Raw genomic sequence first — 144,179 nt, forward strand, 5'->3', positions numbered from 1 at the left:
GGGGAAGTGAGGGTGTGTGGGGAGCTACTGCTGACCGCCTTGGAAGGCGAGGGAGACCAGAGTACCAGTCCCCAGGTTAGTAAATCCTGGGCCCCATCCACTCCAGCTGCAAGCCCTCTAGAACGACGTTCCGGGCCAAAGACGGGGGTACTTATAGGTCCAATACTATAGTATCCTACTACCCAGTGTCTGTGTACTACTACTCCCACAAGCAGGGATAATCCACCCTTCTACAATAGTATTCACAAACTGGCAAAACATACTGCTACTACTGCAGATCAAAGCAAATATCTCTTTGTGCAAAGCTGTGTGGGACTAGCATGTGTGGGACTAGCATGTGTGGCTGTATGGGGCTAGCATGTGTGGCTGTACGGTGTCCCCTCCGGTACACGAGGAGGCAGCTGTAGTATCTTTTCACCTGAACAGCGCGATTTCTCAGTGGCGAGGAGTAACGCGTGGGAGGCTCACGCTGCCCCCGTTACTTCCTGATTCTGCTGTACAGGCGCACCAACCGATCTGTAGGAGTCGCTGTCCACAACGTCCAATCCCCACCCGCCAGCTTTCCCACCCCTAACACTGCTAATTGTGTTAGTATGAACGACCAGCCAAGCTGGTAGCAACGCAGAGAGCTGGGCTCGAACCCAGCGACTCCTGTGTTAGTGGCGAGCACCTTGCCCACTGTGCCACTTAGCCGCCTCATTAGAGCCTTTTTAAAATATTATTGGCCTAAAAAATCTCACATTTACCGACCTGAAGGGGAATGTCCTTATAATAATAATAATAACTTTATTTGTATAGCACTTTTCATACAGAGGTTGCAGTTCAAAGTGCTTCACAACAGTAAAAATACAGGCACAGTGTTTCACATTAGGATCTAGCATCCTAATAGGCTCTCTATTCAGTAATACAAATAATAAAGTAGTTTAAAATGATCAAGTTTAAAAATAGTCTAAAAATTATAAAATAGAACGGACATACAACAACAGTAAAAAATGTAAATAGCAAGGTTACAGTAAAAAGTGTGAAAAATAGTTTAAAATTATTCAGTTTAAAAATAGTCATCAGTAAGAAGTAAAAAGTGTGATAACTGACACATGAATTTGTTAGGCAGTGTAAAATATGATAAAATTAGCATAGAAAAGTAGGCAGGGAAAGAATAGTGCAGGTAAGTCATTGAAATGCCTGAGCAAAGAGATAGGTTTTAAGCTGTCTTTTGAAGATGTCTAGCGAGTTGGCTTCCCTGATGTTTTGGGGTAGTTTGTTCCACAGTTTTGGGGCATAGTTGATAAAGGCTGCATTACCGATCCTCTTTTGACTGTTTCTGGGAGCCTCTAGTAGTCCAGCAGCTGATGATCGCAGTGTTCTTGCTGGTGTGTAATTTATTAGAGTGTTGGTGATGTAGCTAGGTCCCTGTCCATTTAGAGCTTTGTATGTAAGGAGAAGGACCTTAAAGTCAATTCTAAATGTTACAGGAAGCCAGTGTAAAGCAGCTAAGACTGGACTAATGTGTTCTCTCCTTTTGGTTCTAGTTAGCAGTCGGGCTGCAGAGTTTTGGATTAGCTGAAGCCTCTCTGTGGTTTTCTTAGGGAGACTGTGAAAAGTGCATTACAGTAGTCTAACCGGCTAGATATGAATGCATGAATTAGCTTCTCAGCATCGTTCTGATTAATAAATGGTCGTACTTTTGCTATATTTCTGAGATGGAAGAACGATGTTTTCGTTACTTTGCTAATATGAGAATTGAAGTTCAGTTCTGAATCTATGATAACCCCGAGACTAGTGACCTCAGATTTGATCCAAGGGGTTAGTCCTCCTAGGTTCTTTATTAACGTTTCTTTTTTAGTTTTGGGGCCGATAATTAGAATTTCAGTTTTGTTCTCATTTAGTTTCAGGAAGTTCTTACTCATCCATTTATTTATTGCCAGTAAGCAGTCTGTAATGGAGCTAATCGCTGTATCATTTGGTTCAGCAGATATGTACAGTTGTGTATCATCCCGCAAGATCAAAATCAGTTTTCCCACATTAACCATAACATACTTAATACATTGATAAATATATGTGTGTGTTTGTGGAATTATTGACATGTATTTTACCCCTGTATAGGTGAAACGAGATTGGAGCTCAGAAGTGAGAATCCAGTCAATGATTTCATTTGTTATGATTCAGTGCCGTCTCTTGTGACATAATCTTTGGAATGAAGACACAAATCAGACAACCAGCCATGCTTGGTGAAAAAAAAAAAATCACAAGTTCCTTTTATTCCTCATAGTTGATTTTATTAGCAGAAAATGTTTTGGTACAAATTATGGAAAGATATGTTCATACCAGCAAACATAATTGTTGTAAGATAGGGAAGAGAACACAGTTTACTAGGTACTGTTACATTTTAATATTTTTTTAATTATCTTTTCCGCCCTTCTTTTTCCGTTTTTCTCCCATCCCAATGTTAGTCGTTATGCCAATTCCCAATCCACTTCCTGGTCGTTGCGCACTCTACCCCCTACCGTCGGTCCGGGAGGGCGGAGACTATCACATGCTTCCTCCGACAGACCGACACATGTGTACCCAGCCCACCGCTTCTTTTTCACCTGGCAGCGCGGACTCTCACTGGGAGAGTGTAACGTGTGGAAGGTCACACTACCTCAGATCCTTCCCTTGCTGTGCAGGCGCCCCGACCGAACTGTAGGAGTCGCTGTTTACAGCGACCAGGACCCACCCTCGCCGGGTTTCCCACCCGCTAACACTGCCAATTGTGTTAGTATGGACGGTCTGCCAACCCGGAAGCACCCCAGCTGGATTCGATCCCACTGTCTCTGTGGTGGTAGACAGACGCTTAGTCCGCTGCGCTACCCGGCCGCCCGGTACTGTTACATTTAAGTAAAAATACTCCTTTTTTCTTAATTTCAAACTATGCCGACATGAATGAGAGTTGACATTGAAGAACGGTTTGTCCTTTCAAAGTGACTTTGTACCATGAACCACTAGAAGTGTACCATGAACCACTAGACACACCATGTGTACCATGAACCACTAGACACACTATTTGGATGGAAACTATTCTTTATTCAGAGCTGGAAAGCAAAAATTATTGGACATTTTCTTTACATATTTTATATGTGCAATAATCACATGCTTGCAGTTCACGTGAAAAAACAACAGCATGAAAAAAAAGAATTTCCACAAAACCAACACATGTTCTAAGGGTAATTAAAAATATACTAAGGCAAAATGTAATTGGCTACTTTGTCATTTGTCACATTTTCTTGATAGTAATAGAAACCCAGTGTTATACAGACGGTCCTCATTCTCGAACGGACATATGTAAAATGTACTAAGGAATTCCTTCGTAACTCGATTTATGTACTTAATCGGCATTCTCGAACAGCTTCGTATTGTAAATTGGTTTACAATAGATTTAGTAGGATTTACAAACTCGAAAAGGCAGTCGTAAATCAGACAGACCGGTCTGCGCCCTGTTTTCAACAGCTTTCTCTGGGACAAGTCATTGGGGATTGCCGATACTACAGACATCCGTGGAATTAAATAATTATAATGATAATAAATATGACAATATTTGTATCATTAACAATTACGTTTTGCACAAATAGTCCTGACTCAATGAGGCATTGTGAGCATTACACACACACACACACAAATAAGAATTAAACCAATCGCCGGGAATATATCTAGTCTACTGTATAGTGGAATATACTGTATTAATATGCCATATACTGTGTTCTTCTCTATATTATTTATTGTTGGTTTATAGTCCTATTGCTAGAACTAAATAAATGCGTGGAGAAACGGCTTGAGACAGCCTCAGCGCACATACACACATACTGTATATGTGCGAAATGAATCGCTCCAGCAAAGTAGGCTTCTATTATTCGAATGACTTGTTTTATTAGGTATTATAGTAGTAAGTCCTACTGTAGAACATGACATATTAGCATGACATCTCATTTAGTAATGTCAATACTGAACGACTCTTGACAAGCCAATTTACTTGACAGTAAAGCCGTTTCTCCACGCATTTATTTATTTATGGACCATTTATTTATCCACTCTGGTTGGATGGTGTATTGTACTTGTGCTGTATAATAACAATACATTTGAATCTAATAAATTTGTTTTATCAATCGCAAATCGCTTCCGCGCTACCTGTTGAATGGATCAACATGGTGCAGATGCAAGTCAAGTCAAGAGTCACTTTATTGTCCCATCAGCTGGGAAATTTGTCTTGGGCTTACACCCACTACAGCCACAGACACATACATACAGACATGACACACCACAACTGACTCCAAACAATACACAATATAAAAGATACAGTAAAGTACCTGCACAGCAGGATGTCTGGCAACACAAAATTAGAATAGTATACACAAATAATATAATATTATAATATTATAGTATACACGATAATATAGCAACCAAATATCCGTTCGATAGTTGCCCTTTATCTGGCACTATTTAAAAGTTTAACTGCCGAACCTCTGCTGTTTTGCATACGGCCCTCGTCGTTTTGCACACGCCTCATTCGCCTTATATGGAGCTGGCAGGGTGTGTCTGTATGCAAATGTGTCTAGCAGATCGACATCAAATAATTGGAATTTTTTTTCACCACACGCATCGGCCACAGGTAAAAGGAATCTAACGTTATTTCCAGCTCGATTGTCCATTTATTTCATTGCAATCTATCCGATCGATGTACGGTGTCGTACTAAAGAAAGCCGTTAGTGACAATCAAGGAATCATAAACGACCCCCCCCCTTTCCTTCACGCATGATTGAGCATAATGTATAGCGATCATATGCATTTGAATTTTTTAATATAGCGTGTATAGGAACGAAACGCCAATCGATTGTGTAATACACGTCGGGGCCTATAACGCGCGTTCTAGGAATTACTGCTATACAGTCTAGAAACATACTTATATTCTCGACGGTACTAACACGACAATGCCCTTGGGGGGAAGGACGACAGGATGGGTTAATCGCAGAGACGAATCGCATGCATGCATCGCATGCGTGCCGATTGATGACCTCTGAGCAGGTCCTAAATTATTATTATGTATGAATGGAAAAATATAACGTTCCCACATCCGGAACGATAGATACCCGATGTTGAATGGGCAGTGGCGAATTCTCCTGGAAGCCAAGGGAAGCCTGGCTTCCCTAGAATTAAAAAGAAAAAAGAAAAAAGAAAAATTATAAAAAATTAAAATTTTTTTTTAATAGTTTACAATAATAAAAAATCATTATTTTTCATCTCTGTGTTATAATAATTTTCTCCCTCCTGGAGAAATTAACCGAACGAGTGAAACTGCGCCCACTCTCTCTAACACTTTGTCACTGACTGAGGCAGCCAGCCTGGAGGCTCACGAGATAAAGCTGTGAACGAGGTTAGGAGTAGGATGCCAGGCGGTTATTTTTTTGGTTTATTCATCCTATTACCTCATTATTAGCCAATACGATTCGAGCTGGGTTGGGCTTAGCTCCTTAACACGCCCCCAGCTTGGTTCTCTGCGTAGGGGAAAAATATCCTAATTTCGCGTCTGGCCATAGTGGCCAATCAAATCACATTAAAAGCAAACGTGACCAAACATCTTGGCCTGGCGAGATGAAGCACCACTTTGGCATAATTATGCAATGAAGCATATAGCACTTTATTAGCACTTATTTTTCGACCTTTACTGAGGACCAGCAGCCAGCACAGCACACCACTGTGGATATTATGATTTAACAAATCTATCTGTCCAAGAGGAGGACCACATTATTGACAGGGTAAGCACTGAGCAGCCTGTCTAACTAACTTTCTAACTAATGTTGGTTATCAGGCAAGCTTGTAGACCCTTTCATGACTGCAATGCAAGCCAGGGGCTGGAATACGCAGTCACTTATTCCTCCGTAGTAGCCAGGTTAATGTGCACCATCAAGCACTGCTTAAAAGCTAGTGGTGGGTCCAAAATATATCAGATATAAATGTCAAAGGTACCCAGCATTCCATTAGGGTTTCACACACACATGCGGTGGGGTTTGAAAGCTCGGCGTTGCTAATAAACATTTTAAATCATTTTTATAAACGAGTAAAACTGAGGCTGAGCTAGCCTTCGCTAAAATGGCTGCTTCCGCATTTTACAGTAGGAGCGCTCTGATGGCTGGGCGCGCCGCGCACCAGACACGTGAATGAATGAATGAATGAAAACTTTATTTAACAGATTGCAGAATGGGTACAATACAGTACGGCTCAATACACACAATTGTTAAGGGGATGCAGACCAGAGAAAGACGTTTGTCTCGTCTTGTTTGTCTAGACGTTTGTCTAATAGACAGTCTCCTCCCCACCGCATGTATATATTCTCTCCCGGCCGTATGTATATTTCTCTCCCACCCACCCACCCCCTCCTAATGTACAGTCCCCTCCCCATCATATGTAGGGATGTCCCGATCCGATCACATGATCGGGATCGGGGCCGATCACGTGATTTTCTGAAGATCGGGATGGGAAAAAAACAAACATGACCATGTTCACGTCTTAAACTCATACTGAGGCCTTAGTTTTGGTTTTAAATTGCATATCATCATTCATTTATTTATTGTCACACAAAGCAGAAGAATTTTGCCAAAACAAACCAATAGTATCCAGCTGCAGAACGGCAGACCAGCCACCCTCTCAGACCCAATTTATTTTATTTATTTATTTTTTATCCCAATTTCTCACATTACATTCACCCTGAATGTTGACGTTATCCAGGTGAAAAGTTAACTTCATTCAAGCGAGGCATTGCAATCCTTGACATAAATCATTTGATGTATAATTAAATCAAAGGAAATGCGTTTGGGTCTGAGTGTGTGGCTGGTCTGCCGTTCTGCAGCTGGATACTATTGGTTTGTTTTGGCAAAATTCTTCTGCTCTGTGTGACAATAAATAAATGATGATATGCAATTTAAAACCAAAACTAAGGCCTCAGTATGAGTTTAAGACGTGAACATGGTCATGTTTGTTGAATAAAAAAAAAAGGATCGGGAGAAAAAAAACGTGATCGGGACATCCCTAATCATATGTATATACTCTGTCAGGATCTATGGGTAACAGTACTGTATATTTGAATATCGTATATGTCACAAATGTAACAGTACTAAATACCTGTATGTCATGTATGTCCCTATGCCATACATGTCATGTATGTTGTGTATGTCCCTATGCCATAAATGTCATGATGTCTTGTATGTCATAAATGTCACTATGAATTGAAAATGGGGGACCCTGATGTAAGCAAGACAAACGTCTTTCTCTGGTCTGCATCCCCTTATAAAATTGTGTGTATTGAGCCGTACTGTATTGTACCCATTTTGCAATCTGTTAAATAAATAAAAATAAAGTTTGACTGGCCGCCGAGCCATACTGTACATGGTGACTGCTTGACTTAAATATAAAAAATATATATATAATAAAAAAAATATTAATAAAAATATTAAAAAAAAAATTGAATTTTTTTGTGTGGCATCCCCTGTTATTTTACCCACTCGACGCCACTGATGGGCCATAGTAATGTCGAATATTTAAAAAGTTATAGCCCTGCAAAGAAGGTGAGCCACTCCATAGGGTTACAGCACTGGCAGAGAGTGGTATAAGATGGGCATACTGCATGGCGCAGAATGTGTTAAGAATGAGTGACATATTTCATTCATGGCAACCCAGCTGCGAAGATCTTGGCCACTTACAGAGACCATTTCACGCGCTCAGGTATCCGGAGGAGGATTTTCGTAAATGTGTTGGTATGTAATTTTTACCAAGATATTTATAAAGGTACTTACGAACACGTTCGAGAATGAGGACCAATGTGGATACAGTATATGCCAGGAGAGATGATATTAACACTTGACTTGACGGCTGACAAATGGAAAGTAGTATGTCTTTCACGTGATTCAAAATGGGTACAAAATGTGTATGAGGACAGAAAAAGTCATTTTAAACTTATCGTGTTGTATTTATGATTCGTGGGATATCTTTTTCATCCCCTGTAAAGGAAGTCTGTCCTGCTATATGGCTCTGAGTGCTGGAGAGTAACAAAACAGGATATGAGAAAGGTTGACGTCTTCCACAATAGCTGCTTACGTAGGATCTGCAACATCTTTTGGCCAAATAGAATCTCGAATGAGGAACTTTATAAGAAGACAGGCAGCTTGCATATGTCCCTTGAGATAAGGAGACGGAGGTTAACATGGCTCGGCCATGTATTGAGGATGCCCAATGAAAGGTTACCCAAAGTTGCCTTGAGATGGACCCCAGTTGGGAAGAGAAAGAGGGGTAGACCAAAGAACACCTGGCGAAGAACAGTGATGATGGAGCTGAAGGAGATGCTGGGTCTTTCCTGGGACGAAGCTCTCGGCGTTGCTACCGGCTTGGCCGGCCGTCATACTAACACAATTGGCAGTGTTAGAGGGTGGTTAAGCCGGTGGGTGGGGATTGGACGTTGTGGACAGCGACTCCTACAGGTCGGTTGGGTGACGCCGGTGCGGCGGAAACAGGAAGTATCGGGGGCAGCGTGAGCCTCCCACACGTTACTCCTCGCCACTGAGAGTTTGAGCTGTTGCGGTGAAAAGATGCGACAGGCTGCCTCCTCGTGTACCGGAGGGGACACGTGATGCAAGGCTTCTATCCTCACTACAGCCGACCAGTGGGAGGCATAGTCTAGCAACGTTCAAGACAGGGGAGGGGAGAATTGGAAACATGAAAAAAAAAGTGAGGTATTGTGTGTTTTGGCTTTGAGGTCTTTGTATCCTTTACTGTTTAATCTGTAGCATCTGTTGGCCTGTTTGTTTTGTACACAATAAAAGAAACAAACCCAAGAACCTCGTACTGTGTAGTATGAGTGTGTAGTATTATATAAATATAATTCTGAATATGAGAGATAATTTCTAAGCAACAGAGTAAAACAGTGTCATGCAGTCAAGTCATTGATGTTCAATGTTCTCTTGAAACCATTCACGAGGTTCCACTCGCATGTTCCGATTCCGCATGGAGAAATCTTCTACTTTCTGAAGACCAGCTGTCGTGGATTCGGCCTTACGAGACGAGAACTACGGTATAAAGGGAAACAAGATGGCTGACACCTGCCTTCCTCATGGAGTTGGTATAAGACAGGCTAGAGACACTTTGCGTGCCATAGGTTTTAAGTGGGAGTGAGGATGTTGGGACTGTGACCTGAAGACCAACAAACCTCTCTACGGAACCGTTGAGCTACTGCCCGTTTCCATTGAGCAAATCAAAAGCAGCTTCTCTGAGTCTCGATCACATAGGCAAGAGCAGGAACGCACAGCCAGTTTCGCTCCGAGTCTAGCTTCAGACATTACATTTACATTTACATTTAGTCATTTAGCTGACGCTTTTATCCAAAGCGACTTACAAGTTCTGTACGACAAGTCATCAGGAAGGGCACAACTCTATCAGCTGAGTAACAATGTTCAGCAAAGTGTTGAGTGCTACAGTGTAGGCTAGTTTATTAGGACAAGTGCATGACAGTAAGGTTAGTTAGGGTTAGATTTTATTTTATTTTAATAAAAAAAAAATTATTTCAGATAATGGTTGAAGAAGTGGGTCTTTAGTCAACTATTGGTCGACTAAAAAAATTAAAATTAAAATAGTATAATATTTTTAAAGGTGACATGCATTATAAATGTCATTTTTCAGTCTCTAGCATTGTATTATAGTAATAGGAGTTAGTATCAATGTGTTTCTGTGTCTAAATACCATATTGGCGGATTGCTCTCATTCAGCTCAGACCATTTCCTGCTAGATTTAATTAGGTCATCCTGATTTGAGGAATATCGTGACGTCACCGGGGCCTGGGTAACCGGACAGTGATGCGATTGGCTCTGTGGTTGGAGCTAATGCCCGCCCACAATCTACCTAGACTACACCGCGAGTGGAAACCACTTCCTCATACTGTGAGGCAGAGTGAAACCTGACACCTCTGCATGCACTCTGCGAGGGAGAGAGAGAGTGGGAGAGAGAGAGGGAGAGACAGAGAGAGAGAGGGAGAGAGAGACCACTGTGCAAACACTCTGCTCGCAGGTCCCCCCCCCCCCCCACCCGCACAGAAACACCACCCCGCGGAGAGCAGAATGATACAGAGGGAGAGAGTGAAAGAAAGAAAAAAAGAAGAAAGGAAGAGAGAGGGAGGGAGGGAGGGAGAGAGGGTAGGGGGGGGGGCCTTATCAATAACGGCCTGTCTTTTTCCCCTGGTCTGCTGGACGCACACAAGGAAGTGAATCTCCTCTCTCTCTCTCTCTCTCTCTCTCTCTCTCTCTCTCTCTCTCTCTCTCTCTCTCTCTCTCTCTCTCTCTCTCTCTCTCTCATATATAATATTTTTATTTATTTTAATAAAAAGAAAAAAGAAATATCATTCCATTTGGGCTGTGGGGGTGCTTAATGTCTGAAAGGAGTCGACGGAAGGCTTCTTGTCCTCTGCAAAAGCATGCAATTGGTCCACTGATCGATACATCTTGATATTTGTCTAGTCTAGTGTGTTCATTAGATGGGTGAAATCCTCTTTCAGTGCCTCTGTGCCTGTTTTCATAGGCAGTTAGCCTCTGGTATGCGTGCCATTAGCGTTAGCCACGCTTCTAGGCCTCTTTTCTTTTGGAAAGAATGATAAAAAAATAAAAATAAATAAATAAAAATTATAAATATTTTTTATTATAATTTTTTATTATATTCGACTAAGAGGTTGGCCAGTCGACTACGGCTCCTTTCGACCGATTAGTCGACTAATCGACTAATAGGGGTCAGCCCTACTGGGGTGGGTAGTTCATTCCACCATTGTGGGGCAAGGACTGAGAAAAGGCAGAAAACCCCCACATTAGATCTGGAAGCTGCCTTCTCTTTGCACAAAGTGCATGGGGCAGCATGTCAAAGGCCACTCTCCCACTTTGAGGCCCGGTTCTGAAGGGACTTCCTCCTCCACTGGACCACATGGACCCAGAGAGGTCCCTCAACACTGATTACTGAACCCGCCGTTGGCCTCTCTCATCTTCTCCTTGTTTCGGGCCTGCACCAGACCGAACACCAGGGTGGCGAGCGTGGTGCGGCCCCCCGACCGCGCCCCCGAGCGGCCCGCCATGCTGTCCTTGGCTCTCTTACTCCGCTTGGTGCAGATGAAGTAGGTGCGGATCTTCCCTTGGCGTTCACTTACCTGTAGGATGAGAGGAGGAGGACATTGATTACCATCATTTACAAGTAGGGATGTTCGATGTTGGCTTTTTTACCGATATCCGATATTGTCCAACTCTTAATTTCCTATACCAATATCAACCGATACCGATATATGCTGGGTTTCCCCCCCCCCAAAAAATATCTCTTGTCGTGGAATTAACACAACATTATGCATACTTTTAAAAAAAATATTAAGATTTATTTTTAGCATTTTTACAGCTTTTCTGGCCATACAAGACCGACAGAGGAGAAGGAGAACGGGAGAAGATGTGGGGAGGACATGCGTCAAATGATCCCCCGGGAGCGGGAAGCGAACCCGGGACGGCCGCGTAGGTGTGCGAGGCACTATGCGGTGTGCCACGAGGGCATACGTTACATGAATAACTTTAAGAGTCCCTATTATCTGCTTGTGACCCAAACACCCGCAGCCCTCACAGAACGCTCCAGGACAACTCACCCCCTTGACGAAGACTTCAGGACAACTCACCCCCTTGATGAAGACTTCAAGACAACTCACCCCCTTGACGAAGACTTCAGGACAACTCACCCCCTTGACGAAGACTTCAGGACAACTCACCCCTTTGATGAAGACTTCAAGGACAACTCACCCCTTTGATGAAGACTTCAGGACAACTCACCCCCTTGATGAAGACTTCAGGACAACTCACCCCCTTGATGAAGACTTCAGGACAACTCACCCCCTTGATGAAAAGACTTCAGGACAACTCACCCCCTTGACAAAGACTTCAGGACAACTCAACCCCTTGATGAAGACTTCAAGGACAACTCACCCCCTTGACGAAGACTTCAGGACAACTCACCCCCTTGATGAAGACTTCAGGACAACTCACCCCCTTGACGAAGACTTCAGGACAACTCACCCGCTTGATGAAGACTTCAGGACAACTCACCCCCTCGACGAAGACTTCAAGGACAACTCACCCCCTTGATGAAGACTTCAAGGACAACTCACCCCCTTGATGAAGACTTCAGGACAACTCACCCCCTCGACGAAGACTTCAAGGACAACTCACCCCCTTGACGAAGACTTCAAGGACAACTCACCCCCTTGACGAAGACTTCAGGACAACTCACCCCCTTGACGAAGATGTCCCCCCGCAGCTCGAGGACGAAGCCCCACTCGGCCAGGATCCTGCGCGTGGGCTCCGGCACTTGGATGCGGCCGCTCACCCCGGTGCTGTCCATGCGGCTGGCCAGGTTTACGGTGGTGCCCCAGATGTCATACTGGGGCTTGGTGGCACCGATCACCCCGGCGACCACCGGTCCGTGAGCTATGCCTGTCCAGGGAGACATGTCACGGGAGGGTTTTTCCAATGGATTGTTTACATTTCCCTTTGATTACAAGGAACTATAGGCCTGTCCCCGACTAAGGATTTGTATAGTCGACTTTGATTGGCCAAAATTTGCCAGTAGTCGACTTTTTTGTATTTTATTTTTTTATTCTTTTTTAAACAAACATATAAACAAACATGACAACACACGATAAGATATACAAGCATTAATTGTCAGGGCACATCCAATGGGATCACCTTTTGGTTAGTTGTTTTATATAAGATATACCCAGTAGTCGACTTTTGAAAAGAAAATTATAAATATATATTTTCTTTTTTGTATCATTCCATTTGGGCTGTGGGGGGTGCTTAATGTCTGAAGGAGTCGACTGAAGGCTCCTTGTCCTCTGCGAAAGCATGCAATTGGTCCATTGATGTATACGTCTTGATATTTGTCTAGTCTAGTGTGTTCATTAGACGGGTGAAATCCTCTTTCAGTGCCTCTGTGCCCGTTTTCTTAGGCAGTTAGCCTCTCTGGTATAGGCGCCTTTAGCGTTAGCCACACTTCTAGGCCTCTTTGCTTTTGGAAAGAATGATACAATAAAAAAAAATAATAATAAAAAGAAATTATATATATATATATTTTTTTGCATTCGACTAAGAGGTTGGCAGTCGACTACGGCTCCTTTCGATCGAATACTTGACCATTTATTTTCTTGAACAGTGCTTTAAATTTTAGACTAGGATACAACAGTGGTTCTCAGACTGTGGCTGTGGGTTCATTATGGAACTGCAGGGGGAGACACTGAGACGAGGAGAGAGACACTGAGATGAGGAGAGAGACACTGAGATGAGGAGAGAGACACTGAGACGAGGAGAGAGACACTGAGACGAGGAGAGAGACACTGAGACGAGGAGAGAGACACTGAGATGAGGAGAGAGACACTGAGATGAGGAGAGAGACACTGAGACGAGGAGAGAGACACTGAGATGAGGAGAGAGACACTGAGATGAGGAGAGAGACACTGAGATGAGGAGAGAGACACTGAGACGAGGAGAGAGACACTGAGATGAGGAGAGAGACACTGAGATGAGGAGAGAGACACTGAGATGAGGAGAGAGACACTGAGATGAGGAGAGAGACACTGAGACGAGGAGAGAGACACTGAGATGAGGAGAGAGACACTGAGACGAGGAGAGAGACACTGATATGAGGAGAGAGACACTGAGCTGAGGAGAGAGACACTGAGACGAGGAGAGAGACACTGAGATGAGGAGAGAGACACTGAGATGAGGAGAGAGACACTGAGACGAGGAGAGAGACACTGAGACGAGGAGAGAGACACTGAGACGAGGAGAGAGACACTGAGCTGAGGAGAGAGACACTGAGATGAGGAGAGAGACACTGAGATGAGGAGAGAGACACTGAGACGAGGAGAGAGACACTGAGATGAGGAGAGAGACACTGAGACGAGGAGAGAGACACTGATATGAGGAGAGAGACACTGAGATGAGGAGAGAGAGACACTGAGACGAGGAGAGAGACACTGAGATGAGGAGAGAGACACTGAGATGAGGAGAGAGACACTGAGACGAGGAGAGAGACACTGAGATGAGGAGAGACACACTGAGATGAGGAGAGAGACACTGAGATGAGGAGAGAGACACTGAGCTGAGGAGAGAGACACTGAGATGAGGAGAGAGACACTGAGATGAGGAGAGAGACACTGAGACGAGGAGAGAGACACTGAGATGAGGAGAGAGACACTGAGACGAGGAGAGAGACACTGAGATGAGGAGAGAGACACTGAGACGAGGAGAGAGACACTGAGATGAGGAGAGAGACACTGAGATGAGGAGAGAGACACTGAGATGAGGAGAGAGACACTGAGATGAGGAGAGAGACACTGAGACGAGGAGAGAGACACTGAGATGAGGAGAGAGACACTGAGATGAGGAGAGAGACACTGAGACGAGGAGAGAGACACTGAGATGAGGAGAGAGACACTGAGATGAGGAGAGAGACACTGAGACGAGGAGAGAGACACTGAGATGAGGAGAGAGACACTGAGATGAGGAGAGAGACACTGAGACGAGGAGAGAGAGACACTGAGACGAGGAGAGAGACAGAAAGAGAGAGAGAGAGCTTCTCCAGCCACTACTGACCCTGTCACACTACGTCTCATGTCATAATGGTAATAAAGCTATACAGTCGCCTGCTGTATTCCACATGAAACTGGTTTCTAGGATTCAAAGGTGACACAGCATACAACCTCAAACAGACTATGCAGCTAAATTAAATATCAAGTCTGCACCACACAGTGAGTGAGTGAGTGAGTGAGTGAGTGAGTGAGTGAGTGAGTGAGTGAGTGAGTGAGTGAGTGTGAGTGAGTGAGAGAGTGAGTGACTGCGTGACTGAGTGACTGTGTGACTGAGTGACTGCGTGAGTGAGTGAGTGAGTGAGTGAGTGAGTGAGTGACGTGAGTGAGTGAGTGAGTGAGTGAGTGAGTGAGTGAGTGAGTGAGTGAGTGAGTGAGTGAGTGAGTGAGTGAGTGAGTGAGTGAGTGAGTGAGTGAGTGTAGCGATGGCCACTCACCCACACGTAGCTGAAAGTTCTTGGATAAGCTTCTGTTGATCTCCTTCAAGGTCTCCTGCATGGCCAGAGCTAATAGAACCAGCTCACTAAGGTGGTTCCACTCATCCATACGCCCCTGAGAGAGAGAGAGACAGAGACAGAGAGAGAGAGAGAGAGAGAGACACAGAGAGAGATACAGAGAGAGACAGGGAGAGAGAGACAGAGAGAGACACAGAGAGAGACAGGGAGAGAGAGACAGAGAGAGAGAAACACACACAGAGAGAGACAGAGACAGAGAGAGAGAGAGAGAGAGAGAGAGAGAGAGAGAGGAGAGAGAGAGAGGAGAGAGAGAGAGAGAGAGAGGAGAGAGAGAGAGAGAGAGAGAGAGAGAGAGAAACAGAAAATGAGAGAGAATAAGAGAGGGAGGGAATGAATGACGGAGACAGACAGCGAGTGAGTTAGTGGGTGGGTGAGAATGAGTGTGTGTTTGTGTGAGTAAAATGAGTGAGTTACTGATTAAGCGTGTGTGTGTGTGTGTGCATAATGTGTATGTATATGTGTGTAGCCTAGTTATGTTATTGTAAATGAAAAGTGAGTAAGTAAACCAGGGTTCTATTCTATTGTTAATAATAATAATGGCTTGGATTTATATAGCGCCTTTCACATACCCAAGACACTTACAAAAAAGGGGGAGGGGGGAGAGGGATAACGGTGGCCTAAACTGAGAAACAAATTACAAAAACAAAACAGAACAAGCAGAACAGAACAACAACAGAACAAAACAAAATAGAACAAACAGAATGAGATAGGATGCTCAGGAGCATCAGAGACCAGAGGCCTGAGTGAAGAGGTGGGTTTTCAGCAGGTTTTTAAAGTGGGCGAGAAAGTTCGCATTTCGGATGTCGACGGGGAGGGAGTTCCAATGGGGGGGGGGGGGGGGGGGGGGATAGCAGCGACACTAAAAGCCCTGTCCCTGATGGGGGCGGTGGTGTGTAGGGATTTATATGTGAGCAGGAGGATCTTGAAGGTGACACGAGATTTTACGGGAAGCCAGTGGAGGTGTATGAGGGGGGGGGGGGGGGGGGGGGGGGTGATGTGCTGGTTGTGACTCACCTGTCTGTCTGAGCCAAGCCAGAGGCTGCCATGTAACAACTGCCAATGGTCTTGATCTTCTCCACAAAGTGAAAGTAGGATTCCTCCAGCAACTAGAGAGAGAGAGAGAGAGAGAGAGAGAGAGAGAGAGAGAGAGAGAGAGGAGAGAGAGAGAGAGAGAGAGAGAGAGAGAGAGAGAGAGAGGGAGAGGAGAGAGAGAGAGAGAGAGAGAGAGAGAGCGAGAGGGAGACATATTTACAATAATGGATCTTCTCGGCTTACATTTAGTTCATACTGCTTCAAAAAGATGTAGTTCAAATACATTTTGACATACGCAAAGATTAAATCATCCTAAGAAATTTAAAGTTTAAACTTGTGATCCGGGGTTCGAACCCAGGACCTTCGTGCTGTGAGGCTGTGAGACAGCGGTGCAGCTTGCGGCGTTGAGACCTGCTCTTCTGATCGACTTCACACTTGACACTGCACTCCCTCGGGTCCTCAGCAATACATGGATGAGGTGGCTCGGATGAACACTAGACACACACACACACTATAGCGCCACCATCTGGCCAAATGGCACCAGATTGGACACCTCAGCGATAACACCCACAAAACGTGAAGCCGGTTTTCGAGACAAGCGAAGGACAGACACACACACGCAGACAGAGATTCCTTCCTTCCATTATATAAAGATATTTCTCACCTCATCGAAGCCAGCGATGATCTCGTTCAGCAGTCGCAGGCAGTCCACGCCTTCGTGTCTGATCTCCTTCTGCTCGTAGTAGTCGTCGAACCCCGCGATGGAGGCGAACATGACTCCCACCTCGTCATAGGACTGAGAGTAGAGGTCCTAAAACAGGGAGTCAAATGTCAATATCCAGGTCAATGATTATATTATATTAGGTTTAATAAGGGAGACACACATATCTGTTTCGTTACGAACTGGGAGTTTCAGTCCATCCAAAAAGCACTTGCACCACTATGTTTGCACCACTATATTGTTTTTTGAGATATTGGGAGCATAAATTGTTAGCATTTGTTAGCATGAAGTTTTTTATTTATTTTTTATTTAATTTTTTTTTTATAGCATTTTCAGCTTTTTCTGGCCACGCAGGACCTTTTGGGCACGCAGGACCGACAGAGGAGAGAGGGTGAAACGGGAGGAGAAGAGGGGAAGACATGCGGCTTATGGCCACCGGGTCTGGGAAACGAACCCGGGGCGACCGCTTCGCGACTGTGGTGTGCTACTGGAGCGCCCCTGTTAGCATGAAGTTTAAGAGTCACTAGGGGGGGACCCTGATGTAAACAAGACAAACGTCTTTCTCAGGTCTGCATCCCCTTAACAATTGTGTGTATTGAGCCGTACTGTATTGTACCCATTCTGCAATGTGTTAAATAAAGTTTTCATTCATTCATAGGATATGTAAAAAAATATATATATATATAATTTATCTTTTTTTTTAATTATTATTCATTAACCATTTGGTTGCCGAAAACGTAGAACTACATTTCTGTCGCCCAATCGTTGAATGCCGGAAATGTAGATCTACGTTTTTCTCACGGTATTTCTTTTATTCGCTATTGTTCTGAGTGTGTCTGAGCTGGCAGACGGTCTTATACCGCCCTCTAACGCCTTCGGCCATTATTGCACCCCGTTAGAAACGGGTTAGTTTCTTTTCTCTACCGAGCTGCGGCGTGGGGGCGGGTCCTAAACACTCCGGCAAAACACACGCTTGTAGGGATGGTTTGGACTACTGACCCCGCCCGCCCGTTGAAGTGCAATGCCCAACGATGTCGGAGACAGGATTGCTGTGGATAACTGGAATGGCGATCAGATAATTGGATTCTTTTTTTTGCATTACATCAGATACCAGGTAAGGACACTATATATGAAAGCTTGCGTTGATCTGATATTTATTTCTACCGCGATTGAAGCTATCTGTGTTTTATGTGTGTGGCTGTCTGCTGTTGGGTTGCAGGGAGGGGGGGCGCCGGTTTAAACCACATTGCATGCTTGCACGAGGAAGGATAATAATGATGATCTAGCGTTGATTTCAGGAAGATCCGATAATCAGGCGAAAAATTACAACGTGTTTATTGAATTACACAAAAACGCTGTTTTCGTGTATTTTCCCTGGAATTATTCAGAAGCAACCAAACTATATTCATATTCAAAACGGTATAAAACGGAAATGTACGGATGAAAAAAGAAAAAGAAAAATTGCACGTTGACCAGAAGCAACTCACTGAGACTCGACGGCGTTATTAGACCCATAGCTATACTATAAAATATAGGTTTAGCTCTACAAACTACAACTACGTTTACATGGGCTTAATGGATGGCAAGGCCAGGTCACTTCCCGGAAGGGGCGTGGCACTCAATGTGTTAATAATCATTCATAATGCATAAATCATAAATCACATGTAGCACCTTCCAAACACCATCCTAAATGTTTCACAACATAATTACTCAGTTCAATTATTCAGTAGGTGGTGCTGGTCATAACAGAGAATTAAACCTTCTCCTCAGGCTTCACATCCATAGGAAAGGAACACACAGTCCTTGATAATTTTTTCACGATGGACTGACTTATAATTAACTACTGTATATATTAGACCACTATATATTTTGGTAATTTTTTTTGTAAGAATTAGGAGAACATTTTCATTAGGCAAACGATTCACACTAAGCCACCATGACATGTACCTCATCGTTCCTCTACAGGAAGTGTCTCTGTACCTCATGCTTCCTCTACAGGAAGTGACCTCATCGTTCCTGTTCCAGGAAGTGTCTCTGTACCTCATCGTTCCTCTACAGGAAGTGACCTCATCGTTCCTCTACAGGAAGTGTCTCTGTACCTCATCTTTCCTCTACAGGAAGTGACCTCATCGCTCCTCTACAGGAAGTGACCTCATCGTTCCTCTACAGGAAGTGTCTCTGTACCTCATCGTTCCTCTACAGGAAGTGACCTCATTGCTCCTCTACAGGAAGTTACCTCATCGTTCCTCTCTACAGGGAGTGTCTCTGTACCTCATCACTCCTCTACAGGAAGTGACCTCATCGTTCCTCTACAGGAAGTGACCTCATCGTTCCTCTCTACAGGAAGTGTCTCTGTACCTCATCGTACCTCTACAGGAAGTGACCTCATCGTTCCTCTACAGGAAGTGACCTCATCGTTCCTCTAACAGGAAGTGACCTCATCATTCCGCTAACAGGAAGTGATCTCATCGGTCCTCTACACTACAGGAAGTGTCTCTGTACCTCATCGTTCCTCTACAGGAAGTGACCTCATCGTTCCTCTACACTACAGGAAGTGTCTCTGTACCCCATCGTACCTCTACAGGAAGTGACCTCATCGTACCTCTACAGGAAGTGACCTCATCGTGCCTCTACAGGAAGTGTCTCTGTACCCCATCGTTCCTCTACAGGAAGTGACCCCATCGTACCTCTACAGGAAGTGACCTCATCGTGCCTCTACAGGAAGTGTCTCTGTACCCCATCGTTCCTCTACAGGAAGTGACCTCATCGTTCCTCTACAGGAAGTGTCTCTGTACCTCATCATTCCTCTACAGGAAGTGACCTCATCATTCCTCTACAGGAAGTTACCTCATCGTTCCTCTACAGGAAGTGTCTCTGTACCTCATCGTTCCTCTACAGGAAGTGACCTCATCGTGCCTCTACAGGAAGTGACCTCATCGTTCCTCTAACAGGAAGTGTCTCTGTACCTCATCGTTCCTCTCCAGGAAGTGACCTCATCGTTCCTCTACAGGAAGTGTCTCTGTACCTCATCGTTCCGCTCCAGGAAGTGACCTCATCGTTTCTCTACAGGAAGTGACCTCATCGTTCCTCTAACAGGATGTTACCTCATCGCTCCTCTACAGGAAGTGACCTCATCGTTCCTCTACAGGAAGTGACCTCATTGTTCCTCTACAGGAAGTGACCTCATGGTTCCTCTACAGGAAGTGTCTCTGTACCTCATCGTTCCTCTACAGGACGTGACCTCATCGTTCCTCTACAGGAAGTGACCTCATGGTTCCTCTACAGGAAGTGTCTCTGTACCTCATCGTTCCTCTACAGGAAGTGACCTCATCGTTCCTCTACAGGAAGTGACCTCATCTTTCCTCTACAGGAAGTGACCTCATGGTTCCTCTACAGGAAGTGTCTCTGTACCTCATTGTTCCTCTACAGGAAGTGACCTCATCGTTCCTCTACAGGAAGTGACCTCATCGTTCCTGTTCCAGGAAGTGTCTCTGTACCTCATCATTCCTGTTCCTCTCCAGGAAGTGTCGCGCCACGTGCGCCGGCAGGATGTTGTGCAGGAGACACTCGTTGTGTTCCCTCAGCTCCCTCATGTCCTCCACTTCCTGTTGGGCCTGCAGACGCCACAGGAAGTCCAGCCTGGCCGTGGCCTCCCACTGGAGAACAAGCAGCAGCCAATCAGCAAGCACCACAGTCTTGTGCAGAATTGCCTGAAATAAATACCTGGCTAAGGTATGCTGTGGCGTGAAAACTACAAACAGCACTGATGTCCACACTAAAGGTGCCTCATACAAAATACAAAAAATGTGGCCCTCTGGCGTATCGTTTTGGTTAAATAACGTGTGACGTGTCTTTTTATGGCATGTAGATGCCAGCAATGTCACGTTCAAAAATGTATTTGGATCTTGAAGGTTGCATGCTCAGCCTAACAGTAGCCTAACATTCATATCCAAGTGAAGGACAGTTTTTAATTATTACACAATGCCTACAACGGTGTAGTTGCTCTTGAGCTAAAATGAACCCCAGACATTATGGACACATGGGTTCTTGGTGGGTTCCCAGCTAAATAACATCTCTCTGTTTGCTCACTAAAGATTTAGGCAGACAACATGATGAACAGTACCTGTCGTCCATTGTAAAATACAGCCACCAGAAACATGGCCATGAGGAGGATGGAGATTCCTTTTCTCCTGAGATAATGAGATCTGTGTGGAGGGTAAGGAAATAGAAATATGAACAACAATGTTGATATGAGTGTGTGTGTGTGTGTGTATGTATGTATGTATATATGTGTGTGGTGTGGTATGTGTGTGTGGTGTGGTGTGGTATGTGTGTGTGTGTATGTATATATGTGTATGGTGTGGTATGTGTGTGTGTGTGTGTGTGTGTATGTGTATATGTGTGTGGTGTGGTATGTGTGTATGTATATATGTGTATGGTGTGGTATGTGTGTGTGTGTATATAATAATAATAATACATCAATTTTGTATAGTGCTTTTCCGAATGCTCAAAGACTTACAGAGCAAAATAAACAATACAGTTAAAAGAAATTATATAAAAGGTGAGAGAGGAAGGAGTTCAAGGCTTGAATGCAAGGGTAAAAAGGTGGGTTTTGAGGGCTTTTTTAAATGATGAGAAGGTGTCTGCATGACGGATGTGGTTGGGTTCCAGAGGGTGGGGGCAGCTGCAGTGAAGGCCCTGTCGCCCCCCAGGTCCGGAGCTTAGTCCTGATGGGTTGGAGGAGGTTAGCATCTGCGGACCTGAGGCAGCGGGTTGGCGTGTGGTGGAGAAGGAGGTCAGAGAGGTAGGAGGGGGCCAGGTTGTTGAGGGCTTTGTAGGTGATGAGTAGAATTGTGAACTGAATCCTGTATATGATGGGGAGCCAGTGGAGATCATGGAGGATGGGGGTGATGTGGTCGGAGCGGCGGGTGGAGGTGAGCATGCGAGCAGCAGAGTTTTGGACGTATTGTAATTTGTTGAGGATTTTGGTGGATGTGCCATACAGAATGCTGTTGCAATAGTCCAGTCGGGAAGTGATGAGTGCATGGGTCAGTGTTTCAGCAGCAGAGAAGGATAGTGAGGGCCGTAGGCGTCGGGGGCAATGTTCCTGAGGTGGAAGAAGGCGTTTTTTGTGATCTGGTTTACATGCAGGAGGAAGGAGAGGGTGGGGTCGAGAATGATACCCAGGTTGCGGACGTGGGTGGAGGGGGTGACAATGGAGCCGTCGATGTTGACTGAAAAATCCCGGGTGGGGCGGGTCAGGGAGTTTGGGCCAATGATGAGTAGTTCAGATTTGTCACAGTTGAGTTTAAGAACGTTTTTTTGCATCCAGATTTCTATGTCAGAAAGGCAGGTGATGAGGGTGGAGTGGGTGGGGGCAGTGATGGTCTTGGTGGAAAGGCAGAGCTGTGTGTCATCACATGTGTGTGGTGTGGTATGTGTGTATATGTGTGTGGTGTGTGTGTGTGTGTGTGTGTGTGTGTGTGTGTGCGTGCGTGCGGCACCACACACTGACCTTCATCCAGAACGCAGCGGCCCGCCTGATCTCAAACCTACCGAAGTCGGCCCATGTCACCCCACTTCTTAGGGACCTGCACTGGCTCCCCATTGCTGCACGAATCCGCTTCAAGGCCCTCGACCTGGCATACCGTGCGGCAAAGGGAACCGCTCCCGCCTACCTCCGGTCAATGGTTTCTATCTACACACCCTCAAGACCCCTACACTCTGCATCTTCTGGCCGCCTCAGACCTACTCCTATCCAAGCTCCGGGAGGGTCATCAAAGAGAAGTCGCCTATTCTCAGTCCTTGCCCCACAATGGTGGAATGAACCACCCACCCCAGTTAGGACAGCCGAAACCCGTCCAATCTTTCGCCGTCGACTAAAGACGCACTTCTTCAACCATTATCTGAATTAAAAAGAAAAAAGAAAAAAATATCTAACCCTAACTAACCTTACTGTCATGCACTTGTCCTAATAAACTAACCTACACTGTAGCACTCAACACTTTGATGAACATTGTTACTCAGCTGATAAGAGTTGTACCCTTCCTGATGTTTTGTCGTACATAACTTGTAAGTCGCTTTGGATAAAAGCGTCAGCTAAATGACTAAATGTAAATGTAATGTAAATGTGTCGTGGCTGGAGGACAGGTGGAAGGACAGGTGGATGAGGTCACTGACCTGTGTGTGGTGTCGTGGCCGGAGGACAGGTGGAAGGACAGGTGGATGAGGTCACTGACCTGTGTGTGGTGTCGTGGCCGGAGGACAGGTGGAAGGACAGGTGGATGAGGTAAGAGTAGACCGTCATCACCAGCAGCAGCACGGCCAGCTTCAGCAGGGAGCTCAGACGCAGGAAGACCGCGCAGGTCACCATGGCGATCACCCCGCACAACACAAAGAACTACACACCAGGCCCAACCGAGGAGCGAGAAGGGAGAGGGGAGAGAGAGAACATAGAAGAGATGAAAAGTGTTAAGAGCGATGCACTGCTCTGTTGTTCTATTAAGTGTTATGAGCGATGCTCTGTTATTGTATATTTTCATTGAACTATTTGATCACACTCTTTACTCTGTCTATTCTATTTTATTATTTTTTAGTATTGCCTGTTTTTAAACTGAATGAAACCGTAAACAGAGAGGCCTATTGGGATGCTACAGTAGATCCTAATGTGAAACACTGTGATTTACCTTACCTTGCTACCTCTCTATCTTTTTTATGCTTGCTTATGTCTGTAATGTTTACTGCTGTGAAGCACTTTGCACAGCAATTTCTGTATGAAAAGAGCTATACAAATAAAGTTATTATTATTATTAAAAGAAGGAAGGGAGAAAAGGGAGGAGATACAACAGTGAGGACATACGACAGTGACAGCAGTCAGGTGAGCAGTGTGGTTGAGCACACATTTGCACAAATCCACTCTACATTCACGAGACAAGCCACTGTATTGGCCTGTCTCAATTGACCTGTATTGCCTGCAAGCTTAGGGTTAGTGATTAGTTAGTGGATTTATTTCTTATTGAACGGCTGGGAGGCACAAAAGAGAAGGTTCTGGTGCAACTTGAACCCAGCGTGGACACTCTTGCTTTGCATGCATGTAAATGACATATCACCATATAGTCAAACAATGGGAGAATGGACATTTGGAAGGTCGAGTGCCTCTCATATATGTGATATATCACATTCACACCCCCAAGTGGTTTGGATTGACGTTACATGAGTTAAGTGGTTCTTCAGTGCACACGTTACACATTGTTCTCACCTCAGGGTAAGTGCAGACAGTGGGCCACTGGGTTGGCGTGGCTGTAGCGGCCCTGTCCGTCACCTCAGGCACCACCGTGGCCCTGTCTCTCACAAGGCACCACATCTGGAGTCAAGGAGCACAGAGCAGCGGAATATATGAGACAGATTGTTGTGTAAAAACAGTAGGAAGAGGTACTCTTGCAATGAAACAGAGACATGTGGCGTGGCGTGTCTGACCACTAAGGCCATGTCCACACTAAAACGATTTTGGTCGTTTCAGGCAGAGTATTTGATCGTTTGCATCGTTCTGCCACACGGAACTGCGTTCTGGCAGCCTGAAGACGGTGCTTTTTGATACCAGGTCCCAGAGTGCGCAATTCTGAAGACGCCCTCTCTCTCCCTCTCTCTCTCTCTCTCAATTCAATTCAAATAGGCTTTATTGGCATGAAATATCAACATACTTATTGCCAAAGCAAGTCCAACATACAAACAATAACATATATATTATTAAGCAATAAAACATACCATAATATTAGCAATAAGTAAAACAATCAACAGAAACATATTAAATTACAAAATAATCATTCAATCGGGTAGTCATTTTACAGATGTAGCCACCCAGATACATGTATTTACAGGGCTTGTTCTCTTATTGTATGACAACCATCTACATATTTTGCAGCTAATACTGTACACTGACTTTTCTCCCCACATATATATAACAGCTTTTGATTATCAGGGAGATGGATAAACTGTGGATCAATTTTATTTATTTTATAAAAGAAAACTTCTCTTAGATCCTTGTATTTCTCACAGTATAGTAGGAAGTGAGGTTCTGTCTCAACATCCCCCTGATGACAAAGTGAACTCTCTCTCTCTCTCTCTCTCTCTCTCTCTCTCTCTCTCTCTCTCTCTCTCTCTCTCTCTCTCTCTCTCTCTCTCTCTCTCTCTCTCTCTCTCTCTCTCTCTCTCTCTCTCTCTCTCTCTCTCTCTCTCTCTCTCTCTCTCTCTCTCTCTCTCTCTCTCTCTACTCCCGAAGTACGTTGCGCCGTGTGTCTCTGGAAAAGTAGGTCAGCACAAAACCGGACGGCACAACAACACTAGTGTTGTCCTTCTCTTCTTCTGTTTTTATTGGCGGTAGATAGGCGCAGGTAGGTGCAAACTGCGCATGCTCCATTCTTCTTCTCTGCTTTTGGTGTTTTTTTTTTCGGCAGCGTTTCAGCGGTTCAGTGTTCTCATTAGGACGCACTTGTTTTTTTAAAAACTATTTCGTGTTTACGGAAAACTTTTTAAAAATGAAAACGAAACAGACCAAAATCGTTTTAGTGTGGACATGGCCTAAGTGTGTCTGACTCTTAAACCACCAAAACCTGCACCGGACTACAGCGTATTAAAATTAAGATGAAAGATTAAACTGGACTTTGAAGAAGTCTTTATTCATCGCACACATTGACAATGTAGTAATGCAGCGACACACACATGCGATGGGCGACACACACACAGGAACACACACAATTTTGGGTTGCCAATTAAATTTACTCTCTACGCTTGACCCATCCCGTCGTCCTTTCCACCAAGGGCAGCCAGGGGCAGGGGTGGGGGGCAGGCAGGAGGAGGGGTGGGGGGCAGCCAGGAGCAGGGGTGGGGGCGCACCCGGGGACCAAGGGAAAGGCCCGGCAACCTGGTCCCCAAGCGGGAATCGAACCCAGGACCTTCTTGCTGTGAGGTGACAGGGTTAATACCTACACCACCACCACTACTACCACTACACCACGTTCACCATGACATACATCATACCAGTTAGGGTACCTTGTGTATATTGCACCTTGTGTATACTGCACCTTGTGTATACTGTTTACTTGTACTCTTTTACTTGTACTCTTACTCATAGCTCACATTTCAATCCGGATTCCGCACCAAACATAGCACCGAAACTGCTCTTCTAAAGGTCACCAACGACATACTCCTCTCTGCCGACTCTGGTTCCCTCTCCATCCTCATTCTCCTAGACCTCAGCGCTGCTTTTGACACCATCAGTCACCCCATCCTCATCACTCGTCTCCAGTCCTCCGTTGGCATCTCCGGAATCCCCCTCACCTTGCTCCAATCATACCTCTCACACAGGCACCAATTCATCTCTATCAACAACTGCAAATCCCCCACTGCCCCCATCACTCATGGTGTCCCCCAAGGCTCAGTACTTGGTCCCCTGCTCTTCATCCTCTACATCCTTCCACTTGGTCTGATTCTCCGCCAACATGGCCTGCGTTTTCACTGTTATGCAGACGACACTCAGCTCTACCTCTCCACCAAGACTATCACTCCAGCCACTCTCTCCACCCTCAGCACCTGCCTCACAGACATCAAAACATGGATGCAAAATAACTTTCTCAAATTAAACTGCAATAAATCAGAAATCATCATTATCGGTCCAAAATCCCTCACCAGCCACACCCAGGATTTCACCCTAAATATTGATGGTACCATTGTCACCCCCTCCACTCACGTCCGTAACCTTGGCATCATCCTGGACTCCACCCTTTCTTTCCTCCCCCATGTGAACCACATAACCAAATCTGCCTTCTATCACCTCCGGAACATTGCTCGTCTTCGCCCCTCCCTATCACTCTCCGCTGCTGAAACACTGGTTCATGCATTCATATCATCAAGACTAGATTACTGCAACAGCATCCTCTACGGCTCACCAAACACTATTCTCAATAAACTCCAATATGTCCAAAACTCTGCTGCCCGCATGCTCACCTCCACCCGTCGCTCTGATCACATCACCCCTGTCCTCCACGACCTCCACTGGCTTCCAATCAAATACAGGATACATTTTAAAATACTACTCATCACATTTAAAGCCCTCAACAACCTTGCCCCTCCCTACCTGTCCGACCTCCTCCACCGTCACACGCCCACCCGTCGCCTTAGGTCTGCAGATGCCAACCTCCTAACACCTCCCACGACCAAGCTCCGGACCTGGGGCGACAGGGCCTTTGCTGCTGCTGCCCCCTCCCTCTGGAATGCCCTCCCCAGCCATATCCGTGATGCAAACACCCTGACATCTTTTAAATCAGCCCTCAAAACCCACCTTTTCAATCTTGCTTTTGACCTCTAATTCTGTCGGTTTTATTTTATTTTGTCATGTATTATTTTTGTTCTGTTTTGTTCTGTTTTTTTGTTTTGCCATAGTTTGTCTCTCCTGCCCATGTGAAGCGTCTTTGAGCACCTGGAAAAGCGCTATATAAAATAGATGTATTATTATATTATTATTATTATTATTATTATTATTATTATTATTATTATTATTATTATTATTATTATAGCATACATTCAGATTCAAATTCTTTATTGCCTATATTTATGGTAACATATAATATAACTGATAGGGCATACAGACCCCAGAGTTTATTTTTATGCCTATATTTGTGTCTTTCTACTATTACCCTGCCCATACTTGTACCTCCCCTCCCCCCTCCCCATGCTGCTATGACACCTGCATTTTCCCACGGGGATCAACAAAGGAATATCTTATCTTGTCTTGTCTTGTCCTATCCACTTCCAGCCTTCATCTGACTTTACACTGGACGTTTAACCCAAATTAAGCTGTTTACTAACAACAGACAATTAGGATGATCTAGTCTTACTCCTTCAGTCCTACGGTCAATCAATCAATCAATCAAATCCTTAATCCAGATAAGCATCATTGAGATTAAAATCTCTTTTTCAAGAGCGATCTGGCCAAGCAAGGCAGCAGAAAGTTTCAACATAAAAAAGAACACCACAATAAAATACAGATAAAACATTCACAGCAAGATCCAATTTCAGGCAAGTTATCAAACAGGCAAGTTATCAAACACAGTTGCACTGTCCGAGGGAACTGAATTCGTAGGTTTTTAAGATAGATTTAAATGATCCGAGGGTGATCAGCCCTGGCAATTTTAGGTCCTCCTGTAGCTTGTTCCAGGATGAAGGAGCAGCATATTTACTGTAGGTCTGAGTCTTATGGACAGACTATAAACTAGCTTTTCACCAGGCCACTTCAAGATACACTCAAAGTAAGACACTAGAGCACTCATACCGCCTACATGTTTACTGTCTGTTGACTATGAGGAAGATGCTTGTTGAAATGTCAGTCACCACCCTGCAATCAATGTGTAGACAGTATGAGTAGCAGGGGTGTAAAGTACTTGAGTAATTGTACTTCGTTACAATACTAGTTTTTGGGGATTTGTACTTTACTCAAGTATTATTAGGTTTGTATACTTGTACTTTTACTCAATTACATTTCAGAGATTTTTTTTTTAAAACCTTTTACTCCTTACATTTAAAATGCAGACCTACAAAGTACAAAGTACAAATCTCGCAAGTCCAACTACCGTATTTTAATTAGTGTATTTGTTTCTCTGGCCGAACTAACGTTAACGTTATTAATCCTGCGGCCGCACTTTATTTAAAAACAGCCAATCAAATCCCCATCAATGGAAAATGAACCCGCCCATACCCATGCTGATTGGTCCTTGTGCAAGACTAGAAAGTGGGGATCTTTGATTAAACACCTGCTATCAGAAGAATAAACAGTCATTTTACTCAAGTGTGTTTTTAGCCAGATACTCTGACTTTTACTTGAGGGCGATTTTGAGACGGTACCCATACTTTCACTTAAGTATAATTTCTGGGTACTTTTTACACCCCTGGTGTCTCACCATGTCGACGGAGGCCAAGCCGAAGTTGATGGCGATGGCGGTGAGGGTGAGCAGGTTGCGGGCGCCGTTGTTCTCGTGGATCCAACAGCACAACTGCTGCAGCGCCGCGGGAGCCTGCTTGAACTCCTCCGCCAGGGCCAGCATCAACAGCAGCGAGTAGGCGATCAGGAAGACGGAGAACTGGAGCACTGCTGGGTACTGCCTGCAGAGGACAGACAGGTGGGGGCAGAAGAGGAAGACATGGAACCTCGCCATTTACACCACCTCTGAAAATATTTGTTTCTAATGTTTGTTTGTGACGTTTGTGAACATTGGAGTGAAATAGACTTGTGTTTTTTGAGTTATGATAATGTGAGGTCTAGAGAGCTTATCTTCCATCTACGAGGACATAACATACAATAATAATAATAATAATAATAATAATAATAATAATAATAATAATAATAATAATAATAATAATAATAATAATAATAATAATAATAATAATAATAATAAATAATAATAATAATAATAATAATAATAATAATAATAATAATAATAATAATAATAATAATAATAATAATAATAATAATAATAATAATAATAATAAATCAAATTTCTATAGCGCCTTTCAGGAAACCCAAGGTCGCTTCACAATCAAGAGGGGTAAGGAAAGGGGGCAATAGGGGCAAAAAGGGGGGGGTGAGGGCAGGTAAGGGATAATGAACCTAATCTAATCTAAACTAACTAATGGGGAAAAGCCTTGGTGAAAAGGTGTGTTTTGAGAGCAGTTTTAAAGGTGGTGCCTGTGTCTACCTGGGGGCGGGGGTGAGGGCCTGTGCAGCCATCAGGAAGAGGAGCATGATGAAGGAGCACACCAGGTTGGAGTTGAACATCTCATCTCTCATCTGGGAAAACTGAGATGATGACAAGAGCAATCAGACATGATGTAGCACAACCCAAAACCAGTCACAGTCCACTCCGCTGTTACGCAACTCTGCTACCCTTTCAGCTACACATGCAGCTGGTGAACTGACTTGACCCACTTGACCTGGGCGAAGACCTCAAGCCATTCTACCCTCCTCCCTAGAGGTGTAACAATGCATCGAACCTAAGGTCGAATCGCATCGAATCGAGTCGTGGTCAAGATATTTCATGATGCATTGAATCGTTGCCTGAAGAATCGTAATCGAATTGAATCGTTGTGGGGTCAAATATTTACACCCCTATTATTGACCTATAGTCCATTCATGCTGAGTGAATCAGTTCCCCGAGCCACATTTGTGTATAATTCTTTTTGGGGAATTAACTGATCGAAAATTCATCAAATCGCATCGAATCGAATCGTGGTCAAATGAAGAGATTTCATGATGCATTGAAACGTTGCCTGAAGAATCGTAATCGAATCGAATCGTTGTGGAGCAAATATTTACACCCCTACTCCTCCCCTTTCTTCTCTCACCTTACGGTATCTAGACCCCGTCACTGTTGGTAAAATGATGCCCTTTATAGCTAAACCTCTGAATGAAACCACAACGTCACTTTTCATTAAGAATGTCCCAGGAGTCCCGAACATCTCTAGCGTCTCTCCTCAAAAGTTGCACGGTTTAGTTTCGTGTCTTGTGTTTCCATATGTCATTTGTGGCAAGCGCTCTGCTAATCCAGGTGTACATCTATTACAGTGTGGGGTTTACACTAGAGATGGGGTTCTCAAACTTTTTCATACCGCGACCCCATTTTATTTAGGATTTCTTTTGGGGACCCCACACTTAATGTGTCACGTAATTTCAAACGTAAAATTAAGGAATATCAAAATAAAAGCACACGTTGTTGAACTTGATCATGCATATTTATTAGAACATTTTATTACAGCACTATGTTATCAATACACATTTATAAAACGAGGCATATTTAGCCAGAACATAATAATAATTTTTTTTACTTGCCAATGTGCAATGCACTGTCACCTACCCGCGACCCCAATTTGGGTGGCGACCCGTAGCTTGAGAACCACTGCACTAGAGTATTAAACTGCATGAAAAGGAAATGCAGACTTTTCCGGTATTGAGATGTGTGGGTAGTTGACTAGTGACAGAGCTCCCGGTCAAAAAACATAGAAAAAAGGAAGTAAAACTAACCAAAACAAAAGAAAAAGTGACAATTCAAGGATATAAGAGAACGGGAAGGATGAACACGAGAAAGGGCGAGAAAAAAAGGACCCCAGAAGTACAAACGCCGGAGGAAAGATCTCGGCCCGAGGAAATGGCGGAAGAGGTGGATCAGGCGAGCATGGCTCAAGAAGACAGAGAAATGGAGCCTGCGGAACCCGCCTGGATGGCGAAGATGCAAGCGAACATACAAGCGAGCATACAAGAGCTACGAGATGACATGCAGGCTGGCGCGGTGAGTAACCAAAAGGCTATCCAAGAGCTACACGCTAGCATGCAAGCTAACGCAAAAGACATCCAAGCTATACAAACTAGCATACAAACTAGCGTACAAGCTAACACGCAAGACATGCAAGATAGCGCGTTGACTAGCCAACAGGCTAACGCAGCAGCTAACGAAGAGCTACAAACTAGCATACAAGCTATCCAGGCGAACATTGAAGGACTCAGGGAAGAGTTAAAGAAAGGCCAGGACGAGCTCAGAGAGGAGATGGATAAGGGACTCGAGGTAATGGATGGAAAACTACAGGAACAAGAGAAAGGCATAAAGATGTTGGAAGGAAGGACGGCTGAAACCGAGGAATGGACTACAGATATACAAGATATTCTAAAGGAGACCCTCGAACAACAGAACATATTGAGAGAAAAGTTAATGGACTTTCGAGGGGAGGTCGAGGAGAAACAACATACGAATATGGGGACTGAAAGAAGGGATGGAAGGAGAATCTATGATCAAATATGTAGACAGCCTAATTCGAAGAGAATTGAAGATGACAGAACTCGACAAGACGGGGATTCAAAGAGCACACAGGACGCTGGCACCGAAGCCGCGGTTGGACAAACCACAGAGAGCAGTTATAGTTAATTTCTTGGAATTCGAAGTCAAAGAAAGCATCCTCAGAGCAGCCTGGCAGACGAAGATGGAGGTGGAGGGACAGAAAGTAACTTTTGACAATGACTATGCGACAGAGGTGGCGGTAAAGCGTCGGAGCTACGTTCAGATAAAAAGGACTCTGAAGGAAAAAGGAATCAAATTTCAGTCACCAATGACCACGCTGAAGGTCCATTGGAATGAAGGCGCAAAGGTGTACGGCGGCGTGAGGGAAGCGACGAGGGACATGAAGCGAAGAGGATGGAAGGTACCGGGAGGAGAAGAGGAGAGGCCGACGCTGTTGCAGAGGTTGGAGAGAACGAGGAGATGGACCAGAGTTGAGGGACGAGGAGGAGGCGAGGAGAACGGGAAGGTGAATGGGATCTGAATCGATTCAAAGCAGATCAACTGAGAAGGAAGACGCAAAGAAACGGAGAAGGGGGGCAGAGAGGAGACGAGAGGGGACACGGTGATCCAAGGGAGGATAAATACAATACACACACAATACAGGTTAATGTATACATGAGAAGGACTGATGCAATGAGTGGTAAAGTACATACGAGATAATTATACCAAAAGTTATATAAAAAAAAAAGGACATGGGGATTCAAGACACATTAGACTGATATACATATGACACACACAATACAAGAAGATGAAAGCATGAAAAGGACTTATGCAAGGAGAAGATGGTAAAGTACATACGAGATAATTATACCGAAAGTTATTAAAAAATAAAATAAAAAAAGGGGACATGGGGATTCGGGAGATGTATTGAGACGGACATGAAAGAACCACAGGATTACACGTGACACATAATACAATCAGACGGGAACATGAAAGTGACTAATGCAGAGCTTATGACCGGGAGCTCGGAGCAGGTTGTACACAGAACGAGTTGGACATATATAGTGCACACTTTTTAGCCACTAGGGGGAGCCCTCTCACTAGGAGAGCCACTACTCCCCACCCACCAGCGGGGGAAAGAGGGGTACAAGTGAGACCCTCAACTGCCATGGAAGTTCAAAGTGTTAATGTTGATATTAATGTTTATTATGGTTATATGTATGTAAATCAGACGGAGATAGCAGAGGCTACAACCACAAATATTATTTTATGTGACATGGGTAGAACGGGAAAACAATTGGAAAAGAAATATGACACAAGTTAAGGGTATAAAAATGATGTCGTTAAATGTGAATGGTATGAATAATCTGATCAAGAGGAGTAAGGTGATGACGAAACTTAAGAAAGAGGAGGCGCAGGTCATCTTCTTACAAGAAACACATCTAATATCACAAGAACATGAAAAGCTGAAGAGATTCGGGTATGGAAATCTGTTCTATAGTTCTTTTAAACAGAACCTTAGAAGAGGAGTAGCTATACTAATTAAGAACACAGTGAAGTTTGAAATGATCAGGGAAATAAGGGATAAAGAGGGGAGGTATGTAATGGTCAAGGGGGAAATGGAAGGTCAAATGGTAACACTAGTGAATGTGTATGCTCCACCAGACAGTGAGAAATATCTATTTGAAACGATCTTTGATATCATAGCGTTGGAAGGGGAAGGGGTCCTGATCTGTACAGGTGATTTCAATGTAGTACTGAACTATGACATAGACACGACAAGCACAAAGAAATGGAGGACAAACATTAGCAAATATATGAATATACAAATGGCAGAATTAGGAATCATGGACATATGGAGAGCAATGCACACACTAGATAGAGAATACACACATTATTCACATCCACACACAACATATTCAAGGATAGACTATTTTCTCATGACAACAGGGGACAGATACAGGGTAGAAGAATGCAGGATAGGGGTAACGGACATATCAGATCATAGGGCAATATATCTGACAGTGAATCTTAAAAGTAGACGGAGAAATACAGTTTGGAGACTGAATGTAGGACTATTAAATAACAAAGGTTTGGTTAATGAAGTAAAGGAAGACATAATTAAATACAGAGAAGAAAATGATAACGGAGAGGTAGACCCAAACATTTTATGGGATGCACTAAAGGTAGTAATATGGGGAAAATTGATAGCAAAGACGGCATTACTCAAGAGGGCTAGAATAGAGACATACCAGAACTTGATAAAGAAACTGAAAGAATTAGAGAAAGAACACCAAAGCTCAAAGAACCAAAATACACTTAGGGAGGTAAAGGAAGTTAGAGGAAAGATAAACAAAGAGCTGCTGACAGAAATAGAGAAGAAAGCTAGATACATGAAGCAGACATACTATGAAGGGGGACCGAGAGCGACCAGACTTTTAGCTAGACGAATCAGGACACAACAAAAACTGAACACAATACACACAATAAGGGACACGAACACAAACAAAATACTGAGAGAACCAGCTGAAATAGAGAAGACATTTGAAGAATATTATAAGAAACTATACACACAACCGATAGCGGCAGGAGAAGAGGAGATCGAGAAATTTTTAGAAAGATTAGATCTACCATTGATAGGGAAGGAACGAAATATTAAATGCAGAGATCACAGAACAGGAAGTATGGAATGCGATCAGTAAAGCAAAGAGTAGTAAGTCACCGGGTAGTGACGGGTTCCCCTCGGAATTCTACAAAACATTTAGACAGGAACTGAGCCCCATATTAGAAGCAGCATTCAGACACACAATGGAAAAAGGCACAATGCCACCTTCATGGAAAGATGCCATAATTACTACAATTCTAAAAGAAGGGAAAGATAGAGAACTGTGTAGCAGTTTCAGACTGTGTCCATACTTAATGTAGATTACAAGATGTATACATCAATAATATCCAAAAGATTTATGACAGATATTATAGACGAAGACCAGACCGGATTCATTAAAGGAAGGCAGACACAGGATAACATAAGGAAGACAGTGCAGGTGGTAGAGGAGATACAAAAGGAAGGAGGAAGTGCAGTATTAGTTAGCCTAGATGCAGAAAAAGCTTTCGACAGTGTAAGCTGGATATTTCTATATAAAGTATTGGAAAATTTTGGATTAGACAAAAACGCTATGAAAACAATTAGGGCATTATATCAAGAACCGACGGCTAGGATTAAGGTAAATGGTAGTTTGATGGACCGGATTAAACTAGAGAGAGCTACCAGACAGGGCTGTTGTCTTTCGCCGACGCTCTTCGATGTATTCATCGAACCACTGGCTCAACTAATTAGATAGACCAAAGACATCAAAGGGGTGGAGATAAGGGGAACAGAAAATAAATTGGGACTGTTCGCAGACGACGTGATAGTATATATGAGACAACCAGACACAAGCTTTCCGACACTGATGGATTTACTGACATAATATGGATACTACCCAGGATATAGACTCAACGTGCCGAAGACACAGACTTTAGCACTGAACTACACGCCAACGATAGAGATCAAAGAAAAATACAAAATTAAATGGGACATGGACAGGATCAAGTACCTAGGGGTGAACATTACAAGAGGGATGGAGGGGTTATACGATGCAAACTATACACAGATCAATCAGAAAATCAAGAGAGACCTAGAAAGATGGACAGTAATGCCCCTAGATTTCAGCTCAAGGATCGAAATCATTAAGATGAACATATTACCAAGGTTACTATACCTATTTCAGTCTCTACCTATATTAATACCACAAAAACAATTCAGGGAATGGGACAGACAGATATCAAGATTAATTTGGGGGGGGGGGGGGGGGGGGCAAGGATCAGATATGTGACTCTACAACTACCAAAGGAAAAAGGAGGAATGGCAGTACCCAGTTTAGAAAGCTATTACTATGCAGCACAGCTTAGAACAGTAGCATGCTGGTGCAATGTGAATTATGAAGCCAAATGGAAAGATATAGAAACCAAAAGAGAGGGATTCAAAGTGCAGGGATTCAAAGTGCTAGACCCAATTACCAAATTCACTATAAACATATGGAACACAATAGTAAAGAAATACAAGCTAGAAAAAGAATCCAAGATACTGAGATGGATAACACACAACAACAAATTCAAACCAGGGATAGACGACCATGGGTTCAAAAGATGGGAACGGGGGGGGTATAACAGCAATATGTACAATGATAGAAGGAGGGGAGATGCAGACTCTACAAAAATGTTAAGAAAGATTCGGACTAGAGAATAGGGACCACTTTAGATATTTACAGATTAGAGACTACTATAACAAGGAAATAAAGCAAGACAGAGACAAAGAACAGAATGGGGTAATTAAGATAATGGTAAAATCATACGAAGGAAGGAAGGGAAGAGTGATAACAGAGGAGGAATGGTATAACACATGTAAGACACAACAATCAACCACAGGATCAAGGATATGGAGGGAGTAGATTCTTTATAACACCAGAAATACAGGGCAATTACACACCAGCAAAGAAACTATGTTGGAGGGAGTGTGGACAAGAAATAGCGAACCACACACACATATTCTGGAGATGTCAGAAAATAAGGCACTACTGGGAAGAGATAGGAGAGATAATAAATGGAATAATAGGATACGAAATACCCCAGGAAGGCCAAGTGTTATATCTGGGGAACCTATCACACAAGGAAGGAATTCAAGGGGAAGACAAATACTTGATTAAGATACTAATAGTGGCAGCCAAAAACACTTTAACTAAACTGTGGTACAGGGTAGAAGTGCAGACGAAGGAACAATGGATAGAGGTAGTAGAGGGGATACAGGAAATGGAGAGAATCACACATCTGCTGAGGCTGCAAGAAGAGAAGTTTGAATTGAAATGGGAAAAGTGGGAAGAATATAGGAGGGGAAGGAATGACATCACAGGGGATTGAAAAGGATACAAGGAAATGATGAAAATGTAAATAAAGGATGCAAATATAGAATGTACCGAAGGACCCATCTGTTTTTATTTATTTTTTTCTTGTTGATGAGTCTTTATAATTTTGTATGCTGAAATGTATTGTCTATGTATGTTGTTGAAATTTTTTTAAATAAAAACGTAAGTTTAAAAAAAATAAAAGGAAACGCAAATAAGAGTTATATCGCAATATCTGCTCAAATCACAACATGATTGTGTTTGTGTATAATGTTCAAATGATCCTCTAAACCTGCCCCTCCCCCACCTCACCTTGTCCTCGATGTACATGTCCTTGAACACCAGCGTCACGGTAGTGATGTGCTCCTTGCGCTTGCGTTCACTGCTGCGCACCTCGATGGCGTGCTCGATGCGCCGGTTGATCTCTTTGTAGGTGGACTGCCGTGCGTTGGTCAGCTGTGGCAGTGAACCGTTGGTGAATGAGGCCAGGATCTGGGAGGTGAGGTCAACCGGGGTCAATACAGTTAGGGTTATTATTATTATTATAATTTTTTTAAATTATCTTTCCCCCCCTCCTTTTTCCGTTTTTCTCCCATCCCAATGTTAGTCGTTATGCCAATTCCCAATCCCCTTCCTGGTCGTTGCGCACTCTACCCCCTACCGTCGGTCCGGGAGGGCGGAGACTATCACATGCTTCCTCCGACACATGTGTAGCCAGCCCACCGCTTCTTTTTCACCTGGCAGCGCGGACTCTCACTGGGGGAGTGTAACGTGTGGAAGGATCACACTACCTCTCCCAGGTCCTTCCCTTGCTGTGCAGGCGCCCCGACCGATCTGTAGGAGTCACTGTTTACAACGACCAGGACCCACCCTCGCCAGGTTTCCCACCCGCTAACACTGCCAATTGTGTCAGTATGGACGGTCGGCCAACCCGGAAGCATCCCAGCTGGATTCGATCCCACTGTCTCTGTGGTGGTAGACAGACGCTTAGTCCACTGCGCTACCCGGCCTCCAGGGTTATTATTTTAATTCCAGTTTGTGATGTGTTGTCCCTCACTAAAAAAAACATAAAGATGTCTTTTACGAAATTACACAATTACAGTCTGGATCATCCTCGACATCCACAACAAGTTCCAATGCTTGTTGAACATTATTCCTCTTTGTCTTTATGCCATTTTATTATAAAACCAGGGACAAGCACCTCTATCTATCCTCCGTTACGCACAACCAGCGCATGTCTGTCTGACGGCCAGATATGCAGAGCGCACAGGACTATCCACACTTTGGTTCTCCCAGTCCATGTGACCATTTATAGCATTTCCATTGGCTATATATGAGCTATATATGACATAATCTACATCATATTATGATAGATAGATACAGCGGATTAGATGCAGTCTGCATTCTAAGAGAAAATGACCAATTCAACTTCCTTAACTATTTATACAGTTCATGTCTGCTTCATTAACTACTTATACAGTTCATGACTGCTTCATTAACTACCTACATAGTTCATGTCTGCTTCATTAACTACTTATATAGTTCATGACTGCTTCATTAACTACTTATAGTTCATGTCTGCTTCATTAACTACTTATAGTTCATGTCTGCTTCATTAACTACTTATAGTTCATGTCTGCTTCATTAACTACTTATAGTTCATGTCTGCTTCATTAACTACTTATACAGTTCATGACTGCTTCATTAACTACTTATACACTTCATGTCTGCTTCATTAACTACTTATAGTTCATATCTGCTTCATTAACTACTTATAGTTCATGACTGCTTCATTAACTACTTATATAGTTCATGTCTGCTTCATTAACTACTTATAGTTCATATCTGCTTCATTAACTACTTATAGTTCATGACTGCTTCATTAACTACTTATATAGTTCATGTCTGCTTCTTTAACTACTTATATAGTTCATGTCTGCTTCATTAACTACTTATAGTTCATGTCTGCTTCATTAACTACTATAGTTCATGTCTGCTTCATTAACTACTTATAGTTCATGTCTGCTTCATTAACTACTTATAGTTCATTTCTGCTTCATTAACTACTTATAGTTCATGTCTGCTTCATTAACTACTTATATAGTTCATGTCTGCTTCATTAACTACTTATACAGTTCACGACTGCTTCATTAACTACTATAGTTCATGACTGCTTCATTAACTACTTATACAGTTCACGACTGCTTCATTAACTACTATAGTTCATGTCTGCTTCATTAACTACTTATACAGTTCACGACTGCTTCATTAACTACTATAGTTCATGTCTGCTTCATTAACTACTTATACAGTTCACGACTGCTTCATTAACTACTATAGTTCATGTCTGCTTCATTAACTACTATAGTTCATGTCTGCTTCATTAACTACTTATAGTTCATGTCTGCTTCATTAACTACTATAGTTCATGTCTGCTTCATTAACTACTATAGTTCATGTCTGCTTCATTAACTAATTATACAGTTCATGTCTGCTTCATTAACTACTATAGTTCATGTCTGCTTCATTAACTAATTATACAGTTCATGTCTGCTTCATTAACTACTTATACAGTTCATGTCTGCTTCATTAACTACTTATAGTTCATGTCTGCTTCATTAACTACTTATACAGTTCACGACTGCTTCATTAACTACTTATAGTTCATGTCTGCTTCATTAACTACTTATACACTTCATGTCTGCTTCATTAACTACTTATACAGTTCATGTCTGCTTCATTAACTACTTATACACTTCATGTCTGCTTCATTAACTACTTATACACTTCATGTCTGCTTCATTAACTACTTATACACGTCATGTCTGCTTCATTAACTACTTATAGTTCATGTCTGCTTCATTAACTACTTATAGTTCATGTCTGCTTCATTAACTACTTATAGTTCATGCCCGCTTCATTAACTACTTATAGTTCATGTCTGCTTCATTAACTACTATAGTTCATGTCTGCTTCATTAACTAATTATACAGTTCATGTCTGCTTCATTAACTACTTATACAGTTCATGTCTGCTTCATTAACTACTTATAGTTCATGTCTGCTTCATTAACTACTTATACAGTTCACGACTGCTTCATTAACTACTTATAGTTCATGTCTGCTTCATTAACTACTTATACACTTCATGTCTGCTTCATTAACTACTTATACAGTTCATGTCTGCTTCATTAACTACTTATACACTTCATGTCTGCTTCATTAACTACTTATAGTTCATGTCTGCTTCATTAACTACTTATATAGTTCATGTCTGCTTCTTTAACTACTTATATAGTTCATGTCTGCTTCATTAACTACTTATAGTTCATGTCTGCTTCATTAACTACTATAGTTCATGTCTGCTTCATTAACTACTTATACAGTTCACGACTGCTTCATTAACTACTATAGTTCATGTCTGCTTCATTAACTACTTATACAGTTCACGACTGCTTCATTAACTACTATAGTTCATGTCTGCTTCATTAACTACTTATACAGTTCACGACTGCTTCATTAACTACTATAGTTCATGTCTGCTTCATTAACTACTATAGTTCATGTCTGCTTCATTAACTACTTATAGTTCATGTCTGCTTCATTAACTACTATAGTTCATGTCTGCTTCATTAACTACTATAGTTCATGTCTGCTTCATTAACTAATTATACAGTTCATGTCTGCTTCATTAACTACTATAGTTCATGTCTGCTTCATTAACTAATTATACAGTTCATGTCTGCTTCATTAACTACTTATACAGTTCATGTCTGCTTCATTAACTACTTATAGTTCATGTCTGCTTCATTAACTACTTATACAGTTCACGACTGCTTCATTAACTACTTATAGTTCATGTCTGCTTCATTAACTACTTATACACTTCATGTCTGCTTCATTAACTACTTATACAGTTCATGTCTGCTTCATTAACTACTTATACACTTCATGTCTGCTTCATTAACTACTTATACACTTCATGTCTGCTTCATTAACTACTTATACACTTCATGTCTGCTTCATTAACTACTTATAGTTCATGTCTGCTTCATTAACTACTTATAGTTCATGTCTGCTTCATTAACTACTTATAGTTCATGCCCGCTTCATTAACTACTTATAGTTCATGTCTGCTTCATTAACTACTATAGTTCATGTCTGCTTCATTAACTAATTATACAGTTCATGTCTGCTTCATTAACTACTTATACAGTTCATGTCTGCTTCATTAACTACTTATAGTTCATGTCTGCTTCATTAACTACTTATACAGTTCACGACTGCTTCATTAACTACTTATAGTTCATGTCTGCTTCATTAACGTTAGGTTATGACTATAACCAAGTTCTGTTAGTTAGGGGCGATGCTTGGCATCGCCTTCTGCACTATCTCGCGTACGTGCACGCGTACTGAATAAACCACAAATGTACCTCTAATACCAGTATTAGTCTGACCACACCCCTCATCAGCTTACCTTCATAAGCAGGTGTGTGGTCACCTGCTCTCCTCCTTCCCAAGCTTTCACCACAAGGTGAGGACAAGGGCTGCAGCGGCGTCCGATGCCAAGCATCGCCCCTAACTAACAGAACTTGGTTATAGTCATAACCTAACGTTCTGTATCGTTAGTGGCTTAGCTTGGCATCGCCTTCTGCACAAGGGAGGCCAAGCGGAGCCACTTGGCTGACAAATACACCCCGCTGACAGCCCCCCAAAACCATCAGAACAGGGAGGGCCGAGCCCCCCCGACCCCCCCTAATGGAGGGTAGCCCCCCTATTAGGGACGTCACGGGAGGGCGACGGACCCGACCGTGCGAAGAGGCACTCAAGCAACTCAACGCACAGGGTGAGCAGACCGTGGCTTGACCCACGACTACACACACGCACAACCCGCATGCCACCCGGGAACGAACGGAGGAACAACCTCGTTACTGCCCCCAGAATCACGGGGTCAAGGGCAAACCCAACCCCGTGGCAAGGCCGTAGCAGCGGAGCACGAAGGAAGACCCAGACCCACCAAAAGGACTGGACTCCCTGGAATGGGGGCCCGGAGAAGTCCATGATGCCAGCATCAAGACCCCACCAGGTGGGCACGTAGTGCCCCGCCCCCCACATCGCCAGCGTATTCGGACAAAGGCCCCTCAGTTACTGCACCTGGTATTCCCAGGCGGAACCAACCAGGCCAGTAAGCCGAGCGGGCCCCGTCCCCCCAATAGTACACCGCCTGGCACACTGACCCTGCAGAATAGGCAGTCAGCATGGCCGTAAGCACACAAAAAAGGTTAACCAACGGAAGCAGGCAGCGCACCGGGGAAAAACCAGGCAACAGGCTGTTAACCCTAGCCTGGAGACTGCGGACGAGACAGGCGCCAGAGGGGACAGCTGAACACAGCCGCCCCGGCGGAAGGAGCGTAAGCTGGCGGTGTTGCATGACCAAGCCTCCATTTAACAACCCCCACCCAGAGGGGTCGAGGCAGAGAAGGCTGACACGATTGGCAGACGTCATGAACGTGCAGGGGCACCCTCAACCGGTGAACCCGGGAGTTGACACTGCTCCAACACACCAGGGAATCAACCACCTCGGTGTTACCCAATGCGGTGGTTGTTCCTATAACCCCTCAAGAAAAAACTCCAAAACACACCTGCGGGTATACACCGGCTATACCGCAGTACAAGTGTTTCAGTTTCCAAAAAGGGTTAACCCAGGCCTACGGGTCGCAAACATCACTTCGGACCGGGCCTGGCGGTACGGGAAGCACAGGGTCACCAGAGGAGGTCAAAAAACCACCCCCACAGGCCCCTCTTCGCCATGCGTGAGAGAGGAGCGAAAAACAATGGAGAACCAGCCCCTAAGCACACCGTACCTGGTATTCCCCGGCGGTCTCCCAACCAAGTACTAACCAGGACCAACCTGTGTAGCGGCCGAGATCCGACGAGATCGAGCGCGTACAGAATGGCATGGCTGTAAGCCATGACGACAGTGCTGAGTAAAAACATACCCAACCAGGGTCTCCATAGCGCTTAACCCTGTGACACCCAGACCGACCTGGCATTTTTCCCCCTGAAAAAAGCCCAAGTCCCTCAGGGTACCAGAACAGCAGATCTGCATCCCCGGCGGACAACGGGTTCAACTGATCTGGACCAGCGTGACCAGAACCAGTCCCGTGCCCTAACCACGCCGACATGCCTACTCCAGGAGAAGGGCAGATATGCGTGTTGATCTTAACATGAAAAGAAGGCGCCACCCAGACGTCGGGACGAACCGCGCCTGGTGGCCCACCCCAAGGGCGTGAGACCCCACTACATATGTTCAGATCCATCCCGTCATCATCCCCCAGACATGAACGAGGATCCGTCGACAACCCACCCAGGTCATGGGATGTGGTCGCCGGAAGAGGAAAAACCCCCATCTCAGTTGCTTTATAAAAACGCTGTTTCAACCACAAGCAACTAAGGCGTGCCAGTCAATCGCCTGTTTACAGCGAGCTAGCACTATACGTGCGTCGGGACACACCCCCATCAATGAACAGGCTATTTAGACCTGTCATTGAATCCCCAAGGCGCCCAGGGGAACGACAAGAGGGGTGTGACACTCCCTAACTCCAACACTTCTGGAATAGAAAGAAGGAAGCATCAACAGTATGTATCCCAGTCTACACAGCCGGGGTAAAAAATGTTCACATTTTTACATCCCACCACCCTCCCATAGGAAAGAGACGGGGATCCCCAGAGAGACTTCCCACGCGAGCTGTACAGATTGAAAAGAATATATTGCACCTTGAGCCATGTAAAAAACTGGTTTTAGGGCCTCCGGGGAAGAGGCACCGAACCCATACACACTCAATAAACGAATTGAATCGAATATACATACAATAGAAAAGGACCCTTCTAGAGGGTCCACTCACTTTGACAATCTGAGGAGGAAGGCTCTGTACTCTGATGGAGGCTTCCTCACATGGATCACATGGAAGAAGGAGTCCGAACTCACAGAAGGCCTGAGTAGGCGCTTGGTGAGGAGGAGCCCTGACCACCCCCCCTGAAAACAGATCCATCACATGGACCTGAACAGCACACGGAAGTCCTACCAACAGAGACGCGCACGGTGACGTACTCTATGGCGGGGGAATTCCTGCGGTGCACACGCCCAATATACCAGGCCGTGGGACCAGGAACTCCCTCCCCCCCCCCCGTAACGTGCCGAACCGCCACGTGACGGGAACCTTGAAGGACAGGGGGTGTACCCCTGACCGACAGAACAATGGGGAGAGGAAAGGTTACCAGTTCACCCCTTTACGACCCCACACCCATGATACGACGTAACGACAAAAAGAGAATATGACACAGTCATAGTCAGCTCTATGAAGCGTTCCACAGCTCCACACAGCGCACGAGCTAACCTGCTATCTGATTTTTACTAAGGAAAAACACAGAATAGAGAGGGCTCTAAGAACCCCGGTCCAACATACACATGTGCTTCTGTGGCCAGTACAACCCAGTTGTAGGTCACATGACACACACAACCCATCATCATCACAATGAGAGAATACATCATTCTTGATTAGTATCGACCACAGGCCTTGCTAAGCCCACATGACAGCAACCAAACCAATTTCCCTTTAGGAAATAAGTTTCTCCAGCAGATTTAGCACAACCTCAGCAATCAAGCTGAGAGTTACATCGTATCCCTACCACACAAAAGACACAATTAATGCACAACATGTCTGATAGGAGGTGATAAAGTCCCCAGGGAACCGGGGGGGGAAAAACACAATCCTCCTATTTTACCCTCAATACGGCCAGTTAAAACAGGAAAACCTGTTAATGTGTGAACTCACTGTCCATTGTCATTACAGTCTGAGAAAGAACATTCTTTTACTCACTCGTCACCAAGCATAGCTTCATAGGTTAGTTGCCTTAGTAGTGAGTACACGGTACACATAAACACCATGATGTTTCTCACACAACAACCAGATCAATACATCACGACCTGCACGGAGAAGCTACTGCCAGTGACAAAAACAGCTCACACACAACCCGCAACGTATCTCAAATGCATTGCAACAACACACGTTTTGGGAAAAAAACACCGTCATTCACAATACATTTAGCAAGGTAAAACCAGAAGACGTGTTATGAGGGTCTGGCCAACCCCGTACCTGCCCGGAACGCAGATCAGCGAAGTGCAGTCACAAGCCACCGTAGAACACAGCCCTCTTTGTTGACGCAATCCCCGTCTAGGCTCAGGCAGGGTTGACGAACATCCCCTGTCAAGGATGACGTCGTGGTCAAGAGTGTAAAACATGTTAAAAATCAAAGCACGTTCAACAGAATAGCATCAAGCTAACGGCTGCTCCAACCGTTCGGGTGCTATCGCTTCCGCTCGCGAGACGCCGATCTACGACGCACGCGATCAGGAGCGAGCTCCCGGCGGCGCGCGAGAAGCCAAGCTACCCCGCGCCAGGCCACCGACCGGCTAACCGTAAGCTATGAACATGTAAACAATGACATAACACTCACCCAGACAGGCCGCCGTTCTGAACCCTCCTCACTTTTTAAGAGAAAAGAGAAAACAAGACGTCAACACCGCTTCACAACGGTGACATTAACACGTCCGGCGGAATCAGTACAGTACCAACTGGCCTGTATAGCTGACTTTGAACATGAATCTGCCGCTATCGCACATTACATGCACATATCCCCTCGTGAAGGAATACTCTCATTTGGATATGAAAGATGGGGTCTTAACACGGTGACAGAGAGAATCCACTCGTCCAGAACACACAGGGATCACCAGTGTCAATGGTCGCGGCCCACTAGTTAAAACTATAATGGTCGCCAGACCAAGGCCTTCTGTCGCCTAGACGGCTAAACAAAGGACCCTAGCCTGGGGCCGGTTTCCATAAACTTTGTCTAGTAGCCCCCATAGCACTAACAGACAAGTGGAGCCCGCCAGCAAACACTACTCACCCAACCTGGAACGCACCGCTCCTCACAACAGCGGCATGTCCGACAGTTCAGCTGTGGCCTGACAGGTTTCACCCCGACAAACACAGCAAGGAACTGCAGTTGAGAAGCATGCAGCGGCGTGCTCCCAATACGAAAACCGGTGGAGGGTTTGTAGAATGATCATCATCTTCTAGACACTCCAGTACGAAGACAATATCGCCGTATTTTCTCGAAAATAGTGAGAGAGAAAATAAAGATATGATGTCAACGTATCCTTGTTTCCCAAGCTGTTCCTAATCCAATTTCTTCCATCATGGTGTCAAGTGTGGGGATCTACCGAGGCACCTCTTCCTTGTGGTGAAAGCGAGAAGGAGGAGAGCAGGTGACCACACACCTGCTTATGAAGGTAAGCTGATGAGGGGTGTGGTCAGACTAATACTGGTATTAGAGGTACATTTGTGGTTTATTCAGTACGCGTGCACGTACGCGAGATAGTGCAGAAGGCGATGCCAAGCTAAGCCACTAACGATACAGAACTACTTATACACTTCATGTCTGCTTCATTAACTACTTATACAGTTCATGTCTGCTTCATTAACTACTTATACACTTCATGTCTGCTTCATTAACTACTTATAGTTCATGTCTGCTTCATTAACTACTTATATAGTTCATGTCTGCTTCTTTAACTACTTATATAGTTCATGTCTGCTTCATTAACTACTTATAGTTCATGTCTGCTTCATTAACTACTATAGTTCATGTCTGCTTCATTAACTACTTATACAGTTCATGTCTGCTTCATTAACTACTTATACACTTCATGTCTGCTTCATTAACTACTTATACACTTCATGTCTGCTTCATTAACTACTTATACACTTCATGTCTGCTTCATTAACTACTTATAGTTCATGTCTGCTTCATTAACTACTTATAGTTCATGTCTGCTTCATTAACTACTTATAGTTCATGACTGCTTCCTCAACTACCTACATAGTTCATGTCTGCTTCATTAACTACTTATACAGCTCATGTCTGCTTCCTTAATATAACTACCTACACAGTTCATGTCGATGGTGTTCCCAAAGGGTATCTCTGGGTTCCAGGCGTGGCTGATTTTCCGGGTTTTGAGTGGTTTGAGATTGTCAACGGTGGGTCTCTCTTCCTGGGGGCAGATGAGAAAGGTGTCGATGTTGTGTTTCCGTAGAAACTCGTTCCTCTCGCGGCCATGTCCATCCTCGGTCTGGTAGATGCCCCCCAGAGAGTCCAGAGTCGTCCTGGAGATGTGGATCCGTCTGGGTGAGGGACAAGTGGAGAGAAGAAGACGGGTTTCTGTTGATTGTGAGGTCCATTGTTCTCACATGCTCTCTGTAGGCCCACTGGAAGCACAGAGAGGACATTGCTATCTTCTTGTCTGACTCAGTGAACCAAGTGAATTTCTCATAATGTTGGAGTGTTCCTTTAAAAGAGAGGGTTCATGCTTTGCTGTCTCAACATGCACTGTGATAGCAGAACAACCCTACCACCACAGCTGGACTGGTAATCTGGCATACCGGGCATTTTCCAGGTGGGCAGACTCACCTTGGGGCCGATATAATTTAATTTATAAAAAATCTTAAAAAGTTTGGTCAACGACCGGCCCATAAAGCAGGGGCAACGGCCCATTTGAAAATGTTCTATACTGACACTGGGCTGGCCCAATCACATCTCTTACTGAGCCCTACCCCTCCCTCTCTGTCCTCTCTTTCTGTTTCTGTATCAGATCAGATGCCACTCAGAGGCTCACAGGGAGGTAGTGTGTGTGACATGCCATGACGACGATGCTGATGATACATTTTTTCTGACCATAATGTTTCACTCTCTCTGTATCTCCGCCTCCTACAGTACAGAAGGTTATGGAATCCTGGACTAAATCATAGATCTAATTACAAATATCTTCTCAGATTGGGGTCCAAGGACAAAAGTATAACAAAACGAAAGCAAAAAGGAGAGTGTCTGAATGAATGAATGAATGAATGAATGAATGAATGAATGAATGAATGAATGAATGAATGAATGAATGAATGAATGAATGAATGAATGAAAACTTTATTTAACAGATTGCAGAATGGGTACAATACAGTACGGCTCAATACACACAATTGTTAAGGGGATGCAGACCAGAGAAAGACGTTTGTCTTGTTTACATCAGGGTCCCCCATTTTCAATTCATATAGACATTTATGACATACACAACATACATGACATTTATGGCATAGGGACATACAGGTATTTAGTACTGATACATTTGTGACATAAACGGTATTCAAATATACAGTACTGTTACCCATAGATCCTGACAGAGTATATACATATGATGGGGAGGGGACTGTACATTAGGAGGGGGTGGGTGGGTGGGAGAGAAATATACATACGGTGGGGAGGAGACTGTACATTAGGAGGGGGTGGGTGGGTGGGAGAGAAATATACATACGGTGGGGAGAGAATAATACATGCGGTGGGGAGGAGACTGTCTATTAGGAGGGGGTGGGGGGTTTGGACATTTACGGTGGCCAGTTTCGAATTGCAGCCTCCCGTAGGTGCTCTTTAAGAGCGGTTTTGAATGTGGGTAGGGATTCACATTCTTTTACAGCTTTGGGTAGGGCGTTCCACATTGATGTGGCATAATTGCGAAACGTGTTTAGTCCCTTGTTTGAGCCGAATCTGGGTTTAACATGATTTGTTGAGCTTCCTCTGGTGTTGTGGTCGTGGTATTCACTGACCTTTGGGAAGTATTTTGACATGTACATGGGTACCTTAGTCGTATAGTGCATCTTGTAGACCAGGCTCTGTACTAATTTGTGCTACACGCCACGCAGGGCTACTCTCTGCTACCGGTAGCTTCTGGAACAGAAACAGACCACTCACCCTGGTATGCCCCCTGCCTCCAACATGTTGGCAATGGCCACATCCAAGGACCAGACGTCGAACTGCCACTTCTGTAGCCCTAGCACGCCGCACAGGACAGAGCCGGAGTGGATTCCGATCCGCATGTCCATGTCGAAGGTCAGCTGCTTCCTCACGTACCTGGCAGTAGGGGGGAGGAGGAGGAGGGTCAGATCAGCAGCACAACTTGATGCCTGTTTTTGGGCTTCGAACTTCTTCAGGGTTTTTCGAACGGACGTTCAAACCTTCGTTTTTAATTAATTTTTTTTTTATATATTCCAAAAAAAATCTATTCAAATTCTTTTATATTTTTTTATATACATATCCTCAGACTAAACCCTCAATTTGAATAAAGTGATTAATCTGATTAAATTAGTATTTTTTCTTTATTAAATCAACTTTCTTTAATGAATATAACTCATCGGTTGTTAATACTATCAACTTCAACTTCAAACTTCATGACGTTTGGCCCTCCCCCATTACCTGGGCTGACGTTTGGCCCTCCCCCATTACCTGGGCTGACGTTTGGCCCTCCCCCATTACCTACTAGCTGAAGTTTGGCCCTCCCCCATTTCCAACTGGCTGACGTTTGTCCCTCCCCCATTTCCAACTGGCTGACGTTTGGCCCTCCCCCATTTCCAACTGGTTGACATTTGGCCCTCCCCCATTACCTACTGGCTGAAGTTTGGCCCTCTCCCATTACCTACTGGCTGAAGTTTGGCCCTCGCCATTACCTACTGGCTGAAGTTTGGCCCTCCCCCATTTCCTACTGGCTGAAGTTTGGCCCTCCCCCATTTCCTACAGGCTGAAGTTTGGCCCTCCCCCATTACCTGGGCTGAAGTTTGGCCCTCCCCCATTTCCTACAGGCTGAAGTTTGGCCCTCCCCCATTACCTGGGCTGAAGTTTGGCCCTCCCCATTTCCTACTGGCTGAAGTTTGGCCCTCCCCCATTACCTGGGCTGAAGTTCGGCCCTCCCCCATTTCCTACTGGCTGAAGTTCGGCCCTCCCCCATTTCCTACTGGCTGAAGTTTGGCCCTCCCCCATTTCCTACTGGCTGAAGTTTGACCCTCCCCCATTACCTGGGCTGAAGTTTGGCCCTCCCCCATTTCCTACTGGCTGAAGTTTGGCCCTCCCCCATTACCTGGGCTGAAGTTTGGCCCTCCCCCATTTCCTACTGGCTGATGTTTGGCCCTCCCACATTTCCTACTGGCTGATGTTTGTCCCTCCCACATTTCCTACTGGCTGATGTATGGCCCTCCCACATTTCCTACTGGCTGATGTTTGGCCCTCCCACATTTCCTACTGGCTGATGTTTGGCCCTCCCACATTTCCTACTGGCTGACGTTTGGCCCTCCCACATTTCCTACTGGCTGACGTTTGGCCCTCCCACATTGCCTACTGGCTGCTGCCCCCATGTCATCAGGCTGCACTACCTTCAGGCCACGAGCAGCCAGTAAAACTAGGAGATTTCCTCGTATTCAATTGAAATACAATTTCCAAATAAAGATTTTCATCTGTTGTCTCGCTAGAAAGTAGTCTAGGTTGATTTCCTCTACCTGTGACACTAGTCTTACCTTAAGATACTATACGTTGTTCATATGTATGTGAAGAATGACTTGCAGTACTCTGGCTATTTGGTTATATTGATTCAACTGCCTAACCATTCTCCCCATTCATATCTGAATGATATGGAATAATAAAATAGACAATGCTTATGGCTTTACCAGAGGAGATTCAAATGATCCATTTATATTCTATTCTATTATCCAAAAGAGACCAGGGCAGACTTTTCATGCTATATAGGAATCAGTAAACCTTTGTTATAATATTCGTAATATTGAAAGTTACTGAAGCTCAGGTAATCACTGTGGATTTAAATTGATGGGATGGCCTTTTTGGTTAATCACAATAGTTGGAGTTAACCCTTTCACTTCCACACTACCAAAGGTTAACCCTTTCACTACCACACTAAAGACAGTTAACCTTTCACTTCCACACCACCAAAGGGTTAACCCTTTCACTGCGACAATACAGAAGGTTAACAGAATGTCCAGTGAGGATCCGGTAGACTGACCGTATGGTGTTGATCATAGCCAGACCCATCTCCACACAGACTGACTGTATGGTGTTGATCATAGCCAGACTGACCGTATGGTGTTGATCATAGCCAGACTGACCGTATGGTGGTGATCATAGCCAGACAGACTGACCGTATGGTGTTGATCATGGCCAGACTGACCGTATGGTGTTGATCATAGCCAGACTGACTGTATGGTGTTGATCATAGCCAGACTGACCGTATGGTGTTGATCATGGCCAGACCCATCTCCACACAGTAGCGGGCGTGTGCAGGCTGAGGCTCAGGAACGCCGGACACACAGTAGTAACAGTCTCCCAGGATCTTGATCCTCATACAGTGGTGTTCCTGTTACATGGAGAAGAGATAATAATAATAATAATAATAATAATAATAATAATAATAATAATAATAATAATAATAATAATAATAATAATAATAATAATAATAATAATAATAATAATAATAATAATAATTAATAATAATAATAATAATAATTATAATAATTATTATAATAATAATTATAATAATAATAATAACTTTATTTGTAGAACACTTTTCATACAGAAATTGCAGTTCAAAGTGCTTCACAGCAGTAAAAAGATAGAGAGGTAGCAAGGTAAGGTAAATCACAGTTTTTCCACATTAGGATCTAACATCCCAATAGGCCTCTCTGTTTTACGGTTTCATTCAGTAATACAAATTATAAAATAGAATAGATAGATAATAGAGTAGAATAGAGTAAAAAAAAAGTGCGGTTTGATTCAGTAAAAAAATAGGCTAAAAATAATCAAATAGAACGGACAGTAAAAAGTGTGATAAAATAGTTCAATAAAAATATAACAGAGCAGTGCATCGTCTTTACAAAGTTCTAACATACAACAGAGCAGTGCATCTGCACTGTGCAGAGAGTGAGGTGTGAGAGGTGAAGTAGAAGAGAGAGTGGAAATAACTGTCTATAATAACTATAACTATATATATGTATACTGAACATTTTTGTCTACGTACTTGACTTCTATTTTATACTTTTATACTGCTATACTTATTTTATTATCTATTTTTGCCTAGCACAGTCTCTGGAGCGAAACAGAAAGAAGCATTTTGTATAAAAGTATTCTGTACTTATATATGACAACTAATAAAGAAACTTGAACTTGAACTTGAACTTAACTGACTTTTAAACAAAATATGTTGTGACTTTTTCCTCGTACATACATACATTGTTATACTTGCCTAAGTCATGCGATCGCCATCTGTGTATGTAATGTTAAAATGCACAAGTCACACGAGTGAGTTAGGCAGATGGGGATTTTTTAACATAACAAGCGTTCTGATTGGCTGAGGACATAGGGCACTAAGCCAGGGCGATGCAGCAGTGTGAGGAGATTACAGTTATAGGCAGAAATCTCAATTTGGCCAAAAGATTACTTAGGCAATTATCGTATGAGGCTAACGATGAGAAACTGCGCTGGAATACTATCTTATTGAATGGTTTCATACCCTGTTGACTTGCACTAGCTTGTTAACTTGCATTAGCCTGTTGACTTGCACTAGCCTGTTGACTTGCACAAGCATTGCTGACAAATGCGCACAGGAGACTGATGGCAATGACAGAAATTGTGTGAAATGTATAGGAGAGGAGGCTGAACCTGACCTCTGCTAGAGGGTCAAAGGGTAGTATAGGATACAGTAGAGGAGGCTGAACCTGACCTCTGCTAGAGGGTCAAAGGGCAGTATAGGATACAGTAGAGGAGGCTGAACCTGACCTCTGCTAGAGGGTCAAAGGGCAGTATAGGATACAGTAGAGGAGGCTGAACCTGACCTCTGCTAGAGGGTCAAAGGGCAGTATAGGATACAGTAGGAGAGGTTGAACCTGACCTCTGCTAGAGGGTCAAAGGGCAGTATAGGATACAATAGGAGAGGCTGAACCTGACCTCTGCTAGAGGGTCAAAGGGCAGTATAGGATACAGTAGGAGAGGTTGAACCTGACCTCTGCTAGAGGGTCAAAGGGCAGTATAGGATACAGTAGAGGAGGCTGAACCTGACCTCTGCTAGAGGGTCAAAGGGCAGTATAGGATACAGTAGGAGAGGTTGAACCTGACCTCTGCTAGAGGGTCAAAGGGCAGTATAGGATACAGTAGAGGAGGCTGAACCTGACCTCTGCTAGAGGGTCAAAGGGCAGTATAGGATACAGTAGGAGAGGTTGAACCTGCCCTCTGCTAGAGGGTCAAAGGGCAGTATAGGATACAGTAGAGGAGGCTGAACCTGACCTCTGCTAGAGGGTCAAAGGGCAGTATAGGATACAGTAGAGGAGGCTGAACCTGACCTCTGCTAGAGGGTCAAAGGGCAGTATAGGATACAGTAGGAGAGGTTGAACCTGCCCTCTGCTAGAGGGTCAAAGGGTAGTATAGGATACAGTAGAGGAGGCTGAACCTGACCTCTGCTAGAGGGTCAAAGGGCAGTATAGGATACAGTAGAGGAGGCTGAACCTGACCTCTGCTAGAGGGTCAAAGGGCAGTATAGGATACAGTAGGAGAGGTTGAACCTGCCCTCTGCTAGAGGGTCAAAGGGCAGTATAGGATACAGTAGGAGAGGCTGAACCTGACCTCTGCTAGAGGGTCAAAGGGCAGTATAGGATACAGTAGAGGAGGCTGAACCTGACCTCTGCTAGAGGGTCAAAGGGCAGTATAGGATACAGTAGAGGAGGCTGAACCTGACCTCTGCTAGAGGGTCAAAGGGCAGTATAGGATACAGTAGGAGAGGTTGAACCTGCCCTCTGCTAGAGGGTCAAAGGGCAGTATAGGATACAGTAGGAGAGGCTGAACCTGACCTCTGCTAGAGGGTCAAAGGGCAATATAGGATACAGTAGGAGAGGTTGAACCTGACCTCTGCTAGAGGGTCAAAGGGCAATATAGGATACAGTAGGAGAGGTTGAACCTGACCTCTGCTAGAGGGTCAAAGGGCAGTATAGGATACAGTAGGAGAGGCTGAACCTGACCTCTGCTAGAGGGTCAAAGGGCACTATAGGATACATTATGAGAGGCTGAACCTGACCTCTGCTAGATGGTCAAAGCGCCCAAACAGCTTGTTGAGCGTCCGCACAAGTTCCTGGGCCGACAGGTTCATGGACAACAGAGTGAAGCCTTTGATGTCAGCAAACAGGATACTGTAGAGAGAGGAGAGAGACCAGAGGAGAGACCAGAGGAGAGAGGAGAGAGACCAGATGAGAGAGACCAGAGGAGAGAGACCAGAGGAGAGACCAGAGGAGAGAGACCAATGTCGTCGAGACATTTCAATGGACACATTTCTACAATATGACAATAATAAATATGAATAACCATCTATATAGTACTCTTCACACATGGACCGCAGTCCAGAGTGCACCACAGCAATCAGTATAAAATGAACATAGGCATAAAATCAGCACACAAATTGACAAAATAAAAAAACTGCAAATGATCTCACTTCTGTCAAGGTTCTGTTCTGCGTTTGGGTTCCAACACACCCCCACACTGCAACAGTTAGAATGTTATGAGAGCATTGTCTGAAGGATATTCATCATATGAATATACATTTAGTATGGCAGAATAATCATGTATTTAAAATGGTTGTGTGTTTACTTTTTTTAATTTATTTTTTTATTTTAGCATTTTTACAGCTTTATTCTGGTCAGACATGACCGACAGAGAGCAGAGGAGAGGAAGAACGGGAGAAGATATGGGGGGAGAACATACGGCAAATCCGTCGGGATCGGGAGACGAACCCGTGTAGGTCTGCAGCGCAGTAACGTGGTGTGCCACTCGGGTGCCCTGTGTATTTTCTTTTTTTTTTATCCACTTTTTCTCCCATTTTCTATATTTTCTCCCATCCCAATTTCGTATCATCCAATTCAACCCTCCCCTGTCACGAACGCTGTTTCTTGCCTCCCACAAGCCGGCTGCAATGTGGACTAAGTCATACATAGCACAAGTCCCCTCCGGTACTTGAGGTAACAGCAGTCGCATCTTTTCACCTGCGCAGCTCGATCTCTCAGTGGCGAGGAGTAACGCGTGGGAGGCTCACGCTGCCCCCGACACTTCCTGACTCTACTGCGCAGGCGCACCAACCGACCTGTAGGAGTCGCTGTCCACAACGCCCGATCCCCACCCTTCAGTTTCCCTCCCCGTAATACGGCCAATGTGTATTACTGCGGACGACCAGCTAAACTGAAAACAATGTGGAGAGCTGGATTCGAACACGCGAACCCAGCGTCTCCACATTGGTGGCGAGTGCCTTGCCCACTACACCACCTAGCCGCCCCCCCCTGTGTATTTTCTTTTAAGGTTTTCTCTTCTATTCTTTAATTGTTTTCTGGTATTTTCTTCTATTTGTCTTACACCACCAACCTGTCTTAGCATGCAATACAACAATAAAACGTAGAACGTTTTAAGGGTTTTGTCATCATATTATGCTGTGCGACAGCGTGCTCTGCTTTGTGGGAACTCGCTATAAAGGTAACCCTTACCTTCACCCTAACATCCACCTTACTGGAGGAGGCAGCGCTGGTAATGCGCTAACCTAAGCGAGAGATGATATGCATCCATGCACTATTGTTACTTACGTTCTGCTAAACCATGGCCCCTGTTGTGTGTGTGTGTGTGTGTGTGTGTGTGTGTGTGTCTGTGTCTGTGTGTGTGTGTGTGTGTGTGTGTGTGTGTGTATATATATATAATATATATAATAATAATATTATTATAATTTTTTTTTTATCATTCCATTTGGGCTGTGGGGGGTGCTTAATGTCTGAAGGAGTCGACTGAATGCTTCTTGTCCTCTGCAAAAGCATGCAATTGGTCCACTGATGGATACATCTTGATATTTGTCTAGTCTAGTGTGTTCATTAGATTGGTGAAATCCTCTTTCAGTGCCTCTGTGCCTGTTTTCATAGGCAGTTAGCCTCTGGTATGCGTGCCATTAGCGTTAGCCACGCTTCTAGGCCTCTTTTCTTTTGGAAAGAATGATAAAAAATATATATTTCTTTGTATTAAACTTTTTTTTTTTTTACGTTTTTCTTTTATTCGACTAAGAGGTTGGCAGTCGACTACGGCTCCTTTCGACTGATTAGTCGACTAATCGACTAATAGGGGTCAGCCCTAGTGTGTGTGTGTGTGTGTGTGTGTGTGTGTGTGTGTGTGTGTGTGTGTGTGTGTGTGTGTGTGTGTGTGTGTGTGTGTGTGTGTGTGTGTGTGTGTGTGTGTGTGTGTGTGTGTGTGTGTGTGTGTGTGTGTGTGTGTGTGTGCGTGTGTGTGTGTGTGTGTGTGTGTATATATATATTACAGTATGTGTGTCTGTGTGTCTGTACAGTACCTGACATTTTTGTACTGGTGAATATAGATCTTGTGAAATTCCTGGAGACTGAGTTCATCATCCAAGCTGCCCATGTCAGCGATCATCTCCAAGGCAACGAAGCGAGGCAGGATGGACAGCACCAGACGCTCCTGTGTCGACACGCAAATACTGCATTTAGAATAAATAAAACTTCAATAATAATTTCTGTAATATTGCACAGCTCAATTTAAAATGTGTGAAGATCTCTCTCCTTAAAGGGATATTTCACTTTAGTAGAATTTGTCAAAAATCAAATCTCCGCTGTCAAAATCAAATCAAATCAAATGTATTTGTAAGGCCCGACAACACACGTTAATGTCCCCCATGGGCCGGACACGTCTTCTTTAAACAAGTCAAGAAGAAACATCACAATAAGTCAAGAACAAAACAAGAACACCATAAAGTCCAAAAAATTTAAAATAAATGCTAAATAAATAAATGCAACACTCCCAGACATACCCCACGCAAAGGTAAGGAAAAACTCACTAAAACCTAGCAATAGGAAAAAATGCACCACAGGCAATGTGGAGGAGAGAAACCTTAGCAGGGCCATTCAAGGGGGGATCTCCCTTCTTGTCGGTGATAGTAGTGTTACTGTGTTGCTATAAAACAGGTGAACAGTTGGTACCAATACCAATGGTGTCAATACCACCATTCCTCCTTTCTCATTCACTTCCATTCATTTTGGGGACCTAGTCTAAATATCATACTTCTGAAGTATAAGACAAACTACTGATGTGAAGATGTCAATAAAACAGACAATTCTGAGTTGAAGGTTTGTTTTGGCATTAGATGTGTAAAGACTGTGTCTTTACAGATTAATGACCTTTGAAAAATAAAAGGAGACACCTGGGAAATGGAGACACCTGGGAGGGACGCGGACCAACAAAGAACTACAGGAAGAAAAGACAGGGACTACAACTACAGGACAAGACGTGGAACAAACAAAGCACAGGGGCTAACAAGAAATAATACAAAGGCTAAACAAGTAAATGGAGAAACAACACAACTAGACTGGACCGGGGAACATGAATGGAAGAGCGAGACAGAGAATAGGAGAGACAGAGACAATGAGTGAGAACAGGGGAACACAAGTCCATGGCAGAGACAGGGAGAACATAGAGAGAGGCAGTCCCTGTCACCTGGCAGGAGGGGCTGGTGGACGGGGGGGTGAGGGGGCAGCGCTGGTGGATGGTTGGGATGAGGGGGCAGCGCTGGTGGACGGTTGGGATGAGGGGGGCAGCGCTGGTGGACGGTTGGGATGAGGGGGCAGCGCTGGTGGACGGTTGGGATGAGGGGGCAGCGCTGGTGGACGGGGGGGATGAGGGGGGGCAGCGCTGGTGGACGGGGGGTGAGGGGGAAGTGCTGGTGGACGGGGGGGATGAGGGGGGGCAGCGCTGGTGGACGGGGGGTGAGGGGGAAGTGCTGGTGGACGGGGGGGATGAGGGGGGGCAGCGCTGGTGGACGGGGGGGTGAGGGGGAAGTGCTGGTGGATGGGGGGATGAGGGGGGGCAGTGCTGGTGGACGGGGGGGGTGAGGGGGAAGTGCTGGTGGATGGGGGGGATGAGGGGGCAGCGCTGGTGGATGGTTGGGATGAGGGGGCAGCGCTGGTGGACGGGGGGGATGAGGGGGCAGCGCTGGTGGACGGGGGGGATGAGGGGGCAGCGCTGGTGGACGGGGGGGATGAGGGGGGGCAGCGCTGGTGGACGGGGGGTGAGGGGGAAGTGCTGGTGGACGGGGGGGATGAGGGGGGGCAGCGCTGGTGGACGGGGGGGTGAGGGGGAAGTGCTGGTGGATGGGGGGATGAGGGGGGGCAGTGCTGGTGGACGGGGGGGATGAGGGGGGGTGAGGGGGAAGTGCTGGTGGATGGGGGGGATGAGGGGGCAGCGCTGGTGGATGGTTGGGATGAGGGGGCAGCGCTGGTGGACGGGGGGGATGAGGGGGCAGCGCTGGTGGACGGGGGGGATGAGGGGGCAGCGCTGGTGGACGGGGGGGATGAGGGGGCAGCGCTGGTGGACGGTTGGGATGAGGGGGCAGCGCTGGTGGATGGTGGGGCTGAGATCATGTTCTACAGTATGACAGCCCTTGCAACCCCCCCCCCCCCCCCCCCACCCCCCCCCCCCCCCCCCCCTCCCTCCGCATAATGGCGCCGCGTTGTCAGCTGCCACTCTGTTTGCGGCTGTGAATATGCATATGTTTGTCTCAAGGCTAGTCCTGCATGCATCAACAAAGCGCATGTCTGTGATTTTATGCTCTGTGCCATTATTACTATCTAAAATGTAATAAATTGTGGAATATTACTATAGTGAGCTGTATGTGTATGAACCAAGCGTCCTATGATCTCACACTCTTAGGAGCAAAACAGAAAAAAGCATTTCATGTAAAAGTATTCTGTATTTTTGTATGACAACTAATAAAGAAACTTGAACTTGAACGTGACTTACTACTATAGGGTCTTTATACCTGTATCACTGTACATATTGTGACAGACTCTGGGGTGTTATGAGCTGTCACGGAATTAATAAAGTGCACATGACGCAAAGTAGAAGCAAGTTTAACAGTAGTTTTAATGCGGTTTGGGGGGGGGAGCAAAAGTGTTAGTATCAGCCATTCCTTAATCCAGGAGAATCGTCGTTGTCCGATAGTGGGGGTCGGTACACAGGGATAGATTCTCATACGTTCTGGGGCTGATTTGGGAGAAGAGACGTCAGGCTATCGTAGGTTTTCTCTCACGAACTACCTACGAGGTTATTTACGAGGAAACGTACGAGAATGTTAGTGAATGAGGCATTGTCTAGTTAAGACGGATATAGCCGTCAGGGTAGGTTTGCTGAGCTCTTTTTCAGCAACACCCTGAACACAAAAAAAACAACCATAGTTAAATGCGTATATATATATATTAGTGCTGTCAGGCGATAATTTTTTTTTATCTAATTAATTACAGGATTTGTAATTAATTAATCTAATTAATCGCATTTTAATCGCATAACCATTTTAGGCCTGATATTTTATATTCTATAATCATATTTCAAATAGCATGTGTCCGGATGGCAGAATTCAGTACTGTATCTACAAAATCTTCTGTTTAATCATCTTCCCTTTATTCATTTGCTTAGATTTTTCAGTTCTGGTCAATTTTAGCATGGTGTTATTCACAGTAAAAAATTATTGATATTCTCATTTGGTTCATAGAATAGAATAGAATCTTTATTGTCATTGTTGGTACAACGAAATTTAGTTTGGAACATCACTGGCATACAAACATAAAATATAGCATGTGCAAAATAATAATGTCAATAATAATAATAATAATAATAATAATAATAATAATAATAATAATAATAATAATAATAATAATAATAATAATAATAATATAATAATAATATAGTATCGATGTCCCAATGTCCTCAATAATAATAATATACCATCAATGTCCCAAGTGCAATAGTGCTAGTGCAAATAAATAAATATAAATATTACAGTGATAGTCCAGTGAGTTAATGGATGGAGGGGGGGGGGGGGGGGGGGGCGTTGACTTACAATGGATGAAATAGTGTATAGTGCAGCAATGCAAGTCCGGTTCACAGTTATTGTTGTAATGGAGAAGTGGGAGTTATGTCACCGGGGGTTGGGGACGGGGGATGCGAGAGGGGGAAGTTGATGTTGATCGTTGAGCAGCCTGACAGCCCACAGTGGATAGAGGCTGTTGGTCAGTCTGCTAGTTCCGGACTGGATGGATCTATTATACCTTCGACCAGAGGGCAGCAGTTGAAAAAGATGGTGTGCTGGGTGGTACTGGTCCTGTAAGATGTTATTCACACGACGTAGGCAGCGGGAGGTGAAGACTGTGGAGACTGCAACTCCCTCCTCACTGGTATCACCTCCCGCTCCCTCCATAAACTGCAAATGGTCCAAAATTCAGCTGCCCGCCTCCTCACTAACACCCGGTCCCGCGAACACATCACTCCTGTCCTCCACTCCCTCCACTGGCTCCCGATCAAACACCGCATAAACTTTAAAACACTACTCCTCACCTTCAAAGCCCTCCACAGCCTGGCCCCCCCCTACCTGACTGATCTCCTTCTTCCCTACCGCCCCACCCGTTCCCTCTGGTCCTCCTCCACTGCCTCCCTCACTGTCCCGACATCCAAGCTTAAAAACTTCGGAGATCGGGCCTTCTCTCGTACTGCACCCCGACTCTGGAACTCCCTCCCCCAGTCCATCAGAGACTCCCCTACACTCTCCACCTTCAAAGCTCGCCTCAAAACCCACCTGTTCTCCCTTGCCTTCAACCCCCCCCCACCCTTAAACCCCCCCCTCCCCTCTAACCTGATTGATGTCTGTCTCCAGTCTTTTTTGTGCTATCATGCTGTCTCCCCTGTTCCCCCATGGTCTCATGTTCCTTTTGTTTTTGTTTCTTTGTTGTTTCTTTGTTTTTGTTTCTTTGCTTTCATTTCTTTGTTTGTACTCTTGTACTCAAGCCTAGTAACAGACACAGTATTTCTGACACTGGGAATACATTCCCTGAGATCCATAGATGTCCCTAGAATCAGATACCAAGAACATGCAAATGGACCATTTTAAAAAGTTTGTAAATGTGTATTCTATGTTCTTATGGAATGAATGAGATTTAAATTATTATAATTTTTTTTTAATGAATTTTGAGTTAATTTTCATAACGCGATAATTTGCTGTGTAATTAATTAATCTAATTAACGTGATAAACTGACAGCCCTAATATATATGTTTATATATATATATCTCCACTTGGGACAGGATATCCATAAAAAGTTTTAGGTGCCCTTTTCTTTCTGGAGCTCCTGCATGGTTTTAAATTAGTACATTAATTTGAGTAGTGGAAAAGGGGTATGATTAAATAAGTGTATACTTCTTCCTACTCCTTTTCGAAATGTTTTATTTTAATTTTTTTTCATTGCTAGAGATCAATGATTTTTTTTGTTTTATATTGTTTGTATTTACATTGTATTCGAAATAAAGATAAAACAATTACAATAATCCCCAGAATGCCTTGCATGGCCATACAGTATCCACAGTACCTGTCTCTGGTTTTCCTTCTCCAGTTTGAGGCGTCCCTCGATGCAGCGGCGCGTCTCCAGGAAGGCCTGTCGCTGGGCGCGGTCCGTCAGGTAGTGGATGAACAGGCCCGCCGTATTCATACCCAGATACAGCAGACCTTTGGCAAACACCTGCACAGAATAACAGGGTGTATGCAGACATTAATTAATATTGTTATTTAAACAGATGAATGAATCTTCACATGAATCTTTCGGGAGGAAGGAGGATCAGAGATATGAAATTAAGTTTTACTGTATGTGCCACAGGCTCTTTCCCATAAGCAAAATTACATCATAGTAATAGTAGGATTACCATTACTTATGCACAGGAGGGAGGGGGTTGTTGGAGAGTTAAAGCCCCATAAGGAGGCTCCTCAGGGAAGAGGTAGAGGAGTGGTTTTGGACACAAAGTGCACAAAGTAACATAGGTCTCTCTATGTTGCAACATGTCCGTTTACAGAGATCTAGGTTAGGGCCATTGCTGTAACATAGGTCTCTCTATGTTGCAACATGTCATTTGACAGAGATCTAAGCTATAGGGCCATTGCTGTAACATGGGTCTCTCTGTCATTCCGTCTGTAAACTATATCCTTAATCAAAGACTATTGTCCACCTGCGTGAATTGAAATGATTCCCCATCCGATAGCAACGTCAACATTGCCCCTAACATCAACGTTTTCAAGAGATCAAGGTATAGTCTGCGTCGATTCTCCCCACCTCTCTCAACAGCACAGAGTCATTGTAGTGGCGCACCATCTCCACCAGGAGGTGCAGCGCGGAGGTGAGCGAGCCGGCGACCATGGCCCAGAGGAGCGGCAGTGGCAGCAGCGTGTAGGTGGCGAACAGCGTGAACAGCACGTACCACGACGGGTCCTTCTCCAGCCCGTACGCCAGCCCGCCCAGCACCTGCGTCGTCTGGGACAGCCAGCTGGCCAGGCCGGCGTAGCGGAGCCACCGCGGGGACATGGACTTCTTGCAGGTCAACACCAGCACGCAGAGAGCCATGGCCGTCGCCATGAAGAAGCCCGTCAGCCAGCCGCGCAAGGTGTCCGTGGAGGCCTCCGGGGCCAGCGCCAGGTACAGGACCAGGATGTGGAGCTTGGCGATGGCGTCGATGACGTTGGTGATGGCCAGCGAGGTTCGTCGCTGGTGGGAGGAGTGTCTCTGGTAGAGCCTCTCCAGGTCGCGGGACTTGAACGTGTGTCTCAGGGTGGGCACGTAGACGCCACACACCGTGTGGCCCCAGCGCACGAAGAAGTCGGCGTCGCTGGCGTAGTCGCTCTGAACGCTGCTGCCCGTGGCGGTGGAGCCGCGCTCGTAGCCGGGGTGGATGCGGGCTACTGAGGAACGCCGCTTGCTGGCCCCGCGAGAGGCTTTGCTGCGGATCTGTCTGTTGATCTCATCGATGTAGGTGTCCGTCACGATGATTTTGCGTGCTGGTTCCACCCCTACCTGTCGAGGCGAGACAGAGACATTTGACTAATACGTTCACTGTTACACCATTGTTGTACAACATTATAAAAGTAACTTCATCCCTTTCATTTCAGTATGTTTCACGACACCCCTAAGACCGCTGGCCAGTAGGCGACTCAAGTAGTGCGCTTTGTCAGGTGTCGTATTTGCCTCACAATGGAAGTGTCAACACAACTGATTTTGATTGTTCAAACAAAGGTCTCCGTTTAGATTACGGTCATCTTTGAACGGAAAAATTTTATAGTTCTGCAAGGAATCATCATCATCATCATCTTTGTTTTACGTCCCTATTTTCCCACTACAGTGACACCACTGGAGTCATCATTATTGGTTTGTAGCTAGTTTTATACCTCGGATGCCCTTCCTTACAGGTAATCCCATTGTCGGTGAGGACCTAGCCTTTGCGTATTCCTCCTACACACACAAGGCAGTGCGGTTTTCTTTCAGGGTTTTCTCCCTTAGCCTTTGCGTATCCCTACGCACACACACAAGGCAGTGCGGCACCCTGTATCCCTGGGTAGGGAGGCTAGAGAGGGTACTAACACTTGCCCAAGGTGGACCCTCAGACTAGTGGAGGGAAGGAGTTGTCTTACTTCTCCATTCTAGTTCGGCTTCCACTAGAACTAGCCATTGCCCTCTGCCAGGAATCATTAGTTTCGCCCTGCCGAGACCCAGAATTGAAGCCTTAAAGAAAACTGTAATGTACAGGGCAATGTCCTACTGGAATAGACTTCCACAATATTTGGTTTAAATTACCAGTAAGGTGGGATTCAAGAGGAGACTAAGAGGGGCTGTAATGCAGAAAGAGATTGATTTTGGTTGGGTCTAATCTGTGTCTAATGAATGGGTTCTTGTAAATGGCTGCTTTTTTATATAGCACTTTTATCCAAAGCGCTTTACAATTTGTTACTCACATTTTACCCATTCACTCACACAGACGGCGGAGGCAACCATGCAAGGTGCCAACCTGCTCATCGGGAGCAATTAGGGGTTAAGTGTCTTGCTCAAGGACACATCGACACGCTGCCCGGGAGGAGTGGTAATCGAACCGGGAACCTCCGGATTGCCAGACGACTGCTCTACCTCCCGAGCCACTGTCGCCCCTTGTGTTGGGTTATGTGTTGATTTGGAACGTCTTTGTCTAGTGATTATGAGGAGTATTAGAGTATTAGTGTATGGAATGTCGTGCTGCTTTTGAGCACGTTATAGTTTTCTCTGAGATGTCTCCGTTTGTTGTTTTATTGATATTTGTTGTTTTATTGATATTTGATTTGTTCTATATGTTTGTATATTTGTTATTGTTCTATATTAGAAAATTTGGCATACATATTTGTTTGATTGGTTTAATGTTCTATAATTGTTTGTATATTTGATTGGTGTTTTATTGATATTTGTTTTGTTTTTTATGTTGTTTTATTGATTATTCTTGTTTAATTTTTATATGTTTGTATCCAGACCCCAGGAAGAATAGTCGCTGCTGAGGCAGTGACTAATGGGGATCTGAAATAAAGAAATAAAGAAATAAATTAGTTTAGCCATCTAACTATAAGGGAAGGAATCTCTGTCTGCGTGAGTGTGTGTCTGTCCTTCGCATTTCTCGAGAACAGTGCTTCCGATCGGCTTCAAGCTCTGTGGGTGTGTCGCTGAGCACCAATGGGGGTCCGATGTCGAATTTAGTGCCATTTGGCCAGATGGTGGCGCTATAGTGTGTGTCTGTCCTTTCCTATGATCGTCTTTGTACCACCATACAGAACTAGCCAAGCCTAGTTAAAAGGATAACTTCGCGATGTTGGACCTTAGACCCTATTCGCGATCTGTCTACCATGTACCTGACACATAGAGACTGCCTACCATGTACCTGACACATAGAGACTGCCTACCATGTACCTGACACATAGAGACTGTCTACCATGTACCTGACACATAGAGACTGTCTACCATGTACCTGACACATAGAGACTGCCTACCATGTACCTGACACATAGAGACTGCCTACCATGTACCTGACACATAGAGACTGTCTACCATCCCTGACACATAGAGACTGCCTACCATGTACCTGACACATAGAGACTGTCTACCATCCCTGACACATAGAGACTGTCTACCATGTACCTGACACATAGAGACTGCCTACCATGTACCTGACACATAGAGACTGTCTACCATGTACCTGACACATAGAGACTGTCTACCATGTACCTGACACATAGAGACTGTCTACCATCTACCTGACACATAGAGACTGTCTATCATGTACCTGACACATAGAGACTGTCTACCATGTACCTGACACATAGAGACTGTCTACCATGTACCTGACACATAGAGACTGTCTACCATCTACCTGACACATAGAGACTGTCTACCATGTACCTGACACATAGAGACTGTCTACCATCTACCTGACACATAGAGACTGTCTACCATGTACCTGACACATAGAGACTGTCTACCATCCCTGACACATAGAGACTGTCTACCATGTACCTGACACATAGAGACTGCCTACCATGTACCTGACACATAGAGACTGTCTACCATGTACCTGACACATAGAGACTGTCTACCATGTACCTGACACATAGAGACTGTCTACCATGTACCTGACACATAGAGACTATCTACCATGTACCTGACACATAGAGACTGCCTACCATGTACCTGACACATAGAGACTGTCTACCATGTACCTGACACATAGAGACTGTCTACCATGTACCTGACACATAGAGACTGTCTACCATGTACCTGACACATAGAGACTGTCTACCATGTACCTGACACATAGAGACTATCTACCATGTACCTGACACATAGAGACTGCCTACCATGTACCTGACACATAGAGACTGTCTACCATGTACCTGACACATAGAGACTGTCTACCATGTACCTGACACATAGAGACTGTCTACCATGTACCTGACACATAGAGACTGTCTATCATGTACCTGACACATAGAGACTGTCTACCATGTACCTGACACATAGAGACTGTCTACCATGTACCTGACACATAGAGACTGTCTACCATGTACCTGACACATAGAGACTGTCTACCATGTACCTGACACATAGAGACTGTCTACCATGTACCTGACACATAGAGACTGCCTACCATGTACCTGACACATAGAGACTGTCTACCATGTACCTGACACATAGAGACTGTCTACCATGTACCTGACACATAGAGACTGTCTACCATGTACCTGACACATAGAGACTGCCTACCATGTACCTGACACATAGAGACTGTCTACCATGTACCTGACACATAGAGACTGCCTACCATGTACCTGACACATAGAGACTGTCTACCATGTACCTGACACATAGAGACTGTCTACCATGTACCTGACACATAGAGTCTGTCTACCATCTACCTGACACATAGAGACTGTCTACCATGTACCTGACACATAGAGACTGCCTACCATGTACCTGACACATAGAGACTGCCTACCATGTACCTGACACATAGAGACTGTCTACCATGTACCTGACACATAGAGACTGTCTACCATGTACCTGACACAAAGACTGTCTACCATGTACCTGACACATAGAGACTGCCTACCATGTACCTGACACATAGAGACTGTCTACCATGTACCTGACACATAGAGACTGTCTACCATGTACCTGACACATAGAGACTGTCTACCATGTACCTGACACATAGAGACTGTCTACCATGTACCTGACACATAGAGACTGTCTACCATGTACCTGACACATAGAGACTGCCTACCATGTACCTGACACATAGAGACTGTCTACCATGTAGTACCTGACCAACAGACCATCCTTTCACTGATTGCTCCAGTATTGAGCTACAGTTTCCCAGCAGTCTCTCGCTGGGCTACAATAGCAGACAATGGCCAACGGTTCCATTTGAAACAGAAGTATTAGCAGAGCGCACTGCTCACTGTGAACCTCCACACTCCTGGTCGTAGAGAGGGACGGGCCGTGAAGCACATACACATGGTTGGATTGCAATACAGAGGTGAGCTACCTTCATAAACATCTATTCTAGGGGTTTGATGTTTTTCTTTTTGTTTCATTGTGCAAATAAATAAACATAAATATCCATTAGAAAGGTGTGTCTGTATGTTGAACGTTTAGCTGGAGGACATGATGACATGATGATGACATGTGACATGATGATGACATGATGATGACATGATGACATGATGATGACATGATGACATGATGATGACATGATGATGACATGATGATGACATGATGATGACATGATGATGACATGATGCCATGATGACATGATGACATGATGATGACATGATGACATGTGACATGATGATATGATGACATGATGATGACATAACATGATGAGATGTGACATGATGACATGATGATGACATGATGATGACATGATGACATGTGATAATTATGATGACATGATGACATGATGATGTAACGGAGGTCCGTGAGTAATATCCACAGTCACGATGGACGTGTGTTGTGAAGTGACTGTGGCAGTAAGCGGTACTGCGAGGTAAACTCACTTCCCCTTAAAAGACACATAGACACGTTACTAAGAAGTGAATTCACCTCTTGGTATAGCGGTCTATGCTGTCGCCCGCGGTGCGGCCGACACAGGTTCGAAACTCCCTCGGGACATCGACATTTAACACGACGCAGAAGGAGTAACATACGATCGGTCACAATGACATGATGACAGAAGGCGCTTGGTGATTGGTTGCTTCACCTGCACGCTGGACACACTCTGCTCCCGCTGGTTGATGATGTGTTTCACAGCGTTCTGCCACATCAGCTGTTTGCGCCGCAGCGCGGGGGACACAGGCGTGGAGAGGCAGATGGGCTCCCGCAGGTGGTGGGCCCCCAGATTCTCAGCGAAGGTCACCATGACGATGACCCCAGCCGACCCCTGTTCCTCTGAGCTCAGGAGGGGACGGCGGTCTGTCGAGGGCGGAGCAGATGTACCTGAGGTGAGGAAAGGAGAAGGTTGTCAAACGAAGGTCCCGAGATAAACAAGAAGACACAGATGCAGAGCTCAGACGATGAACCGTGAGAAGTGTTTTCAAACCTATCATCTACAGTTCAGGGCCCTCATTTATCAATAATGCGTAGAAAGTGTTCTATTTTCGTTCCTAAGCATGGAATTTAGAATGTCTCTTACACACAGAAAAATCAGGATTTATCAACCGTGCGTGCACAGGTCGTACGCACACTCCGTGTTGATAAATACCATTGTTCTTACCGTCTATGCTCGTGCATGATTGTAAGCATTTGCATACAGAACCGCCCCTAATTAACCATATATGTTAATGGACACCCTCATTGAATGTGAAATAATGGACTAAGCTGAGCAAACTATGAGAAACTTCACTGAGATTGATTGATCACGGAGGTCTAACCAACAAATTGAACGTATACAGCATTTTCCGTTGTGAACAAGCTTATTTGGAAACACACAGAATAATAGTATTTAGCATTTTATTTTAAACAATATTTAATCGTATGATTATAGATATTTTTTGAGAATAAATAAATCCAATGAAGTTGTCAATTTCACAGACAACTCTGCTGAGGAGGAAGGAGCGTGCAGACTATCTTCGGTGCACCGGGAGCCAAGGATGTTGACTGACCCAGTCCTACAGAACCAGCTCATTGACAGAAATAAATTACTAGCTGACCCGACATTTTGCACTGTAATGCCTGAAATGAACGAGTCGCTGAAGCACATTGCTATACCTGTGCAACCCAATGGACAATACAAACTCGTAACAACTATTTTGCGCTTGCGTTTACCATAACCATATACACTACTGCAAAATAAATGCCTTTTTTTCGTTGAGGTTTTTTCAAGTTAGATTAAGACCTTGCAAGGGTATACTTAAAACTGCTGTATGATCCTCTTGACTGAATTGCTGCTTTAAGCAGGCTAACTGCACTCTACAATGCCTATTGTGCACGTGTGAGCCTGTTGGTTTTGGTCAGAGTCATTATGGCTTCAGTGGATAACCCCGATCACCTACATTTAAGTGACATTTTAATTACAGATACCCCAGTAATAACATTACAATTTAATTAAATAAAATTAGGCCTGGGTCGTGCATTCCGCCCAGCCACCGGCAATGACTTATCAGCCAAATGCAACGATAAACCATGGTGCATAGATTCGGAAAGACCTATTCCAAATGCTATTTATAGGGTTTGACAATAATTACACTAATGTCACTATTTTACAATTAACTATAATGAATTATGGGTCATACCGAACACATCAGTGTTGAAACTAATGTAGATATACGCACAATCTCAAGCACACGTTCATTTTGATAAATCCCACACTTTGCTTAGAAATGATCGTACGCACGGTTTACACACATATCTGTGCGTACGCACCATTGATAAATGAGGGCCCTGGAGTTTACATACATTTACATTTAGTAATTTAGCTAACACTTTTATCCAAAGAGTTGTACAGTAGTGTGTTGTGTTATTTCAGCACTAAAGAGAGTAGAGGTTGATTACCTTCAGGTGATCACAGTCACACTTGTGTGTAAACATATTTGTAACAAAAACAATACACACATCCAGGACCTATCTCAAACCCCACACACATCCAGGACCTATCTCAAACCCCACACACATCCAGGACCTATCTCAAACCCCACACACATCCAGGACCTATCTCAAACCCCACACACATCCAGGACCTATCTCAAACCCCACACACATCCAGGACCTATCTCAAACCCCACACACATCCAGGACCTATCTCAAACCCCACACACATCCAGGACCTATCTCAAACCCCACACACATCCAGGACCTATCTCAAACCCCACACACATCCAGGACCTATCTCAAACCCCACACACATCCAGGACCTATCTCAAACCCCACACACATCCAGGACCTATCTCAAACCCCACACACATCCAGGACCTATCTCAAACCCCACACACATCCAGGACACGTGTAGCTTAATCCCAGCGGAAGAGTGCAAGAGCGCTTCAGCATTTTGCCCTGATTGGCCGCGGTAACGCCCTCCAAATGCGCATTTTCTTTCCCCCCGCTCAGACGCCGAAATGGAATGCATGTAGTACATTGCAACACAACGCAGCATTTCCGCGTACATTGCAACATAACACAACGCAGCTGTCAACTGTACTTTACATATTATCCAAACGAGGACCACATAATGTTATTTCCCTGTACATTGTAACGTTAACACAACGCAGCTGTCAACTGTACTTTACATATTATGGAATACATGTATATTATCGCGACGCGATTCACTCGCAACGCCATAATGTTATTTCCCTGTACATTGTAACGATAACACAACGCAGCTGTCAACTTTACTTTGTAACATTGTTTTTTCGGTCATTCATAAAATTGATTGAATGAAAATAACAGATTGCAGAATGGGTACAATACAGTACGGCTCAATACACACAATTGTTAAGGGGATGCAGACCAGAGAAAGACTTTCGTCTTGTTTACATCAGGGTCCCCCATTTTCAATTCATCAGGACATATATGACATACAGATAAACTGACAGCCCTAATTACAACCTTTATTTAATGGTTAATATTTTGATAAAAGGTAATTTACTATATTTGTATGGCATTTACACTTAAAGTAGAAAAACAAAAGTAATCTGTAAAATAATAGTGAATTTCCTGTGAAAAAACATTTATTTTTTACAGTACGTTACACACACAAATGCTACATTATGACAAATTTTACAAAGAAAGTATATTTAGATTCAAAGACTATTTTAATAGCTTTCTTTGAATACACGGTTTCTCTCCTGTGACGTACAAATGTTCAACAAAACCATCAACATTGACTCAGCTAGACCTCTTTGTTATATCTGCAGCGCTAACAGAAATAAAAACAACCCAGGCCTATGTTAAAGTGTAGCTTGGCTTAGAGGATAATGTCTTGTATGAACTACCAGTAATATAAATCATATTAACAACAAAAATGTGTTCCATCTTCATGTCAGATGATTTTCAAAAAGGAAAATGTACTCTGTCGTCTACTCTAAGCCATCCTAGGTTGTCAAAGTGAGCAGGGGTTAGGTGGGTTCTAGACCCATGTTACTGACCAGACACTCTATATCAGTGATGTCTGTTTACTGCAGAGTGGCAGCGCTAACAGAAATAAAAACAACCCAGGCCTATGTTAAAGTGCAGCTTGGCTTAGAGGATAATGTCTTGTATGATCTATCACCAGCATGTCTCCCACTGCTAGGACTGCCCCTTCAGCTAGCAAGGTCAGTTTCCCCACTGCTAGGACTGCCCCTTCAGCTAGCAAGGTCAGTTTCCCCACTGCTAGGACTGCCCCTTCAGCTAGCAAGGTCAGTTTCCCCACTGCTAGGACTGCCCCTTCAGCTAGCAGGGTCAGTTTCCCTGGAGCCGCCCGATCGGCTAACCCCATGGTCTCAACAGCTAGCTTAGCCCCTGCTGCTAGCACCTCAGTCTCGTCTGCTAGAGCCCCTGCTGCTAGCACCTCAGTCTCGTCCGCTAGAGCCCCTGCTGCTAGCACCTCAGTCTCGCCCGCTAGAGCCCCTGCTGCTAGCACCTCAGTCTCGTCCGCTAGAGCCCCTGCTGCTAGCACCTCAGTCTCGTCCGCTAGAGCCCCTGCTGCTAGCCTCTTAGTCCTGTCCGCTAGAGCTTCTGCTGCTAGCGTTTCGGTCCCTTCTGCTAGGGTTCCTACGCCTAGTCCCTCAGTTACGCACGCTAGAGTTCCTACTGCTAGCGCCTTAACCCCCGCCGGCTAGTGTAGCCCTAGCAGCTAGCACAGGTCCTGCAGCTAGCACTACCCAGGTAGCTAACTCAGTCTCTACTGCCAGTTTATCCCCAGCTAAAGTGGCTCTAGCTGCCCCTGTTCCTCCGGCTCGCGGGGAGACCCCGACGTCTGGTCCGGGTCGTGCTCCTGCTCCTGTCCCCGGGGAGTCTCCTGCCTCCGGCTCCTGGGCTGGTCCCGGCTCCTCGTCTGATCCCGGCTCGTCGTCTGGTCCCGGCTCGTCGTCTGGTCCCGGCTCCTCGTCTGGTCCCGGCTCTTCCTCTGGTCCCGGCTCTTTGTCTGGTCCCGGCTCCTCGTCTGGTCCCGGCTCCTCGTCTGGTCCTGGCTCCTCATCTGGTGCCGGCTCCTCGTCTGGTCCCGGCTCCTCGTCTGGTCCCGGCTCCTTGTCTGGTCCTGGCTCCTCGTCTGGTCCCGGCTCCTCGTCTGGTCCCGGCTCCTCGTCTGGTCCCGGCTCCTTGTCTGGCCCACCCCTGCGCCGTGGTCTACGCTGTGGTCTGCGCCATGGTCAACGCCGAGGTCTGCACCGAGGTCTACGCCAGGAGGGACCCCCGTCCGGGGTCCAGCGCCCGGTCCCAAGATCTGCACCTGGAGTGTCCCCCGTCCGGGGTCCTGCTCCGGGGTCGTCGCCTTCGCCCCTCTTCTCCTGGCCCCCTAGTTCGGTCCCGAGGTCTGCATCTGGAGTGGCCCCTGTCCAGGGTCCTGCTCCGGGGTCGTCGCCTCCGCCCCTCTTCTCCGGGCCCCTTGGTTCGGTCCCGAGGTCTGCACCTGGAGTGGCCCCCGTCCGGGGTCCTGCTCTGGAGTTGTCGCCCTCGCCCCTTTGTTCCGGGCCCCCTCACTGGGCCCCTGTCCCAGTGTCCGGCCTCCGCCGTTGGGCCCCTGTCCCCGTCTCCAGCCCCCCTCACCGGGCCTCGGTCCCCATCTCCAGCCCCCCTCACCGGTCCTTTGTCCCCCTCTCCAGTGCCCCTCTCCGGGCCTCTGTCCCCGTCTCCAGCCCCCCTCACCGGGCCTCGGTCCCCATCTCCAGCCCCCCTCACCGGTCCTTTGTCCCCCTCTCCAGTGCCCCTCTCCGGGCCTCTGTCCCTGTCTCCAGCCCCCCTCTCCGGGCCTCTGTCCCCCTCTACAGTGCCCCTCTCCGGGCCTCTGTCCCTGTCTCCAGCCCCCCTCACCGGGCCCCTGTCCCCATCTCCAGCCCCCCTCACCGGGTCCCTGTCCCCGTCTCCAGCCCCCCTCATCCAGCGCTGTCCTCTATGTTTCAGTGAAGTCCATAGATGCTGGAAAATGCACTATCCCAAGCTGGACTGGTTTCCATACATTGCTTCAAGGTGCTAGCACTCTGCAAAAGTCAGCACTGTATTATCTTCCAGTCATTGAGGCTTCAACTACACAGATGTCCACAGTAAATACCATTCTGAAGCGAAGTATCAAAGTCGCAGATTGGCTGGAACTGGACCATGTAGTGTTCGTTTTCGATCAAGCCATACAGTATATGCCAAAGCCCAGCAGATCCGCTGGAAAGATGATGACTTAACAAAGCGTCTAGTGGTTAGACTAGGTGAGTTTCACACATGCATGTCCTACCTGAGCATTCTAGGAAAAAGATTTGGAGATGCAGGACTGCAAGACATACTCATAGAATCTGAAGTTGTTGCCCCAGGATCCATCAATGGGGTGATCAGTGGTCATCAACCCTGAACAAACCCTCAGCTCGGAACTAGGCAAAATCTGCATATGGCTTGCCGACAACAAACTATCATTACACATGGGCAAAACAGAGTCCATTCTCTTCGGTTCAAATAACAAACTCAGCAAAACAGACGGCTTCTCAGTTACAGTGGGTGACAATATTGTCACAAGGAAAGATGAAATTACCTACCTGGGTTCCATCCTAGAGGCTAATCTTTCCTGTGACAAAATGGCATCCAATGTAATAAAAAAAGTCAATCAACGAACTCGATTCTTGTACCGGATCTCCTCCCTGGTAAACAAGAATACCCTGAAGACTCTGGCAGGAGCACTCATTCAAGGGTACTACGACTATGCTTGCACCTCATGGTACCAAAGCACCTCAAAGGCACTAAAAACCAAATTACAAACATCTCAAAATAAACTAGTCAGACTACTGCTTGACCTGACTCCTAGAACCCACCTCACCCCTGCACACTTTGCCAACCTAGGATGGCTTAGAGTAGACAACAGAGTACAGCAACTTGCAATGGGCCTGGTCTACAAGATACACTACACGACCAAGGTACCCATGTACATGTCAAAATACTTCCCAAAGGTCAGTGAATACCACGATCACAACACCAGAGGGAGCTCCACAAATCATGTAAAACGCAGATTCGGCTCAAACAAGGGACTAAACACGTTTCGCAATTATGCCACAACAATGTGGAACGCCCTACCAAAAGCTGTAAAGGAATGTAAATCACTACCCACCTTCAAAAACACTCTCAAAGAACACCTACAGGAGACTGCAATTCAAAACTGGCCCCTACAAATGTCCTAACCCAGTCGTACAATAAAGACCAAGCATGGCTTTGTCAGTATTCCAATGTACAGCCCCACCCAACCCCACCCCACCTACCCAACCTCCTCCAATGTACAGTTTCCATGTCAAATGTATGTCAGTATTCCAATGTACAGTGTGTCCCCCCCCCTACCCAACCCCCCCCCCCCCCCCCCCACCTCCAATGTACAGCCGCACCCCACCTACCCAACCTCCCCCAATGCACAGTTTCTATGTCAAATGTATATACTCTTCTTCTGGATTTTTTTAGTATCACAAACAGTACTGTATTTGAAAATCTGGTATGTCATAAATGTATAGATGTAGCAGTACTGTCTATCTGTATGTCATGTGTGTCATATGATGAATTGAAAATGGGGGACCCTGATGGAAACAAGACGAAAGTCTTTCTCAGGTCTGCATCCTCTTAACAATTGTATGTATTGAGCTGTACTGTACTGTACCCATTCTGCAATCTGTTAATAAACTTTTCAATCAATCAATCAATCAATCAACCAATCAATCACTACAACCGCAGCATAAGGGCACACAAACTTATGTATGAGAGTCTGCAGCGCGTTCGATTTCTCGCCTTTTTAGACTCTTTGCCACCACAAGAGACAAACGAGTATATGGGTGTGATCAGTGATATCACATGTGCATTCCCAGAGAGAGCAATGTGTGCAAATGACAAACATTTGACAAAATGTGCTCAACTTATGCCGCTTTTGTTCAAAGGAAAGGTGCAGAAAACCCAACGTTTGCTTTCTGGAGTTCATACATCGACATGGTGCAAATACTCCTGTTTGTGAGGGCAACACGAGAATCTGACTGGCAGCTACACCTCTCCACATTGCGCCTGATGATGGCCTGGTTCTTTGCTTACGATCGTGTGAATTATGCAAGGTATTTACGTTCATACTGGCTGGAAATGGTCAATTTGCCCCTCACACATCCTTCTTGCCACAATGAGCTCAGTGTTAAAGGCCAGTGGACAGTCCAACGTCAAAGTGACCATGGATTCTCCTCCATAGCTTGTGACCAGGCTATTGAGCAAACATGCAACAGAGATTCCAAGACAAAGGGTGGTTGGATCGGGATAACACAGAATCGAGACGCGGTCTATCGCTGGATCTTGGCGCAACATGAAAGGGCCGCCATAGCAAGACAATGTGAGTCAATGGCAGGTAAATCTCCTGAAATACGAAAACGTAAGGACCTTGACAGCACCCGTATCCATGCTGATGAAAAGGCTGTGACTGGAATCATTTCCACCATAGATTCCATGCTGAATCCTTTTGAAACACACCAAGATGGCATTGTGTGTCTTAGCTCTGGGAGAGTTGCAACTGAAGAAATCAAGAATGATTTAATTGCAGCTCCAGAAAGGGGGGAGAGTGCTGTCAAGGAGTTTATGGACCAAAGACTCTTATCACGAAAAGTTGATATATTCGCACCCATCAAGTCACAAAAACTGAAGACCTTCAGTGACCTGGTCAAAACAAAAGAGAAATCTATAGCAGGCAAGGATGTCATTCTGCGTGCAGACAAGAAGCTATTCTCCAGATTACTTATCATAGGTCAAAGTAGACAGATAGACCTGAGAGAAATTCTCTCTTATTCATTTGGGCCTGTTTCATATCCTTTAGCCAGTACTGATGGTTTACTGGCTAAAACAGACAAATCAGCACTCATGAAGTTATTAGAGACCAAAGGTGGAGACTGCTTAGTTGACCAAGTTCCTGAAAGTGGAGCTATTCTCTTTGATGGTATGGCAGTCATTCAAGCCATGCAGGCCAGACCAAGTACATTTGGAGAGGTCGCTGATACCATACTACAGTATATAGTCAAACTTGCTCTGCAGAACAAGTGCACACGGATCGACTTTGTGATTGACCAGTATCCAGATATGAGTATCAAAAATCTAGAGAGGTCACATAGAGCTGTTGGCGGCACACAACAGGTGCAAATTTATGGACGGGATCAGAAGGTATCAACCAGGGGCGTTTTTAGGGTTAGAAAACATTGGGGGCTTCAGCCCGGGGGGGTGGAGGGGGGCTTCCCCCCCCCCCCCTTATTTTTTTTTTTTTTTTAAACACAGTAATACGCAATTTTAGAGTATTTAGAGATGAATACTGAAGAACTCGAATCATTAGAGGTTCTCAAAGTGAGGTCCATGTCCATGAGAGGGATCTGGGCAGTTCCCATAGAAAATTCAAAGTTAACAGGACCAAATCATCAGTTTCTTATTTATTTATTTAACCTTTATTTTGCCAGATAAAACATTGATCTGGTCCAAGAGGCCCCAACAGGAGTACAAATATACATATATACACATATATATACATATATATATAATATATATACATATACTGTACATACATACACACATATACACCAATAACAAAATAAAAACAGTTAAGAATCATACACATAAGCAAATAAACAAACAAACAAACATTATGCACAGCCTATGTACAAAAGAAATAAACAGTTCATCTCTAGTCTTTACAGTTTTCTTCAATTGCATAAACACTCAAATCAAAAGTATTACATAATTATCAAAACCTTACACTCAAGGAGCAAAACGTAGGCCCAGATTTGCACCCCTATAAGCACAATGTCAGCCTCACACTTTTTGCAAAACAATACACACAGTGATTTGCAAAACACTAAACACACTTCCATTACATTAGACACAGAATGTCAAATTACCACACATATGAGCCAATTGGTTAAACACAGCCATCAGATGCACAAACACACCATTGCTTAATTGTAGATATACCAATCAGGTTTAAGCACTATAAAAATGCAGCAGGTGAGTTCACCTGTCTTCAACCAAAATGGAAAGAGAGTGAAGTACTGTACACAGAGAACGTGAAAATATACAATACATTCACCAAACACTACACAAGACAACCAATGATGCAGACTGGTGAAAATATACATTTTCTCCCATTTTCCCAAATCAGTCAACATGTCAACATGGAGAATCACAACAAAAAATTATCTTGCCAGATCCATAGGCAAAGAGATAATGTCTAGTATTTTCTGTGCTCTATTTACATTTTTTCAAAATTGTTTTTGTTTTACTGTAATTTTAACCTGTACTGGATACAGTATTTTATGTTTGTCTGATATTTGCTGAGCTTACAGTGTTATGCACATAGTAGCATGAAAACTGGGACATGTTTTGTTGTGATTCTCCATGTTGAAATGTTGACTGATTTGGTTAAATGGAGAGAACATTTATATTTTCATCAGTCTGCATCATTGATTTGGGTATATGGAGAGAAAATGTTTTTTTTAGCAGTCTGCATCATTGATTTTGGGTATATGTAGATTATATTTTCATCAGTCTACTCTACAGCATTGGTCTTGTGTAGTGTTTGGTGAATTTATTGTATATTTGCACATTCTCTGCGTACTTCACTTTCAGTACTCTAATCACTGAGAAGTAGAATTGCTAAATGTGTTTTAGGTTAAGCACAGCAGTGTGTGTAACTGGTTCAAACAGAATTGAGTCATATGAAACGTGTGTTTCATATGGTAACAAAATGTAGTTTTTATAAATTAGTGTATGGTTTTGACAAGTGTTTAATTTAGCAAAGGATCTGAGGTGTTCTGATAATTGTGTGTGTGGTTGTGCTAATTGTGTGTTTTGAAACACCGGGCCCCGTTTTCAAAATCATGCTTAAGCAATCGGAAAAAAACTATTGTGTGTTTCATTATAATTATGTTTCAGTCTTCTCATAAAAAAAATATTCGATTTTTGGGTATTTTCCTGCCTTTGGTCCGCTTTGCATTCACATCTCAAATGAACCGTAGCAGGGTTCACTTGCAAGAGTGAATGAGCTTTTACACCACCCCAAACCAACCGGACTATCCGAGGAAATGAACCAGGGTTCGATTAAAGCTTATTATAGTTTATCACAGTATCATGAGCATGTCTTTGTCAGTGGACACTGGACATGGGTATGGATGGCTCCAGGTGCTGCTGTGTTAAAGTGCACATCTTCAAGTCCACAAATCGGTGAATGAAAGAATGATAGGATCAAATGAAAACTACTTACTAAAAATGGATTAAAAGTACTAAAAACCAACAAAAAATACCAAACACTAACAAACATTCAGCACAGTCAATGGGGATGCTGACCCATGTGTAAGGGTCCGGGGCTAGGAGAAAAACATCCGGGGCTAAAGCCCCGGAAGCCCAGGGCTAACGACGCCACTGGTATCAACACAGTGGAAAAAGTTTCTATCAGATGGAACAAACAAGGTAGCACTTGCTGAATTCCTTTATGTTACGTGGCGAGATGCTGATCTTACCATTGTGGGCAGGGACATCAGCTTGTACATAGCACATGGAAAGCTGTGTCACTGTGTGACTGTAACAAACGGGTCACAAACTCTCTGTGCTGTTGATGAGCTAACATGTGACCATGAGGAATGTGACGCCAGGGTGTTTATACATGAATGAATGAATGAATGAATGAATGAATGAATGAATGAATGAATGAATGAATGAATGAATGAATGAAATGAATGAATGAAAACTTTATTTAACAGATTGCAGAATGGGTACAATACAGTACGGCTCAATACATACAATTGTTAAGGGGATGCAGACCTGAGAAAGACGTTTGTCTTGTTTACATCAGGGTCCCCCATTTTCAATTCATATAGACATTTATGACATACACAACATACATGACATTTATGGCATAGGGACATATAGGTATTTAGTACTGATACATTTGTGACATAGGCGGTATTCAAATATACAGTACTGTTACCCCTAGATCCTGACAGAGTATATACATATGATGGGGAGGGGACTGTACAATAGGAGGGGGTGGGTGGGTGGGAGGGAAATATACATACGGCCGGGAGGGAATATATACATGCGGTGGGGAGGAGACTGTCTATTAGGAGGTGGTGGGGGTTTTGGGCATTTACGGTGGCCAGTTTCGAATTGCAGCCTCCCGTAGGTGCTCTTTAAGAGCGGTTTTGAATGTGGGCAGGGATTCACATTCCTTTACGGCTTTGGGTAGGGCGTTCCACATTGTTGTGGCATAATTGCGAAACGTGTTTAGTCCCTTGTTTGAGCCGAATCTGGGTTTAACATGATTTGTTGAGCTTCCTCTGGTGTAGTGGTTGTGGTATTCACTGACCTTTGGGAAGTATTTTGACATGTACATGGGCACCCCGGTCGTATAGTGTATCTTGTAGACCAGGCCCATTGCAAGTTGCTGTACTCTGTCGTCTACTCTAAGCCATCCTAGGTTGTCAAAGTGGGCAGGGGTGAGGTGGGTTCTGGGGTTCAGGTCAAGTAGTAGTCTGACCAGTTTGTTTTGTGATGTTTGTAATTTTGTTTTAAGCGCCTTTGAGGTGCTTTGGTACCATGAGGTGTGTGGTATAATATGTCCTCATGTAAATATGTTCCCCTTACCTGTGACCCCCCCCCTCTCTGTGGAATCACCCCCCTCCCCTGTGTCCCCCAAACCTGTACCCCCTCCCCCCCATCTGACCTATCAAATGGGACCACATCCCCCCCCCTTGTTAACTATATAGGTCTCCTCCCGAGATCTATCCGGGCTTCTTACCTGGGTAATTTCAGCTGATCACCTGGGGGGAAACCCTCAGCCATTCTCTCTATGTAATTCTATCTGTTTGGTTAATAAACCTTTGTTATTATCCAAACCTCGGTTGACTGAGAAACATTCTTCTTCAGGATATCCACAAATATCCCACAATTGGCGTCTACGAACTTGTGACGGACTCTTGCGTCCTCCCGGCGTGCTGTATCATTTCAACTATACAGAGAAAAGTGAGTATAATAGACTGGTCGACCAAAAATGTATGGAAAGGAATTAAAACCTTCCCGCTTTTCTCTGTGCCAGGTGAATATTACAGAATGTTGTCAAATATTGAGATCATGGCTGAGTAAGAATAATGTGCATTAATATATCTGATCTGTATTGAGAATCGTTACCAGGGCGCGCGTGCACCTGGGTCCTTATCAGGCGGTTCTGAAAGGATGGGTTATATGTGCTAGTCCCAAAAGTTTAGGCACAAAGGTTGAAGTGCTATTCCAGGTCGAGTCGGAGCCGACCAAAAGCTAAGGCACACAGTACAGGTTGTTGGTTTGCTAACCCAAGTCTAATTCAGACTAAAAATATAGGCAACAAAAGAAGATACGTGAGCTTATTATGATGTGATATCCTTGAAAACGCTACTCTGTTAAAAACGTTCTGTGATTCCTTTGCAAAGAGGCGGGAAGTAGGACCGAGAAGCTGATGGAATCATAATTAGAAATTACCAGAGTAGCGTCATAATATTCATTGTTTCGACCTCAAACTAAGCCCACAATCTCTTCCATTCCTGAAAACGATGTATTTTGGATTAAATTAACCAATTGATCAATACAGATAGCGGGAAGATGATCACGCGATGTCCTAGTTAGTACATGATTACGCGATGTCCCGGGAGTACGTAAATGTACATTAAACGGGACATCAGTCGCGGAAAGTACATTAAACAGGACGTTAGTCGCGGGTTGAAGGGGCCGAGAGTATGATTAAAAGGTATATATAATCTAATATATCGCTGGTAAATTTCGAAGTCAGGTTCGGTCGTTATGACTTTAATAACGATGTGTAGTTAAATCAAGGGATAAATGCCTTGTCGCAACAGATGTTGGCCGACTAAACGTACAGCGATCCAATACAGTCAGATATACACACACGTTAACTTATATGTATTATTGTTGTTTTGTCTGTTTAAAGTCTCGTTTGTATTTGCGTGCGCCGAGCATTGAGAGACTATTACCGTTATATAGAGAATAACATTGAAGTTCAGGTAATAACATTGAAGTGCAGTTCACGCGACAAATTAGGATAGTAATTTCCGGAACCGGCCCACGGGAACAACCATTTGGGGAAGTATAGTTTGATCGTTTCAGTTTGTTTACGTTTCACATATGCACAGGCGCGTTCATTCGGTAACAAAACGCTGGTATAGGAATTCCAGGCTATTGAGAGCTCGTGGGAAAAATACTGTATGAATTGCAAAGCGTTATTTCCGAGGCAAATGAGAACACACGAACGTCGCATGGAGCAATGACGTGACGCTATGCGCGCCGTTAAGTTATGATTTTTTATTAAACTATCCATAGGCAAACGTAAAGTTTAATATGCCCAAGGCCGAAGGTATATGAAATCCACGTGTAGTATATGTTTTATTTGTATATGTATGTGCGCGCTGCTATTGGAAAGTGTTGAGTTGCGGTGGCGAGATGCAGAAGAGTGTTTCCAGGATTGCATTATCCCAGACCACCGGAGAAACGAACCGAACATTGCATTAACGACACGTAACGTGCTACAGCCTCAGGAACCAACGTCAACACAAACAGCTTTCCCCGGTGAGTATGAAAATCATGAATATAGAGATGCTTTGATTGATTGATTGAAAACTTTATTAACAGATTGCAGAATGGGTACAATACAGCACAGCTCAACACACAATTGTTAAGGGGATGCAGACCAGAGAGAGACTTTAGTCTTGTTTACATCAGGGTCCCCCATTTTCAATACCAGATTTGTTTACATCAGGGTCCCCCATTTTCAATTTATCAGGACATATTATGACATACATGACAGACAGATAGTCAGTACTGCTACATCTATACATTTATGACATACGAGATTTGCAAATTCAGTACTTTTTGTGATACAAAAGGAGTCAAGAAAAGGGAGTCATTTGACGTAGAAACTGTACATATACACAACTATCATCTCAGTTACAGCAAATTACAACTATCTCAGATCACTTGAGTGTTTATGTTGCTTTAATTTACACATTATAAGTCACATAAAGCTAATTACAATGTCTGTTTCAGAATTATAATACATCTGTGGGCGTACCCTGACCAATACGGGGAGCTAAACAAACACTTCCGGTTCCCAGTATATGGCAGTACAGGAATTGTAGTCCACATAAAACAGCGTTAGATTAGACTTTATAAGATTTCAATGTTGAAAACTTGAAACACAAACAACATAGATTATGTTTAAAAGTAAGATGTTTAGGTTATATTCACTTGAGTTAATGTGTTTATCTAAAGAACCAATGAAAGATAACTAGCCCTTTCCATTGTAAGACATTTTTAAACATGATTCAAAATGTGTGGTTCCACATTCATATGATGCTTGTGTACATATGCGATATGATTGATAAATGATAACACTATCATTACATCCTAGGACGGGATGGATGAGAAATAGCTGATGTTTTGTTAAGCTCACAGACAATCAAGGAGAACCCACTCAGATGGTCTTAGAAAAGAGTGGAAAATTAACATGTGTTTGTATTTACAGATCTGGCTCTGAGGCGAGATGCAAAACAGTGCATGACTACACCCAAATTGTATCACAAAAGACAGAAAATCCAACAATTTGCATGTCAACCGAGAGACAGTGCAGAGCTGAGAGACAATCGATTGACCATTTGGAACAAATCTACATCCAAAACACCCACATGTAAATTTCTTCAGAGTGGGCACTTGGGAGACAAAGCAATGCAAATGCCTGCACTCGTGACCACAGACTTGATGAACTCACCTGGCGGTGGATGGCAACAGAGAACCACTTAATTAACATGAATTAGACACAGGTGATGAATTTGCAGTTATGAAAGGCTACCATATTTCCCATACTAACAGAATAACTAACCAGTTGTTTTCATCTCTCTCTTTTCAAGAAGGCACACAAATTAGAGATATGATGTCTGAATAACACCAAACAAAGTAGAAGTGCCTGAGATGAAAGATCAATGATGAAAACAATTTAACATACTATAACCTCCTTCTATTCTCTGCTTAACCACTAACTCCTTGCAAATTTCAAGTACTTTCCATGACTGCAAATTATCAACCACCAAAATTGAAGCACAATTATCTAAATATACAAGATATCAACAACATTGATCATTTAGCTGACACTTTTATCCAAAGCGACTCACAGGTTCTATATGACAGGACATCAAAAAGGGCACAACTCTATCAGCTGAGTAACAATGTTCATCAACGTGTTGAGTGCCACAGTGTAGGTTAGTTTTATTAGTGTTGAGTGCTACAGTGTAGGTTAGTTTATTAGGACAAATGCATGACAGTAAGGTTAGTTAGGGTTAGATGACAAAACGAATGATTGTTTTTCATGCAAAATTAACTGACTACCTAGATTTTATGTTTTTTCCCCATGCTAAATTATGACGAGCCACACTGAGACGTGAATAACGCCAGAGAAATCGTGGCGAGGTAAGTATCCTGAGGCACACCCAACGCATCCTGAGGTAAGATCAACTTCAATTTAACATCCCAGACTATTTTATCTGATTCAAGACTTTGGCCATTCATTTACAAATTTTATTTAAAGCCTAATGCTGTAAGATCTAGTTAGATACAAGATCTGATAAGATTGTAGTGAATGTGACCTTCTTAACATAAGGAATCACTGCTAATGCAATTGGCTTGCATTTCCTATTTTCAATTAAATGATTTTATTTACAATGAATTGAATTAATCCCAAAATGATTTTCTTCTTTAGCAGAAAGGCGTTGAATCATTATGTGAGGAGGTTTTCTAAGGCAGTTTTCATCATCCTCAGATCATGAATTGGTGAGAGGACAGGACGAGTGAGACGACGCGTGACCCGAACCACGAACGACGGTGCGACCAGGCAAGGAGGAACACAACCCAGAGACCTGAGCGACCCACGACAGCATACTACCACCAGGGACGCCGCCAAGGAGCTGCGGACACAACCAGGACGACGACAGCAACCGTGGGAGAGCCGCCATCCAACCCAAAAGAGGAGATCAACCTTTGACGGCCTCCACCCCGGCACTGCAGACCACGGCAGACCAAACCCATCACCTGCAGATGGGAACCAAAGCCCCGACCATCAAGGTGGATTCCCATGACAAGATTGTCATCCGTGTGAGAGAGAGCGTCCTACTGACTAGCCACTACACCGGCGGGCCCTCGCCCTCCATCAAGTGGTACCGCAATGACGAGGAGAGGACAGCGAAACCAGCACAACACATTCAAAAACGCCCGCCCCCTCGCCCCTCTAGTACCGCAATGACGAGGAACGGGGGGGACCAACCACCACACAGCACGTTCAAGAACGCCCTGACCACCATGTCTCTAGGCCTGATAGGGGCCAAGCGTGAGCACAGTGGCAGACGTGTGGTGGTGATGGAGAACAACGCAGGATCCAGGAAAAAAGAGTCTGCAAAACCACTATAGTTGACTGCTACAGGTGACCCTTGACAGGGAATGGACGGCGACCAGTGAATATTCCCGACTGCATCGTCAAGAAGAGACACATAGCAAATGAGACCTGTGGACCAAGAGACTTCTGAACACACAGTGTCCACATTGTTATGTATTTATTTAAATTGTATGTGTTACTGTTTGGCCCTGCCACACGGCCGACAGAGAACACCTTGTCAACAACGACGCAACATCATTCAGATTAATACCTTCACAAGAAGGAAACTTTTCACACAATTGTATGTATCTGCAAAACGATGAACTAGGGATGTGATGAAAAGAAATCAATGAGAAAGCATTAACAATGGTTAGTAATAATGAGCTAAAATGTATTGCTGAAGGAAGAAATGACCACATGATCACATTACATCACATTTGAATTACTTAGGTTACAAAATTGTATTGTCAGACAAGAAAGAATCAGTTGTTTTATTCTCTCATAGAAGAAGACATGTAACGTTGTTTTGCACCTGTATGGTGAACCATTGATAGTATATGCACTAGAATTACATACAGAAGCGATGCATAAGACGTTTTATCTCCTCATTTATAGAGAAGAAATGGAGAAAATTGCCTGATTCTAAGTAAAGACCAACAAAACTGAGGCAATCACAGATAAAAGTGACACTCAAACTCAGGGTAAATACAACTGGATCCTAAGTAATTTCATCAAGAATCATCATAAAATGTGCAAATATATATATATATATATTTTTGAACAGTTTCCCATAATCAATCATGTTAGTTTTATTAACCACCAGGTTAACGGCGATGCCTGTATGTACAACCAGATCACATTAGCTCCCCTGAGTCACGACATGAACGACTGAAGGTATGCCAAGACATTTGCACAGCGATAGCTTCTAATGAGTATGTTAATTGTTGTTTGATATCAGAGTTGAGGACCACTCATTGATATAGGTATTTTGAGCGATTAATAAAAGAAAAGGGTGACATCTATTCCCACATCTCTGATATCAAAATAACACAGACCGCAGTCCAGTCGATCATGTCATGAATCATGTATATAAATAATACTAGTTTAAATTATTAGGCCAACCAACAGAACACATTGGCCAACATTTTCATTATTTTAATTATTTTCTATTTTTTTCATTATCTGATAACCGATGGATTACATCGGTCCCCACTTTTACCTGTTCCAAACAATCCTGGTATATTATACATTAATCTCACCCACATTATAAGAAAGAAAAGTGAGTATTGTGGTATAATATGTCCTCATGTAAATATGTTCCCCTTACCTGTGACCCCCCCCCTCTCTGTGGAATCACCCCCCTCCCCTGTGTCCCCCAAACCTGTACCCCCTCCCCCCCATCTGACCTATCAAATGGGACCACATCCCCCCCCCCTGTTAACTATATAGGTCTCCTCCCGAGATCTATCCGGGCTTCTTACCTGGGTAATTTCAGCTGATCACCTGGGGGGAAACCCTCAGCCATTCTCTCTATGTAATTCTATCTGTTTGGTTAATAAACCTTTGTTATTATCCAAACCTCGGTTGACTGAGAAACATTCTTCTTCAGGATATCCACAAATATCCCACAGGTGCACGCATAGTCATAGTACCCTTGAATGAGTGCTCCTGCCAGAGTCTTCAGGGTATTCTTGTTTACCAGAGAGGAGATCCGGTACAAGAATCTAGTTCGTTGGTTGACTTTTTTTTATTACATTGGATGCCATTTTGTCACAGGAAAGATTTGCCTCTAGGATGGAACCCAGGTAGGTAATTTCGTCTTTCCTTGTGACAATATTGTCACCCACTGTAACTGAGAAGCCGTCGGTCTTGCTGAGTTTGTTATTTGAACCGAAGAGAATGGACTCTGTTTTGCCCATGTGTAATGATAGTTTGTTATCAGCGAGCCATATGCAGATTTTGCCTAGTTCCGTGCTGAGGGTTTTTTCAACCTGCAACTTGTTCTTGTCAGAGACCAGCAGGGCTGAGTCGTCCGCAAACAGGAACAAGTTGCAGTCACAGGCTGATGACATGTCATTTGCATAAATTAGGAAGAGTAGCGGTCCTAGTATGCTTCCTTGTGGAACACCACAGCTCACTGTGAGGGGGGGGGGGATAGAGTACCGTTTACCTCTACCATCTGTTCTCTCCCCTCCAGGTAGGATTGCATCCAGCTCACTGATAAGCTATCAAAACCAATTGCTTTTAGCTTGTCCATTAGAATGGAGTGATTGACAGTGTCGAAGGCCTTTTGTAGGTCCAGCATGACCATGCCGCAGTATTTGCCCGCGTCCACCTCTTGTTTGATGTGGTCGTTCAAATAGAGGAGGCATGTGTCAGTGGAGTGGGACGTTCTGAAGCCAGATTGAAATTCGTAGATTAGATTTTTTTCCGCCAGGTACTTTTCGACCTGTTCGTAGACTATTTTCTCCATGACTTTCGAGATGGAGGTAAGAATAGAAACAGGGCGGTAGTTGCCTGGGTCTAATTTGCTGCCCTTTTTGTGCAGAGGGGTCACTCTCGCAATTTTGAAGTCCTTGGGGACGTGCCCCTGTTTTATAGAGAGGTTTATTATGTGTGTGATGACTGGGGTGATGGCGGCTGCTGCGTCTCTGAGGAATTTGGAGGGGATGTTGTCATGGCCAGTGGCCTTGTTAGGTTGGAGGGCGCTAAATTTTTTGCGTACCTCATCGGTTGTTACCATTTCAAGTTTGAAGTCGTCTTTGTGGACCCCTAGGTTTTTGTAGTATGCTACTATGTGTTCTACCCCATAATGCCCTGAGTGGGAGGGTAGTTTGTTTACCAGTGTTGTGGCTATGTTTGTGAAAAAGATGTTTAAGTAATTGGCTACATCCAGCTTGTCTGTGATGAGCGTGTTGTCCATCTTTATGTTTATGTTTGAGAATCTGGTTTTAAGTTTTTTACTGCAGCCTAGTTGATTATTGACCTGTACAACATGCTGCACAGATATATCAAACTGTAGTCATCAATAGCCCTGATACAGATGTGGCAGTGATTGCTGCAAGTCTGCAGGCAGAACTGCCATGTAGATTGTATTTTTTCACAGGAGTTGGCAACAGAACAAGGATCATTGACATAGCTAAGGTGTCATCAGCCCTTGGCACCAATGTGTGTTCAGCACTTATTGGGATCCATACCCTCTCAGGTTGTGACTCTACAAGTGCCTTTCATGGCAAGGGCAAAAGGAAAACATTTACAGTTGCCTGTGAAAATAATTACTACCTGGCTGCATTTACAGAACTGGGTAGCAGTTTTACCCTAGACCAGTCTACCTTTGATGGTCTTAGCAAATATGTGTGCCACCTATATGGCCAGCCATCAGCTAAGAATGTGAATGATGCTAGATATAAATCATTCTGCATGGCATAATCGGCTTTGCCAGAACTCTCTATGCCTCCGACAAGTGACGCATTGTACCAACACTGCAAAAGGGCAAATTACCAAGCAGCTATGAGACATTCATTGAACGCTGTAATGTGTGCCCCTTCACCCGTTGGCAATGGGTGGCACGTCGAGGATGGGGAGTTAACAGTGACCTGGATGACTACAAATTCGGCCCCTGATAGTGTGTTGCAAGTAGTCCATTGCGGTTGCAAACAAGGAAAATGTGAGACAGGAAGATGTTCATGTGTGTCTGCAAAAATGCCATGTACAGATCTTTGTCAATGCCAAAACTGTGCAAATGTTTCTAAGGAAACGGATAGGGCTACATGGGAGGATGACTCAGATTATAGTGGTGAGGATGTCTAGGGTTATACAGTAGTAGTGTGATTTGTTTATTTGTTGAGATCAGTTTTACAGTGATCTCTCCACACACCTCACTCTTTACTCATTATACTCCGTAGTGTATATTGTATATATGTATATTGAATATTCCTCTTTACTTTACTTTTTACTTACTTACCTTTTTTACTGTATGAAGCACACTCTCAAGGTTAATGAATAACTTATTGATTTGTAAATTGTTTGACATTATTCCATTATTCCAAATTAATTATTAATTAAAAAAATCATTACTATCCACTGAACTGTTTTGTGTACGACCTCAATCTTTAGAAAATTGTACCAGCATATTTAACCCATTCTCTGCCACCACTTTGATCATCCTAAACCATTCTCTGCCAGTACTATAAGTCTATGGAGATGTTCACCTTCTTTGCAGGGCTATAACTTTTTAAATTGTATTGCTAAATTGACATTACTATGGCCCATTCAACATCGATTAGCTATCGTTCAGGATGTAGGAACGTTTTACTTTTTCATTCACACATTCATACGAAAATACCGTCTAGAGTATAAATATGTTTTTATCTTTTTCTGCAGTATTTCCTAGAACGTGAGATATAGACATAAATGCATATATTAGATTATCAAATGCCATTTGATACCGATCAACGTTATGTAGCAGGGTGGATTATCCCTGCTTTATGGGAGTGGTTGTACACGGCCACCTGGTAGCGGGATGCAGTAGATTCTAATCTATCTGAACCCCTGTCTTTGGGCCCGGAACGTCGAACTGGAGGTCGGGCAGCAGGAGCGGATGGGGCCCAGGATTTAATAACCTGGGGGGTGGTACTCTGGTCCTCCTCGCCCTCCAGGGCGGTCAGCAGTAGCTCCCCACACACTCTCACTTCCCCCAGTACCTCCGTTAGCCCTCCCACACCTGGTGACTGTTAGTTGACTAATGATATTGCGCTCCCCCAAAGCAGTACCCTTCCTTAACAACCTGTAGAGACCTTTAACCATGTAATACAAATAGGGTGGAGAAGGGTTAAATAGTACTGCTAATAGTCATATATTTACCCAGTCAACAAAGGTTAGAACAAGGACTCAGTAATAGACACAGACACCGTGCTCCCATCTACGTCTCCTTTATATAAGGCCTGGTCAAGTAGCAATTACAGGCTATAACTTCATGTGGTTCATATGCAGTAGATTCACATTAGGCACCGGGTGCTCTCACTCACAATACAGGGGAACGCTATTCCCAAAATAGGCACCTAGTGCTCAGTACATTAATTCAAGAGCCCCGCTTTGAGTAGGGGAAGACCCAGGCACATATTAAGGAGTTCAATGGGAAATTCAAGAACATCACAATATTATTATAATCAAAAATAAATTACATGTGGGCCCACGTTACCAAATAAAAGACCCTAGCTAAAGCCGGCTTATAATGGTTGGGGTACCCCTAGACGCTGCTGCTAGCGTTCGTTTCAATTGGATATTGTTTTGGCACACGAAGTACCGCTGTACTTAACCGAGATGGCGGGTCCACTCTCACCACCCCTCGTCCGGGTGACAAGATGGCCGTCGGGCGATCCCGCGAGAACAGCCAGCGGGCTGGGGTAGGCAGCAGGGGCAGTGGCAGAGCTGGAGGAGCGTGCTGTGTTGTGGCGACCTCTGCTGGAAGAAGAGGTGTCCTCGGCTGCGTCAACGAGACGTCCACTGCGGGGCTGCTGACTGAGCTGGCGTGCGCTAAACTGTTTGCTACCTTAAACACAGCTAAACTGTGGGTCTTGGTGGGCCCTCCTGCTGTCACCTGTACAGCTAACGCAACGTGGCTATATGCACCACCTGTCTACAGCGACGCTCGCCTTGTGGTATACTCAGAGTCACTATAGACGTTAGCAGCAAACTAATATACCGCTTCAACTTCTAGGATAACCCGTGTTATTTACTGAAGTTGGTTCTTCTTTCCGTTTCCCTATTCACACACTTCTCTATCGCTTGTACTTCTAGGATAACCCGTGTTATAGCAAAGTTACTTGTTATCTCCCGTTGCTCTTCAACGGGGCTCTTCGAGAGCACACGTCCGTTCACGTTCGAGTTCACTGTCGAAGAGGACTTCCTCCTGTTCCGCCCTCCAGGTAACCAGCTTCTCACTCGCTGCTCCTTCCCCCTCCGCTCTGCCTGCCACCACCGCCCCCTGCTGGTGACCGCAAACTGGTCCCACCATGGGACACTCAAGACAGGAAGAAAGATGATTCAATGTCACCAGACCCGGCGCCATGGGCGGGCATTAGGGGGCCGGGCCCGCCCACTGAGTCAGCTGTGCCCACCCTTTTTTCAATCAAAGTCGACTATCAAAATCCTTAGTCGGGGACAGCCCTAGTGGGCACTGATGTCAACAACAACAACACTACTGAAGCTAGCACAGCACTCTGTGAGAATTCGTTTTCTACCCTCAAGAACGTCTTTACAGAACATCGCCTTAGTATGCTTCATCGACGCAAGGCCAATTTAATTCAGTTGGCATTTGAGAAGGACTTAACAAAAAAGTTCAGGAATGAGTGGAGGGGCAGTATTTTAAGAAGATTTCACTCTGTCCCCAAACGCCGCTTGCCGCTCTACTAATGATGGTGAGTAGCCTGTGGAGGAATTTTGTTTGCTTTTTTATGCACCTTATTTTTGTCAGTTCAGTTCGGTTTGTCAGTGAATTCAGAAGTGTTGAATAAATGGACTTTTGAAAGATATAGAATAGAATAGAAAGGGAAATTTGACACTGCAAATCACTCAACATTAAACATTGAGACAGAACAAGTCACGAATAAGAATAACAAAACAAATGGCCTAAGAATAGAATAAAATGAAATAGAATAAAAATAGAATAAAAGATACAGTAAATAAATACAGTAAAAATATACTGAAGTCTACAGTAGGTGTAATATTGCACAGTGCTGTTTAAAAAGTAAGAGTCCAGGAAGATGGTAACTGTCACTCTGTGCTCAGTGATGCAGTGAGGCACAGTGATGCATTGTATAGTCTGATGGCTGTCGGAATGAAGGACTTCCTGTGCCATTCAGTGCTGCATTTAGGTAGTGTGAGCCTATAACATGCTCCTCCTGTCAGCCAAGTCTGTGTATAGTGGGTGGGAGGGGCTTTCCCTGATGGCCTGGAGCTTAGCAAGGTTCCTCCTCTCCGCCACCCTCGCTAGAGTCCAGCTCCACCCCAACCACGCTACTGGCCTTCCTGACCATCTTATCCAGCCTGTGTGTGTCCCCTGCTCTCAGTCCGCTGCCCCAGCAGGTCTGTTATATCCGTTCAGTCTGTTTTTGTATAAGTGAATGTTCTTAAGATAGAGAGAAATTAGATTTTTCAATGGCCTCTCTGCTGTTTAGTTCAGCACCGTGGGCAGCCAAGCAAGCCACAGCGCCGTTGTCCCAGCTGAAACGTATAAAAGGGAACCTGTGTTTAAAAACCATTGTGCCCCCCCCGAGAACATTTTATGCCCCCCCACTAATTTGTTTCTGCAGCCTGGTCTGAATGTCACGTTAATGATCCATATCGAAGCCGGGGGGAAGAAGAGAACCTCGCATTATTAGTCCGGGCGAGATATCAACGAGAAACACTGGTTATCATGTCTTTGTGCACACAGGGGAAGTAACAGGTTAAGTCAGCACTTCTGAATAATAGAAGAATATTCAGGATGCTACAGTTATATTAAAAATGTCAACTGTACATGGTCCTAAGCGTTATGACTGATCATCCGCGGGTGAACGGCCTTCCTGACCGCGTGTAGCTTTATGCCAAGCAAGCAGTGCAAAAATTTACCGTAGTGGCATGCAGTAATGCGCCTTTCATTTTCCGCCGCCCAGCGCCCAGGTCGCGCGGAAATAGGCTGTCTATTGCCATTCTCTTTGACAAACTCTAACCTTAACCAGCTCCTTAACAACGCCTAAACTTAACCGTTCTAACCTTAACCAACTCCGAAACAATGCCTAACCTTAACCTTAACCTTAACCATGCCTAACCTTAACCATAGAAATTATATTGCCATTCTCTTTGACAAACTCTAACCTTAACCAGCTCCTTAACAGCGCCTAAACTTAACCGTTCTAACCTTAACCAACTCCGAAACAATGCCTAACCTTAACCTTAACCTTAACCGAAAGAATACACGTTAAAAAGAAATCACGTTAAAAAATATTTTCGATGGGATTCGAACTCGCCAGCAAACAAGCCATAGGATCCACAGCCATGTGTCCTTGCCAATTGAGCTATTGCTAGATACTGAATAAGGGGCGGTGACTTATATATATTGAGCTCCGCTCGTGTCGGATCTCATGCGCATGCGCGGGCACCTCGCGCGAGCACGCCGGCGCACGCACGCACCTGAGCGAGCACGCCGCCGGTGCACGCACGGTAGCATTTGTCTGAAAAGAAGGGCGCTTTACCGCACTAGCGTGCGGTGACGAATGCGGAAGCATTTTTGCACTGCTTGCTTGGCATTAACGTACAGGCTTCCTGACCAGCTTATCCAGCCTGTTTGCGTCCCCTGCTCTCAGTCCGCTGCCCCGGCAGGTCACAGCGTACAAGAAGGCGCCCGCCACCACCGACTCATAGAACATCCTCCACATCCTTGTACAGACATTGAAGGATCTCAGCCTTCTGAGGAAGTAGAGTCGGCTCTGGCCCTTCTTGTAGAGTGCCTCTGCGTGTTTTGACCCGTTCAGTTTGTTGTCGAGGTATTTGTACTCCACAACCATGTCCACATCGACTCCCCTGATGGAAACGGGGGTCACCGGTGCACTCCTCCTCCTCCCCAGCTCCACAACCAGTTCCCTGGTCTTCGCCACATTTAAACATTGTAATGTTATTATCTAAACTAAGTACTATTTTCTAATGTACTGTGTGTATGATCCAGACTTAATAAAACATAGTCAAAGTATAATTATATATTCCTGAAAGAGAGAGAGAGAGAGAGAGAGAGAGAGAGAGAGAGAGAGAGAGAGAGAGAGAGAGAGAGAGAGAGAGAGAGAGAGAGAGAAATACTGTGTTTTCAAATAAAACAAGAATTGCATAATTATGGTATGTCAGTTCAGTTAGTGGTCAGCCTGGGGAGGGGACTGATTTTCCTGAGTCTCGCTCTAACCTTTGATCTGGCCATGCGAAGAGGAACAATTTCTGTTATCACAACTGCTGCAGGCCCCTGTAATAGTGCCCTCTGCAAACAGGATCCTGATTACCAGCTGTTCTCACACTCCTTTAAAGGTGACAATCAACTCTTAGCTGGTTGACTGCAAACTACTAGTCAGCCTACTATTATTTATAGAGATTTAATTCAATTGTTACTTCAAACGCTCCCCTCTCCTCTACTAGGGTTCTGTTAGGAGAACGCTCCCCTGTCCTCTACTAGGGTTCTGTTAGGAGAACGCTCCCCTGTCCTCTACTAGGGTTCTGTTAGGAGAATGCTCTCCTCTACTAGGGTTCTGTTAGGAGAACGCTCTCCTGTCCTCTACTAGGGTTCTGTTAGGAGAACGCTCCCCTGTCCTCTACTAGGGTTCTGTTAGGAGAACGCTCTCCTGTCCTCTACTAGGGTTCTGTTAGGAGAACGCTCCCCTGTCCTCCACTAGGGTTCTGTTAGGAGAACGCTCTCCTCTACTAGGGTTCTGTTAGGAGAACACTCCCCTGTCCTCTACTAGGGTTCTGTTAGGAGAACGCTCCCCTGTCCTCTACTAGGGTTCTGTTAGGAGAACGCTCCCCTGTCCTCTACTACGGTTCTGTTAGGAGAACGCTCCCCTGTCCTCTACTAGGGTTCTGTTAGGAGAACGCTCCCCTGTCCTCTACTAGGGTTCTGTTAGGAGAACGCTCTCCTCTACTAGGGTTCTGTTAGGAGAACACTCCCCTGTCCTCTACTGGGGTTCTGTTAGGAGAACGCTCTCCTGTCCTCTACTAGGGTTCTGTTAGGAGAACGCTCCCCTGTCCTCTACTAGGGTTCTGTTAGGAGAACGCTCCCCTGTCCTCTACTAGGGTTCTGTTAGGAGAACGCTCCCCTGTCCTCTACTAGGGTTCTGTTAGGAGAACGCTCCCCTGTCTTCTACTAGGGTTCTGTTAGGAGAACGCTCCCCTGTCCTCTACTAGGGTTCTGTTAGGAGAACGCTCCCCTGTCCTCTACTAGGGTTCTGTTAGGAGAACACTCCCCTGTCCTCTACTAGGGTTCTGTTAGGAGAACGCTCCCCTGTCCTCTACTAGGGTTCTGTTAGGAGAACGCTCCCCTGTCCTCTACTAGGGTTCTGTTAGGAGAACGCTCCCCTGTCCTCTACTAGGGTTCTGTTAGGAGAACACTCCCCTGTCCTCTACTAGGGTTCTGTTAGGAGAACGCTCCCCTGTCCTCTACTAGGGTTCTGTTAGGAGAACGCTCCCCTGTCCTCTACTAGGGTTCTGTTAGGAGAACACTCCCCTGTCCTCTACTAGGGTTCTGTTAGGAGAACGCTCCCCTGTCCTCTACTAGGGTTCTGTTAGGAGAACGCTCCCCTGTCCTCTACTAGGGTTCTGTTAGGAGAACACTCCCCTGTCCTCTACTAGGGTTCTGTTAGGAGAACGCTCCCCTGTCCTCTACTAGGGTTCTGTTAGGAGAACGCTCTGTTCTGTTCTGTCGCTGACTGTAACGAATGATCTCGAGCTCTGCTTCCTTTATATTCTCCACAGTGAGGTTGGTCTTCTCCAGGCTTGCCTTGAAGATCTCCATCTGTGTCTGTTGTACCTCAGACTGTGTGAGCGAAGCATTCATCTCCTTCCTCTTGCGACACAGCATCAGCAGAGTGCTTCTAAGCTTCAGCATCCAACCGGCTGCCTTCTTGAGACCTATCTCAAACCCTGCCCGCTTTTCTTGATCCTCCAATCACAACTGTCGCTTACCTCGGAGTTTGTCCGAGGTAAGCGACAGTTGTGATTGGAGGATCAAGAAAAGAGGGCAGGGTTTGAGATAGGTTAAACTCCGAGGTAAGCGACAGTTGTGATTGGAGGATCAAGAAAAGAGGGCAGGGTTTGAGATAGGTCCATTGGAGTAATATTCCAGGAACTGCTGAACTGTGTTGAACTGCTCTTCAGCTGCAGTAGCGCTGACCACGGCGTTCTTTACCTCTAAGTACCACGTTCACATCTTGCTTGCGCCGGTTGTCCTTCCAGTGCGACGAGGTCGATGGGTTCTGGGTCTGATGACAGAAGGGAGTTTAAGTAGTTTATGTTCAACACCGACCCCACCGTGCTGACAAATCCCGCATCGCTGCACAGCTCATCCAGGTACTCCATGAAAGAGCCATTCTCCTCCTCTTTCTCCTTCCCACTATCCTCTTCTCTGTCCACGTCATCCTCATTTTCAATCTCTATGATCTCTGAGCTCTCTATCATCTGTGACCCATGTGTGACCTTCATCCTCTCCCTGAGCTGCTGACCTCTCTGTTCTGGTTGCTCACTCTCTAATTGATGGCATGACGGACATTTTCCTCATAGGCCTTTTGTGTCATTTTAACCTTCCTAGGCTCCGACATTTGTTGTTACCCTTCTTTCAGCGCTCCAGTAGTTCGTGTTGATTCCTTTTTCCTCTTGGAACAGAGTTTTCTTACTAATATGAGGGCCGACGGTCCACTCTACTGGTTAAAGTTGCTTACTCGTGAGTAGTACGTTCATTGATGAAGAAAAATTATGTCCACAGCCGCTCCGGTGTAAAACAAAGATATCCAAATGGTTTATTTCTCTTCCACAGCGAAGTCTTTCTTTACAGAAGTGATCCTAAAGCTATTTTCCTAAACTACGAAATATTCACGTCACTACTACAAGGTAAGAAAACTAGTATTTTCCCAGTCTCCAAAATCGCCGCCGACTCGACACATGACAAAATTCCTCCACACCTGAAAGCCGTAAATCCACATGCCGGCTCTTTCCACAGCAAACCGGTAAGCAAGGCACCCTGGTCTAAAGGCTTCTAATATATGTTGTTTAGTCTATCTGTTCAGTATGATGTCATAATCAAACATTCTAGAACATTATCACATCATGCCATACTGTGACATCACAAATGTTCTCTAATATTCTATTATGACATCATACTGTGACTTCACAAATGTTCTAGAATGTTCTATTATGACAAATAAGACGGTTCAATGACTTTATCTAAATCCAATCAATATTCCTAATGCCGTTTCAATGTAAGGTTATAAAAATAAACATATAAACATTCATATAATACAATAACCTAAATATATAGCTTTGGCTCCTATACACCTGTCCTCTACTAGGGTTCTGTTAGGAGAACGCTCCCCTCTACTACGGTTCTGTTAGGAGAACGCTCCCCTGTCTTCTACTAGGGTTCTGTTTAGGAGAACGCTCCCCTGTCCTCTACTACGGTTCTGTTAGGAGAACGCTCCCCTGTCTTCTACTAGGGTTCTGTTTAGGAGAACGCTCCCCTGTCCTCTACTAGGGTTCTGTTAGGAGAATGCTCCCCTGTCCTCTACTAGGGTTCTGTTAGGAGAACGGTCCCCTGTCCTCTACTAGGGTTCTGTTAGGAGAACGCTCCCCTGTCCTCTACTAGGGTTCTTTTAGGAGAACGCTCCCCTGTCCTCTACTAGGGTTCTGTTAGGAGAACGCTCCCCTGTCCTCTACTGGGGTTCTGTTAGGAGAACGCTCTCTCCTGTCCTCTACTAGGGTTCTGTTAGGAGAACGCTCTCCTGTCCTCTACTATAGGGTTCTGTTAGGAGAACGCTCTCTCCTGTCCTCTAATGTAACGGTTCCAGGGAGGACAATGTAAACAGTGGCCACAATGTAAATAGTGGTCACAATGGGAACAGTGGTCTCCTACCTGGTCTCCTACCCCCCCCCCCCCCTCTAGTGGCCAGATGATTCAGATGGTGCAGGCAATCATCACAACGATATTGACTATTATGATGAATATAATTTATGTGATTTCATGGTGTGTGTTATTGAATGTCCCTTCCCTTGTGTGATGTGGTTCCCCTGTCTGCTTGTGGTTTTGTCATTTGCTTTTGTGTTTAGTTGGTTGTTGTGGTGTTTTAGACTGGCCTGGCCAGGTGTGGCCAATTGTAATTAGTCGGTGTATATATGTGTGTTCGGTCTTCTTCTCTGTGTGGTGACATACCGCCGTTTTCCCTTGTTCCTGTCGCAGCCTCCGTACCATGTAGTGTTGTTGTCTAAAGTAAGTGTTCGATAAGTATTTTGTTTTGTTGCCTTTCCTTTTCGTGTTCACAGTTCGTTGTTTCTCAGTGCCAGCTAGGCTGCGTCTGTTTTGTTCTTTTGTACATGCCTTTGTTTACCGGTTGCTCTTCAAATACAAATCATTATTTTCTACTCCCTCGTCCCTGCTTCCTCTCTCATCATCATTGTCCTGCAACATTGGGTTCTACTCTCCTTCCCTCACTACCCCCATTCCTAACACTCTATTAGGGTTCTGTTAGGAGAACGCTCCCCTGTACTCTACTAGGGTTCAGAACGACACAGGAAACGGTAACACGTTGTTGACAGGCAACATGTGTAACTTTATTCCAACAATAGTCACCTCACAGTTACAGTTCTTCTGTCAGCCTCTGGGTGAGTAAGGGTCATTATATTAGCTCATTATTATACAACTCTGTTGTACGATGCAAAGATATTAACCCTTTCACTACCACACTACAGAAGGTTAACCCTTGCACTACCACACTACAGAAAGTTAACCCTTTCACTACCATACTACAGACGGTTAACCCTTTCCCTACCACATTACGGACTGTTAACCTTTCACTACCACACTACAGAAGGTTAACCCTTTCACTACCACACTACAGAAGGTTAACCCTTTCACTACCACACTACAACAGGTTAACCCTTTCACTACCACACTACAGAAGGTTAACCCTTTCACTACCACACTACAGATGGTTAACCCTTTCACTACCACACTACAGACTGTTAACCGTCTGTAGTGTGGTAGTGAAAGGTTATCCTTCCATATCAATAGTAATAATTAACGTTGCATGACTTTACATTGTCAGGTGTGTAGACTCTGCAGTCTTTATGTTCTGGGCAGACTGTCAGGTGTATACTCTGTAGTCTTTATGTTCTGGCAGACTGTCAGGTGTGTAGACTCTGTAGTCTTTATGTTCTGGCAGACTGTCAGGTATATACTCTGTAGTCTTTATGTTCTGGCAGACTGTCAGGTGTGTATACTCTGTAGTCTTTATGTTCTGGCAGACTGTCAGGTGTGTATACTCTGTAGTCTTTATGTTCTGGGCAGACTGTCAGGTGTGTAGACTCTGCAGTCTTTATGTTCTGGCAGACTGTCAGGTGTGTATACTCTGTAGTCTTTATGTTCTGGCAGACTGTCAGGTGTGTAGACTCTGTAGTCTTTATGTTCTGGCAGACTGTCAGGTGTGTAGACTCTGTAGTCTTTATGTTCTGGCAGACTGTCAGGTGTGTAGACTCTGTAGTCTTTATGTTCTGGCAGACTGTCGGGTGTATACTCTGCAGTCTTTATGTTCTGGGCAGACTGTCAGGTGTGTAGACTCTGCAGTCTTTATGTTCTGGCAGACTGTCAGGTGTGTGTACTCTGTAGTCTTTATGTTCTGGCAGACTGTCAGGTGTGTGTACTCTGTAGTCTTTATGTTCTGGCAGACTGTCAGGTGTGTAGACTCTGCAGTCTTTATGTTCTGGCAGACTGTCAGGTGTGTATACTCTGTAGTCTTTATGTTCTGGGCAGACTGTCAGGTGTGTAGACTCTGCAGTCTTTATGTTCTGGCAGACTGTCAGGTGTATACTCTGTAGTATTTATGTTCTGGCAGACTGTCAGGTGTATACTCTGTAGTCTTTATGTTCTGGCAGACTGTCAGGTGTGTATACTCTGTAGTCTTTATGTTCTGGGCAGACTGTCGGTGTGTACTCTGTAGTCTTTATGTTCTGGCAGACTGTCAGGTGTGTATACTCTGCAGTCTTTATGTTCTGGCAGACTGTCAGGTGTGTAGACTCTGTAGTCTTTATGTTCTGGCAGACTGTCAGGTGTATACTCTGTAGTCTTTATGTTCTGGCAGACTGTCAGGTGTGTATACTCTGTAGTCTTTATGTTCTGGGCAGACTGTCAGGTGTGTACTCTGTAGTCTTTATGTTCTGGCAGACTGTCAGGTGTGTATACTCTGTAGTCTTTATGTTCTGGCAGACTGTCAGGTGTGTACTCTGTAGTCTTTATGTTCTGGCAGACTGTCAGGTGTGTAGACTCTGTAGTCTTTATGTTCTGGCAGACTGGCAGGTGTGTAGACTCTGTAGTCTTTATGTTCTGGCAGACTGTCAGGTGTGTATACTCTGCAGTCTTTATGTTCTGGCAGACTGTCAGGTGTGTATACTCTGTAGTCTTTATGTTCTGGGCAGACTGTCAGGTGTGTAGACTCTGCAGTCTTTATGTTCTGGCAGACTGTCAGGTGTATACTCTCTCTGTAGTATTTATGTTCTGGCAGACTGTCAGGTGTATACTCTGTAGTCTTTATGTTCTGGCAGACTGTCAGGTGTGTATACTCTGTAGTTTTTATGTTCTGGGCAGACTGTCGGGTGTGTACTCTGTAGTCTTTATGTTCTGGCAGACTGTCAGGTGTGTATACTCTGCAGTCTTTATGTTCTGGCAGACTGTCAGGTGTGTAGACTCTGTAGTCTTTATGTTCTGGCAGACTGTCAGGTGTGTAGACTCTGTAGTCTTTATGTTCTGGCAGACTGTCAGGTGTATACTCTGTAGTCTTTATGTTCTGGCAGACTGTCAGGTGTGTATACTCTGTAGTCTTTATGTTCTGGGCAGACTGTCAGGTGTGTACTCTGTAGTCTTTATGTTCTGGCAGACTGTCAGGTGTGTATACTCTGTAGTCTTTATGTTCTGGCAGACTGTCAGGTGTGTACTCTGTAGTCTTTATGTTCTGGCAGACTGTCAGGTGTGTAGACTCTGTAGTCTTTATGTTCTGGCAGACTGGCAGGTGTGTAGACTCTGTAGTCTTTATGTTCTGGCAGACTGTCAGGTGTGTATACTCTGCAGTCTTTATGTTCTGGCAGACTGTCAGGTGTGTACTCTGTAGTCTTTATGTTCTGGCAGACTGTCAGGTGTATACTCTGTAGTCTTTATGTTCTGGGCAGACTGTCAGATGTATGACCCACATTGCAACGTCTCCTGTCTGTAACCATTAGTTTGATTCACTTATTTGAATAAACCTTCTGAAAGATGTTTCTACCTTTCATTATTGGATATTATTGACCACGACAATTTGGATATTGAATATAGTCAGATATACGAGTAAATTTGGGGGATGGAATATCCCACAATTTGCTGGAATGATTGGGTCCATGAGTCATGACCATTATAGCACAAAAGCTGGCCACAACTTGCGTGTCATCCGTATCAAAAGTAAATTAAATCTGTGCAAATTAAGCAACGTGTTGTTGGCACAATTCGAGTTTCTACCTAGGATTTCCTGGGTTGTCACACACACACACACACACACACACACACACACACACACACACACACACACACACACACACACAATCAGGTGGCAATCAAGCCCACACGCCTGCCATGCCGCATGGCAATTAACTGCAGAGGCCAGTGATTGACAGCTGTTCCTCACAGAAAGACGAAATAAAGCCAAAACACCTTAGCACATAAACTAAAATAAAATCCACATAAACCGTGATCCATCACAGTAAACGCCTCACACCTCAGTAGTGCATACTTAAGTCCTGTGCTAACCAGCTAGCCCCTGTGTTCACCACCATATTTAATCTATCCCTGGCGGAATCCGTGGTACCTGCCTGCTTCAAGGTGTCTACTATTATCCCGGTACCAAAGAAATCCTCCCCAACAGGTCTCAATGACTACAGACCGGTGGCACTCACCTCTGTGGCCATGAAATGTTTTGAGAGGCTGGTTAAAGATCACATTTGTGCCTCCCTCCCCAGTGATATGGACCCTATGCAATTTGCATACAGGCCAAACAGGTCCACTGATGATGCGGTCTCCCAAGTACTGCACAGCACCCTCTCTCACCTAGACCGCCAGAAGGGGGGCTATGTGAGACTGTTGTTCATTGACAACAGCTCAGCGTTCAACACCATAGTCCCCACCAGACTGGTGGACAAGCTGATCGAGCTGGGTCTGAGCTCCGCTCTGAGCGCCTGGATACTGGACTTTCTGAGTGAAAGGCCCCAGGCGGTCAGGGTGGGGGGTCAGACCCAGCTCGATCACCCTGAGCATCGAGTCCCCCCAGGGCTGTGTTCTGAGCCCCCTGCTGTATTCACTATACACACATGACTGTGTGGCCAAGTTCAGCTCCAACTCCATAGTGAAGTTTGCGGACGACACAGTGGTGGTGGGGCTGATCTCGGACAACGACAAGAAGGCCTACCGGGAGGAGGTTGAGGTACTGGAACGCTGGTGTCAGGACAACAGCCTGCTCCTGAACATTGGTAAAACCAAGCAGCTGATCGTGGATTTTAGGAGAAAACAGCAGGGGACACACACACCACTGAGGATAAACAGGGCTACCGTGGACAGGGTGAGCAGCTTCAAGTACCTGGGGGTCCACATCTCAGAGGATCTGACATGGACAACACACATAGACTCAGTCGTAAAAAAGGCGAAGCAGCGCCTCTACCACCTGAGACAGTTAAGGAAGTTCAGAGTATCGGGGAAGATACTCCAGTCCTTCTACTCCGGAGCTGTGGAGAGCATCTTGACTGGAAACATCACTGCCTGGTATGGAAACAGCACGGCACAGGACAAGAAGGCCCTACAGGGAGTGGTACGCTGAGCCGAGCGTACTACGGGTATTGCAATACCACCCCTGCAGGTCCTATATAACAAGCGGTGCAAATCCAGAGCCTGCAAAATAATGAAAGACCCTCACCACCCCAACAACAGCCTGTTCAAGCGAACACCAGCAACTAGGACAGAGAGACTTCGGCTCAGCTTCTTCCCCCAGGCCATCAGAGCCTTGAACACTGAACTCTCCACACACAAGCACACATGAGCACATACACAACACACACACTGTACACGCTCACACACTAGCAGCCACTTTAACATGAGCACACACACACACTCATGCTGCACACGCTCACACTTATGGTCACTTTACAAAAGGAAAGGTCACTTTAAAAATAGTATAGTATAACTTGAGATTTTATAATATAGCATAGCATTGTATAGCAGTGTACATAAAGACCCAGTGCCTCATCCGGTAGTTAACAGTGTATTGCACTATCACAGGACCTAGCATGTCTTACTAAAAACTCATGTACATATACCGATATGCCCTACTTTGATTACTTGTATTATTGCACAATGTCGTTCTATTGGATTCTTATTATATTATTATTATTGTATTATGCAGAATCGTTGCGGGCAAGACCCCCCGCATTTCACTGTATACTTGTATGCCGTGACAAATAAAACTCTTGACTTGACTTGACTTGACTAGTGGTGGGTGTAACGCTTGGGTTCTCTGGCCCGCCTGAGAACCACCCACCATTCTGACACCTGTCACTGGGCTTCCCTGTCACTTATCTCCCTGTCACTTGTCACTTATTGTTTGGGTCTCCTGATTGGTTGTCACGTTAAAACGCTTGGTATGTCAAGAATGTGGTCGTACTTAAACCCCTGTTTCTCTACTTCCAGTTGTCGGATCTTCTCATTCTCCTGCAGAGTACATGGCGGTACCGCAGACACTGGACGTTGCTGTCTTTATTGTTATCGTTATTATCTTCTCTCCTGGACGCCCTGCGTCAGTGTACTATCTGTTGCTATTACTCTAGGTGTACCGTTCTACAAATAAAGAGAACCGTTGAATGCCACGTCACGAGTATTCTTGTTTTTTTTTATTATTTTTTTTATTAGCGTTCTGAAATCATATTGCATCAAGCGAGCCTACCGTTGGAGATCCAGGCACCGCCGGCGCTCAGATGTGAAAAAAGCGCCCCCTATCGTCTCCCAGATGGTAAATCACCCTTTTGGATTGGACTCAATGAAAGTGAATGGGAGAACGGATTTCTGACTCCACATTTTACTTCTCACTGATGTAACCGGGGTCTACCAGAGTTCATTCTGGAACCTTGGTGCCACGGCGAATATGTGTTCTACTGTACACACGGTGGATCAATACAATTATCGATTTTTTCGAATGGCGATCGGAAATTGGAATAAACCATTTGGATACCATCTGACCTCAGGTAAGGAATCTATGTTATCAGTCTTAGGATAATCAGACTAGTTTTCACGGATATATAAGTGTTTCCCCTATAATGTATGTGATATAGCTGTTTTGACTGTAAAAGCCATCAGGAAATAAGAGCAGCGATTATCAGCGCGTGGCACGAGCGTGCGTGCGCACACATATACTATCGATCATCTAGCGTTTATTTGAAAACGATTCATAAATAGGCCGACAAATGACAACGTTCTGGAATTTCCGCGAAAACGAGTGATTTTCAAAATGCTATCAAACGGAAATGAAGCGATAAAAAAACAATCTGCCTTGACAATGTTGACTGGAAAATTAGTCTTTGATAAGCGACGGGCAGATTAGACACATAGCCATAATTTAAAACATAGATTAGGCGATATTAAGTTAACATTGGGAGTCGATGGTGGCATTCAAGGGGGTAAAAAGGAAAACACGGCTGGCTCCCAAAGTGTTAACGAGTAAACAACCCTCTCTGCCTCTACTTATTATTTTTTCGTTTTTTTTTGCGTTTTTTTTTCTTCATATAACTAGGGTTATAGGATAACCTTCGTTTTAAGATTCGCTTTCTCTTTTGCGCCAGAGAAACATTTGGATGTAATTACTGCAGCGCGCAGGGAGAACTCAGGGGACAAGTTCAACTCGATTGGTTGTGTTGGAATATAGCCAGTTGGCGAACGTTTTAATTTGTTGGAATATAGCCAGTTGGCGAACGTTTTAATTTGTTCTTGGGATGTATGTAGCCGGTTTTGTTAACGGTGTTCAACGCGTTGCTGACGTTGTGGTGAGTGATACCTCGCTACCTGTTTTGTTGTGATTTCTGTTTTCTGTTTATTTGTTTGACTGAGTCAGTAGGCTATTGTGTGTCGTGTGTGTGTGTGTGTGTGTGTGTGTGTGTGTGTGTGTGTGTGTCAAAGAAGATTCTATAGCCTTCAATACGTTTTACGAGGCTGATGTGTGAGTCAGTCTATATAAGCGAGCACTGGGAGAGACGGCATTGCGAAACAGGCTATGTAAATGCTTCTTAATTTTGTTTATTTATTACGTTCATATAAAACCGTGTTTCGAATATTTAAAACAAATACAAAAAAAATTATATTTTAATAATAATAATAATAATATTTTTTTTCGGGTTTTCACGCGGGCTAGGGCTTAAAATATTATTTACAGTCGGGCTTATTTTCGGGCAGGGCCTGAAGTTCACGGGCTCGGGCAGGGCTCGGGCTTTATTTCAAGGCCCTTGCAGACCACTAGTGCGGACACCACGTGTTGGACACACACACATTCCCGGCAACTCAGCCAGTTGCCAGATTTAGACCCGAGCTAGTTATTAATGTCCAGCGATAAACTCCTCCTATGTTACGGTTGTGCCGCTTTGCTGGCATGATGTGGTGGAACTCAGTTTGCAGTGTAGAACGGAGAGGTATAACAGGAAACAGGAGACGGCGTAGTGATGAATAATAAAGGTCTTTACTTAAAACAGAAAACAACAAACACGACTGACAACAACGGTAACATTAAACAATGAACCAGCAAGTGTCTGCTGGCCCACAACACCTAATATACAAACACTAATTAGAGACAGAGGGTAATTACAAACAGGACACAGGTGTGGTAGACAGAAACAACAGAACACAGAGCACACTGGGAAAAACAATAACAATTGAACAACAAGACTAAAACATATTTACAAAACACAGACAGGGGAACACAAGTCTAACAAAGTGGAGACAACGACAACAGACAATAAACATAAACATAAATGGCAGTAAATAATAGTAATCAGGTGAGTGAGCTGATGCCAGATCTGCATCAGCCCACCGGTTGGCAATGTTGTATTATGAAGGGGTGTATGGAAGGGGAGTTGAGATGGTCCGACACCTGATCTAGCCGAACCGGGAGGAGGGTTGCCATCCGGTCCCGCAGGACCGGAGGAAGCGTTACACTCCAATAGCCCTTCTTGCCTGGCTTTCCCAGCAGCCAGCTGGATCTAGTTGGGACAAACTAGAAAACTGCAAAATGACTGTATTACGTATTACCCTGTATTTTACTTTCATACACTTTTACTATTATGTACAGTAGACTATTCCGTTTTGTGTTTTTGTGTTTACATGTGATGTATTGTATACATGCACTTTTATTGTTCTTGTGTGATGTATCGCACATTTTATTGCAGTCTGATATATTGCAAATCGCTGCTGTCGGGACAAAACCTCATAACTCAAATTTTTAAATATTTTTTTTATTATATAAATCAACTCCGTAGATCATCCTCCATATGTGTGTGTGGGTTTTACAAAGTTTAAACAATGGGAAAGCATTAAACCGATCATCTGTCTAAACCTCCTAACTCTATTCACCCTCAAATCTGTGTTCGTTTTTTTCATCTGCTGAAAAGTTGGGTTTTTGGAGTTATGAGGTTTTGTCCCGACAGCAGCGAAATGTTATTGCTGTCATCTTGGCCAGGTCTCCCTTGCAAAAGAGATCTTGTATCTCAATGAGACTTCCTGGTTAAATAAAAAAATAACACAGACTGGATGTCACTTTTTTTTTTATTTCACATTCCCTGAAAGGTGTACATTTACAGATATCTTCTGGAAGACCAAAGAGGATGCTGTGATGTTAGCCACTGTTACAATAACAGTGGGTGCTACTTTAATTTGGCGATAATTTTTTTTGTACTACATTGTTGATAGATCAACTGTTGTGATCATTGTTTTATTTCTAGGATCACTTGCGACTCTATTGTGCCAGCCAGGTTGCCAATTATAATAAGCAAGTAGAGTATAAACAACACCTCAACCTCATCAAAAAAGACAACATTTTGTAAACTGGTCTAAAATACCATAAAAGCTTTGTAATGTAAGAGATGTAGACAAGAGTGGTCAATTGTAAGACTGACCTGCATAGTCTTGCTCTTTGTGTATTCACGTCTCACTTGTCATGGTACATTTCCATAGCAGACCCTTGGAGACAGGTAACTCCTTCATAAATCCAGTTTGGCTAGTTAATTTGCCCCCAAATCAAAGATTGCGCAAAGAAAAAAAAACACAATCCACCATGTGGGAAATTAAACGGAGTCAATCCATTCTATTTGGAGTACAGTGTTTTCTAAATGAAGGAAGGCAGAGAGTGTGTAGAGCCGTGCAGGCAGGTCAAGGGAGTCAAGGGATTGATTGAGTAAAGCTCCAAGAGTGAAGGGTCCAAAGAGGATTACTTAGTCAGCAGCCACTGTCACATCTTCAACACTCATACGACAATGAACTACGGTGAAACTAGTATCCCTGTGCCCCCCCCGCCCCCCCAAACGCATTCATTACTATATAAATATGAGTGAATCACTATAGAAATATAATGGTAAACGATATGCATAGTATTTCTAAGGAATGTCTCGGTTATGGTTTGTAATGCGACCCCAATTGCACGACACAGACAGGTAATCAGAGTTAGCCAAAACAAGGGCATGATTTATTTCTTTCACTATTTGGGCACTTTTACACAATTCCTGTGAGTCTATGGAACACCTCTGTAATATATATATTTTTTTTATTCATTGTTTTGTATTTCTAATCAAGTCCTCAAAAACAGCATTTTTCTACCTCAAGATCTTAAGCCGTTTTGAGCTGATGTGGCCTGGGGTGCAGCCACAATGGTAATGGTTCTGGTTCGCCTGAACATTAACATGCAGCGGTGTCTCTCTGACATCACAAATCGCGCACATTTTCAAATGACTCAGTTCAGTGAGGGTGAATATTGTGAGAGGAGAATTGGAAGAATGCGCCAATATGAGAATTTTGAGACATAGATCATATTAATATAAGTTCACATAGCTAGGAAACAATGCTAAACACTCAAAAAGGCCATTTATAAGATAGTTCCCCTTTAAGGGGGAAAAACACCAAAGTCCATGAACACAAAAAACGCGGCACTGTGCCTTTAAGGGGCGAACAGGCAGGAATCCTCTAGAACAGGCATCTTCTTCCTTCCAACCAGAATGCTGCCGACGGGCAACGCAGCAACCAGGGGGTCCAAGGGGAATGGGGTGAGAACACGGGCATCCTCCCGTGGAGTAATGGAGAGCGATGGCGAGCCTCACCCCAGGAACGAGGTCCATGTAGAGGGAGTTGGGAAGTAGCCGGCAGGACATCTGGAGTGGGAACACTGGGATCCTCCCGTGGAGTAATAGAGAGCGAAGACGGTGTCCCACTCCAGGAAACGGCGACAGGTGGCGATGTACAGGGGTGGCACGACGTCTCACGCCGGAGACGCGGCAGTAGATGGTAGTAACGAGAACGACCCGACAAGGAGTGGAGGGGAGTCTGCAATACTAGTACTCTCCCGAGCTGATTGCAAACTCCTCTCAGGTGCGTGAAGCAGAAAAACTGCATGCCCCCTCGTTGGGCTGCATGCAGAATTCCTCCAGCCCTCACAGTCTCGTTAAGAGTTTACAGGGGGAAATAAAACACAGATTCACCATACATTTCTATAAAAATCCAATATTAGAAATACTATGTCAATTAGTAGTGTTTAGACAAAGAAAACACATGGTGTCAATTGACTCAATGTGATGCCCCCAAAGGATTGCACCCAGTGCCCCTCTTAAAGAAAAGTGGCAATTTCTTTTTCTTGAACTTGAGGACTGCATACTTCTTTTGCAAAGCTTATCTTTATACTTATAGCACAAGTATAAGCACAAGTATTTTGAAAGATAACATTCTGAAGTTATTAATGCAAAAAAGGAAAATCACTTTTAGTGCTAATGATATAGAGTAACAGAGGTCTGAACTTGAGTTGAACTTGAACTTGTGTACTCAAATTTTTCTGTAGTGGTTGCAATATAAAAAAAATTAAATAAAAGAAAGTAAATAGGTATGAGCTAGAAAACACCACGGATCCATAGCATGAAGTCTTAAGGCCCTCCCATAGTTGGGCGGAACGTACGCGGACCAGACTCCACGGAGGTCCGCGCGGACTCAAAGCGGACTCAAAGCGGACTCAAAGCGGACTCCAAGTGCGAAGCTCCAATTTTCTAACCGCGTGGACGTCCGCGCCGATCACTTGGTGTCACACAAAAGGCTGCTCTGCATTTGGGTTGACATCGACTTGCATTTAATGTGACACCGATCTGCATTTTACTCTGAACACTCACTCCGTGCCCAGTGAGAGTAGGGCAGGATCATGATTAAATGAGTAGGATTGATCCGGTAAAACGTTGGCAGGTAGATGATGCTAAATTTAGTTTTACTATCGCTAATCATCATCCATTCCAATTCATATACATTTGGACCATGTCTTTTTTCATCATCTGAAGAAACTTGAGAAGTTTGAATGGCTTTTCTAAATGAAGTGTGTAAAACTGCCAGTTTTATTTCAAAATATTGGAAACGGAGATAACCTAGACTCTTTATTTTGACATCAGATGACGACGGCATGACAGAAGTGTAAACAGTGTGGGAAAAATTGTGTAAACTGGAGCTCGACTCAAACGATTGCGGACATGCTGCGCGGAGTCTGGTCCACGTATGTTCCGCCTGACCATGTGAGAGCCTTTATGTAGTAAAGGTCCACATTTTATAAAAATCCGTTCAGAAATGGGTCTTTGAAAGATATCCAAAATCCATTTCCTCATCCACGGCCGTACATTCTGTCAACTTTCACCTAGATCCCTTATTCGCATACAATTTACAGTAAGGTGTAATGAGGTATGGGTTGTAGTGCAAATTATTTCCCAATAAATATAAAGTGTGTTTAGGTGTTCTAAAGTGTGTAAAGTGTGTACCATCAGGTCATCAAGAGTCCCTTTAGTTGATGCCTATATAGAGCAATGAGCAGAGGGAAGAAACATCACACAACAAACACATAGCAAAAAAAAAACAGTGCTCTATAAGTTCACATTGTTTTAGATATCTACAGTATATATTGTATCGTCGTTTGTTAGTTTTAAGATAGATAGTCAAGAAAAGGTTGCCAAATGTCTTTAAATTAGCTGGGTTGCCCTGCGTTCTCATAGCGTATTCTCTCCATGTGTAGCATATTAATGAGTTCTGTCAATCAGGTTTGGAAAAGTGGTACTGTTTCTTTGTTCCACAGCATTAAAATGCATTTCTTTGCAATTACCATGCCATACTGTATAGTCTGTATCTCAGAGTAATTGAGTGTTGTCATATTATGTGACCAGCCAAAGATAGCCACTATTGGGTCTGGGGGAAAGTCATGGGTGTAGATGTTTGAGTAGCATTGGAACACCTCACTCCAGAACCTATGGAGCTTCGGGCAAAACCAGAAGAGGTGACCCAGTGAGCCCTCAGCAGATTTACATCTGGTACAGAGTGGTGAGACTGAGGGGTATATTGAGTGCAATCTTGTACAAGAATAATGAAGTCTATGCATCACCTTAAATTGAATTAACTGAATTAATAGAACAAGAGTGTATACTGCGGAGGCCCTCATCCCAGGTGTCTATTGGAATGTCCACCTGGATATCTCTCTCCCAGGACCTCCTCAAGCATTGTGTAGATGGAATATAGTGTTCTGTAAATGAGTCTACAAACTTGGATATCAGGCCTTTGGTATTGGGCTCTGTAGTCATGAGGGAATATATCACAGCAATTGGTGTATACGTTTCAAAATTTGGAATATTTAAACGAACATAGTTCCTAATTTGTAAATATCGAAAGAAATGAGTGGGGGGGAGCTCATATTTATGCTGGAGTTGGGAAAATGAGGCAAAATGACCATCTATGTAAAGGTTTTCTATAGAGACTATTCCTTTTTCCTTCCATTTGAAAAAAATGTGGTCTGATTGTGAAGGGGGGAAAGCATGGTTATGACAGATGGGCATACAGACCATCTGCGTATTTAGACCACTTTCACTGGGGCACGTGCCCCAGTATTGATCAATGTCCCCAGAAAAATAATAATAATAATTTTTTTTACTTCGCTTTGAAATATTATAGTGAAATATTTTGCACTGTTGTCGCATTTATCTTGTTGAAATCCTCCAACAGGCTCTTTTTTGTAAGTTGACTGGTTTGCACACCCCTATGACAGCTAATACATGGTACATCCCATGGTGCTCAGCTGTCAGCAGTCAGCTGGCCTCGCGCAATTCCCAGGTAATCACCCAGTGCTGCGGTTGCATTCTGTCATGATGGCAACCCCCGCTAAGAAAGTTAAAGCAAAGGAAATTCGGACATTCCAGCCCTCGTGGACAGACTACTACGGGTTTGTGTGTCAGAAGGGCCGTGCTGTGTGTACTTATGTTTAGAAAATGTAGTTTGCCGAATGTCAGGTGTGAAACGCCATTTTGAGACGAAGCATCAAAAAAGTTTCAAAGATCAGGCGGATCAGGCAGAATCTATTAAACGTGCCGTGGCCAGGTATGGGAAGCAAGCCAGCACCCTCAAAGTGTTCACGACTGCTAAAAACCACGCAATGAAGCAAGCTATCGCATTGCTCATTGCATTGCGAAATGTGGAAAGCCATTCACTGAGTATATCAAGGAGGCTTTTCTCTGTAGCTCAGATGTTTTGTTTAAAGGCTTGCCAAACAAAGAGACAATCAAATCAAGGATAAAAGATATCCCCATGTCAGCTCGAAGTGTCGAGCGACCCATCAACGAAATGTCCGAAAATATCAGAGAACAGCAAACAGCTGGATTAAAAGATGCTCCGGTGTGCAGCTTAAAGGGACCAACTACTACCCCAGATAACGGAGTTCAGTAAAGCAAAACAGGGCCAGGGATCTCACTGGCAGCAACATGCAGGTAGGCAGCTGTTTATTTTCCTGCATGTTAACTTAAACGTCTTTCTCTCTCTCTCCCTCTCTCTCTCTCTCTCCTCTCTCCTCTCTCTCTCTCTCTCTCTCTCTCTCCTCTCCTCTCCTCTCCCTCTCTCTCTCTCTCCTCTCCTCTCCCCTCTCTCTCTCTCTCTCTCTCTCTCTCTCTCTCTCTCTCTCTCTCTCTCTCTCTCTCTCTCTCTCTCTCTCTCTCTCTCCTTCTCTCTCTCTCCTCTCCTCTCCTCTCTCTCTCCTCTCTCTCCTCTCTCTCTCTCTCTCTCCTCTCCTCTCTTCTCCTCTCCTCTCCTCTCCTCTCCTCTCGCTCTCTGGCCTTGCTCCGGTGGAGGGATTGGAGGAGGGTGTGCCATCATGCTAACGTTAGCCTCAGTTAAACCTTGCGACGACTGAGCTGTGTTCTGGTCATGTGACACTACACATATTTAATTGAGACCCTTTATTATTATTTAGCTGGAAATACATTGATACATCATTCAGTAACATTTTCAGAGCCTTATAACAAAAACATTATTACGGTCACCATTGTGACCAGTGGGATTCTTTTTACTCAAAATGTGAGTATTACCAAGTCACCTTGTGTTCTTAAAACAATGACAATAAACATAGTTTTATTAGGTTGAAATAATGTGGTTTTTTCTGTTAACTTATTATGGATTGAAAACTGAAAACCAAACAAAACGTGCTATATATAGCCTACCGTCTGCGTCGAATATGAAATAAAGGCATCTAAATGATACATACAAAAATACAAAATCTGCCCATTTTCGCCCAAAAAAACTGGCAAAATCGGCAAAAAGAATAATTCGCGTGCGCGCTTCGCATCCCTAGGTGCCCCCCTGTGCCCCAGTACAGTACTTGGTCTAGATACGCCCCTGGTACAGACCGACGTCTCTGGTCATTTAAAGACTTTTCTGATCTGGTACCATATTTTCAACGAGTTCTTTATCATAAAGTTGTCTCTTATAGCGGCCCCAAGGGATCTTTTTGTTGCAAAGAGAAGTGCTGGGAGAGAGATACTACTAGCATTCTGTTCTATGGCCAGCCATGCAAGGTGGTAGTGGTGGTCTCACCAGGGTATGAGTCCTGCCAGTAGACCAGCCATGCAGGGGTGGTAGTGGTGGTCTCACCAGGGTATGAGTCCTGCCAGTAGACCAGCCATGCAGGGGTGGTAGTTCAAGTTTCAAGTTTCTTTAATAGTTGTCATACAGAAGTACAGAATACTTTTGTACAAAATGCTTCTTACTGTTGCGCTCCAGAGACTGTGCATGACAAGATAAGTATGAAATAAAGACATAGTAAAAATTAGAAGTAAAAAAAGAGGTCACAGTGTTCAGTTTAGACATATGTACAATGTTCGTAGACGTAGTTACCATACAATATACAATACTGTGCAGTGTACTAATATACAATACTATATAGTGCAAGGCATAAATGGACGAGGTGCAGTTTAGGTACAATTCACAGTAGGTGTACGAGTTGTAGTGCAAATCCTTTATCAATAAATATAAAGTGTAAGTGTGTTTGTGTGATCTAAAGTGTGGAGAGTGGGTGCTGCAGTGTGTTGTTTGTTTGAGTGAGTGTGTGCGTGTGGGTGTGTGTGCTGTGTGCATTTGATGGTTGTTGCATAGTGATTATTGTTCGTTTAGCGATTATTGTTCGTTTAGCAGCCTGATGGCCTGGGGATAGAAGCTCCTTCTGAGTCTTTCTGTGCTCGCCATAAGACTCCGGTATCGCTTGCCTGACGGCAGCAGTTCAAAGAGGCAGTTGTTCGGGTGGCTCGAGTCCTTAATAATTCTCTTAGCCTTCCCCTTGCACCGCTTGTTGTAATTGTGCGTTCGGCTCAACGTGTCACTCTTTGTAGTCTGCTACGGTCTTGTGCAGTGCTATTCCCAAACCAGGAGGTGATGTTGCCGGTCAGGATGCTCTCTATTGTACATGAGTAGAAGTTCCTAAGGATCTTCTGACTGACTTGGAACTTCCTTAGGCGCCTGAGGAAGTAGAGGCGTTGTCGTGCCTTCTTCACAACACTGTCAATGTGTGTGGTCCATGTCAAGTCCTCGGATATGTGGGCTCCGAGGTACTTGAAACTGTTCACTCTCTCAACTGGTGCCCCGTCGATGCTGAGGGGGCTGTAGTCCTTGACCCCCGACCTCCTGAAGTCCACAATCATCTCTTTTGTTTTGCTGACGTTCAGGGAGAGGCAGTTCTCCTGACACCACTGTGACAGGTTCTCTACCTCTTCCAGGTAGGCCCTTTCGTCGTTGGCAGAGATCAGGCCCACCACTACTGTGTCATCAGCAAATTTGATGATGGTGTTGTTGTTCCGCTGTGCTACGCAGTCATGTGTGTACAGGGAGTAGAGGAGGGGGCTCAGAACACAGCCCTGGGGGGCCCCTATGTTGAGCGTGATGGATGAGGAGGTGCAGTTGCCGGCTCTTACCACCTGGGGTCTGCCCGTCAGGAAGTCCAGGACCCACTGGCACAGGTCATAGTTCAAGCCCAGGTCCCTGAGCTTGGCTATGAGTTTGGAGGGGAGTGGTGGTGGTATCACCAGGGTATGAGTCCTGCCAGTAGACCAGAGCTCTTGCAATGGCTGCCCAGTAGTAGTGTTGAAACATGGGTAAGGCAAGGCCTCCCATATTTGTAGGCTTGCACAGGTGATTTTTGGAAATACGGTGTGTTTTGTATCCCCAAATGAAAGGCATAATAAGAGTGTCAAGGGACTTAAAAAATGCTTTTGTTAAAAGAATTGGCAGGTTCTGGAACAGATATAGAAATCTGGGTAGAGTGACCATTTTTATTGCATTAATACGGCCTATCATAGACAATGGGAGAATTCTCCATTTCTCTACATTACATTTCAATTTCTCTAACATTGGTTCATAGTTTAATTTATACAGGAGTTTGTGATTCCTAGGAATAACAACTCCAAGATAGACAATTTTATCTGTAATTTTAAAGGGCAGGTTCTGGAGGAATCCTGAATTCAGGCCGTCAGTAAGTGGCATAAATTCACTCTTTTGCCAGTTTATAGTGTATCCAGAGAGTCTGCCAAATCTTTCAACAAGGTCTAATAAAGGCGGTAGAGATTCGACAGGTAAACAATCACATCGTCTGGGTATAAAGAAATGTAGTGCTCAATTCCACCTAGTTTCACAGGTGTAATGGAAGGGTGGTTTCTAATGCTAATGGCGAGGGGTTCGATTGCAATGGCAATGAGTAAAGGAGACAATGGGCAGCCTTGGCGTGTACTACGGTGAAGGGCAAAGGGTGGTGATTTATTGCAGTTGGTCAGGACTGATGCAGTGGGGTGAGAGTATAGCATTGCAACCCACAAAGCATGTTCCTTTATGAAACAACAACCATTATTTAACCAGGCAAGTTGAGCAGTGGAGTTGTTGGGAATTTGCTGCCTTGCTGAAGTGCACTACAGCCGGTAGTTGTTGAGGGAGGGAGCAGTATTTATTCACGACCCCCCCCCCCCCCCCCCCCCACCCCCCCCCCCTTTATCTGTTTTGGAATAGGGTGAAAGTATGGTGAAACCAAAATAAACACAGGGTTTGGGGTCAGGGCCAAGCTAAAAAATAAATAATAATAATAATAATAATATAAATAAATATATATATATATATAACGTCGGATATGGAATTATTGACTCAGTAGGGGGGAAAGTGAAGGGGGAAGTGGGCGGAGCCATGGGACGTGGGTGGGGCCATGGGAAGTGGGCGGAGCCATGGGAACTAAAAGCAGAGTTGGAACAGAGATGACAACAAGGATTTGCTGCACATAGCCCTGGTGCCTGTAAGCTGGTTAAAGCCTGAGAGACTCAGTTAGCTGTGAACAGAGGAACAAAGCCCCTTAGCTTGAGCTAATTAACCCCCCATCTGTCCCCAGAGAGCGGCGCGGAGCCACAGCTATTCCTGCTCCTTGTTGTGTCCAAAAAAAGGCCCAGAGACTTAAGATTATTAGTACTACTGTAACTGATATATACCGACTCGTCCCAGCGCCATCTGACATTTAGCCAGACGGAATCCAAAGCACCCGTTGACCCACTCAGGTGTATGATGATCTCATTGGTGAGATAGCATTTCTGAAACTGAACATTCTATTGATGACGATGACGGGCACCATTAAAAGCTAGGAATTCAGAGAGAATATTCAAATAAATACATAATAAATGACACCTTGGGTCTCTTGACATACACAAATAATGTTTTGCTATATCCAGTCAGAGATTGAGCAGTGTGGCGTTTTTGGAATGACTTGGCACTGGTGTGCCTTACAAGCACTTTCTTGAATTGAAGTTAGATGACTTCTGAATCTGAATGGTCAGCTCTACAGGGCATTTACCATATTTAGCCTATAGTTGGCTGTGAGTGAGTAGCATGTAAAACACATAGAGTCTACACATTCACTTCTACTGTCATGGAGACATCTCTCTTTGCACGTTCACTTTTATGTTTATGTCATGTAGACATCCCTCTTTGCACGTTCACTTTTATGTTTATGTCATGTAGACATCCCTCTTTGCACGTTCACTTTTATGTTTATGTTTATGTAGACATCCCTCTTTGCACGTTCACTTTTATGTTTATGTCATGGAGACACTCTCTTTGCACGTTCACTTTTATGTTTATGTCATGGAGACATCTCTCTTTGCACGTTCACTTTTATGTTTATGTTTATGTCATGTAGACATCTCTCTTTGCACGTTCACTTTTATGTTTATGTTTATGTCATGTAGACATCCCTCTTTGCACGTTCACTTTTATGTTTATGTCATGTAGACATCTCTCTTTGGAGTCCCTCGCAGTTTATGGGGGATAAACGCCCTGAGAGAAGTTAAGGATGGAGATTCCAGAAGCAAATGAGCATTGAGACTAAATGCTTTTGCTTTTCCACTAATCAGCTAATTCCCACAAACACACAAGCCTTTGAGCAACACACTGTGGCTCAGGAGGTAGAACGACAGGTTATGTATATAACCTAGTTATATGAGTACTGGCTAAGCGTCCCGCTCTTAAGCCATACCGAGATATACCTCATCTCATGTACCTAGTGTACTCCATCAACGAATAAAACGAATACACCCATCACCTGCCAGGCCCCGCCCCTAGTGGCGTACTATATAGTATTAGGCGTGGTCACCACTCACTCTTCCTCGGAAAATCGTTTCCAAAGAAAAGTTTCACCAAGGGAACTCAGGGCACGCTAAGAGCGGGACGCTTAGCCAGTACTCATATAACTAGGTTATATACATAACCTGTCGTTATATATTCGTACTGGCATCGCGTCCCGCTCTTAAGCCATACAGAGATATGGGGTAGAGCGGACGCGAGGCCTGACAAATGCACCCCCTGAGGACCCGTAAGCCCACATCAGGGGGGAGGGGAGTCCCGTCACCCCATCCTTCCTAATGAAGAGGGGGCGCAGTCAACTCCACCTGAGTGCGAACAAGAGGGAACTAGAACCTCTTGAACACACAGCACAGGCGGAACCACGTGTGACACAACACATTGTGGCCCACACCCACACACCCCTGCTACCCCACCAAAGGACAGGAAGCAGGAGAGGCCACAGACCTCAGAACCGCCTGGGAGACAGAACCCCCGGTCATGTCCATGAGGTAAACCCTTACGAAGGGACCCGGGGAGGACCATGAAGCTGCAGCACAGATGTCCTCCACATGGAAACATCGAGAAGGCATCCACCCCCAAGGGGGGATGATCTGCCCGACTGACCGAGAACCACAAGGGGCACTTGTGAGAGCGTCTGCTCGCAAACAGATCCACTGAAGCCTCCCCGAAGCGATCCCAGATCTGCCTGACTATATCGTGGCGCAGTTCCCACTCGCCGACACGAGGACTGCCCAGAGACATCATATCCGCGCCCACATTCTCCATGCCAGGGATGTGGAGCGCCCTCAGACTGCACAGCCTGCGAGATGCCCATAGCCAGAGTTCGACCGCCGCCCGGTGCAGGCGGATGGATCGAGTTCCACCCTGCCTGTTGATATACGCCGCTGCCGTCATACTGTCCGTTCTGATCAGAACGTGCTCGCCTACCACCAGGTGGACGAACCGTCTGAGGACCAGGAGGACCGCCCTCAATTCCAACACATTGATGTGCAGGGTAGACCGGGCAGCATGGATCGTCCAGCTGCCCCCCACTGCGTTGGTCCGACACGTCCCTCCCCAACCCGTGAGGGAAGCGTCGGTGAAGACCGTGACGTGTGAGCGCCTGCTGCCCATGGGGACCCCATTGGTGAGGATACCAGGCCTCCTCCAATGGGCTAGATCCCCCCATATCGACAAAGGAACCGTCAACCGTTTCCATTTGTCCCTCACCGAGTCTATTCTCATACTGGAGAACCACCTCTGTATCCTCCTCATGAAGAGGAGGCCAAGAGGAACCACCGCGTGAGCAGATGCCATCATACCGAGCAGGCGCATCACTTGCAGCGCCGTGACCGTCTTTCCAAGACGGAAACCCCTGAGCGCGTGGAAGATAGACACCCTCCGTTGCTCTGAGAGGGTTACAATCATGGGCCTTGACCTCAACATCAAGCCCAAGTACTCCACCTGTTGACTGGGAAGAGGCGTACTCTTCTTCCAGTTCACAGCAAAACCCAGCTTGGTGAGGAATTCCACCACCAGCCTGGTATGAGACCTGGCGACCTCCTCCGACCGGCTGAGGAGCAGAATGTCGTCGAGAGGCTCCAGCGCAGTCTCTACACACTTGGTGAATGTGCGGGGAGCCAGAGAATAGCCAAACGGCAACCTCTGGTATTCGTACGCTACGCCCTGAAAAAGGAACCGTAGGAACTTCCTGTGAGGAGGGTAAATCGGGATGTGAAAATACGCATCCTTCAGGTCTATGGAGGTGAACCAGTCTCCCCCTCTGACAGCAAGTAGCAGGAGTTTGACGGTCAACATCCTGAATGGTCTCGCCACAATCAGACCATTGAACGCGGACAGATCCAGTATAGGTCTGACCCCTCCCATTTTTTTGGGCACCAGAAAATAACGGGAGTAGATGCCTGACATCGCGTCCTCTCTCGGGACCACGACTATGGCCTGTTTCGCCAAGAGAGATTGGATCTCGTCGGCCAGAGCTGTCACTGCTGCTGACCCTGACAATAGGGTCTGCACCAAACCTGAAAACGGAGGGTGGGGTTGTGCGAACTGCAAAACAAGCCCCTGCCTCAACGTTCTCTCTATCCACTCCTCCAAGCGGCATTCTTGTCGCCATATGTGATAATAATCCCAAAGCGCACCTGCCGTCAACTGACGCTGGGCCGCAAGGAACAGTAGATAGGTGGCCCGGTCCCTCCCGCTGTGCGTAGCCCCTGAACCCGCCAATGCGGACAGGGCGGTCGCACCCAAGGGGGGACCCCGACAGAAAGGGCCGGTTTGATACGGGAGAAGCTGCCATCAAACTGGTTGACACACGCTCCCCCCCTGAACACCCCTCTAGCGCATGCTGAGGAGTTGTTCTACAGCTAGACATGCAAGGCGTGAGGACCCCATGGGTTCCTACACGCCGTAGCCCTGCAGTGATATTGCTATCACCCAAATCACGCGCGCCTCTTCTTTGCAGACCACTGCCGCTCTCACGGGAGTGGGAGGCATCAGCGTGATACCCCGCCTGGCGAAGGCAAGGCCGGGGTAACCCGTGCTGAGCATTCAAACGAAGAGGCCTCGAGTCCCCCTGCTGACCACTGTAAATAGTGGCAGCCGTAACACCAGGCTCACCCATCACACAACGTGTGGTGCGGGAGCCACGCGACAGCACAACATTCTCACGGACAGACCCAGGCTCAGCCATCAACTGGGTGTCAGCCCCTGTCCCCATGAGAAGCGAAAAGTGGGGCCGCATGCGCTTCAAAGAAGGTTCGCGGCCCGCAGCCAAAGGAAAACGATCAGAGCCCCGCTTCCGTTGGTAACGGAGAAAGGAGTGAACGGGGAGCGGGCTGTTCGCGGCAGAATGACGACGGCTTGTATTTCCCAAGCCGAGTACACCCAATATGGCCGATCCCTCGGCCGCCAAGGCTGTCGGCCTTGTGGACGCCTGTTGACTCTCCGCCCAGGGTACCACTGGCGGGGGAAACATGGCCGCCTTTCGAGGGCCGCGCCACAGTCGCTGACGAGGCCGTGCTCCAACCTCTGGCTGCATAGCGTGAGGCGGTGTGGGACCCAGATCAACAACCGCCTGCGCCTCCGCAGAACGACCAAAAAGTCCCTCTGTGGAAAAAGGAGCCGTGAGGAGAGAAAACCTTTCTTCTTCCCCAAGAGGAGATTGCTCCAACCAGAAATGCCTATTAACAAGCGTTGATAGCATCCTAATCCTCCCCGCAGTTATAGCTTGCGACTGAGTCAAGATCTCTATAACACCACAAACATGCAAAATGTTTTCAGCGTCGGCTGGTCCCGTAGCCCCACTACCCGACGCTAATGTGGACAGGAAAACAGTCAGCTGAGCCACAACACTGGCCGCCGCTAAATTCCATCCTGCAGCAGTATAGCTCTCATCCGTCTATACTGCCACCCGCCGAGCCGATTCGCTCTCAAGCATCGGCTTCCGGGTGGGACACCGTCCAACCCCGCCGGGGCACAGGATCAAAGCTACCTGGCTACTTAGCCACGGCACACCCGCCCTGCACCCTGTTGTCAACCCATTTATCCGAAAAAAGGGTAAATAGGACTCAGCAAAAAAAACCACATAAGCTACCGACTGACCTTCATCAATGAACCGGTTAAGAGGAGGGAAAAGCGGCAACATCCCACGGCGGGGAACATTAGAACAGTGACCCATTTCAGCATTAGCGTTAGCATTAGCTTTAGCATTAGTGTTAGCAGCACGCTCCAGGATCGCCTGGAAACCGTCCACTTCAGGGGAACGTTCACCAAGCCATCCCGCCCCTGGCGCCGACACACAACACAACCAGCATTACTAACACTAGCATCAATGCCTGATGACACAGGGCCTACCTGTGTGCAAGCCGGCTCGATAGCCAAACCTTGCACGCTGTCCCTCGATCTGCTGCCACAAGATGAGGAAACATCAGAATAGACCCGACGTGTCGTTGGAACATGCCCCGAAGATTCCAGGGGTAAGCAAATCTCCGGTAAGCATTCAATATTACGCAATTTCTCTAAACTTTTCATAACAACTAGTTGCATAGGGTGTCATGCATCCGCTATGATGGAAATGAAAAAAGAGGAAGAGTGAGTGGTGACCACGCCTAGTACTATATAGTATGCCACTAGGGGCGGGGCCTGGCAGGTGATGGGTGTATTAGTTTTATTCGTTGATGGAGTACACTAGGTACATGAGATGAGGTATATCTCGGTATGGCTTAAGAGCGGGACGCGATGCCAGTACGAATATATAACGGTCGTCTGGTAGTTGGAAGGTTCCCGGTTCGATTCCCGCTCCTCCCAGGCAGCGTGTCGAAGTGTCCTTGAGCAAGACACTTAACCCCTAATTGCTCCCGATGAGCAGGTTGGTGCCTTGCATGGTTGCCTCCGCCATCGGTGTGTGAATGGGTGAATGTGAGGAACATAATTGTAAAACACTTGGAAGCGTTATATAAATGCACCATTTACCATTTACCTTGGTTAACCGTCTGTAGTGTGGTAGTGAAAGGTTAACCGTCTGTAGTGTGGTAGTGAAAGGGTTAAGATAAGATAAGATAAGATATTCCTTTATTGATCCCCTTGGGGAAATTCAGGCATCATAGCAGCATGGGGGAAGGGGGGGGGGGGTGGTACAGGTAGTAAAAACAACACAAGCAGTGTAAACAAATAGGTCAATATAATTTACTATCTAACTAGCTGAAAAAAAATATTCACAGTATTCACAGTGTCACATAAGGTGCAGTATGCATGAGGTAGTGTTATAATTACTATCTACTGAGTATACATTATTCACAGTATCCACTGAAATATACATTATTCACAGTATCACAGTATCCACATAAGGTGCAGTATGCCTAAGACAGTGTAAATTGTCCTCCTTGGGTTCCTATAAGTCCCAGGTCAATGTCTGGCAGCAGTCGCTGCCCCCTGTTGTGGAGCCTGGAGGCCGCTAGTCGCTGCCCACTGTTGTGGAGCCTGATGGCCGCTGGTATGAAGGACTGTCCGAGGCGGTTAGTTGAGTGTCGGGGGGGTATGAGTCTGTCTTTAATGTGCTCTGCTTAATGACTAGAGAATAGAGACCACTTTAGATATTTACAGATTAGAGATTACTATAACAAAGAAATAAAACAAGACAGAGACAAAGAACAGAATGGGGTAATTAAGATAATGGTAAAATCATATGATGGAAGGAAGGGGAGGGTTATATCAGCACTATATCAGGCAATAATGGACAGTAAGGGAATTACAACCTTGTATAAAAGAAAAGTGGGAGAAAGAGTTAGAAGTAGAGATAACAGAGGAGGAATGGTATAACATATGTAAAATACAACAATCAACCACAGGATCAAGGATATGGAGGGAGTTTGGGTGGAAAAACATAATTAGATTCTTTATAACACCAGAAATACAGGGCAATTACACACCAGCACAGAAACCATGTTGGAGAAAATGTGGACAAGAAGTAGCGAACCACACACACATATTCTGGGGATGTCAGAAAATAAGAAACTATTGGGAAGAGATAGGAGAGATAATAAATGGTAGGATACGAAATACCCCAGGCAGGCCAAGTATTGTATCTGGGGAACCTATCACAGGAAGGAATTCAGGGGGAAGACAAATACTTGATTAAGATACTATTAGTAGCAGCCAAGAAAGCTTTGACTAAACTGTGGTACAGAGTAGAAGCACAGACGAAGGAACAATGGACAGAGATAATAGAGGGGATACAGGAAATGGAGAGAATCACACATATGCTGAGGCTGCAAGAGGAGAAATGTTTGTCAAAATGGGGAAAGTGGGAGGATTATAGGAAGAAAAGAAACAACATCACAGAAGAATGAAAAGAATACAAGAAAAGAAATTTGAATGTAAATAAACAATGTAAAAATAGACAGAAGAAACCATGTCACCCTTTTTCTTTTCTCATTTTTGTTAATATTTTACGTGTTTTTATTTTTTATTTTTGATATTATGTCTTTATAATTTTAAAAATCAAAAACTGCAAATACAAATTTAAGAAAAAAAATACTGTCTGTTTAATTGTGCATATGACAAATAAATATATTTAATTATTATTATAAAAAAAAACAAGTTGTGTTTTAGCTACAACAGATACAAGTATCAAATATACAAAACAAAAAAATACATAAAAACCTTATACACATTTCTAATACAAACAGATTTGATTGCTTTGCCATTTGATGAAAATCAAAAGGATTTGAAATGTTGCTCAGCATCCTTGGTGAATACAGAGATGGTTTTACGTTTTGAGAATTTACACTGCATCCCCTTAACAATTGTGTGTATTGAGCCGTACTGTATTGTACCCATTCTGCAATCTGTTAATAAAGTTTTCAATCAATCAATACATTTAGAGAAGAACACACACACACCTCAAGGTTGTCTCCTCTGGATTCTGATCCAACTCCCTCCCAGTTCCCATGGAGGGGTAATCCAAGGTTAGAGAGCAACTTTATATATCAACCACTTTGGAGAGATACATCAGTTTTCTTTGTCCACGGATAGTCTGATAATCTAGCTGCAAAAGACCCTGAAGATCCACTTAGTTTTGAAGTTGTCCAATTTCACCATGCAGTTCTGGTGGGCCTGAGAGGCTGAGTCTTTCACAGTCAATTGATTGAAACCTCTCCTAGTAAATGAATCCTCCATCCTGCCAAATTGCGACAACCAAAACAAAACATAGATAGATAGATAGATAGATAGATAGATAGATAGATAGATAGATAGATAGATAGATAGATAGATAGATAGATAGATAGATAGATAGATAGATAGATACATAGATAGATAGATAGATAGATAGATAGATAGATAGATAGATAGATAGATAGATAGATAGATAGATAGATAGATAGATAGATAGATAGATAGATAGATAGATAGATAGATAGATAGATAGATAGATAGATAGATAGATATGTTTTTATCGTTTTCTGCAGTATTTCCTAGAACGTGAGATATAGACATAAATGCATATATTATCAAATGCCGTTTGATACCGATCAACGTTATATTAAAATGTCAACTGTACATGGTCCTAAGCGTTATGACTGATCATCCGCGGTTGAACGGAGGGGGGAGGGGTCGTTTATAATTCCGTGACCGACGTTAAATGATTTATGTAGTATGGGTGATATATAGATCAGAGCAGTTTGTATCGAAAATGATAAAGAAAAACACTGAAACTCACGGCAGCTTCCTCGTAGCGATGGGCGATGAGAGTGGAGCCAACAGATCCCAGTTATGTGATGTGGATCGATGCGATCCAGTTCCGGTTTGTATAATACTAATATACGCCCAAATCATGTGGATTATTGAGTTATGGCAACGGATCGATATCCACGGTGTGTGTCTTGAGTCCAGGGACGATAAACGAGTGCCCGGACGGAATAGTGAGACGCACCGGGAACCCAAGAGATCGACTTCCGGTTGCAACTCGCCGATCAGCCACCAGGTGGCGGTATTGAAGCGTTGCAGAGTTGTGATGGCTCCCGCAGCATATGACAAGGCACCATGGGTGAAATATGAATTCCATGACGAAAATATGAAATATGAACTTGAAACACGCTGTACAGCGATATTGGTAGACAACGCATGGCGGGCAATAACGCTGAACAGCGATTTTGGCGGGGAATGGGTTAACAATTGTGTGTATTGAGCCGTACTGTATTGTACCCATTCTGCAATCTGTTAAATAAAGTTTTCATTCATTCATTCATTCATTCATTCATTCATTCATTCATTCATTCATTCATTCATTGTCCTTGTGTTACATAAAAACCATCTGTGGCCTCTTGCAGAGGAAGGTGGTAAATACATGTTAGATATTCCAATGTACAGTTTTGCTTGTACAGTTGTACAAGCATGTACCATTGACTCAGAATGGTCTGTTTTATTGAAATCGTCACAGCAGTATAGTTTGTTTATACTTCAGAAGTATGATATTTAAACATGGTCCCCAAAATGAATGGAAGCGAATGAGGAGCCTGACACCTGGGAGGAATGGGGGTGTTGCAGCCTTGGGGATGTTTTAAAAATATAATTTAATATATAATATAATATAATATGATAATTTGTGCTTCACCAAGAAATTTGGTCAGCAGCCACCACTGATAGATAGATAGATAGATAGATAGATAGATAGATAGATAGATAGATAGATAGATAGATAGATAGATAGATAGATAGATAGATAGATAGATAGATAGATAGATAGATAGATAGATAGATAGATAGATAGATAGATAGATAGATAGATAGATAGATAGATAGATAGATACTTTATTAATCCCCTTGGGGAAATTCAGGGTATCTCACAGCTCACACTGCTTACAGATGTTGACAGTTCACATTCAGTTTCACTTATGTCTGCATCATGATGAATTAAAAATAAGCACATGATAAAATCCAATTAAATCATATCTATCAATATCAATAAGAGCGTGGTGAGATAAAAGCAGGTGTATAAAAACAAGTGTGTAAAAACAAGTGTATAAAAACAGGTGTCTAAAAACCGGTGTGTAAAAACAGGTGTAAAAACAGGTGTGTGGGGAACAGGGAACAGGTCAGAGGTCAAGGTCCCCTGCACTATATTGCGCTGTTGTACATTACATCTTTACAACATGTTATGTATATTAGGGAAAGGCCATATACCTGTGCTGTGGGGGTGTTGGCCTGGTGGGAACATACTTGTGCTGTGGGGATGTTGGCCTGGTGGGAACATACCTGTGCTGTCGGGGTGTTGGCCTGATGTGAACATACCTGTGCTGCCTGTGGGGATGTTTGCCTGGTGGGAACATACCTGTGCTGCCTGTGGGGATGTTGGCCTGGTGGGAACATACCTGTGCTGTGGGGGTGTTGGCCTGGTGGGAACATACCTGTGCTGTGGGGGTGTTGGCCTGGTGGGAACATACCTGTGCTGTGGGGGTGTTGGCCTGGTGGGAACATACCTGTGCTGCCTGTGGGGGTGTTGGCCTGGTGGGAACATACCTGTGCTGCCTGTGGGGATGTTGGCCTGGTGGGAACATACCTGTGCTGCCTGTGGGAATGTTGGCCTGGTGGGAACATTATGGAACGCCCATACCTGTGCTGTGGGGATGTTGGCCTGGTGGGAACATAGGGTCTAATCTCGATGGAAGGAACATGTCTCAGAAATGGGGGAACATGGGGCGGCTGGGTGGCGCAGCGGACATTGCGCTTGTCACCAATGCAAGAGACACCGGGTTCGACTCCGGCTGTCGGCGTTGCCTCCGGCTTGGGCCAGCCGTCATACTAACTCAATTGGCAGAGTTAGCGGGTGGAAGTCGATGGGTGGTAATCTGGACGTTGTGGACAGCGACTCCTACAGGTCGGTTGGGGACGCCTGCACAGCAGAGAAAGGAAATGGCGGGGGTAGTGTGAGCCTCCCACACGTTACACCTCACCAATGAGAGTCCGTGCTGGCAGGTGAAAAGATGTGACAGGCTGCCTCCTTGTGTATCGGAGGGGACACGTGATGCAAGGCTTCTATCCTCCCTACAACCGGCCAGTGGGGGGCATATGCAAGCAACGTTCAAGACAGGGGAGGGGAGAATTGGCACAGTGGAATTGGGATGGGAGAAAATAGAAAAAGGGGAGAAAAAGTGGATAAAAAAAAATGGGGGAACATAGGGCCGTGGGAACATAAGGATGGGAACACTAGCTTCTTGAAGTTCGGGCACAGGGCATTCTAGCTCGGCAGAGGCTTAACCCTTTCACTGCCACGCTACAGAAGGTTAACCCTTTCACTACCACACTACAGACGGTTAACCTTTCACTACCACACTACAGAAGATTAACCTTCACTACCACACTACAGAAGGTTAACCTTTCACTACCACACTACAGAAGGTTAACCTTTCACTACCACACTACAGAAGGTTAACCTTTCACTACCACACTACAGAAGGTTAACCCTTTCACTACCACACGACAGAAGGTTAACCCTTTCACTACCACACTACAGACGGTTAACCCTTTCACTACCACACTACAGACGGTTAACTGTCTGTAGTGTGGTAGTGAAAGGGTTAATTAACCTTCTGTAGTGTGGAAGTGAAAGGGTTAACCATTTGTCGTGTGGCAGTGAAAAGGGTTAACCTTCTGCATTGTCGCAGTGAAAGGGTTAAAGTGCTGATCTTAAAGTTGTTGTTGTGGTGCCCGTTGTGTCAGACGATGTTAGTAGTTCTCATAACTCAACATTTGAACATCAATAAGCTGTGTATCGACCGTTGGGGGTGAAGGCGTAGAAAAACAACGTCCCAAGTTAATCGAAATCAAACTCCAGACCCGCCTGGAGGTGCTTCTGAAAGGTAAAAGGGATCAAATCAAACGCCTTCCTTTACATAAAAAAAACTAAAGTCTGCACTTTTGTCTGCAAGGTATTATGTATTTGATCAATAGTCAATAAACTCAAATCAATATCATACAACTGCTCAAATGTAATAATTAAGGCTGTCAAAGTTAACACGGTATTAACGCACACGATTCTATTAACACCACAAATTTTTTTAACTGACAATTAACTTTTTAGAATTACATTTTTTTTTTTTTTTTTTTACTAGACTTCACTCAGGTGTATTATTGATACTCTCATTGATACTATGTTTGTTTCTGACTCAAAGTGTGTGTGTGTGTGTGTGTGTGTGTGTGTGTGTGTGTGTGTGTGTGTGTGTGTGTGTGTGTGTGTGTGTGTGTGTGTGTGTGTGTGTGTGTGTGTGTGTGTGTGTGTGTGTGTGTGTGTGTGTGCGTGTGTGTGTGTGTGTGTGAGAGAGAGAGAGAGAGAGAGAGAGAGAGAGAGAGGGGGGCTGAGAGAGATGAGAGAGAGAGAGGGGGGGGGTGAGTACTCAGCCCTTGTGTCGGTGAATGTAACAAGTTCCTAACGTTTTCTTTCCCCTATTATTTCATGCACACTTTATTCATTGTTTTAAATTATTATTTTCTTTTAAGTTATTTTGTGCATCACTCTGTTTTGAATTTGATGCAAATTTTCTATGCATGAGGGTCATCCTTTTGTGTTAAATGGCTGCATAAAGCAAGCATTTGTTGACTCATGTTGTAAGAGTATTAAAACTTGAAAAAGATCCGTTTAACCCTTTCACTGCCGCACTACCAGAACGGTTAACCCTTTCACTGCGACAATACACAGCAGGTTAACCCTTTCACTGCCACACGACAGCCGGTTAACCCTTTCACTGCCACACAGCAGAAGGTTAACCCTTTACTATCACACAACCGACTGTCGTGAAAGGGTTACTTGACTTACTTGACTGGGGGTGAAAGGGTTAAGGTAGATTAAAAAAATGCAATTAATTTGCGATTAATCGCACGTTAACTATGGACAATCATGCGATTAATCAGATTAAATATTTTAATCGGTTGAAGATATAGGAGAGATAATAAATGAAATAATAGGATATGAAATACCCCAGGCAGGCCAAGTATTGTATCTGGGGAACCTATCACAGGAAGGAATTCAGGGGGAAGACAAATACTTGATTAAGATACTATTAGTAGCAGCCAAGAAAGCACTGACTAAACTGTGGTACAGAGTAGAAGCACCGACGAAGGAACAATGGACAGAGATAATAGAGGGGATACAGGAAATGGAGAGAATCACACATACTGAGGCTGCAAGAGGAGAAATTTGAGTCAAAATGGGAAAAGTGGGAGGAATATAGGAAGAAAAGGAACGACATCACAGAAGAATGAAAAGGAAACAAGAAAATAAATGGAAATGTAAATAAACAATGTAAATATAGAATGGACCGAAGGACCCATGTCACCCTATTTTTCTAATTTTTGTCTATTTGTTTTTTATTTTTAGTTCTCTTTGATATTATGTCTTTATAGTTTTGTATGTTGAAATGTATTGTCTATGTTGTTTTTTTATTGTTATTATTTTTTTTTTCTCTTTTGATATTTTTATTGGTTTTTTAAAAGATTTTTCACATACAGTTACTTACATTACAAAAACACACATTGGGACAGAAGGGGGGGGGGGTTCCTCCAGTTCATCTATGCCGTCATCCACACCATATGCAAGCAAAAATCAATCAAAAAGAAAAACAAGCTAAAATTAAAGCTAACCCAGACAGGCACTGTACAGTATTGCACTTGCCACGAGCCCATTCATTTTTTTTTTCCTATCCAAAGTCTGTCCATACAATGGGGCATTGGGCCTTTAGAAGGATCCGAGACATTTCAGCAGGAAAGTAGTCTAATAGTGGGGCCCACACCTCCTGAAAGGAAGCGTCGTTGCCTCTATGCATTGCACAGAGTCTTTCATGGGGTAGCACACCGAAGATCTCTCTATACCACATTCGTATAGATGGAGGCTTATCCTTAATCCAGTTTATCAGAATGCATTTCCGGGCTGAAAGTAGAAGTTTATCAAATAGTTTGAATTGTAAGGGTGTCAAATGAGTTTCCTTTGATGGGAGTCCCAGTAAAAAAGCTCCCGGATCCTTCTTTATTTTTACCTTGAAAATGTTGCTCAACTCACGTGCCACTTGGCCCCAGAACCTGGATAGACACTTACATTCCCAAAAGTAGTGATAGTAGGTACCCAGATCAGTTTGACATTTCGAACATAAAGGAGATTGTTGTGGAAAATGTGTATACGGGGGTGGAGGTAGGAAAGGGGTTAGTCTTGACTAGTTTAATATAGGTCAACTAGCAGGGCTCAAAGACACTAGGGCGACAGTCTGGCTGATGTTCTTAAAACAACCTCAAGATAGGCAGATGGACATTTCAGTACATCATATCGTGTGCTCTAATCTTGTGTCTTTTCTCTCTTTCATACATACACAGCACACACACACAGACACACAGACACACACATACACAGCACACACACACAGACACAGCACACACACAGACACACAGACACACACATACACAGCACACACACACAGACACAGCACACACACACAGACACACAGACACACATACAATACACACACGTCTGTACACAGACGCACACACACACAGACACACACACACAATACACACATACAATACACACACGTCTGTACACAGACGCACACACACACAGACACACACACACATACACACACACACACACACAAACACACACACACACACACACATCTCACTAAATCTTTATCTCTCTTCGATGTTCTTAATGTTTTACATCATATCGTGTGTGTACATCATATCTTGTTTATCTCTCTTCGATGTTCTTAATGTTTTTATCTAAATCTATGTTCTTCTTAATGTCTTTATCTCTCTTCAATGTTCTTAATGTTTTTATCTCTCTCCGATGTTAAATCTACGTGTCATCTTAATGTACGTCATGTCATATCTGACATGATATGACACGTCATCATATCTGTCATGTGGGGGCAGGACTGAGAGGGGATTTAGGGGACAAGCAGAGGGATTGAGAGTTAGAGTGTTTTCCTTCAACTGTGGTGACCGTCTACTGAGCCATAGCTTTTGCTGTTAAAACTTCTTTTCCTAAATAAATTACCTACTTGTTAAAATTGGAAATATCGTCTCCTGCTGTGTTAAACAACCATCAGCCACAACATTTGGTGACCCTTGACCTGTAGACCGCCCTGCCGGGCCCCCTCACACGGCCAGCTCCGGACCTCTCCCGTAGAAATTCTGGCGGTGTCGACAAACAAACACAGGTGAGCATTTTTGCTTTTGATTAGAATATCCGTAAGAGATTCTGAGGGAGGAAAAAGTTGAGCTGACTGTGTGACGAGGTCTGGATGGACGGCTAAAACGAACACGAGTGGTGAGGTGTTTACACTAGGGCGATTCCTCTTTTAACAGGCTATAAGTGCGCCAATTTTTAATTGCATGTTTTCGACCTCTGGTCAAATTTTTCTCCATCTGTTCAAACTTCTCCCTGATCCCTTTCCCTGATCCCTTTACGACACTCTCCACATTCCCCACTTCCTTGTTATAACTGTGCCTTCTGTCCTCTGTAGATAAGACTCTCAATTTTCAAAACAAAAACCGGTGCCGCTCTGCTGTTATTCAAAACACACTATTACAGCTGGCATTCTCTGTGTCAAACTAATTACGTTTACGGATACACTATTGTTCGTTTTCTTATTGGCTTGTGAAGTTGTTGCTACAGAGAGGCTAGCTGTGATAATATGAGCAGAGAGTAAAAAAAAAAAACAATTTGGGCAGCGTGAGACGAGACTCTAGCTTGTTTGCACTATTGGGCCTACACACACACACACACACACACAGTCACACACACGCACACACACACAGTCACACACACGCACACATACACAGTCACACACACACACACACACACACAGTCACACATACAATACACACACACACACACACACACACACAGTCACACACACGTACACACACACAGTCACACACACGCACACACACACAGTCACACACACACACACACACACACAGTCACACATACAATACACACACACAGTCACACACACGCACACACACACAGTCACACACACGCACACACACACAGTCACACACACACACACACACACAGTCACACATACAATACACACATACAATACACACACACCCCCCCATCACTTAAAAAGTTAGCTATTACACCCCAATAGGACGCACCAGGTTGGGAAAAAGTAGGGTTTGGATCAGAGATCAGGCCCCTGATCTCTCTCTCTCTCTCTCTCTCTCTCTCTCTCTCTCTCTCTCTCTCTCTCTCCTGGGTTTGCTGACCCCTGTTGGTGGGCCAAGGTGTAGCATACAGACTCATCACATCTCTTTCTCTCTTGGGTTTGCTGACCCTTGGTGGTAGAAAACACACACACACACACCGACATACACACATACACACACACACACACACACACAGACACACACACACACACACCGACATACACACATACACACACACACACACACACAACACACCGACACACACACACACACACACACATTCCTGTGTCCCGGTAGACAGCGGGTTGTGACGCACACACACACAGTCACACACACACACACACACAGTCACTACACACAGACACACACACACACACACACACACACACACACACAGTCACACACACACACACACACAGACACACACACACACACACACACACAGACACACACACACCGACACACACACACACACACACACATTCCTGTGTCCCGGTTGACAGCGGGTTGTGACGCACACACACACAGTCACACACACACACACACACACAGTCACACACAGACACAAACAGCACACACACACACACACACAGACACACACACACACACACACATTCCTGTGTCCCGGTAGACAGCGGGTTGTGACGCACACACACACAGTCACACACACACAGTCACACACACACACACACACAATCACACACAAACACACACACACACCGACACACACACAGACACACACACACACACAGTCACTACACACAGACACACACACACACACACACACACACACACACAGTCACACACACACACACACACAGACACACACACACACACACACACAGACACACACACACCGACACCGACACACACACACACACATTCCTGTGTCCCGGTAGACAGCGGGTTGTGACGCACACACACACAGTACGCACACACACACAGTCACACACACACACACACACAGTCACACACACACACACACACAGTCACACACACACACACACACAGCAAAGACACACACACACACACACACACACAGACACACACACACCGACACACACACACACACATTCCTGTGTCCCGGTAGACAGCGGGTTGTGACGCACACACACACAGTCACACACACACAGTCACACACACACACACACAATCACACACAAACACACACACACACCGACATACACACATACACACACACACACACACAGACACACACACCGACATACACACACACACACACACACACAGTCACACACAGACACACACACACCGAGTTGTAGTAGCGTTGTAGTTGTAGATCTAGGTTAACTGTGTCCTGGAGTAGTAGTTGTAGAGTAGAACCAGGTTAACTGTGTCCTGGAGTAGTAGATCCAGGTTAACTGTGTCCTGGAGTAGTAGTTGTAGTTGTAGATCCAGGTTAACTGTGTCCTGGAGTAGTAGTTGTAGAGTAGTAGTAGATCTAGGTTAACTGTGTCCTGGAGTAGTAGTTGTAGAGTAGTAGTAGCTGAAGTACAACCACACACACACACACACAACACAATAAACACACATACACACTAAACAACGATGCATACAGCAGAGGACATACTGTTAGACCGGAACCCGCTCATAAAGAACCTAATTCTCAAGGTTGGTGTCCGTTGGCAGAGGCGTACAAAGGCCGGGGACACAAAATGGCCTTCCGGAGGTACTTTTGATCTCGACGTATGCGAAGAGATGAATGTAATGATTCGTAACCACAAGCCAGGCGACAGCAGCAAAAAGAGGTTGAAAAAGAGGACAGAAGAGTTGGGGGTAATGAAGCTCTACGCCCAGAAGGGGAGAGCATACAGGCAGGAAGCTTTAGCGCTAAATCAGAGAGAGACGGATATAGGGAAACCAACATCCCCACCTTATGTCACGCAATTGCCGGTGGGCACTGTGACAATAAGAGGAGAATATGAGGAGACGGAATTAGGGACCCCCGCTAGGTCAGAAACCCCCGCTAGGTCAGAAACCTCCGCTAGATCAGAGACCTCCCTTAGGCGAGATACCCCCCCCAAACTGACCCCGCAGGATCTCTATCCGAAAGTCCTGGCGGCATATGGCGAGACAGTACGTCGGAAGTTGTATGATGCAGAGGAAGAGGAGGTAGAGAACCTGGGCAGGCAGAGGGAGGGAGTCGGGAGGAAGATAGAGGAAGAGGCCCGTCAAAATGTGGCACAGCAGACATCAGGGAAACACGGGGCGTGTGGCCACACCAAACTGTTGACTGAGGAGGAAGATGAGAACGACACGAAACCAGCACAGGAGAAAGGAAACATTACAGGAACCCTGACTTTCGCCCCTACATTCCTGGGAAGTGTGACAAGTACAGGCCAGTTTCCCCTGCTAATAAAGGGGAACGATATCTTTCACATGCCATGGTCACCTCTAGACATCGATGGCATAATAGCAAGACTACCGGACCTTTCAGAAGGAGCCTCCAGGTGGATCACGCAGTTTGAGGAAAATACGTCATCTTTTCTGCTAGCAGTGGGTGACGTCAAATCCCTGTTGACGCGCTTGCTAGGAATTGGTGCCTGCCGGGACATCATGGGTGATACATCGATGCGAGTGGCATGCGACACGCAGGCCCATGATGGAGACATATTCAACGCGCATAGAGCGGCGTTGTGGTACAAACTCAGGAATCAATATCCATCACGTATTAATCCGGCAAAACTGGCGGGCAACCCCATAATGGAGACGGAAGGGCCTGGCACCTATGTGAACAAAATACTGAAGGAGTGGAGAGGTGAGCTAGGACACAACCCAGAAATTGACCCGTTGCAGAGAGCGATGTTTAGAGAAAGTGTGATGAGAGGGCTTCCAGAGGTGGTTAAGAATAGACTGGAAGACGTGGTGGGGTTAATGGACATGACTTATCCTTTGTTCTGTGCACATGTAACACATAGTGTGGAGAAGCAAAGGGCTCAGGAGCAGAAAGTCAGGGATCAGGATAGAAATGACTCAAGGAAGTTAACTCAGCAACAACTGCAGCCCCAAAGGAGGTTGCAGGCAGTAATGGTGTCATCTGCTACCTCTCCACCCATGCAGGACCAGGGACCCCCGCCTGCACCTCAGGTAGTGAGAAGCTATGGCTATAGTTCACAGAACCAGGCGTCCAGGCGGCAGGCAGGGAATGGGCAATCAGGCCCACGGTTTACACAGGGACCGGGGAACGAACAACAGTTTCCCCGTTTCCACTGTTGGAACTGCGGCATGCAGGGACACAGGGAAATGAGATGTAGGCAACCATACCGTCCCGGCTCGGAGTATGGAAGACCCGTGCGCCAGGGGGAGTCACAAGGGCCCCACGACCAGGGGGAGACAGGAGGGCCCCGAAACCAGGGGGGTAATCACTAGGGGTGCCCAGAGAATGCGACGGGGGGAAATCAAATGATTGTGGTTTCCAAGGGAGCTGAGCAAGAACCTATTCTGCAGGTCCTAGTGGAGGGCAAATTAACAGAGATGATGGCAGACACTGGAGCAGGTTTTTCCTGCATAAAGCAAAAATACGCCGCTCACTTACCCCAGTCTGGACAGTATGTTCGGACGGTCGGATTCTCGGGAAAAACACAATTAATACCCACATCAGATCCAATCTCTATGACGTATAACAACAAGACCATAACAATACCTGTATTAATTTCGGACAGCACCCCGCGCAATCTCTTGGGATGAGATGCAATGTGTAAACTAGGCTGTAAAATCCTATGTACGCCTGAGGGGATTCAAATTGAACAAGACGTGTACCAAATGATGCTACAAGGGATGGGGGAGAAAGAGGCCACTGTGTTCTGGCTGGGCAACATAGATGCAGAGCTGCAAAGGGTCTGTGACCCCTGGGAGCCATTTCTGAAAACCCAACTGCCTCAGTCTAGACAAACAAACATGGAGGCACATTGCACACTACAATATTTGACGAATAGTGACCTAGTTAGGAACAAGGCATGGTTGCAGGGACAGCCCGAGCAGGTGCAGATTAACTCATCTACGATAATTGTAGGGAGACAGGGCGCGGCGTTGAGGGTTAACACGGGTAAGTATCTACGGGAACAACATAGACTAAGAGACGCCGCCCCACACATCACTCTGAGAATAAATCCTGGTTACGAATCCGAACATCTAGGTTCAATGATACAGGAATCCGAGACTCAAAGGTGGGTCTCCATGGAATCTCCGCTAATTTGGAACAGCGCAGATGGGAGTTTCATAAAAATAATGATTTCCTTTTCAGTTTTGGCAAAACCGCAAGTAATCAGATTACCAGGAGACCCTTGCGTTATTCCAGAGGCGGATGCTTTGCTGGAACAGGACATGTTGGCGCGCACCCCGGAACGGTTGTGGTCAAAACACGACACAGATGTGGGTCTAATATTGTCGGCACAGCCAGTGAAGGTCAGGTTAAAGAAGGGTTGTAGACCACCCTTTATCAGACAGTATACAATGAAGCCAGAGTCGGAGGAAGCTATATCACATCAGATTGAGGGACTGTTAAAGGGGGGAGTGCTCGTCCCTTTCAAATCCAGATGTAATACACCTATCCACCCAGTGCTAAAGGCGGACAGGGCTAGGTACAGACTGGTACACGATTTGAGGGCGGTGAACGACGTGGTGTCTGGACCAGAGGCGGAAGTCGCTAATCCACACACCCTCCTGACAAACATCCCGAGTAGCTCGCAGTACTATACGGTCATTGATCTCACGCAGGCATTCTTCAGTGTTCCATTGGAAAAAGAGTCTCAGTATCTGTTTGCTTTTACCCACAGGGGGAAACAATACTCTTACACCCGGTTGCCACAAGGGTTCGCGCACTCGCCGCATTACTTCTCGAAGGCGCTCAAGGAAGACTTGCAAGGAGTGTGCGACACACTACTCAGCACGGTTTTACTGTATGCAGATGACATTCTAATCTGCTCGGATACACGTCAGCAGTGCCATGAGGACTCCATCAAAGTTTTGAGTGGATTGGCCGTGGGAGGCCACAAGGCATCCCGTTCAAAACTGCAGTACTGCCAGCCAAAAGTTGAGTACTTGTCTCGCGTCATTCAAAAGGGCATAAAAAACATCTCACCCACGCAACTCGAAGCTGTATCCAAGGCACCTAGGCCATTGACGGTCCGACAGATGATGACGTTTTTAGGGATGACTGGGTACAGCTCTGAGTGGGTGGAGGACTATACGATAGCGACAGCGCCGTTGAGGATGATGATAAAAGAGGCGGGTACAGACAAGCTTCGCGCTCCCTTGACATGGACCGAGGAGGGGGAGGACGCGTTCATAAACATTAAGCGTCTGTTGTTACAGGCCCCTGCCCTGGCGCTGCCGGATTATGAGAAGTGTTTCCACCTATTCGTCTCACATAGAGCGCAGCATGCGACAGCTGTCCTGACTCAAACACAGGGGGTGAGTGGGAAAAAACAACCGATAGCATATTACTCTAGAGCTCTTTCGCCGGTAGAGCAGGGTCTGCCACCTTGTTATCAGGCCCTGGCCGCAGCACATTTGATGTATGAGAAGGCAACGGCCGTGACAATGGGATATGACATTTGCATTTGGACACATCACAAATTGGCAAACTTGATTGAAAGAGGCAAATTTGTTCTGACCAGCCAACGGCAACAGGCTTACATGAGGCTCCTGCAGTACTCGGACGTTACGATAAAAACATGCCACGGCAGTAACCCGGCGGATCTGGTACCACTCCCGAGCGAGGGTCAACCGCATGAGTGCGAGGTGGAGGTACAGGCTTTCGTGAAACTCCGTCCTGATTTGGGAGTCGACCCGCTCGCGATAGCAGAACTCTCACTTTTTGTGGATGGGTCCTGCTATCAGGAGGGGGAAAATTTAAGGTCAGGATACGCCGTCGTACAGTGCAAACCTAACGGAGAAACACTAACAAGAAAGGCCGGACAATGCATGCAACCATGTTCGGCCCAGCTTGCAGAACTAATAGCACTAACAGAAGCATGCATAATAGCTAAAGATCGCACGGTTAACATCTTTACAGACTCTGCGTATGCGCATGGCGTATGCCACCTATTCGCGGCCATTTGGAAGGCAAGAGGCTTTAAGAAATCGGACGGCTCACCGATCCTTCACCACAAGCAGGTTGTGGCGCTTATTCAGGCTGTAAAGTTGCCCAAAAGCATTGCTATCGTAAAGTGCCAGGCACACAGAAAAGACCTGTCCTTTGTGACGACGGGAAACAACGCGGCGGACGAGGCCGCGAAGGCGGCGGCTGCGGTGCCGTCCACGGCTGTTCTGATGTTTGCGGCCGAACTGACGACTGAGGTAACTGAGGATAATTTGAGTGATCTTCAGGACTCAGCCACGCAGGCCGAGAAACAGTCGTGGACGGAGAGGGGGGCTGTAAGGGGGGCAGATGGTCTGTGGAGGAGTCATAACGGTTTGATAGTCGCCTCCATCGATCTTCTGTCCTTGGTGATACCTGAGGCTCATGGTGTTGATCACTGTGGAAGAGCAGAGACCCTGAAACGAATCACGAAAATGGGATTTTGGTCCCCAAAGCTTCAGGCACAAATTGACGTTACACTAGCCAGGTGTTTAACATGCTTACAGGGCAATGTGCGCAAAAGAGTACCGACAGTGGCGGCTTACACACCCCTCCCTGAGGGACCATTCAGACATCTGATTATGGACTATACAGATATGATAACGCCAGTGCAGGGCAAACGATACCTCCTGGTAGTAGAGGACTGCTTTAGTCGCTGGATTGAGGCCATTCCATCTAAACACAAGAACGCGGACACAGTGATCAAGTTCCTGTGTCGCGAGGTCATTCCGAGATTTGGAATTCCCACGATATTACAAAGCGATAATGGCCGCGAGTTCATCGACAAGGTGGTTAAAGGGCTGATGCAGAAATTAGGTATAAGACAGCGCCTTTCCTGTGTCTATAGTCCCGGGTCGCAGGGGAAGGTGGAAAGGGCCAATCTGGTCATTAAAAACAAACTGTTGAAAATCTGTATGCAAACTAAGCTTAACTGGATTGATGCTTTGCCACTTGCTCTGATGGCTATTAGAAGCAGCGTAAACCGCCAAACACAGCTAACACCGCATGAAATGCTTACAGGCCGCAGCATGCCAGCACCGCCATTTAGACACCTGGCTAGGGGCCCGGCATTAGATATTTTTGAGCAAGATCTGAAAAAATATCTTCAGCAAGTGACTAAAATACATGAAGCTGTGTTTCGACAGGAGCAGAGAAAGGAGAAAAAGGGGGTGAAGGAGGCGGAGAAGGAAGCCAGCAAACCGAGACTGATCCCTGGGGACCTGGTCTTCGTAAAGGTCCACAAGAGAAAGTGGTCATCACCCCGGAGAGAGGGCCCGTACGAGGTGATCCGATCGACTGGAACGGCAGTCCAAGTCAAAGGATCAGCGACCTGGTTCCACTTCAATCACTGCATAAAGGCCAGCGGCGATCTCTTGGGGGATACAATCGATCGCAGTTATGCAGAACCCGACATGGAGGGTCCGAGACGGCAACTGGAAGGTGCAGTGCCTGCTGATGCTCCCGCAGATGTTGGCAGCAGTGTGCGGACGGTCGGCCGGGCACAACGACGTCATTGAGAACCGTCACGGTCGACCCGTCCTTGAGGATGACGGGTTTGAGTGGGTAGGAGTCCCACGGGGTCCCGCTCAGGCTCAAGTACCGGCAGGCTTTCATGACCAGGCTCAGAATCAGGCGCCCCCTCTGCCCTCCATCGAGGAAGGGGGGGAGAAGATAAGACTACAACCAAAAGGGGTGTTTCCCGTAGGACCGCAAGGGCATGTTTTTGATTTTGACCATTCCCCCGTTACAGGCGGGGATACTTACCATTATACTAACGAGGATCGGGTTGTGGGGGTAGATAGGAGGGTTGAGCCTGTCCCGAACCAATCACAGGGGACAGGGGTGAGGGGAAAAAGGGAGGTCAAGGACACTGAGTCGGAAGAGGTGGGGGGACAGGATATGTTCCAGAGGACAGCCGGAACGTTGAGGGACTCAGTGGGCTCACTCTGGGCCAGGTTGAGGGGTTTGCTTCCTTCCGGGGAACAAGATGGGGGCGACTATGACTATGACGAGGAAGACCCGGAGGCTGACCCGATGTATAGGGCGGCTTTAGGGAATGAGTGGTTTAAGTGGGTCCAGTACACGAGCGCGCAGAATCAGATAGAGGATTGTTATGTCTGCTCCAAGGCACGTCCGGATAGGCTGCTGGTGAAGGGCACGAAGTTCAGTTGGGCTCAGTGTGACAGGGACGCAGAGGCATGGGAGGGGCCCCATAATAGTCGCCCTTGGTGCGAGGCAGAGTGTTTGGGGTTTCTCGGCTCTAGTCGTTTTAAGGCGGCAGGAAACGTCACGGATTTCAAGGATGTCACTATGCGGGAACGTTGTAGGAAATTGGATGTACGTGTGCAGGGGGTAGCGACGGGGTTGCCAATACCCAGAGGTGTCAAACTATGGCTGACCAAGGATTTCGAGTGCTTGCAAAAGGAGGGGACCCGGGACGTAGGGGAGGTGGCAGAGGGGCGGTGCACTACTATTTGGAGCATCACGACTAACTGCACGAAAGAAGGAAAGTGTGGACACGGGGTCGTGTTAAAGGGAGTGGATACCAACCCACGGCCTGTAGCTTGCCCTTTTCATGTCCAGGATATGGCACTGGCGGACCAATACTGGCTCTGCGGCGGTAGGAGGTTGAGGAATACACTTCCTTTAGATTGGTCAGGTAGATGTGCCCGGGTTCAGGCGATCATGCCAATGGTGGTCCTACCATTATCAGTGACGGAAGGACCTTCTGAGTCTCCTATCTCTCGAACGAAGCGTAGCTACAAGGCAGACCCAAGGGTGTATCTGGACAGCATAGGACAGCCAAGGGGCATTCCAGCCGAGTTCATGGCTAAGAATGAGATTGCGGCAGGGTTTGAGTCTATTCTGCCATGGATATCGGTCAATAAGAACACCGGGTGGATCAACTATTTGTTTTACAATCAGCAGCGGTATCTCAACTACACCGAGGAGGCGTTGGATGCAATGGGGGACCAGATGCACGCGACCAGTACGGTGGCGTGGCAGAATAGACAGGCTCTGAACTGGTTAATGGCGGAGAAGGGTGGAGTCTGTTCCATGTTTGGACAGTACTGCTGCACATTAATTCCGACGAATGTGGGGCCAGGGGGAAAGTTCTCCGAGGCCATGGCTAAGCTGAAGGATTTGAGGGAGGAGTTGAGGGGGAATTCTGGCCGGAATGAAGAATGGTGGGGGAGTGGGGTGTTGGAAAGATTGGGACAGTGGGGAAGCATAGTGATGCAGACGGGGATATCCATTGGGGTGGCAGGGTTGATATTGGTTCTCCTTTTCTGTTGTGGTATGCCTCTCTTGGGTAGGCTGGTAACTTCACACGTAACGAGCCAAATGCTGATGGTGGGACAGAAAGAGATTGAGCCACAAATCGGGCCATGTCCTCAGCTTTATGCTGCCTTAGAGGGAGACGAGGGGATAGAGGATTAGGGGTATGGTGAGGTAGGGGCATTTTCTTTTTGTTGGTTCTTTCCTTTAAGAGTGACGGGGGATGGTCTGAGTGCAGTTTTGTTGGTTTATTCCTTTAACTAGGAATTTTAGTCTGATTTTCTAATGATCCTTCGGCATAGAGATTGCAACCATTGAAAATCATTGCATTATTTTTTATTTTTTTATTATTTTTTGTTTATTTTACTCGTGGTCCTGGTCAAACCGGAATGGGAAGGGGCATCGGCAGAGTGTCGGTTCTGAGCCTGAGGAAGCATTGAGAAGAAGTGGTCTGGGGATCGGTTCTGGGGACTGGAGGGACAAAGGGGGGGGGCTAACGCAGTGGGCAAGATGGGCACCTCCCGTCGAAGATGGGGGGACACGTGGTGAGGTCGGGACCAGCGCCTCCCGTCCAGGCATGGGGACATGCTTCTACGGGGACTGGAGGTGTGGCGTGGTGGTTGCGGTATTGGCAAAATGTGACTTTTTGGCAATACGGTGAGGAGACTATGGCGTGGGCATGGAAGGGGGGCTGAGCGATGGACACTAGGACTCAATGTTATGGAAGAGACAATGTCATTTTTTTTTGGGAGGGATGTTCTATGTTTAGTTCTGACGGTCAACTTCTCCTTTCCCTGATGAGAGTCGCGGTTTCCGGCCGGAACTGTGGCTCATTTGGTAAGCGGTGGAGGTTGGGGGGATTTGTCTGTCAGGTTAGGATTATAAATTGGGGTATTTTGTTGATGTTTTATTATTACTCTTGTTTGGAACGGTTTTGTGTTTTGGTAAGAACGGTAGTCAGCCTTTGTTGGTCCGTTAGGGGTCCAGTGAATGAAGTAAGGTTTCTGGTTTAGATTAGGCATTTAAACTTTTATTATATAATTGTGGTTTCTCGTTTAGTTAGACGTTCACATTTTCTTGGTTATATGATTTGGGTGGGACTAGGGATAGCCCCAAATGGGGGAATGTTGTGGAAAATGTGTATACGGGGGTGGAGGTAGGAAAGGGGTTAGTCTTGACTAGTTTAATATAGGTCAACTAGCAGGGCTCAAAGACACTAGGGCGACAGTCTGGCTGATGTTCTTAAAACAACCTCAAGATAGGCAGATGGACATTTCAGTACATCATATCGTGTGCTCTAATCTTGTGTCTTTTCTCTCTTTCATACATACACAGCACACACACACAGACACACAGACACACACATACACAGCACACACACACAGACACAGCACACACACACAGACACACAGACACACACATACACAGCACACACACACAGACACAGCACACACACACAGACACACAGACACACATACAATACACACACGTCTGTACACAGACGCACACACACACAGACACACACACACAATACACACATACAATACACACACGTCTGTACACAGACGCACACACACACAGACACACACACATACACACACACACACACACACAAACACACACACACACACACACATCTCACTAAATCTTTATCTCTCTTCGATGTTCTTAATGTTTTACATCATATCGTGTGTGTACATCATATCTTGTTTATCTCTCTTCGATGTTCTTAATGTTTTTATCTAAATCTATGTTCTTCTTAATGTCTTTATCTCTCTTCGATGTTCTTAATGTTTTTATCTCTCTCCGATGTTAAATCTACGTGTCATCTTAATGTACGTCATGTCATATCTGACATGATATGACACGTCATCATATCTGTCATGTGGGGGCAGGACTGAGAGGGGATTTAGGGGACAAGCAGAGGGATTGAGAGTTAGAGTGTTTTCCTTCAACTGTGGTGACCGTCTACTGAGCCATAGCTTTTGCTGTTAAAACTTCTTTTCCTAAATAAATTACCTACTTGTTAAAATTGGAAATATCGTCTCCTGCTGTGTTAAACAACCATCAGCCACAACAAGATATTGAACGGTCCATTTTGTTTAGTAACCCAGGTGTGATGTGTAATCTGTGAATAATCTTATATTGTGTTTCTCTTAGTCTGTTACAAGTATAAACCTTTTTAACTGAGTCAATGGCCTCTTGCCAGTCGTCTTCAATATATTCACTGTTAAAATCTCTTTCCCATTTGCGGAGGGATGGTAACTCCTGCGAGTCCAGTGAGTACAGCAGTGAGTAAAACGCTGAGATGAAATGTGATACCTTTTTGAATTGATTGATTGAAAAGTTTATTAACAGATTGCAGAATGGGTACAGTACAGTACAGCTCAATACATACAATTGTTAAGGGGATGCAGACCAGAGAAAGACTTTCGTCTTGTTTACATCAGGGTCCCCCATTTTCAATTCATCATAACATATATGACATACATGACATACAGATAGACAGTAGGCCTACTGCTACATCTATACATTTATGACATATCAGATTTGCAAATACAGTACTGTTTGTGATACAAAAGTGTCCAGAAAAGGAGTGTATATACATTTGGCGTAGAAACTGTACATTGGAGGAGGTTGGATGGGTGGGGTGGGGTTGGGTGGGTTGGGTGAGGGCTGTACATTGGAGGTGGGGGGGGGGGGGGGTTGGGTAGGGGACACACACACATTTTACACTGTACATTGGAATACTGACAAAGCCTTACTTGGTCATTTACTGTACAACTAGGTTAGGACATTTGTAGGGGCCAGTTTCGAATTGCAGTCTCACGTAGGTGTTTTTTTAGAGTGTTTTTGAAAGTGGGTAGTGATTCACATTCCTTTACAGCTTTAGGTAGGGCGTTCCTTACTACAGTTGCATAAGAAATTCTCTGTTTTACTGTAAAGGGAGCCCATTGGCGTTGGCAGCTGTAGTGAGTTAATAAAATGTCGTATTTGCAAGAAACCAAAAAAAGATTCTCTTGGGAGGTTAAATTGTGTTTGCAATTGCTGAAACGACATCAACACACCATCCCTAAACAGATCCCCCAATACACGAAGCCCTAGTGAGTGCCAGGTCTTAAAGATGGCCAAACTGCGCCCAGGTCCAAATTCATGGTTGCTAGAGATTGGTATTAGCAATGATGACCTTAGGTCTCCTCTCCCTGTGTAGATGGTAATCTGTCGCCACACTCTGATAGTCTATGTTGTTAAAAAAAATTACGTTTAAAAAAAACAAAACATGGCTCTGGTATTTAAAAGAGATGGTGTGTGTTGTGTGAGAAAGTCTTCAGCAAGGATAATAAAGGCATGCCGATTTTTATTGGCACATCCACATTAGGCGAGGTCAGGCAGTGCCAATGGAAGATGCATGTGCCAGTTTGAGGGTCAGCTACAACACTTTGAAACGTTTGCACTCAATACCACGTCCCTAGATATTGTTACAGCCATAGCCAGGGCTTTTCTCTCCCCTGTCTGTCAGCAGGTTCCCATGCCCATACATGGTTCCCTTCCTGTTCCCGTCTCACCATCAACCTACTCACCTGTGCCATCAACCTACACACCTGCCGGCTATCACCCAATCACAGAATAAGAGGCCTGCACTCCTGCCACTCCTCGTCCGAGTGTTGTTTACACCTCCCGTGGTCTAGGACTAGACCTTAGCGTTCCTGAATTATGTTTTTGTGTGCTCAGTGACTTCCTTTTCCTTGATCCTTGTTCTCCGATGTCCAGGACCTCACCTCTCCGGCCTACACCTCGACCACAGATCCCCACCTATGGGGGGTGAATCATGCCAAGCACCCCCATGGACCTCATACACACACCATCGGCCTGTCACTCCTCCACTCCTGGTTCCCCGTCTCTAGCTCCTCTCACAACCCCTGGACCCTTCTTCCCCCCCATACTTCAATTAAACATTCTAAACCGC

The 144,179-nt window shown here is 45.0% G+C and overlaps 1 protein-coding gene across 1 annotated transcript; it reads right to left on the minus strand.

The window, feature by feature from the left end:
• Positions 1-10,999: 10,999 nt before the first annotated feature.
• LOC311241678 (adenylate cyclase type 8-like) lies at positions 11,000-94,782 on the minus strand (the record flags this gene model as incomplete). Its single annotated transcript, XM_084330555.1, is given in 22 exon segments — positions 11,000-11,200; positions 12,316-12,518; positions 15,109-15,223; positions 16,201-16,211; positions 16,214-16,292; positions 16,883-17,029; positions 20,437-20,595; positions 21,063-21,144; positions 23,179-23,339; positions 24,198-24,302; positions 28,891-29,092; positions 29,686-29,786; positions 37,008-37,187; positions 46,704-46,938; positions 48,551-48,709; positions 50,866-50,993; positions 53,700-53,811; positions 55,992-56,122; positions 61,070-61,219; positions 61,805-62,539; positions 67,296-67,531; positions 94,605-94,782. Coding segments are annotated over 22 exon segments (3,810 nt in total).
• Between the last annotated feature and the right edge of the window lie 49,397 nt (positions 94,783-144,179).

This window comes from Notolepis coatsorum, assembly GCF_963971535.1.
Source record: "Notolepis coatsorum genome assembly, chromosome: 15".
In the NCBI taxonomy this organism is placed as follows: domain Eukaryota; kingdom Metazoa; phylum Chordata; class Actinopteri; order Aulopiformes; family Paralepididae; genus Notolepis; species Notolepis coatsorum.